This window comes from Uloborus diversus, chromosome 7 (genome assembly GCF_026930045.1).
Source record: "Uloborus diversus isolate 005 chromosome 7, Udiv.v.3.1, whole genome shotgun sequence".
NCBI lineage: Eukaryota > Metazoa > Arthropoda > Arachnida > Araneae > Uloboridae > Uloborus > Uloborus diversus.
In genome coordinates, this window is record NC_072737.1 from 41750946 (window position 1) to 41895124 (window position 144179).

Genomic DNA, 144179 nt, shown 5'->3' on the forward strand with positions numbered 1-144179 from the left:
ATGAAAAAAAAAAAAAAACATCTCATAGAAATTTTTGCTGGACATAAAACGTTCATCCACATGAACGCGAAACCTGAAAACACAGCATACAGTTCTTTGAAACATATGAAAATTCAATGCCTGCCCAAGATAAGTTCAATTTAGTTTATAAGTAAGCATAAATTAGATTGCTTATTTTACATATTTCAATAAGGATAATTCCTAATCCATCGAGACTGAAAAAGACATATTATAGAGTTTTTTTTTACAAAATATAAAACATTAATCTCCATGCACGCGAAACCTGAAAACACGGCATACAGTTCTGCAAAAAATATTAAAATGTAATCCCTGTGCCAGTTCGTTCAATTTAGTTTTTAAAATGAACATAAAAAGATTGCTTATTTTACATAATTCAATAAGAATAATTCCTGATCCTTCCAGACCGAAAATGACATGTCATAGAGGTTTTTTTTACAGAACATAAAACTTTAATCCCCACTCTCGCGAAACCTGAAAACACATCATACAGTTTTTAAAACATATTAAAATCTAATTGCTCTTCAAGTTACGTTCAATTTACTTTTAATATCTGCATAAATAAGATAGCTTCCTTTACATAATTCAATAATCATTCGAGTTATTGCGTTAAAAACTTGTATTTAATGAGAAAACGTACTTACATGAGCAGACTTAAATGACAGCACGGCGTTCTTCGCTTCCAATGGCATAAGAAATCAGATCATTGGCGCTTATTTTACTCAGTGCAGTCCAGTAAGAGCAGCTTCTGCTGCTTAGTTCAGCATTGATATTTCTTCTGCAGGCGTTGCATTTTAATTAGAGTTTTGCATACCTAAACCTCCACCATGAAATACAAAAACACCTCGTTCCACTTAAGGTACCTGAAAATCCTAGCTGAAGCGTGCTTTATTAAATTTAAACAGAATAATTCCTGATCTTTCCAGACCGAAAAAGACTTTTCATAGAGTTTTTTTACGGAACTTTAATCCCAATGCACGCGAAACCTGAAAACACAGCATACAGTTTTTAAAACATATTAAAATATAATTGCTCTTCAAGTTACGTTCAATTTAGTTTTCAAATCTGCATAACTAAGATTGCTTCCTTTACATAATTCAGTAATCATTCGAGCTATTGCGTTAAAAACTTGTATTTAATGAGAAAACGTACTTACATGAGCAGACTTCAATGACAACATGGCGTTCTTCGCTTCCAATGGCATAAGAAATCAGATCATTGGCGCTTATTTTACTCTGTGCAGTCCAGTAAGAGCAGCTTCTGCTGCTTAGTTCAGCATTGAGATTTTTTCTGCAGGGTTGCATTTTAATTAGAGTTTTGCATACCTAAACCTCCACCATGAAATAAATACAAAAATACCACGTTCCACTTAAGGTACCTAAAAATCCTAGCTAAAGCGTGCGTCATAAAACTAAAACAGAATAATTCCTGATCTTTCCAGACCGAAAAAGACTTATCACAGAGTTTATTTTTACGGAACATAAAACTTTAGTCCCCATGCACGCGAAACCTGAAAACACAGCATACAGTTCTTTAACGCATATTAAACTTAAATACCTGTTCAAGTTACGTTCAATTTAGTTTTTAAAATAAACTTAAATAAGATTGCTTATTTTAAATAACTCAATAAGAATAATTCCTGACCTTTCCAGACCTAAAAAGACATGTCATACAGTTTTTTACAGGATTTAAGACATTAATCTCCATGCACGCAAAACCTAAAAACACAGCATACAGTTCTGCAAAACATATTAAAATTTAATATCTGTTCCAGTTACGGGTCAATTTAGTTTTTAAAATGATCAAAAATAAGATTGCTTATTTTACATTATTCAATAAGAATAATTCCTGATCCTTCCAGAACGGAAACGACATGTGATAGAGTTTTTTTTACAGAACATACTTTAATCCCCATGCACGCGAAACCTGAAAACACAGCATGCAGTTTTTAAAACATTTTAAAATTTTATTGCTATTCAAATTACGTTCAATTTACTTTTAAAACCTGCATAACTAAGATTGCTTCCTTTATATAATTCAATAATCATTCGAGCTATTACTTTATAAATTTTTATTTAATGAGAAAACGTACTTACATGAGCAGACTTCGATGATAACATGGCGTTCTTCGCTTCCAAAGGCATGAAGAATCAGATCATTGACGCTTATTCTACTCAGAGCAATCCAGTAAGAGCAGCTTCTGCTGCAAAATTCAGCACTAAGGTTTCTTTTGCAGGCGTTGTATTTCAATTCAAGTTTAGCATACCTTTATAAACTTCCACCATGAGATACGAAAACACCTCGTTCCACTTTAGGTACCTGAAAATTCTAGCTAAAGCTTGCTTTATGAAATTCAAACAGAATAATTCCTGATCTTTCCAGACAGAAAAAGATTTTTCATAGATTTTTTTTTACGGAACTTTAATCCCAATGCACGCGAAACCTGAAAAAACAGCATAAAGTTTTGCAAAACATATTAAAATTTTTAATATCTGTTCCAGTAACGGTTCAATTTAATTTTGAAAATGATCATAAAGATTGCTTATTTTACACAATTCATTAAGAATAATTCCTGATTCTTCCAGAACGAAAACGACATGTCATAGAGGTTTTTTTTACAGAACATACTTTAATCCCCATGCACGCGAAATCTGAAAACACAACATACAGTTTTTAAAACATATTAAAATTTAATTGCTATTCAAATTACTTTCAATTTAGTTTTAAAACCTGCATAACTAAGATTGCTTCCTTTATATAATTCAATAATCATTCGAGCTATTACTTCATAAATTTTTATTTAATGAGAAAACGTACTTACATGAGCAGACTTCAATGACAACATGGCGTTCTTCGCTTCCAATGGCATAAGAAATCAGATCATTGGCGCTTATTTTACTCAGTGCAGTCCAGTAAGAGCAGCTTCTGCTGCTTAGTTCAGCACTAAGATTTCTTCTGCAGGTGTTGTATTTTAATTCAAGTTTTGCATACTTAAACCTCCACCATGAAATACAAAAATACCTCGTTCCACTTAAGGTACCTGAAAATCCTAGCTAAAGCGTGCGTCATGAAATTAAAACAGAATAATTCCTGATCTTTCCAGACCGAAAAAGACGTGTCACAGAGTTTCTTTTTACGGAATATAAAACTTTCATCCCCATGCACGCGAAACCTGAAAACACAGCATACAGTTCTTTAACGCATATTAAACTTAAATACCTGTTCAAGTTACGTTCAATTTAGTTTTTAAACTAAACTTAAATAAGATTGCTTATTTTAAATAACTCAATAAGAATAATTCCTGACCCTTCCAGACCTAAAAAGACATGTCATAGAGTTTTTTTACAGGATTTAAGACATTAATCTCCATGCACGCAAAACCTAAAAACACAGCATACAGTTCTGCAAAACATATTAAAATTTAATATCTGTTCCAGTTACGGGTCAATTAAGTTTTTAAAATGATCAAAAATAAGATTGCTTATTTTACATAATTCAATAAGAGTAATTCCTGATCCTTCCAGAACGAAAACGACATGTCATACAGTTTTTTTACAGAACATACTTTAATCCCCATGCGCGCGAAAACTGAAAACACAGCATGCAGTTTTTAAAACATTTTAAAATTTAATTGCTATTCAAATTACGTTCAATTTAGTTTTAAAACCTGCATAACTAAGATTGCTTCCTTTATATAATTCAATAATCATTCGAGCTATTACTTTATAAATTTTTATTTAATGAGAAAACGTACTTACATGAGCAGACTTCGATGATAACATGGCGTTCTTCGCTTCCAAAGGCATGAAGAATCAGATCATTGACGCTTATTCTACTCAGAGCAATCCAGTAAGAGCAGCTTCTGCTGCAAAATTCAGCACTAAGGTTTCTTTTGCAGGCGTTGTATTTCAATTCAAGTTTAGCATACCACTATAAACTTCCACCATGAAATACGAAAACACCTCGTTCCACTTTAGGTACCTGAAAATTCTAGCTAAAGCTTGCTTTATGAAATTCAAACAGAATAATTCCTGATCTTTCCAGACAGAAAAAGATTTTTCATAGATTTTTTTTTACGGAACTTTAATCCCAATGCACGCGAAACCTGAAAAAACAGCATAAAGTTTTGCAAAACATATTAAAATTTTTAATATCTGTTCCAGTAACGGTTCAATTTAATTTTGAAAATGATCATAAAGATTGCTTATTTTACACAATTCATTAAGAATAATTCCTGATTCTTCCAGAACGAAAACGACATGTCATAGAGGTTTTTTTTACAGAACATACTTTAATCCCCATGCACGCGAAATCTGAAAACACAACATACAGTTTTTAAAACATATTAAAATTTAATTGCTATTCAAATTACTTTCAATTTAGTTTTAAAACCTGCATAACTAAGATTGCTTCCTTTATATAATTCAATAATCATTCGAGCTATTACTTCATAAATTTTTATTTAATGAGAAAACGTACTTACATGAGCAGACTTCAATGACAACATGGCGTTCTTCGCTTCCAATGGCATAAGAAATCAGATCATTGGCGCTTATTTTACTCAGTGCAGTCTAGTAAGAGCAGCTTCTGCTGCTTAGTTCAGCACTAAGATTTCTTCTGCAGGCGTTGTATTTTAATTAGAGTTTTGCATACCTAAACCTCCACCATGAAATACAAAAACACCTCGTTCCACTTAAGGTGCCTGAAAATCCTAGCTAGAGCTTGCGTTATGAAATTAAAACAGAATAATTCCTGATCTTTCCAGACCGAAAAAGACTTTTCATAGAGGTTTTTTTTTTACGGAACTTTAATCCCAATGCACGCGAAACCTGAAAACACAGCATACAGTTTCGCAAAACATATTCAAATTTTTAATATCTGTTCCAGTAACGGTTCAATTTAATTTTGAAAATGATCATAAAGATTGCTTATTTTACACAATTCAATAAGAATAATTCCTGATCCATTTAGACGAAAATGACATCTCATAGAGTTTTTTTTACAGAACATAAAACTTCAATCCCAATGCACGCGAAACCTGAAAACACAGCATACAGTTTTGCAAAACATATTAAAATTTTTAATATCTTTTCCAGTAACGGTTCAATTTAATTTTAAAAATGATCATAAAGATTGTTTATTTTACATAATTCAATAAGAATAATTCCTGATCCTTTCAGACGAAAATGACATGTCATAGAGTTTTTTTTACAGAGCATAAAACTTTAATGCCCATGCACGCGAAACCTGAAAACACAACATACAGTTTTTAAAACATATTAAAATTTAATTGCTAATCAAATTAAGTTCAATTTAGTTTTAAAATCTGCATAAATAAGATTGCTTCATTTACATAATTCAATAATCATTCGAGCTATTGCGTTAAAAACTTGTATTTAATGAGAAAACGTACTTACATGAGCAGATTTCAATGATAACATGGCGTTCTTCGCTTCCAATGGCATAAGAAATCAGATCATTGGCGCTTATTCTACTCAGTGCAATCCAGTAAGAGCAGCTTTTGCTGCTTAGTTCAGCACTAAGATTTCTTCTGCAGGCGTTGTATTTTGATTAGAGTTTTGCATACCTAAAACTCCACCATGAAATACAAAAACACTCGTTCCACTTAAGGTACCTGAAAATCCTAGCTAAAGCGTGCTTTACGAAATTAAAACAGAATAATTCCTGATCTTTCCAGACCGAAAAAGACTTTTCATAGAGTTTTTTTACGGAACCTTAACCCCAATGCCCGCGAAACCTGAAAACACAGCATACAGTTTTTAAACTATATTAAAATTTAATTGATATTCAAATTACGTTCAATTTAGTTTTAAAATCTGCATAAATAAGATTGATTCTTTTATATAATTCAATAATCATTCGAGCTATTGCGTTAAAAACTTGTATTTAATGAGAAAACGTACTTACATGAGCAGACTTCAATGACAACATGGCGTTCTTCGCTTCCAATGGCATAAAAAATTAGATCATTGGCGCTTATTCTAATCAGAACAGTCCAGTAAGATCAGCTTCTACTGCTTAGTTCATCACCAAGGTTTCTTCTGCAGGCGTTGTATTTCAATTCAAGTTTTGCATATCTCTCTAAACCTCCACCATGAAATACAAAAACACCTCATTCCACTTAAGGTAGCTAAAAATTCTAGCTAAAGCGTGCGTTATAAAATTAAAACAGAATAATTCCTGATCTTTAAAGACCGAAAAAGACTTTTCATAGAGTTTTTTTACGGAACTTTAATCCAATGCACGCGAAACCTGAACGCACAGCATACAGTTTTGCAAAACATATTAAAATTTAATATCTGTTCCAGTAACGGTTGAATTTATTTTTTAAAATTATCATAAAGATTGCTTATTTTACATAATTCAATAAGAATAATTCCTGATCCTTCCAGACGAAAATGACATGTCATATAGTTTTTTTTTTTTTTTTTTTTTTTACAGAACATAAAACTTTAATCCCCATGCACGCGAAACCTGAAAACACAGCAAACATAAAAAAAAATTTAATTGCTATTCTAATTACGTTCAATTTAGTTTTAAAATCTGCATATAAACGATTGCTTCCTTTTCATAATTTAATAATCATTCCAGCTATTGCGTTAAAAACTTGTATTTAATGAGAAAACGTACTTACATGAGCAGACTTCAATGACAACATGGCGTTCTTCGCTTCCAATGGCATAAGAAATCAGATCATTGGCGCTTATTCTACTCAGAGTAGTCCAGTATGAGCAGCTTCTGCTGCTTAGTTCAGCACCAAGGTTTCTTCTGCAGGCGTTGTATTTCAATTCGAGTTTTGCATACCTCTCTAAACCTCCAACATGAAATACAAAAACACCTCATTCTACTTAAGGTAGCTGAAAATTCTAGCTAAAGCGTGCGTTATAAAATTAAAATAGAATAATTCCTGATCTTTCCAGACAGAAAAAGACTTTTCATAGAGGTTTTTTTTTTTTTTTTACGGAACATAAAACTTTAATCTGCTGCATGCACGCGAAACCTGAAAACACAGCATACAGTTTTTAAAACAAATTAAAATTAAATCCTTCTTCAAGTTACGTTCAATTTTGTTTTTAAAATATGCATAAATAAGATGGCTTCCTTTACATAGTTCAATAAGAATAACTCCTGATCTTTTCAGATCGAAAAAGGCATGTTCTAGAGGGTTTTTTTACAGGATATAAAGTTGCATTCAGTTTAGTTTTTAAAATGAGCATAAATAAGATTTCTTATCGTATTTTACATAATTCAATACTCATTCAAACTATAACATTATACACTTGTATGTAATGAGAAAATGCACTTGCATGAGCAACTTTGATGACAATAGGACATTCTTTGCTTCCAGTGGAATAAGAAATTAGAACGTGGTACATGGTCGCCTATTCTAATGAGTGCAAAGGAATAAGAGCAGCTTCTGCTGCTTTTTCCAGCTGTAAGGTTTTTTTCTGCAGACGTTGTATTTAAATTCATGTTTTGCATAAACTTCCTCCATGATATGCGTAAACAGCTCATTCTTTTTAAATTACCTGACAATCCTGGCTGAAGGGTAGAGTATGAAATTCAAACAGTTCAATAACTCCTACTCTTTCAAAGCCAAAAAGGACATGTCAGAGAGTTTTTTTATGGAACTTAGAACTTTCAGCCCCATGTGGACGTAAGCTGAGAACACAGCATGCATTTTCGTAAGATATACAAAAATTCATTGTCTTATTTCTAGGTCTGTCTTTGTTAATAATAAAATAAGCAAAACGGAGACTGCCTGCTTTACATAACTCAAAAATTATTGGAGCTATAACAGTACGCACTTGTTTGAGCCAAAACGTACTTACATGAGCCGACTTCGATCAAAACTGGTAGTTTTGCTTTCACAACAAGGTATGGAATCAGAGTACCATGATTGATCATCCTATAGAGTAGAAATACAACTTCTATCTATAAAATTAAATTAGGGTTTCTTCTAATGACGTCATATTCTTTAGCTCACAGGAAATAGTACTCGCATAGTACTTACCTAATAAAGAGTTTTGAAAACATTGATACAGTTCAGTAAAATCACAATTAAAAAACAATAAATCATCAATAAGCCATAATGAAATTGAAAATTAAAGAATTACTTTTAAGGTTTTAAGTCTCAAAAACACATTATGAATTTCTCCAAAGCATACATGGATTTTTTCTTATGCATGCTTAACCTGAAAACGTAGCATGCAGGTCAGCAAAATGTAAATACGCTGCTAGCCATCCAAAATACACCACCAAGAGCAAAAGAAATGTCAACATCAAATTGATTTTAAGATTATGCATAGTATATGTTATAAGTTATTCGAAGTCCTGCTTTTGTAGTGGAGAAAACGAGAAAATCAGTAATTAGGATGTTGTTTCTGTGCTTGACAATACCGCTACTGCACGCCGTGGCATTGAGTCAAAGGGGCTTTTGAATGTTCGGTTAAGGAATGGCAACCCATACCGCCTCCATCCGGAGCCAAAATTCAAAAGATGTTATTAGGGTGGGAAAAACTGATATTTTCGACAAGCGACTTCCAAAAACAGAAAAAGTTGTGTACAGTCTGCCCACGGATTATGTGGATTTGGCAAACATCCATTTAAGACAAGTCTATCTGAAAGAGAGAGAAAAGTAAAAATTTGGTGCTCGTGTTGAATGTGACCGCTTATTTGAATGTGACTTTGCTTAATTTAGAGACTAGCATACATCTGCAAAAGCTGACATCCTTGTAAATTAATAGATGCGTCCATTTTCGCCTGTAAACTGGATGTTTGTTTTTCCATCTAATTGGTGGTCAGACTGTATTTTAGCATCCTTAATATGGTGGAAAGAATTTAAAAATTAAATATTTATATCTTACACCGCGCACCAGCTACAAAGTTTAAAAGAAAACTTCAAAAACGTAGAATTTTAAGATTTTTAACAAAATACAAATGTTTTTATAAAACATTCTGTAACCATTCATGTGCTTCCTTTAAAACCCTTTTTATGAATCTTTAAAATTATTTGCTTTGCGTTTTAGTTATTAGTTCGACCATTAGCCTTAAAAGTTCGCGAAATTAACAAAAACTTGATTTTTTTTACCTTTTCTGTTTTTGCATATTGCAGTATTTCTTCTTTTGTTATCCAGTTTTACATTTTCCGCAATAAATGTGCATAGTGCATATCTTTGCTGATAATGCAGTCTTTTTTTTTTTGCATTAACATTATCCAGAACCTACTACGAGGAAGTGGCTGCACTTCGTGTTTCACCTTGCCCTTTCAATACACCACACCAAAAAAGACAGTTGCTTACAGCAGTTACATATTTTCAATATATATACATTCATACTATTCGGTTTTAATCAAATTTCTGCTTTTGAGTTGATGTTTTCAGGACTTTTCAGTTTTGGCATTGATGATCACGAGTATAAGGTTTTTCTTATAAATTCCTCCCTTGCGTTTTCCTCAAATACCTATTCTGCTGATTCACCGACCAGTTCAAATTCTTTCAACAGCCTAAGTCTGACAAGGGAATTTTATGAATGCAAACTTCTGTAATTATTTAGTTTTTAAGACTGGGATAATATCCTTATTTTCCCCATTTTTCCATTAATGAAGAGGAAAAAATTGAACTCGTTGACTAATAGATCAACTCCTTATAGTTTGATGCTACAAAACTTAATATTGGTAAAAGAAATTCTCTAGTATCTACAGACGTATTTCCTAACGTGCCTTGCGTACTGTTCTGTGAGCAAATACCTTTATATGTTGACAGTCATCCACTGTCAATAACAAGTTCGTAAGGTTGGCAAAGTATTCACTTATCTGAATTAATGAATTCATGATGCTTAGGGGATCGTCTAAAAAATACTTGAAGACTGAAACTTTCAAATTCAGAGTAAATATTCAGAGAATGAAACATCTCGCGAGAATAAATTATCAGCCCAAAACCATCAGAAAATTGGAACTATTAGCGAACTGAATTTGTTTCCCAGAATATTTTCTGTGTTTATGCGTTCAATAAAAATTCAGGGATATTTCGCTACTTGTGATTTTGGCACGATCGCCAAATTTTGGGCATAAACACTGCGGTAATATCAGTAAAAACCGAAATACATTAGCTCTTAAACTTTGGCTTAAAAAAACTGGTTTACTCTTCGAAAAAATGCCATTAATCACAGTTATCGAAATCTTCCACGTAATTAAAGAATTCAATTTCACTTACATAGCTCAGTTAATAATTTTAGCAATATAAATGTATCCTTTCGCAAAGGTATAATAATATAGCATATCCTTGTAGTTTGTTCCATCGAGGCTGTCAGCGCCACTTCGTGTTTTATGGTCAAAATATCGCCATATTTTACAGAATCATTATGATACATAAAAAATGCAATTTGCGCTGAAATAGTTTACAACCGTTCTTGCTCAGTAGAAAATATTCACGTTGATTTACTTTTCAAGTTCTTCGCCGAAATTCTCAAAATTTGTAGTAAAAATGTTACAGAAGCTGCTACAGAGATCTCATCGGCTTAGAAGTTAAAACCTACTGTCGTATTTACCCTATTAGAAAATTATGGTATTGTTGCAACAATGAACTAACATGTTACACAATTTATTTTTTCTATCGTTGATGGCAACAATATATGAAATTAATATTGTTGGAGTAGTGTCCTCTTAAGAAATTTTCTATGTTAATCCTGTCCTTATCTACTTTAAGACATTGCTACAAGCATTATATTTTTAACTGAATGTAGAATTTTTGGATTGAAACATCTGTGTTTTCAGTTCTTTTCTTGTGGGCATCTATGAAAATATTCATGGATAACGCTAGACGAGAAATTTACCGCAAAAATCGAATATGCTTTATATTTTTATTGAGCAGTGAATAACATGCATTTGTTAAAATTAAAATCGTTATATCCTCCATCCAATAGAAAAAGGGGTGGAGAAACATTGTTGATCCAATTTTTAAATCTAAAAAAATTTCTAAATCTAATGAAAATGCAAAATAGTCATGCAATAAATCAAAAGAAAGAGAAAAGGTTTAGTACTTTTTCGTAGCTTTAATTGTTTTCAGAAATAAACAGTGAATGTTATTAAAAGTAAGTTTCAGACATAGATATTTTATTTTATTCATTTCATTTACTGAGAATTTCTCATGAAACAGTTTTCTGAAAATGATGCAGGTCTCACTTGTCTACCCTAGTTGTATAAATGAATAAAAAAGTTTAAAATTAAATTGTTATTTTTATTATTACTGTTATTATAATCAGACCATCTATTCCCTATGAAACACGTAATCCCATTGCTGACAAAGACAATTACTTTAATACTTTCGAGTCTAAAAATTAGCATATTTTTTAGTTTCTTTGGGAAAAAAACATATCATGCACATCATCTAGTGTACAATTATACAAACATGCAAACACAGACTCGCTTAATAATGTTGTAAGATTCCGGGCTGCTGTAACAACTGATGATTCAGTTGCTAGGAAAACGCTTCCCTGGAAGCTTCGACCACGCTAAAACTGAAGATGGCCGCCACAGATGCAGTCGAAACATTTGGAGTAAGATCACTCAGACCACGGCGCAACAGCCCGGAATCTTACAACATTATTGACACTGAGCGTGAAAGCCTTCATTCTTACACAGACTCGCTTGCTTGTGTGCACACTACGCACACATATAATACTTCATGTGTATACTTCATGTGTTGTGTATACTTCATGTGTATATATACTTCATGTGCTGTATATACTTCATGTGTTCTACTTTCAAATGTACAGGTTTTTCTTCCCACCATTTATCTTAAATATTTCTTTTCTTGCTTTCTAATGACTTTTTTCCTTTTACCGCGTTTCAATTTGTTTAAAAATGTAACTTGCAACATAGTTAAAGATATAGTGGGCTGATTTACATGTTTTATTTTATGATTAAGCCTTCAAATTCTTTGAAAAGCTTTTATAGAAAGTCAAAACCACTCAACAAATCCATTTTGTATCTTTCACTATCCATTAAAACAATACATAAAACAGAACTTTGTTCCTCGATTGGCTTATAAGAAGCATAATAGAACATTTTTCGCAGCATTTGTTTGATTAAAACACAAAGAGAAAGAGTGAAAAAACTTTGTTTTTTAAATTTTAATATTTCTATTCAGTATTCATAACAATGGTCGCCATCATGTTCCGTTATTGCATTCTATTATATATATTTTTTTACTATAACTAAGTTCTTTTGAGTTAGCTATAAAACCACAGCTAACTCAATTTTTCGAGGGAAAAAAAACTTACGCCCTTTTTGAAGTAATCGTCTCAATTGTGCCAAAAATAATCTATTAAAAACTAATAACTGTACTTCTTTCCATCAATGTTCAGTGTGGTACTCTGAGTGATTGTACTGACTTCATTGCAATAGTTTTTAGAATTGTCTATCAGCGTTTTATAAGTTGTGTTCCGCGGAACCTTGGGGTTTCGTGGAGATTTTTCAAGACTTTGGTGAAATTGAAATTACTGAATAAAAAAATCGATGAAAATAAAGTTTGAGTGAAGCTTTAAACAAGTATTTTTTGAATGAACAGTAGGGAAAATATCAAAAGAAATTGTGGATTGAATAACTATTTATTGTCGATGTACGAAATTTTGATTATGACAGTGCAGAAACGAAACTTTTATTGAAACGATATTTAATAGCACTTTCATTATTTACATCGACTGTTGGAACTTGGTTCTCAACTTTATGTCAATAAAAATAAATATCACAATAGATTTAATTCGCAACTCCAGAGCTCGAATACGCTACCTTGCGGTGATTTACAAAACTGCCGAAAAAACTAAAACATTGCGTTCCACGTGTTCATTTTGGGCAAAACAAACAATTTGTTATGTGTATTTTTTTTTATTATTTGCTTAATTCATCATTAGCGCAACAGCGTAACATCGAAAACATCTGATATAAACTGTGAATACACATTTTATTTATCTTGTTCTGAGTGAATTTGAATAAATATCAGTTTTTCAATTCGATGAAAAAAAGCGGACTTAACAAACATTGACTGGACACTAGGGCCATGCTGAAAAATTACTGCTTTTCCTTAACCTAATTCCACATAAATGATTTAAATAACCTTGTTACTATAGCATCCAACTGAAATGGACAGTATGCAAATAAATTTTCTTGAAAATGTTTATTGAAGAACAAGATTGAAAAATCCAGAAAGAACGTTAAGAATTTGAACAATAAAAAATAAAAGCTTGAAATTTTTATCGCTAAAATATCGCGCCAACTTTACTTACTTGCTCTGCAAACGCTGTCATTATCGGTGGAAGAGTTTTGCCAAAAATCTTTTTATAGGGTTATGGTTTATTGGTGTAAAAGAATAATGTATCTTGACAAGATTTCGCATTTCAGTTAAATCATTTCCATGACGAATGAATTAAATGCATGATGATTTCTTTTTATATCCAATCATATAGTCATAGAAATAAATTATCTAGTGTTAAATGTTACTCTTGGCAGTTTGTCACGTATGTGCACTATGTGACAAAAATGTCAACAAATGCCGGAAATGTCACGAAACTGGACATAATATATACTAATGTGTAGAAAAACAGTACAAAATGAAAATGCTGTTCGAAGCGAACCAGAAATTTATGAATAACGAATTCAACATCGGGAAAATAGCTGCTTCAGAAAAACTTACTGTGTGTTCTGCATTATTTTTTTACTTTCGTAAAATTTTTTGACTTCTAATATTTTTCTACATAGATCAGAATAACCAAAAGACTTTGAAATATCTTTTCAAATGAATAAAGAACAAAAAATCATACATGCGAACAAAAATTTCTGTCATTTCGTAAGTTTAGAAGCAATTTATACGTTACGGCGTGCGTTTGTTTTAGTTTTTGCATCCGTCATTAGACAGTGACTGCAGCGTCCTCTATAGTTTGTTGGAGTTGCGAATTCTAATTCTGACATGAAAATTCTGCTTTCATAAATTAAGCCTAATGTTAACTTTTGAAGTTAATTTTTTAACATAATAAGCGTAATTTAAAATTCTTTTATTTATTGCAAGTAAATTATTTTTAGAATGTTGAATCTAAGCTATTCTACAGAAGAAAAACGAGAGGTTCCGCGAAAAAAGAAGACACTCAAGGGGAGTTTACCTTATCAAAGAAATTGAGAAGCGTGTTCGACACTGAATTTTGAAAAATACTAGTTTCAAGAAAGTGACACCCGAATGGCATTTTTTCACCGACTTGGTTCAAGGAAGTTTCTTTTTTTATTTTAATTATTTGTGTGTAAGAGTGAACAATTTATTATTTTGTGTCAATTTTGCAAAGTTTTAATTATATTATGCATTTGTATCTGTTGTATGTCTGTATTTATACGTACATTAAAAATTAAGGAACATTTCGCTACTTGAGATTTTGGCACGATCGCCAAATTTTGCGCAATAATCGCTAAAGTAATATCAGTAAAAAGACAAAATACATTAGCTCATAAACTTTGGCGTCAACAAACTTGGTTGCTCTTCGAAAAATTGTCATTAATCACAGGTATCGACATCTTTCCTATAACTGAATGATTCAATTCTACTTACATAGCCCTGTTAATAATTTAAGCAATATTTATGAAATCTTTCTCGTAGGTCTAATAATATAGCATACCACTGTAGTTTGTTCCTTCGGTGCTGTCAGCGCCCATTTTGTTTTATGACCATAATATCCCCAAATTTAACAGAATCAGTATACCACATAAAAAATGCTATTTGTGCTGAAATAGTTTGTAATCGTTTTTGCTCAATGGACAAAATAAATGTTGACTTACTTTTTGGGTTCATCGCATAAATTCGTAAGATAATTAAAGTGTTACAGGAGCTAACATGAATTTCAACAACATACGTATCTCACCGGCTTAAAAGTAAAAAACCTATTGTTGAATTTACTCTATTAGAAAGTTAGGGTATTGTTGCAACAATGAAATAACATGTTGCATAATTTTACTTCCTTCGTTGATGGCAACCAGTGGCGCACACAAGGGAGGGGTCCAGGGTGTCCGGACCCCTCCCATAGGTCATGCTTTCTTACCGATTGATTATGATTCTATGTATTTTGTACGTAGAATAATTTCAAACAAAGGTAACAGTACTTTCAGTTGTTATAAGTGAAATAATAAAATCCTCATGTTAAAAGATTTTTTAAAATGTTGTGCACTATTTCTATAACGAATTGCCTAAAGACGCAGAATGATGATTATAAACGAGTACACTGTAATAAAACTATGTTTTTAGTTTTGTAATTACAGAATAAAATGAGAATCTATGAACTTGAATCCATTTTTTACTTATAAGAAAAGTAACAGCATAAATTATTTTGCTCTCTGGTTATTTACTTAAGTATATTTCATTAAACAATGTTAATTTAATTTCAATAGTTTATTTGTTAGTGTTTTTCATTCCCGGGAATCGATAAAATCAAGCCAATATATTTGACGGCATATTGGTGTATGATAGGAGAATAAAGCTTTTGACCTTGGACCCTCCCCTTACAAAATTCCTGTGTGCGCACTGATGGCAACAATATATGAAATTAATATTGTTGGTGTAGCACCCTCTTAAGAAATTTATTCGCATCGAAATCATACACAATATACTTGAGTTTTATGTGATAAACAAAAAAAAGAGAACATAAAAATGATCATTGAGGGTAACGCCACCAGTAACAGATAAGGGTCCAGTAATAGGCAGTCGTAAATGGTGAACAACAACATTTTGACCCACGAAATTAGCAGATTATTGCTTACATATTGCTTTGTATTTCAAGATCTCATGGAACCTCGTTTTCAATGCAAATAAAAAGCTTTTGGATGAAGAGACATCGAGTAAATGCAACGAGAATGAACAGTAGACTGTTTAAATAGCAAATAAACAAAATAAACAAGACAAAACGGAACAGAGAGCCGAAATTCATTACATGATTCCCTTCAAGAAAAAACCGTTAAGTAATAAATTTCATCAAAAATCCCATTGGATTTAAATAATAAGAATTTTAGGCGGGTAAAACTGATAATGCTGCCACCCATGAATATGGTGCAACCATCCGGTGTTATCGGAGTGAAATGTATGAGCCAGTTGGTATTTACAAGGCAGTGGTGGAAGGCTATGAACAGCCACCAAGACGCCTGCCGGTGTTTCATGTTCATTTGAATTTTATAAGGTTTTAGATCTAAAACTGAAGACCGTTTGCACATTTTGAAGAGAAAAGGGGAATTCTGATCATTACTTATCCTTTCCTCATCCTATCTGTTGCTGGGTATCACCAGAATTGTCGGTGTCTGTTACTGGGGATTAGACCTTTTCTCGAAATTGAGCAAATAAAAATAGAATTAACAAATTCAGAAGATCCAGAAGCAACCAAATGTTAGCTGAGATGTAATTGCATGAGAGGAAAATAGTTTTTAAAGTCTAAATACATTAAAAGACTCAGAAAATTGAGTTCACCTGAGAGCCATGTCTTAAGCATATATGTTGGTGGTGCCGTTTACCCTAGTTCTTTTTCTTTCAGTTAAACCCCCTTATGACAGTCACTTTTTGTCAAGATGCATTGTTGGCCGTCTTATAGAAGTTTTGCTTAACTTTTCACTCTTTCAAATAAGTGCATTTAACAAATTGTCTCCTTGCTAAAAGAGACTCCTTGCCCTTGGCTTTAAAAAAAAAAAAAAAAAAAGACTTATCTTAGCGTGTAAAGAGTCCTCATCTTTCTGTACACTTACTTATGGTTAAAAACAAGTACCTTCAATATTACAACTACAGTTAACGCTCTTTAGAATGATCCCCCATTACTCCGACTCTTCCGTTTATAGCGGCCGACAGAGGAAGTCCCGTTGGCTATTCTATAGATACAATGTTATTTTAATGTCCGTTACAACGTCAAAACTGAAGCACTCATTCCAGTATAATGTTCAAAGAAAATTAGTTTAACTTATTTGTGATTTTCAAAACCACCTATTCGCAAACTAATATTTCCACATTTTTTGTTTCTAAAGGCAAAATGTTTCCATTGAAAAGAGTTGTTTGGTGATGTGATGAGATTGTAAAACAAGCAATAGAAATTATGTTTTTTTTTTTTTTTTGAACAATCATGAACTGCTTATTGCTTTCACTTGACCATTGAATGACGCCCGCATCCTTTGATTTTTATTTTTCAATGCTTATACTGCGGGCGTTCATGTGTCTCAGAATCGAGTAACTTATAAACGACCAACTCGACTTTACAGAATCTTTTTTACACGAAAACAGTAACCAGCACGCAGCATCAAGCACTGGACATTCACTTGAATTTTGACTTCTTAAATTCAAATTATAGCTGCGATAAAAACCATTAATAGAAACAAGAAACCCAACCTAGTAGTAATGTTATGATTAGTTTATGTGTGGTATTTACTATTTTGTATCCATAGTTGAATATCATTTTATTAGTTTATTTATTCTCTTTTAAAGTGAAGCGTAACTTGTACAAGTTATTCCAGTATTTTCAACTATGACTAAAACACAAACAAAATCTTGAACATTTCCACTATAGCAACTTCTCGTTATAGCGACCGGTTTTGTTTGACGGGGGTTGTTGTTATAAAAGTCAACTACGTATTGATTTTTACAGAACTCCGAGCAAAAAAAATGTGTTTTACTTATTGTATTACCTTTGAATTACTGCAGTAAATTACAAGCAATAAGCTACCGCTAATGATAAAAGCGGAAAATTTTCCTAATTACGCTTCTTTGTTTACTTAAGCTTGTTAGAGTATAAGGCAAAAATTCTTTTCCCTTGTTTCCAACCCACATTGAATTTTGAATCCTGCATAAGCAAGTATTTTGAAAAATCAATAGCAATTATCTTCCCATTCTTCTTTAAAAGTAAATTGCTTAAGGAAGGAAAACGAGAAAAATTTAGAAACAAAGCAAAAGATAAATTTACATTTCTGAAGTCAAATAAGCGAAGATAAACAGAATAAATTAAAATATGTTAGGGAAAATATGTAAACACAGTTTTCTTTCAACATTTATAAAAAAAAAAGAGAAAAATAACACTTTTTTAGCTAAAATAATAACAGTGTCTTACGAAACAAATTATTGTTTTCAGATATTGCGAAAAGAAAAATATTTGAACATTTAAAAACAAAACGATATCATTTTACTAACTTAACTGAGATTCTGAATTTGAAATAATTTTACATACTTTACCTGATGCACTGGTTTTTAAGCTTCGGAGAACAACTTCTTCAGTCCGAAAAAATACTTGTACACAGTAAGAAGAAGTGTAACACAATACCAAAATGGCAGCTACTTTTCTACACAAAGTGTCTTCATCGCATACATACACGCATCATACATCCTAGAGAATCCCATTGTTTGTCATGGCTAGGACTTAAACGGTTTGATGAGTCTCTAGGGAAATATTTATTTAAAACTTTCAAGGTTTATACAAAGTATAAGAATGGTTCTACCACGCAGGATGGGATAAAAGCCTCATGATAAATAAGAATAATAACTGTTTCAAGCTGTCTACTGGACTGTCACTGTACATTGATACAGCGAATAAAAATGACTTGAATGACACCAGTAATTTTACCAAGCATGGTAGAATGAAAGCCTCATGGTAAATTATAATAACAACAGCTCCAGGTTGTCTATTGGACTGTCACTGTACATTGATACAGCTGACTTTGAGGACTTAAATGACACCAATAATTTTACCAAATAAGGTAGAATGAAAGCTTCATGGAAAATAAGAATAATAATAGCTCTTAGCTGTCTATTGAACTGTCACTGTACATTGATACAGCTTACTTAAATGACTTGAATGACACCAATAATTTTAGCAAACAGGGTAGGAAGAAAGCCTCATGGAAAATAAGAATAATAACAGTTCCAAGCTGTCGATTGGACTGTCCCTGTACATTGATACAGCTAGCTTGAATGACTTGAATGACACAGATGATCTGACTGATGAACAGTAATTTTACTTTGCAGGCAAGGTGGGATGAAAGCATCATGGTAAATAAGAATAATAACAGCTACAAGCTGGCTGTTGGACTGTCACTGTACATTGATACAGCTGACTTGAATGACACAGATGATGTCACAGGTGAACAGTAATTTTACTATGTAGGGTAGGAAGAAAGCCTCATGTAAAATAAGAATAATAACAGTTCCAAGCTGTCGATTGGACTGTCCCTGTACATTGATACAGCTAGCTTGAATGACTTGAATGACACAGATGATCTGACTGATGAACAGTAATTTTACTTTCCAGGCAAGGTGGGATGAAAGCATCATGGTAAATAAGAATAATAACAGCTACAAGCTGGCTGTTGGACTGTCACTGTACATTGATACAGCTGACTTGAATGACACAGATGATGTCACAGGTGAACAGTAATTTTACTATGTAGGGTAGGAAGAAAGCATGATAGTAAATAAGAGCAATAACAGCTCCAAGCTGTTCTATTGGACTGTCACAGTACGTTGAAACAGCTAACTTGAATGACACAGATGATGTCTTTGACGAGCAGAAATTTTACCAAGCAGGGTAAGAGGAAATAAGTTTGAATGAAATTCATTCTTGTTTCAGTCACTGAGCTGGTATCATATACTAACATCGTGAGCGCCATTACCCTGCAGCAACATGTTGGATTTGAATGCACTATATTTGAAGTAAAACACTATACGAATAAATAAAAACATAAAAGTACAGCGAAAAATGTGTATTTAATAGCCGTAATGAACAAATTAACATTTGAAAATAAAAGCGTTCGTTTATCTGCAAGTCAGATGCGTTGAGAAGGAATAAAAGGTAGAAAAAGAGAGTGAAGCCTTCAATTCTTGAAGCAAGAATTCCAAGTCACGTGATGTCTTTGAAAGTTATTGGAAGAAATCAGGTTTCTTACACTCGTTTCACATCAAACGCATCTCCCATTCTTCGGAATTGAATCGTGACTTGAGATATTTACCTCAGCATTTTCTAAGCGAATGATAGCACTTGCTCCCTCCAGTGACTAACTCCTGCTCTAGGGTAGATGTTGTGGAATTTTATAACAAAACAACTGCAAACTAAATACGTAAACTAACAAAAACACCATTATTCCGAAAATGACCACATCCTCGCAGTAACGTTACCTATATGATGGTATTAATTTCGAGTATTTAATTCTATTCTACTCGCGTTACGAGATATTTGGGTGAGTGGGATTAAAGCCCCAAATCGTAACTTAAGTAGCAAACCTTCCGCCATCTTGGGGCTAAATGCCGCTTTCGTCTTATGTCTGCTATAATAAAGTAGAGTGTTTTGCTTCTTGATGGTAGTGCTTCTCAATTGTGAATTAACATAGAGTCAATAAGAAACCACAATCAAGGAACAAAACACGCTACTTCACCATAGCAGACATAGGAAGAATGCACTGTTTAGCCCCAAGATGGCGGACGCGTAGCTACTTTGTTCTATGATTCAGCGCTTTAAGTGGGATTACTCGCAGAGCATTATATCACCCGACTTTCCCTTACTGTTAAAAGATATTATATTGCTAATACTTTCTATTCCTTAAGAACAGAGTATTCAGTAATTAAATAACGTAACTAAAAGTTTATACAAATGGAGTAGCACCCCCAGTAATTGGCAGGTCATCAGTAATTGGCACTTCCAACAAAAATGTCCTAAAATAAGATTCGTATCCAATCTTTTAAAAGTAGAAGTCTATATACCAACTTAGTGTACATTTACTTTAAAGATTATAACTTCAATTCATGTTACTAAATGGTAGCAGGGCATAGGAAGGAGAAACAATTGTGGCTTATGTCAAATCAGCCATTTTTGTTGCAAAAGCTTCTTTTCTGACATAAGGGAAGCATGCGCATCAATACATTAAAATCTGACTTAAAATATATTTTAAATTTTTGCTAGTCTCCAGTAATTGGCACATGTGCCTATAAACACTATTGTGGTGTGCAATATGTCACTAGTTTGATTTCTGATACTTTTGCAGCAACTATATTATATGGGCTCTACTATTGATTTGAATCCTACAGAATATACTGTTAAATTTTTAAGAGAAACAATAAAAAGCAAATATGTTTGGTCATCAGTCAGATATTGCGGCTATAGAGAATCGGTTCATTTTTTATGAACCCTTAGAATCATCGAGTCAATGTTCCTTTTTCTGTGGAGACAGCTATAATTCGTAAAATTGAAACTGCATACGAAATAATGAAACAGCAATAGTCTCGATATTTTTTTCCATGCAACACTCCAAATTTTTTTTTTTCTCTACAATACGTTTTCAACGTCAAGATGTGTGATTTAATATTAATTTATGAAAAATTACCTACTTAAAATTAACATTAATTATAATTCTTATGATCATAAAATTTGTATGTAATCTAAAAATAAAAGATAAAGTGATTTTCCAGTTCTATTAACATGTGCCAATTACTGGATCACAAGGTGTCATACACTGGGTATCAGGTGCCAATTACTGGTGATTTTGGTAACTTTATATATACATACATATATATATATATATATATATATATATATATATATATATATATATATATATATATATATATATATATATATATATATATATATATATATATATATATATATATATATATATATATATATATATATATATATATATATATATATATCAATTCAAATATTTTTGATTTTAGTGAACTAAATAGATGCACAGGTGTGCATTCTTTAATACAAAAATATTTGTTAGTGAATAAATATTTTTTTCCTAAGAAATGAAAAACAGAGATAAGTTGAAGGACAAACTCTTAAAGTGCCAATTATTGGGGTCGTTACCCTATCGGTGCAGACAGAAACTAAATCATTTTTTTATTCTTATTCTTCTTATTAGTTGTCAGGCATTCATGAAATACATTGTTTGAATTTTTAAAATTGCCCTTCTTGTATTTAAATTACTAACATGATAAACGTGTTGCCCAATAACTTAATTGACTTATTGTACCAACACTTGAATATTCTGCACTCAAAACTAGAAATTTGTTGATTGCCATGTTCAGAAAACTGCAGAATTTTCATTAACTTTTAGTCTGAAAAAAATAAATAAATCAGCTTAAGCATCATTACGAGATAGTACAGAAAGAAAATACATTGCTCTTCCCTTTTTTTGAGCGTGTGCAAGAAAAGAAAAACTCATCTTGGCTTCTCATTAAAGACTTAAACTTAATGAACAAATTTGTATCTTGGTTGTTTAGCTTCAAACCGTTGTTATTGTTGTGTTTTTGAAAACGTGAGCTGCATCGGGAATTAAGTGAAATTAATGGAAAGTAAAGAAAAAAAAAGGTTCAAGTTACAGCTTTCAGAAGAACAAAAAGGCGAAACTTTGCACAAACAATTAGCGCTAAGTGCTAAAATTAATTTTTCAGCGAAACAAAGTTCAAAACTTTAAGACATTCATTGACTTAAAAGAAATCTCACCTACTTTAATCGGTTGTAATTTTATGTAATCGAGAGAACGATTATTTCATTGCGGCTTATAGAGTACTGAATTTGTAAATTGTGTTCCTCTCCTTTGCTGACTATTCCTTTTTAAAAAATTCTATAGGAATAGCAAGCTTTTTCTAAAAGGTTTGCACAATATTTTTTCTAAAAGCTAATTAAAAATGTCCTTAACCATAAAATAGAAATCTAAAGCTTTTATTCTTAAAAACCTTGCAACAAAGGGGTCGTTCCCCTTTGTCCAAAAGATGCGATTCTCCGGTTATTGGTGCATTGTGTGTTGAGTCCTATTCCTCGTCGAGCCATGTGAACGTAACTCTAAAAATAAATCATTTGAACATTTTTATTTATTTACCAGTGTTAAAAGAGCGCGCGTCTCATCCTTTGCATGCGCCAGACATACGTTTTCTCTCTCTCCTTTAAAGTAGTGAAGTCATCTGACTCTGGTTCTGGCAAAAAGTGTTTCTTGGCCTTGAATGTGCTCATTGATGTGTGTGTGTGTTGAAAGAGATGAAATTCTTGCCAGTAAAACCACACGATAGTGAAATAATGAAAAGAATATAAGTCAGTAGCAATCGGAAGAGCATTATGAAACATGTTCCTGGAAGCATAAATCATTTGCCCTCGTGTCCCCGTTATCGAAATATGAGGTCGTAAAATCTGCCAAACTTTTACAAAAAGTTCACAAATTTAGTGAGTGTCGTTCAGAAATGAAAGACATCTTTCACATGATTTGGAGATGGATGCAGATGGTGAAATTGCTCGATCAATTTCTCGCCAAATCTTACAACTTGACGCTTTTCTTAAAATGTCGGCAGGTTTTAAACCCATATATCGTCACCTCAGAGCAACAGTAAGATATCTAATGCCAGAAATAATACTAAGATAACCTATTGTTGCTATGAGGCGACGATATCTCGATAACAAGTGCACGAGTGCATATAATTTTTGGGTCAAAATGTATTAAGATTCTATTTCGATTGCTACTTTTTTGAACTTCTTTTCTTTTTTACGCTATTTGTATGGTTCCCTGGTTCGGTGGGAAAACAACGACAGTAAGCGCTATCAGCAACCATGGGCGAAGCCTGACGGGTCAGGGAGAGGCAACCATACCTTCCTAGAAAAGAACCTCTGACTCTCATGCTCTTTCCAAACGTCACCAAGAATAATTTCAAGTCGCAATTTTAGGACTTCAATCTCTAAAAATTTCAGATAGAGAACCACATAAAGGCTTTTTCTGTCCTCATCTGACCAAAAATAGCATATTAAGTGTTTTTTAGGGGGAGAGGAGAATTATAATTTTAAGCAATTTCCGAAGTTCACACTGGGAGAGGGGGGATGCAACTAAAATCCACTATCTTGTTGCGCCTATACTTGCCCCTCCCTAACGAGAATCCTGGCTACTCCCATATCAGCAACACAAAGTCGTAGCTTGAGAAAACGTAGCGGCGTTCATCACTCCTATTTTATCTCATGGAATTGTTTAAGCTCCAGTTGATCTTCAGATCAAAGAGCCAGAGTATATCATCAAGCATTCTCTCTTTACATTACTTCACATAAGATCACTTTCGTACAGTACAATTGTTGTCTCTCTTTTTTTTAATTTGTTTACAATGCATGTATTTTCCAAACAGTCTCCAAAAATATACCTTGAAAACCAATCCGAGTCACATTTTCAATAATAAAAGTAAAATAAGAAAACACTTTTTGAACTAAAATTCTATCAGTAATCCAATAAACGATATTATTCGATTTGTATCATTTTTCACATCGCAGTCATTCAATTTTGATTCGATTCCAATTTGGATCTAGAAATCATGCTTCAAACATCATATCATCTATTTCACTCGCATTACTAGTTGTTGATGTTCACATAGATCTTTTTACAAGTTCAGCAGAGGAGATAGCCTACAATAAAAATGTATACTATAGTTTAAATACAATAACCTCCCTCCCCCCCCCCCCCTCCTTCTCAGGAAGAAATGAATTTTTACATAAATTAGATTTGTCACTAACAAGTTCAAAACAAGTAGATTTTGAAACCGCTGCACAGTAAATGAAAATATTATATGCATCAACATATTTTGTATTAAAGTTTCAAGACGATGTTTTATTTAAGTTTTTTTTTTTTTTTTTTTTTTTTTTTTTAAAGTTTTTTATTCCTTTTTTCGAATATTTTATTATTCATTTCGCTATGTTTTCTGCACACAAAGGCTAAATTTAATTATTTCTTGAATCAATTGCCTAGCGATTCAGGTAAATCAGATTCAAATCTAGAGTGGAAAAGGAACATCGTTAAAATGACACCAATTTGGAACTGAAATGATTTTGGCCCTTTTGTTTATTTTTATACATTTACTTTTTTTTAAGTAGTGTCCTTTGAATAGTTAAATTTTCCTATCTGTGTATATGCACATGTGTGTATGTACGTGTGTGTGGATGTGTAAGCAGAGCCAAATTTAGCTGAACGCCGCCCCTAGGCAGCTCTAAAACCTGCCGACCTCCCCCCTTTCCAATATTAAGAAAAAATAAAGATGCAAAATTTCCGTGATTAAAAAAAACGCAAATAATAGTGTACCTTAAATTTAAACTGTCCAGCTTATGAAGAAATGATAAAATGTAATACTCGGGGGTGCCCCAATGGGAGGTCACAGTGACCTCCCAAAATAATCCTTACTTGGAAAACTTGGAGACAGAATTGCAACATTGATATTCTTTATTCTTTTTAAAATGTTTTAAAATAGTTCTTTAACGATGTGTAACGTTCCTTCCGATTAGGTGTTATGAATGTATGATATTCGTGCATGCTCGTATTTTATCATTCGGGAAATTGATAACTGTTTTCATCTATGAAACAACGATTAAAATAGTTTCCTCTGTGTTTATTACGTTCACTCACTTTACGTTTCTTACCACTCCTCGTTGCTCGATGGAATTTCATTTGTAAATAGTTACTGAATTACATTCCAAAAATTCCAAAGATTCTGCTTTCGAAAACTGCCCATATGAAAAATATATATCACTTTTTAAATACTTTTTTGAAGACTCCCTTTTGTCCATCGATTTTTAACTAAGACCATGTTTTTTTCATTTGAAATCATTCAGTCTTTTTCGCTAGTTACTCATTTTTGTTTTCCGCCCAGACTTAATACTATTAACAGAAAAGTTTTTAAGTATTAATAATGCAGAAGAGGAAATACACGTCAATCACTGAAGAAACCATAATTGAATAAACTTTACTATAGCACTATAAATCTTAGTTAAACTTCAATCTTGTTGAAGCTTCTGGCCAAACACAATGACACTTGCTTTCCTTCAATCGACACCGCTTTTCGTCTTCACACTTATTGTTTAACTCACATCTATTACCATGCATGAAAAATATTTTATTTTCGTAATATGAATGAAAGTAAACATTAATAAATTACAAGAAAAGAATGTCACTGTGGAAAATGAAAGAATGCTGGTTGTTCACTTCAAGAGTTTAAAAAAAAAGTGGTTAAAGCAAAATTTGCCGCCCCTGAAAATTTTGCCGTCCCAGGCAGCTGCCTACTCTGCCTATTGGGAAATTGGGCCCTGCGTGTTAAGTATACGTGTGAATGTGCGTGTGTGTGTGCAAGCATGTATGCAGCGTGAGTGTTGTGTGTACATGTGTGTATGTACGTGTGTGCCTGTACATGTAAGTACTAGGACTCGACCGATGCATCGGAGCCGATGGTTCAACAATTTAGCCATCGGCATCGGCATCAGCAGCCGATGCTAACTTGCAGGAAACATCGGCCCATCGACCTTAAAAAACATCGAAAAGCCGATGGAATGGGCCGATGTTTTTTGGGGAAAAAAAAGACCTTTGTTGTTTTATTTTTTAATACAAAGTAAAGGGAGTTATTTTTATATAAAATTGTTTACTTAAATTTCAGTATGAATTTCCATTTTTGTCACCGCTGAAAGAGTTTTTAACACTGCATTCAGGTACCAAACAAGATAATTATTGCGTTGTTTCTTGCGGCTGGATGTACATATGTATCTCTCATAAGTCATAACTCAAAAATGGTAGGCTGTAGAAGGCTAAATTTTTGCATGTGGGGTGTGCGTACGTTCCAGTTGTACACTTCCCTTTTTGATTTCGATCGGGTGTTCTAAAAAACCTATTTTCTCATTTTTTGTGGCTATTAATTACTTATTTCAATGGGAAAACTAATATAGCGTCTCAGGCTGACGATCATTTGGTGATATATTGCCGAATTGGAGACTATGGAAACCAATATGAGGTGACCTAATCGGTTTTGTTTCATTTTGTTAGATTCCCGCTGAACCGATGGTAATTTTTAATTTTTCGATATTTGTAATATGAATCACAGTAATGCAGTCTTTTCTGTATCGCTTCGGCGGAGCTACAAGTTTAAGGCACATCGAAATACATTTTTGGGCCCTATTTCTCTCTCACGGAAGTTGTAAAACATTTATCACAAGCATTTTTGTAACTTCTACGGTGCCCCTATGGTTATGGGATCTCTCGCGCAATTGCAGCATTTGCTATACTTTAAATCCGCTACTGCACGTCAAAACATACTCGGGTGCAAGTTTTAAAAGGGTTTTTCTGCTTAATGTTTATGATTATTTTGAACTCTATTTTTTACGACTATGTATTTTTTGTATTTCCGAGAACACTTGCGTGTCCCTCCTCCCACTGCCTTAATTTCTGAAGTTAAACTCCAGTTGTACTTCTGAATTTTTTTAAACTAATACTATTCATAAAATTAAAGTTTTTTTTTTCAAGCTTTATCTATTGTTTGTTGTTGTTGTTGTTGCAAATCTCCGGTGATTAGCAGCGCTAAACCAGGTCCATGAAATTCGTCACTCTCAAAAAATCCAACACCAACATTGGATCCGCCAAAACATCCAACCTTGAAAGTCCCAGACAATTCAGTATATGTTCGGGGGTGGCCTGATGGTCGGCACACTTCACACAGGTTGGAAAAGTCTTTTTTCCATTGCAATAAGTCAATGATTTTAGGTGCCCACTAATGAGCCTATTGATGGTCGTCTGATCTCGCCTACCACACTTGAGAGATAATGCACCTCCCGGGCACTTCGCCTGGTACCAATTATGGGTTGGAGGGACAGTCCAGGAGGACTTTGCATCTCTTTTAGCCTTAGAAAATAGCTCCAAGTAAGTCAAAGAATCAGGTGTATATAATGGCTCACCAGACCCTTTTTTAGCCAAGATATCGGCCATCTCGTTACCGTGAACATCAACGTGAGATGGAATCCACTGAAAATGCACCTCTCGAAAAGAAGAAATATGCTCCAGTTTGTTAATAATCGAAACACCAGTACCATCACCCACTTTATGCCAATTAGAGAGGTATTGGATGGAACTTCGGCTATCTGACAGAATCCAAACGGCTGAAGAGCCGGGAGAAGACAAAATTGAACCGAGCCCCTCATCGATAGCAATAAGCTCGCTTCTAAACACTGAGCAACAGTCTGGATTTCTTCTGCTTAATTTTGTTGCACACCCTTGGAATAAAATATAAACACCACTACCAGAGCAGTTACGTTCATCCTTACTACCATCCGTATACATTATAATAGAGTCCTCAGGGATATTGTTTATCACTTCCAAAGCCAATTGTTTCAAATAAGCCGGTGCATCTGATTTCTTGTTCACCTGGAAAGGAAGATCCGTGTGGAAGTAGACACTGTTTAAACCAATTGAGGGATTAATGCTCTGTTTCAAACTATGCTGAATTACATTTTTTGGGATCAAGTTGTCTGAGTCAGCCAAGCTTAAAGGGCTATTTTTCTTTAATCTTTTATTGTTGGTCCACCCCAACAAGAACTCAGACGTTCGATTCTGGGTCCCATAACTGGTGAGCTTTGAGAAATATTTCACCAAATTAGTTTTTCTCCTAAGGCTGAGAGGTTGCAGATCGGCCTCATATAGTACTATCTCATTTGGGCAACTATTACGAAGTCCTGTAATAATATGAGCCGCACTAAGCTGTACCCTTTCAAGCTTTTGTAAGTTGGTGTTTGAGGCACAGCTGTAGACTGGATAGCCGTATTCTAGAATAGGCCTTATTAGGGCAATGTAAGTAGTTCATTTATTGTTTAGGAAGAATTTAGAGCATTAATGTAAGAAATTGATTAAAGACGTTTTGAATGGTGACATAATTCGGATATCAAAGGGACTTTTGAATTTTTTCTTCGGAAGTGCTGAAGAAGATTCAGAAACTCTTCCGAGGAGTTGGTGGTAGCGGTTCTGTACTAAAAAAATGAAGCCAAAGTTGGGGCCGAAGTTTAATGTTGTGACTTACTCCAAAATCAGAGGGTGACCCCCCTAACCCACCCTCGTCGTTTCAGGCATTTCTTAAATAGTTAGCGATTATTTATTTTGGTCAAGAAATGTCATTTTGTGTATTTCTTATACTTGTTTCACCTATATTTCGTAAATCACCATCTTTTTTGCATCATTAATAGCAATAGATTTTTTTCTGTTGTAAGTAACTATTTTTATGTATTTATATAAAATCAATGAATAAGTTCTTTTCGTTTTCATCATATTTTTAATAATATGTTACAGAAAAGTTTCAAGGATTTTCTATTATGCAATTTTTTAAATTTCAGAAAATTATTGTTAAATTGAAAATTTAATTTGAACTTGTTTGTAGTGTTTCATAAAAGATTAAACAATCAAATTGTTCAATATAACGTGTGCAAACATCTGATCAAGTAGTACGTATATGTATTCCTTTATTAACTTGGTGTAAATATTGAGTTTGTTTATTGTAGCTGCGTTTTAAGAACCTCGCTCTTTTCATGGCTATTTCTTTTTTCCACAGAATTTCTGCCATTCTTATAGCTTTTATGAAAAATGCAAACTTTTCTATTCATACATTTTAAATAAGTGTAAAAATACTCCTATTATGATTTAATATTGTAATTTATTTGATACCATTTTTGTTTAATTTGATGATTAAAAAATGTCTACGTGCAATCTTTCCACTTTAATCGCGTAATTTGTTGACGGATTCATAGTTTTATTCTTTTTCTTTTAATGATTAAACAACATAATTTAATGTTTTTTAACTATGTTTAGTGTACCTAAATCCATACATTATAACAATATTACTGAAATCTTAGTTATATGTTCACTTAAAAAAAAAAAAAATCAATTGATTATTAAACAGTCTCTTTGTTTTTATTCCTTTTTCCTTTCTTTCTTTCTTTCTTTTTTTTTCTTTTTTTTTTTGCTCTTGTTCTTTGTCTTCCATCATACAGCAGTCAATAAAGGAGAAGCATAATTACACCTTATACAGATTGTACGTAGTACGATCCAAAAGTTCAGAGGACAAGCTGTATAAAACCTTACACAGAATAGTTCACATTACCGAAGCACATCCGCCTTCAAAAGGTCACCTTGAGGGGCTATGTACTACGTCTGCCAGTGTTCATTTAACTTTTGGAAACACTCATGGAAGCCATTTTTTGCTACCATCTGTGATGCAGCTTTATCTTCTCCTGACGGAAGAAAGCGGCGTTCATACAAATGTTTTTTTGCTGGGAACAGGTAAAAGTCACACGGAGCTAAGTCCGACGAAACGTTATGTTTTTTTGTTTGTCATATCAGAATATTGACCAATCGAACCGTGCATCCTCAGCATGAAAGTCGCCTTCTTCCCCACGATGAAATAAAGCAGCAGCGCAAGAGGCAGTACAGGAGGTTGCGATAAATGTCTTCCAGGAGTCCTTCTAAAAGCTACGAACGTTGGCAGAAGTGCCTAGTCGTTCAAGGTGACTATTTTGTAGATAGATGTACTTCGGTAATGTGAATTATTCAGGGTAAGGTTTTATACAACTTGTCCTCGAACTTTTATATCATACTACGTACGTATGAGTTTTCAACTTACTATTTCATAACTTTTTTGAGTGACGCAAGTTTGACGCATGAAGACATCACAAGAGAATTTGCAATAATTAACTAAGGAGGCGTTCAAAATGGATATTTCGGTCATCTATATGTTCTTAGGTACATATGCACGTACAGATGTGCCGAATAAACTTGTGAAGTTTAAATTGGGTGATCGTAAAATAGAAGTTTAGGGCGAAATCTGATTTTTTTTTTTTTTTTTTTTTGGTGATTACAATTCCTTATTCGTAGAAAGAAAGTAAGGTGAATTGAATCAATGATCCTTTAAACCCCTGACAATCTTATCAATTTATTTCTGTTAGATTTTTTTGAGCAATCACGATTGCTTATTGTTCTCATTTGGCTGTCCTTGACACGTTACTCTGATTTTATTTCTACCCCCCACCTCCCTCTGCAGCACTCCCGCCCACCGTCCTCCGCAGCGCGGCTCCTCCGGTCCTGAGCAACGTCCCCCAATATCCGCTTCTATTGGTCGGTGGCGTCCATGTCCTACACACGCTCATACACACACACACACACACGCCTATATGCATACACAAGTTTATGCACACACAAGCCTACACATGCACAAGCACCTACACACACAGAAAGACAGACACACACGCCTACATGTATGCACTGGTCTACGCACACACAAGCCTACACACACACACACATGCACACAACTATACACATGTAATCACCCAGGAGAAGGGGCAGGTTTGGGGGGACAGGAGCAGTTTCTAGAAACAATAACTCCAATGAGTAGGTTCCTGTCGCAACTCGTGATTGCGAAAAACATAATTTGAATTAAAAATATCAGAATTCAAATTATTATTTTTTTTTTACATTTTTTTTACCATCGGCCAATGGCATCGGCCATGGGCCATCGGCAATCGGCCAATTGGTGGAAAACAATCGGCCATCGGCCATCTTTGAACAATCGCCCAACAATCGGCATCGGCCCATCGGCCAAAAAATGCCATCGGTTGACCCCTAGTAAGTACCTGTACGCGCGTGTGTATGTGTCCAGTGGCGGATCCAGCCGATTGTTTTGGGAGGGGCCATCCGAAATTTTTGAACTAACTCCGAACTCCCCAGATATTTTATTAAAATGAAGTTTTAAAAACTCAATTTTCGGTGTATCGAGACATTAGATGAGGTTATGAATTTAGGAATCTCCCTTGAAAATGTTTCAAAATTTAAATTGCCGATAGTAATTTTTGAAAATTAGGAAACTAAAAACGCATTTTGTCTGTTTTTGATGATGTACCGAGAAAGGTCAGGTTTCAGATGCTGGCCCCAAAATAGTTTTTGAAATAAAGCTTAGAAACCAAAATATTCTGTCATTATGAATGCTCTTATAGCTCTTCAGCTGTCCATCCCAAGAATACACCTTTAGGTAATGTTTGCTTACATTTAAGGAAGAGTGAAGGTGCTTAGAATCCTTCCTTCCTGGAAATATTTTGCATGTGAGTCTCTAAAAATTCGATTTTTAACTATATTTATACATATTTTAGAAAGGGATGGAAAATTCGTGAGCTCCTCCAAAAACCTCCTTTTAAAGCTATCATTACGGTATAAACTAGGGAGGGAGGGGGTCCTATCAAAGATCGTGTGTAAGTACCTGCCCATGTGCGTGTGTGTAAGTACCTGTACGTGTATGTGTGTGTAAGTACCTGTACGCGCGTGTGCGTGCGAATTTCAATGCGTCCGTACATATGCATCCAAATAACGTTTTTCATATCATAAATTTGAAAATCAATTATGAACTAAACAAATTTGAACTACGAATAGAATAATTTTTAGTCATTTAAAATGTGTAAATATTTTTCATCTTTAACGCATTTATTACTTGTTTAAAAAGAAAAAAAAACTTCATCTTTACACAAACAAGAAAAACATATAATTCCCTCTTCAAACTCTAATTTACAACAGTGCTGACATAGCAAAAAAGTGCATTGGAGGAACATAAACTGATTTACATAAATCATTTTTTGTTTTAAGCTTTAACAAGATTGAAAATTTTTCACGAACATTTTGAAAACTCCATCCAATCTAAAATGCGTTAAGAAAATAATGTTTAAGAAAAATTATTTTAACGTGATTTAGTTTTCGTCGAGGGGATTTACTCCGCTCTCTATCCAGCGAAAAGGAATTTGAAAAAATCTTTATACATATAAACTCAATACATAGGTCAGTCGTTAAAAAAATTCATCTGATTATAAAAATGTCGTTACTTACTGTTTTATGTGCTTATTTAGGCAATTGTGCATTATTACTTGTCAAGCACTTATGTTAGCTCATCTGCATTACAGAACTGCATTGTGCGTAATATTTTCTTTATCTTTTAACAAAACTTCGAAGCAATTAACATTGTCAAGAAGCATTTAAGCTCCTTGAACCTTGAAGTAGTAAAATATTTAAATTCATTTTAAAGGTTCAATTTCAAAGCAAAAGGTTTAAGAAAGTCGATTTGTAAGACAAAATAACTACAAAAGTAGTTTAACATTTTCCAAGTACTCATATCCATCTACATTATTTAAAGTGTTCTAGTGTAATGAAGCTGTAAACTATTTAATCATTGCAGGATTATTTAGCGCTTGTTAATTTCTTACAGTAATTTGAAAACAGATTAAATTATTGTGTCAAGAAATATTTTCACGTTTTTTTACGTAAATTAATGTTATTTGAGATTTAAAAGTTTCAAATTAAAAAATTATATGAAACTGATTTAATAAAACGAAACGGCCCATAAAACAATGTCATAGGAAATCATTTTGAAAGTACTCATAGCCTTAAATAATTAAACAACGCAGTCAAAGCACAAATTTTGCATACGATTGAAGAAACGTGTCTCAACTATGGAGGGGGAGCCCCTGCTCGCTTCGCTCGTCAACCCTGTTCGCCACCTGGCTCAATACCGCTTTTGAAGGGTAACAACTGATGTTTTTAGCGTTTTGTACCTCTGGATGTCAAGCCCCTTAAGATTTAGATGGGTGAGCAAAGGCGGAATGGCTTCCCCAGGATGTCCTGCATCCAATGGTACCATAATTGTGTAGACATTGGTTGTCTTAAAGAGATAGGGTTACAGACACACAGACAGAGAGAGGCACACGAAAACCCGTGTTTAACCGAGACGAAAAAATGGAGGAGGTTCTCAAGTCGACCTTTTTTTTTTTTTTTTTTTTGTATGTATGTTTTATGTATGACCACGCATAACTTTTTACAGAATAGTCCGATTTTGATCATTCCTTTTTTATTGGAAAGGGTATAATTCCGAAGCTGGTCCCATATAAATTTGAAAAAAAAATCTTATCCTAAGGGTGAGAAAAGGGGGGTGATTTGTTGTTCACTCACAGATTTTTTTATGCTGCGTTGGGTATTACAAAAAAAAAAAAAAAACCTCACGGTGAATAAGCTTCAGACCTGTCTGTGTCTCGTGAGTACTGCCGTGGGCAGGTAAACGGCAGTATCTGCAGAAATGAATATTTGAGATATTTGAAGAAATGTGTGTTGGATTCCATACTAACAATAGGAAAATGTTGGAATTAGACGTATTTTTCAGCGGAAACCAAATAAGCAAGCTTGTACAACAAAACTAACGTACAATAAATGACATAATGCAAAAAAATGAAAAAAAAATCTCTGCAGCTGGAAATTGCTCTAAAAAGTAAAAATAATTTCATTCTTTGAACAGCATCTATACTACTTTTTGAATATAATTTTTGAAGTCGGCACAAGAACTGGATAAAATCATACTTAAACTTAATTCAATTACAAATGTAAATTTTAATGAACCTAGGTTCTTCAATAGAATTCGCATACAACATTTTAACAACATATTTGTGTTTCGATATAAATGTTTCGTTCGAATTTTGACTGTTTTTCACGAAAAATGGTTACACATCATTTTCCTTATCATTTTTGCGCGGCTTCAAAAATTATGTTCAAAAAGTAGTATAGATACTGTTTAAAGAATGAAATTATTTTTACTTTTTAGAGCAATTTCCAGATGCAGTTTTGAAGTCGGTTTTATTTTTTATTTAAATTTTTTTTAATGCAAAGAAAGGAAAAGTGAGAGTTAAAAAAATCCATTTGAAAAAAAGGAAAGTATTTTATCTACTGGAAAATCGCTCAGCAAAATATGACGGGTGAAAATTGCTTCTACATCTGAACGAAGCAATGGCCTGTTTGGTGATACTTTGATAGTTGAAATTTTATCCCTAACTTAAGTGGAACTAACCCTAAACTCAGTAGATAGCGTTCATTGTTGACCGCTTTTTCTTTTTTCATTCTGTTAAAATAAAAGCCTTACCATTAAAACAATTAAATTACCGGATCCAGTTCAGCCTTGTCACAATAAGGCCTTTCCCTGCATGTTAAACATTACCAAAACATATTATCAAATTATCATGACGTGGCACCAGTTTCATCGTTGATGACGTCAGGAGCGTTACTCCATCATTGGCTTTTATATACAAAGAGGATTTTACTCTGATCCACATTTCCTTACTGTTTTTAGAAATAAATAAATACCTCTGTGCTACAAAGTAACAATAAGAAAAATAACGTTAAAAATGTACGAATTTGCAACGAGTTCAGTAGCGGGTTCGTTACCAAGCAGTTAATGATCGTCCGTGTGAATTAATGGTGACCAGGGTTACCAGTGAGGTTTTTCGCGAACCCCAAGATTAGGTTCGTAAAATTCTCTAGCTCTTGGTAAGAAAAATCAAGATCATGTAATTCTTAAAATTGACTTTTTTTTTGTGATTGTTACTTTTGTAGCCGGTCAGTAAGTAATAGTAAAATCATAAAATGGAAAGTAATATGAAAATAAAATATTAAAACTGATTTCTCCATATTTTTGCCTTGGAACAATTTCTTAAAAAGGTGTAAATATCGTCAACTGAAACAATAAGTTTCTCAATGTCTTGAAACACTTTAGTACAAGACAGACAGGCAGGAAATATACAGTCGGATGTAGATAACTCGAAGTTTATAACTGGAATATTCCTTACCTCGAAGTTTTCATCGGGCCCCAAACTGTTGAGACTTTTGCGGAAACTTCCCATAACTCAAACTACCAATAACTCGCCGGTCCCTTGGGACTTCGAGTTATCGAGAGTTGACTGTATACAATATAGGGTAAATGACTAGTCATTCGCAGACAATAAGTAATAGGCAGGTTTGCCTTGTATTGTCAATGTCATGCCTGTAATCGTTATTAAAGGAGCACCATCAGCGGATTCTAAAAATAGCATCTTACAATAACACCCGCACCACATTTTTTCAAAACATAAGTTTTTATCTACAGTGGGATTTATTATGTTTTTGGTTCTTAATCACCCATAGTGAATTTTCCTTGCCTTTAAATTTTTGATGGGAATTTTCTTCAGGTTAAAACACTTTTTTTCCCCAATCAGAACGCAGTTTCATTGTTACTTACTTAACTCTTAGCTTTTTTTCTATCATGTAGGTGTCTTTTTCCCATTAAGATATTTAAGGTGCTTTCATGCTATATTGTGCTTATAACAAATCAATTAAAAGGTAAGAACTTTTTTTTTTATTTTTTTTGTAATGCTGCTCAAATTGGTAAGTCAAGATACTGTAAATTGGATCAGATTGCAAGATAAATAAGTGTTGAAAAAATTGTTGAATACTTTTTTTGTGTACAGTGGACTCGCTCTATTCTGAACACTCATGAGACTGAACAAAAGTGTTCAGATTATGGGGGTGTTCATTATAGAGGGAGACTGGACAATGCATGTACATATATTCTATTGCGTTCGAGGACTGTGTTCAGAACTTTGCCCAGGTGAGTTATAACCAGTTACTGAGAAAGAGGTGCTGAATTTTGGATTGGTGGCAAGTGCAATGTCTAATTCAACTCAGTAGGATCTAAAGTCTTGCACTTATTAATTTGTTTTTTAATTTAAAAGGTTAACGTAGCATTCAATAATAAAATACTACAATACAGCTATCGGTACGGTACCAGGGGAAAAAGTTAGCTTTAATCTGTTTTTACATTGTATATTCTCTCATGCAAGATACGTGTTATCATCCAAGTGAAAATGTTTCCGGGTGATTCTCAGCCGCATTTTGCTTGAAATTAATCATACTTTAAAGGTCTTTAAAACAGCTTGATACAATTTTTGGATTCTTAAACTATAGTTCAGTGGCAGAAATTTCAAGCTCATGTTGCTCAGCTGAATAATTTTATGTTATGCAGCAATATCCGCAAAAATAGATTTTCTTCATCTTCTTAATACTCTTCAATCATTGTGATAAAATTGTAATCAAATTTGATTCATAGGAATTCCCGAGTATTGATGGAGAGCATGTTCAGTATATAGAGAGGTAATAACTGAAGCGGGTTAAAAATAGCGTTCATAATACTGGGGTGTTCACATTATAGGGCGTTCAGAGTACAGAGAGCCTATGTTAAGTCTATGGAGTTTCGCCGGGACCATCGAAATGTGTTCAGAATATCGGGGTGTTCACATTAGAGAGTGTTCAGATAGAAGGAGTCCACTATATTTCCTGAAAATAATTGAATTCAGTTAGCATGACCTTTACTAGTTTTTATTACGTCTATAACTATGCGAGTGGGACCATAACTAGTCAAACTAGAGTATTCCATTTTCTATCAAAATATATATATGAAAATCATAATTGAAAAGTACACTGTAAAAACGATTCAAAAACGTTCCTGGAAAATAATGGGCAGAAGATGTGTGCCCAATTTCTTCCAGTAACATATCTTATAAAAACCAGGAACGTTTTCCGCTACAAATCAGTAACCTTCCTGAAATTATCCTGGAAGCTTCCTGAAATATTCAGAAATCTTCCCGTTTAAAGCCAGTCGTGTCTCTGGAATTTCGGAGTTAACTTAAGTAGGTATAAAATATTAGCTTAGCACCTTCCAGCGATTCCATGAAAGCTTCAAAAGCAGTATTGCAAGACATAGCCAAAGCTAAGACAGAACTGCAAGTAAATATGAAGAATTTTACTCCACTGCAGTTCTTGCAAAGCTACGTAGTCCATAGACTGATTTGCGCCCTTTGGGCCACTTATCAGTCTGCACGTGCCACAATCAAGTTGAACACTTAATAAATACGCTCAGTTAATCTTTAAACTGGGAGTTAAAAATATTTTATACAGCAGTGAGGAGTCTGCATTCGTGTGACTTGTAGTCATTCGGGAAACCTTTTGACAATGGTACTTGATTTTTCCAGGAAATGGATTAAAACCATTGAAATTCCGAAACTTCACACAGAAATACTTAATAATGTTTCGGAATTTTTTTACAATGTAATGAAAATACCACAACTACAAAAGTGCAATTTCCAAGTTCCAATAACACCGTTAGAATTAGTTTTTCCCGTAAACTAGAACTAAATTATCATCATTCTGCGAATTTTGGAGTATCATTCGGCCAAATTATTATCATTTGACAAAATTTGAAATTCCTTTCGGCAAATTAGCGATTTCCGCCCTCCCAAAAATTTGAGTTGGGCGTCCCTGTGTGGGTATCTCTTTCCGGGAATGAAATCTTAAAAAAATAGATATCTAGAAGATGGTAGCAATTATTGATTTATCTTGAATTACTTCCGTAATTTTTAATAAAAAACACCAAAAATAAAATTTACATCCCTGTGGAGTGAAATGTAAGGCTCAGTTAATTGGATGTCCTTGTAACTAATGAGAAAAGTTAGTAAAATATTCCTTGTAATTCCGTAATTTACTCCGTTCCGCATCAATGAATAATTTTTCTTGACGAGCTCGCTCACGCAGTTAGGAACAACTATCGGTGAATTATTTTCTTGGAGAAACTTTACACTAGAGAATTCAGCTTGAATACTTTCCGAAAAATGACCTGGTTCGATAATAATTTGCAAAATAATGGCTTCACACATAATGCGCTTGACTAAAACATCGAAGTTCTTCAAAATTTTGGAACATAATCTCTTTTACGTTTATGTACAGAAGACGTATTTTAATTTTCTAGCCACCATGGAAAATTTCAATTTGTTAATTTTTTTTTATGAAAGAAAATATTTTAGGGAGCAGGGGATATTAATTTTTTTCTCTCTCTCTCTCTATTTTGGCAAAGTTTTGCCACTGACCTTTATATTTTCCATGAATTAGCAGTAGAGTTTCGCTGTTTCACATTCAGTCTTGCTTTTAAAGCAGCTTTTGTTGGTAGATTCACAATTTTTCTAAACATTTAAATTGAAGTGTACATTTTCGTAGTATTTTTAGTTTTACATTTTGACTACTTAAGGAGTCATTACAAAGAGATATTGCGCAAAAAGGAATTTCTTGCGAAATGAATTCTTAAGTGTACGTAATAAAAAAGCAATCAAATATGTTGTATGCTTTTTTTTTTTTTCTTGGCATTTTATAAGCACGAACTTTATGAATTCTTGAAATACACTGTGTGAGAGGTCACATATAAAAAGTATCGGTATCCACACTGCCTTGCCCGTGGTAGAAAATTTATTTGTTATTTGGTTCACCTTTATATTTACAGGAAGCTTCCATTATACGTATAATAATACTGTTTTTCGAGATCCTTAAATATTTTCTGCAGATTTGAAAAATTTATACCTACGACTACCTGCTGATTACCCTCAAAAAGTCGGAAGTCGAAGGCTTTAAAACTCCAAGAGTAAGAGTCGGTCATTTTCCCATCAAGTCTGCATGTCTGCCTAGGTTGCGGAGTCAGAGTCGGAGTCAGACTGATTTTTAGATCCAGGAGTCAAAAGCCCTAAAATTCTAGGAGTCGGAGTCGAGAGTTGGCTACTATTTTTCCACTGACTCCACATCCCTGGTAAAACTATTTGCATTTTAAAGTTATTTCATTTTGATTCAGTGTCTGACTCGCGTCAACGTTATGTCTATGAGATAATGTGTTTCAATTTTTTTTAATAACATTCATTTTTACTTCTTGAAATCAAAAATTGAAAATGTATTCAAAATCCGTGGTTTTTTTTTTTTTTTTTTTTTTTTGTTTTGGGAAAAAAAATAGTTTTTTGTATTTGTCCTAAATATGCCAAAACGATTTGAACTGTTCAAAAAATACCTGTAAAAATGGCTAAATCAAAAAAACGTTTTCTATGCGTTTTCGCCAAGAGCTTTTCCCAGCTAAGGTTGTTTGAAGCAAATCCGTCTTTAATTTCGGAATCTATATTTGCTTAGGCGGCTCTTGGGGGGGGGGGGGGGGCAAGAAGGCCAACTGCTTCCTCACTTTCAAAAGTAAAGAGACCTTGCTCCCTCACTTTTCAGAGTTGAAAATTAATGATCGATTGAAAAATGATTTTTTTTTAGAGTGGATTGATTTATTTTACGAAAGTAAAAACTGAAAATTCAAAATAATTGAACTATTGACTTCTTTTTCCATGCGAAAGGAATTTTAAAATGTAAGGGGAAAGTCTTCGGTACCCAGTCATCCCGATTTTTGATGCCAGATTCCACATTTTTAGGAGTTATATCAGTAAATTAAAAGCCAGTAATTAATAAAGCCCAATTTTAACAAAAGAAAGAAAAGAAAAGAAAAGAAACAGGCTCAGGGGCGCTCCCTATCCCCTATACTTCTTTTGACCCCCCCCCCCCTCCTTTTCGTGCACCAGCTGCCTATGTATATTTGTTTTCCCGAAGGCGTTAATGTTAAGATTTTTTGAACTGTTCAAAACTGAACGAAAACATTCTAAAAATCTTATTCATCAAGAGTTTTTTTTTTATCCAACAAAGCTTGTTAAAGAAACTTCGTCTTTGAGGTATAGATTTATAGTTGCCTTAAATGTCTCTAGAAGCACTAATGTTAAGGTTTTTTTTTTTTTTTTTTAACTGTTTTAAATTGAACGAAAGAATTGTTCAAACCAAAAAATGAAATGTGTGAATGAGGTTTCCTCACCGATCTTTCGAACACTTTGTTCGAATATTTGCTCGAATCGACTATTTACTCAAAAATTATTAGGGCGGGACGGACAGATCGACATGCAGGCAGACTGACAGACGCGCATTTTCCTTATCTCAAACCTTAGAACTTTTTAATTCTTTTAACATTTATTTAGCTATTTTATTTATTTTGACTTTTTTTTTTTTTTTTTTTTTGTTTTTGACGATATTTTTAAGAATCATTGAGCTATCTTTCACGCTTTTCTTCTCTTTCATTTATTTTTACGGGAAAGTACGCTAAAAAAGAAATTCGGAGTGCTTTGTTTTTGAAGAGAAAGAAGGAGCTGTGCAGACGATTTAGTTTTTTTGGGAGATTATCTATTTAAGAGGACATTTTTTTATATTTTTTTTATTCATTTTCTAAAAACTGAAAGTTTGAAGTGAGAACTAAAATAAATCAAAAAATACAAAATCTAACTTTTTATACGGGCTCAAATATCATTTTGTGTGTGTGCGTGTGTGTGTGTGTGTGTCAGTAATAGTTTCAATGGAGATTATTTCTCTAAATAATAATTATGGGACCTAGGGCTCGTATAAAAAGTTAAATTTTGCATTTTTTGACTCATTTTTATTTTTATTTCAAACTTTCAACATCTTAACTCTGCATCTGATTTTGAACATTTTTGCAATTTCAAGTATACATCCAGGACTAACGGTTGCAGAAATAAAGGTCTTACAGATTAAAACAGGTTTTGTTGTTTTTCAATGTACCCTTGAAAAAAATTTCAAAACCACTTGCCCGTTATAAACCTTTTAAAAAATAATTGAAAAATTAAAAGTATGAGACATATAAACAGAGGCGTATATATGTTTTTATTTTGGAGGGGGCCCAAAACCACGATCAGTTCCCCTCCCCCCCCCCTCCCTTTTTTTTAATTTTTTTTTTTTTTTAATTCTCTTTTTTTTTTTTTTTTTTTTTTTTTTTTTTTTTTTTTTTTTTTTTTTTTTTTTTTTAGGTTGGGCAACGACTTCATACTGTCACCCAGTGTCGCAACCAAAAAAATAAAAGGAGAACACTCTTAAACTCTCGCTTCTAACGAGGGATGGAAGGGGGTTCCAGGGATTTTTCCCCCTTCCCTCCCTCGAAGGGGGAAAAACCCTCGGGGGGAATAAATTTTTTGAAATTGTAGTCCTAGGAACACAGTTTTTGACGGTCTCTGGTGATGCTACGAGGAGGAAATATTCAGGAGGTTTTCTGCGAAAATGTTTAGAATTTGAAATCTTAAAAACGCCATTATAGGCTATTTGTTGACATTAGTATAATGAAAGGAAAAGGATTTCCTTAAATTGCCCTCTTGGTTGATTTAAAAAAAAATAAAAGAGCGAAATTCATCACCCCTCTTCTCAATTTTTTCGAAATTGAAGTTCTATAAACGCAGTTTCAGACTAACTTCGATAATGTTATGGGCAGGGCGGTTCTGGGGTTCTCCACAAAAACTAGTTTGAAATTGTAGTCCTAAAAAACGAAGTTTTAAAGAGATATCCAGTGATACTAAGGAGAGGGATTTAAATACTCTCCATTTTTCGAAATTGTAGGTTTTTTTCATTTTCAGATTTCATACGGGAGCAGTCGGAGCCTCGTCGGAAATTTTTTCGTAATTGAAGTCTTAAAAACGTGGTTGTGGACCATATTTGGAAATGTTAGCGGTTTTGGTAACGTTAGCGTGATTACCCGATGAGTAGTCAGCAACTTTTGATTTTCTTTTTTTAACTTCTTTTCAAAAGCAATTCAGATTTTCCCCCAACATTAGGCAAATTTTGGAAAGGAAGAGAGAATCCTTCCCTGAAAGGTAAAACTCAATTTTAGGTTATCTTTGGAGGCATTTAGAAGCGGTTAGAGATCTTTCTCCGAAATTCTTCAAAATTGAAATCCTACTACCTATTGTAACTGACTAGGTTTGGTTTTAAAGATTAATTTCGTGCTAATTAAATTATTGTTTAGCTTAGATTCGGTGGGTTTTCAGCAGATTAGGTACTAGTTTATAGGAGGCACTGACTTCAAAAGGTGATTAAAAATTAAGAAATCGTATATAGTTAGGTACTAAAACAATTTCTGGTATAGTATTTAAAATCAGTGTTTATTTTATAATTTGATGTTTAGTTTAGTTGATTTTTGTACTGGAATTGTAAAATAAATTTGATTTATAGGTTTGGGTAGGAAATAGTATGTAAATGTGACCAATTATGTTTTTGCTTTAGTTCCTGTGTGTTTTTTTAAGGCGGTTGTTTTTTTTTAATTAAAAAATAATTGGTCGTTAAGTGAAAGGATATTGGTTCGGGGACCTTCCTCCAGAAATGTTTTGGAATTGATGGTCGAAAAGTGCCTAAACAAATGCGTTTTTAGAACATCAATTTCCATTATTACTCCAATCGAACAACTAAAACTTATTTTAAATTTCTTGCAGGGGACGAGAGTGAAGGATAGAAACATTTGAAAACCCTTCTTTTCAGACTGACTAGGGGGAAAAAAGGGGGCTTGAAATAAAGAGACGGGAACTTAATTTGCTAAGCAATAATCTGCATCTGTTAAATATTTTTAATTTAAAAATTTCTTTTTGAAAGCATCGAGTTTTTTTCCCCAACATTATAATTGCTTTTATTTTTGTTAAAATAACTTCGCTTTCCCAAGACGCGTTCTTTTCCTGAATAAGGGGTACGGAACCCCTGACCCCTTCTGAACTCCACACCATTGCCTAGTGTTTTCTAACGCAGGGTTCTCAAACTTTATTGCGGCACCTTTTGAAAAATTAGAATTTTCTCACGGCATTTTGTCTAGTTTTATGTACATATTATTACCATGGGCACTTCGCGGCACCCCTCACCTCTTCCTGCGGCACCCAGTTCGGAAATCCCTGATCTAACGTATTATAAGTATTATTAGCACTATCATATTTTTTTTTTTTTTTTTTTTTTTTTTTTTTTTTTTGTAGTCTAAAGTTTTTAAATTATCAGTGAGCAAACTGAAACCAAATAATAACTACCTTTAGTTTTAAAAAAAATTCCAGATTTCGGAGGGGGACCGGGCCCCCTCAGCCCCTCCCTTATATACGCCCTTGCATATAAACTCGTGCCAGATCGTTGATAATATAGATCCGCGGATACGGATAAGAATTATTCTTCTTTTGATCCTCGAATGCTGATACATATCTCAATTTTTTTACCCAATTAAATCCCGGTCGAAGTAGAAAATTTAAGACGAAAGGTACTGCCGTAAGGGTAAAGGCACAACGTATTTTTTAAAAAAAATCCATCTATAGGGCTAACAACATTAAGAATATGATTTATTCTCATTAGAATTTCAAAGATGAGTAGGGGTGAGTCGGTATAATGGACCTGCTGAAGCAACAGGTCAGTGGGAGGAATTGGACAGCTCTGCCTTCATGCTGAAACAAAACGTGAAAATTTTTTTCGTACTAGTTCAATAGATGCAGAAGCAAGAGTCTAAAACTGTTACATTTACTTGAAAAGCTGGAAATAATTTTTCACATTTTATTTCGGCACAATTGCAGCGCTGACCCATTCCTCCCGACTCGATCCTACCGAAGAAATTACACAGACGGAAGCACCTTTACAAACTGTAAACATAAACAGACAATTTATCTAGTATTTCTTTGTACGAAATAAAAATTAATTTAAGTGGAAATTAATAGTATTTTATAGCTGCCCACGTGTAGAATTTCAAACACATAATAAAATTTAAGACTTCAAAGATCCGTTGGAGATCCTCAAAAGTAAAACGGTTACTGCATACTACATAGATATTTATTTTGTTGAGCAGAGCAGAAGCGTATGTGTGCGGTACAGGCACGGATCCAGGATTCGGCTCAGGAGGGGGCAATTTTTTTCCAATTTCGGCGCCTCCACCCATCTGACGCCCCCCCCCCCCCCGCAATAATGATTTCATTAAGAGGAAAAATTCCATATTTGTTTGTTATCCACATCGTCTTTACTTTTGAACATTCAGATATCCATTAGGGGAAAAAAATATTAAGCAAAAATGCATTGCTATTCGAAACGATAAATAATTTAAATAAACTAACGTAGAACATAATGTGATTTTATAGTGGAGTTCCCAGAACGGGGGAGACCTAGGACGCTAATATGTGGTGCCATCCCTCCCCTCCCTCTAGTTTAAAAATAAAAAAAAAACTAGAATAATGTATTATGATTTATTATTGCAATAAAAGTAATTGATGCAGGTAACATTTTCAGGGTAAACGGTTGTTTTAGTGTTGCATTAATAACAAAATGCAAAAATGGAAAGGGCAAGCGCGGACGTAAGGGAGAGGCTATGGGGGTGATCCTTTGAGGGATTGTCCACCGACCATTTTTCGATTTTGTAATTCAAAAAATACAATTTCAGACGATCTTAGAGAAGTAGGAGGGATTCTTCAAAAATGTTTTGAAATTGTAGCCTTAAAAACGCGATTGCATTCCATCTTTATTGTCGTAAGGGAAAGTACAGGGTTCAGAACTCTCTCCCGAAAATTGAAATTCCAAGAAGAGCAGGTGCACAATCTGAAAAAGATTTTTTTTCTATTAGGATCGGGGGGAGGGGGAGAAGCACTTTTAAAAATTTTCCCTCAGACATATATACACACATACAAAAACTAACAGGACCGTTGGGAGGTTAATACTGGGAGACGATCTTTGGTAATGTTAAAGGAAGCAAAGGTTCGGGGCCCTCCCCTGAAATTTTTTGTAATTTATGTCTTAAAAACATGATTATAGACCGCATTTGTTGACGATAAAAAAAAAAAAATGGGGCTCAGGAAATGTCAGCGATCTATTTTCTGAGTCAATATACCACCCCCAACTAATGTTTCAAAGTTTAAGCTCCAAAAACGAAATTGTTGGCAATCTGAAGATATTAAAGAAAGGAAAGTTAATGGGCTCTCCTCTGGAAGTTTTTCGAAATTGAAGTCGTTGAAACAAAGTTTTTAAACATTTTTGAATGGTGTTAGAGGTTGAAATTCAGAGGTTCATCAACTTAAAACTAGCAAAATTATAATTTTAAAAACGCAATTTTCGTCATTCTTTATTGATATTAGAGGGACAGATTTCAAGGGCCCCAGGAATTTTTCGAATATTTTTTTTTTCTAATGGCAAGGCAGGATACACTTATAGAACAAAAACATGAAAACGTGTAGAACCGTAAATAAGTTAACAGAAATTGACAAAAGTCGTTGCCTCAGGCGTTCTCTGGCTCTCCAATACTGGATCGTCTCGAAGTCGGTAGAACCGCAAACAGTGGCGGCGAGAGAGCAAAAGTAGACGTAGGCGATGCAGTTTTGAGAGGCCCTTTTAATAATAAAATATTCTCAGACAAATAATTGAATTCATGGAATTAATTTTTATACTAACTATTGTTACTTAGGGTTTCAAATTCACTTAATTGCTAGGACAAAAACATTTCGTGACTAGTACCGCAGTCAAAAAGAAGTTTTTTTGGGGGGGGGGAGGCGGCACATTGACGGGGGGAAAACTACCTGATAGAAAGGGGGGCACGGGGATTCTCCCCCGGAAAGATTTTGAAATTTGTAGTTTAAAAACGCTATTTTAGGCTTTCTTTACTGATGTTAAGGGAAAAAAGGTACATGGGGTCTCGGTGGAAATTTTTAGAAATTGAAGCCATAAAAACGCAATTATAGGCCATATTTATTGACTTTAGGGTCAGAGACTGTCCCAGATCAATTCTTTAAAAAATAAATAAATAAAATTGGTCAAAATCAATCTCCTGCAAATTCTCGAAATTGAAGTTTCAAAAACGAAATTTTAGAGAAATTTTGAAGATTTTACGGGAAGGAAGGGAGCTCCTCCCTCGAAAAATTTTAAAAATTATAGTCCTAAAAACTTTAGCAATGTTTTATATTCAGGAGCCATTCCACTTAAACTTTTTGTTAATGTAGTTTAAAAAGCCTAATTGCTTATGATATAAAAGAAAGGCGGTATGGGCGGTTTCGATGTTGTTGAGTATTTGGAGGCTTTAAGCTGGAAATATCGCGAAATTTAAGATCTGGAAATGAAATTTCAGTTGCTCCATAATGCTTTCGGTGTGTGTGTGTGTGTGTGTGTGTGTGTGTGTGTGTGTGTGTGTGTGTGGAGGGGGGGAAGTGCGGAGGAGCAGCATTTTGAGTATTTTCTTACCTTTAGATGAACTTAGGGAACAAGAGAAAAAAGACAAGAACTGAAAAGAAGGGAAAACAGAAAGGGAGGTGGGGAAATTGAGTTAGCTGATCAATAAGCTGTTGCCACGGAATATTTTTAATTCAGGCCCCGACAGAATTGGGCCAAACATTTGCTAAGGCTGGCTCTATGCAGTCTCTCCTGCACGCACTATTTTGATTACTTTTGCGTCTGTTGTATTTAATAAGAGAGCTTCAATCGAAAATATGGAAATATCTTAAAACTTCTCAGAATTTACTTCTGAGAATTTTGCGAGGCCGTCGGCGGTTGCCGACGCCTAGCGCCGCCACTGGCCGCAAAGTGCCCCGTTTCGACGCAGATGAGCTCTATTAAAGGGTTCTCCAAGATCGCACAATAAACAAAGAATGTATTTTTAATTAAACAAGAAATTTTCATTTCTTTCCTTCGGTAAGAAAAAATACTTCTAAAAAAAAAAAACAATTCAGGATTCTGAGGTAGGTACGGGCCTTGTGGTTCCTTCCTCTGGTTGCGTCACATAAGGAGAGTGTAATTTAAAACTGTCTTTGATGATATTAGGGAAATGAGTTGTTCCGCGGTCTACTTCCAGATATGTTATTGGTACGTAATGTTGAAAAAATTTTCATGAACGCTATCTCAGACGATCTTCTAGGTTAATAGGTTCTCCCTTGAACATTTTGTCGAAATTGAAATTCTAAAGACTTAATTGTAGTATCTCTTCGATGACGTTAGGCGCTAGGGTAAGAGTTTGGATTTGGAATTTTCTCCCGAACATTTTTCGAAATTAAAGTTCCAAAAACGCAATTTTTGACGATCTTCGGTGATGGCAGAGAGGAGAAAGGCTCGGCCCTTCCCCCGGACATTTTAAAAAATTAAAGTCACAAATAAAAACACAATCGCAAGCCAACTTTAACGATTAGATGAAGAGATGGAATTCTGAAACTCTCTCCCGGAAATTTTTTGAAATTGTATTGGCAAAAATGCAAATTTTGACGATCTTCGATGATGTTTGGAGGTTAAAGGATGGCCTCCCCAGCAGTGTTTTTTTTTGTTACTGAATGTTAAAAAGCGCAACTTTCGATAATCTTCGATAATAGTAAGGGGGTGGGGAGGGGGGTCAGAGTTCTATCGCGAAAATGTTTCAGAATTGATGACCGAAACATTTGTAATCAACATGTGAAACCGGGATACGTAGTAAAGGTTAAATGATTAAAATCAAATGCCGCTTACATGAAAAATTTTTGTATCCGCTGTTTATGAGAACGGAATATCGTGAGAATTGCACTCCTCCCCCCCCCCCCGGGAGACGCGCCCCACTCCTCACTGGTTAGGAAACGGTGAATGAAGCAAAAAAAAATTTTTTTTTTTTAATGTCTTTCTTTTGTATTCAGTTCCAAAACTTTCCCTAAATTTAGAAAGACACTAAAAAGCAGACATTTCGCCCCACAGATTGAGAATCGGTAAATGAACCAAATAAACTTCCCAAATGTCTTTCTTTCCTTTGTACCCAATTCCAAAATTTTCCCAATAAATGTAGTTGCAGATATCGCTCTCACAGGGGGTGCTGAGAACCAGTGAATGAACCAAATAAATTTTCTAAATGTCTTTTCTCTTTTTGTACCCAATTCCCAAACTTTCCCGCTAAGTTTAGAAGGTAAACTTATACGTTGCAGATATTTCACCCCTAGAGGTTCGCGGAAACGACCCACTTCCCACAGGTGGTGAATGAGGTGAATGGTGAACCGGGTGAATGAGACAAATAATTTTTTCTAAGTACATATCTTTTTTTTCTTTTGTATAAATAATTCCCAAGCTTCCTCCCTAAATTTCACAGGAAAACACGTAAGTTGAGGATACTGCGCCCCTAGGTTAACGGTCCCCACTCCCCACAGATTGAGAACTGGTGAATGATGAACCACATAACTTTTCTGTATGTCTTCCTTCTGTACCCAATTCCAAAACTTTCCTTCTAAATTTAGAGGGAAAATTTATAAATTACGAATATTGCTCCTCCAAGTGGGACGTGGATCTAAAGAAAACTCATGTGTGTGGAAAAATGTGGATATTGCGATCCTAGTGGTACGCTACCAACTCCCCGCAGATTGAGAACTGGTGAATGAACCAAATAAATTTTCAAAATGTCTTTCTTTCTTTTGTACCCAATTCCAAAATTTTCTCACTAAATTTGGAGGAAAGACTCATAAGTTGTGGATATTACGCCCCCTAAAGAGGTACAGAAGCGCCCCACTCCACACAGGTTGAGTTGAGACAAATAAATTGGTGAATGAGACAGACAAATTTTCCAAATACCTTTCTTTCTTTCTTTTTGATGTTTAATTATTCGTTTACAAATCTACATTTGCGTCACAACATAACTACTATTATATACAAATTATTTACTAATTTCTATGCATGAAACTTAATTGAGTGGAAACTATCGAAAACATAATGCAAATCAAAACCAACATGTAATTACACTAACGAAAAATAGAAAGACAACGTTAAATTAAGCGGAAAACAAAAGTTTACAATCATTAATGTGATTAAGTGCGCGGGAAATGTTTTGCTGTTTGCTCAGAGATTAGGTTAAAGCTAGTGCTTTTTTCTTTTGAGATGATGGGAAGGGAGGGGGGGGGGAGAGTTACTATTTTTTTTTTTTTTTTTTTTTTTGTCTGTGCTTTTGGGAACAATGTTTCTTATCAACATAATTTTTTAGTAAATCTTTCTGAATGTTTAGGGTCTATGTAGCTGAAAGTAGTAGTAGTCGGGGCACGCCTTCGAAGCCCCCTTCTTACTAGCGTCACTGATTTTTCCAGGGAGGAGCAATTGCTCACATTGCCCCTCCCCCTTTGGATCCACGCCTGATGCGGTAATGTTTTTAAATCCCTTGTGATTTGCGCCTCCTAGTCTGCGTTCGGAAATAATCCACCGGTTAAACCGCGTGGTTAGTCCGGTGTGGTTATGACGTATCTGGGATTTCTCTAGGGAGCCTGGTAGAACTAGAGTCCCTATATGAAAACGTAGTTTTCATTTCCGAACGCTCGTGTTCCACCACGGTAGTGCTAGTTCAGCTTTCAGCAGCAAACGACGCTCCAATCAAAGCGTAACTATCGTGATGGGAAAGTCACATGCGTTACGATCAAAACATGAAACACTACCGGATTGGCCAATACGACCGATCCTTGTTTCCAAAAACACCCCTACAGTCCTTGTATGAAAAAAATCCCTTGTTGTATTTTAGGGACTCTAGCGACTCCGCACCAAGCCCAAAATAATAAGGTCGACCATAACGTCGTGGTCGTACTTAATACATAGCTTGCTAATAATAGCCTTTGGCAGTACAGGAGATCTTGACTTCGATCCTCCTTGTGTTGTCTTTTCCGTTAAACAAAAATGTAGAAAATCGACGTGTCATTATCATTTGAAAATGGAGGTCAGGCGTTTAGCACGCAGTTCACTGTAATTAAGTGTTAAAATGATTCCACATGACACTTGAAATCCTTTACCTTTTCAAGGTTCAACCTAATTTAGGCTGTGAAATTATTTTATAACCCACTTTATCTTTCGTCGAAAGTAACGAGATCGAGTAGAGCCATTGTGCTTCTCACACGGTCATGTGTTTTATCGCTGATTTAAAAAAAACTTTCACTTCTACTTTTGTCGATGTAATTCATATTTCTGCTACATTTAGCAAAATAAATATCATATAATTAGTGTTTTCTCTCTAAAAACTACTGGTCTGATTGCTGCATCATATTTGTAATTCGTTAAATAGCTAAGCCATCTATTATTTAATAGTTTAATTTTTTTCTGACTGTACTTTTGCAAAAAATTCATTAAAACTTTTTCATATTTGACGTTTATATATTTTTTGAAGTAAAGTCGTATCAAAAAAGCTGTGTCAACAAAAGCAACATTTGCAGAAATGTTTATTCAAGATTTTTCTCGCTCTCAGAAGTGCCGCATGATCTTTGACTGCTGGTATTAGATTGTAAGTTGACATATAATTTTTAACCTTCATTATTTGGCTTTGATTAATCTCTCTTTTAGTCGTTATTTTCTTGTTCGAAAAATATTAATGAAAATGCAAACTGAATAATTCTACATTAAGAAAAATGAATAAGAATGCTTTCTTGCACGTTGTCAATGAGTATCATATTACAACCTTACACTTAAGAAAATTATTATTTTGAAATAGTTGGTCGTGAAAACTTTATATAAAAAAAGATGAGTATTTTTTCTTCTTTCTTTTTTTTTAATTTTATATTTGCAATTCTCAATTCTCCATGCATAGTTACTAAACAAAATGTTTTTTGATGTTTTGCTGTGGAACTGAAGTATATACTTCAAAGTAATCAAATACTAAAGCAAAAAGGGAACTACTTTGATATACCCCCCCCCCCCCAAATTGGAAATTTGGCGACTTTTTCTTCTCACTCATGGTACAAAATACAAGAAAATACTAAATTTGGCAACAGCAAAAACCTAAAAGCTGAAAAAACCTAAATTGGCAACACAAAAATAAGAAACAGCAATCCTAAAAAGTCCAAAGGGAGTGCCAGATTTGGCGCATAATTTTTGGGGGGGTATATCAAAGTTATACTGCAAAAAGAAATATGATTTCATTAAAATCGTGTAAAAGATAAGTACAGCTTCAGTTCAGGGCCGCAGTAGCAAAACTTTGGGTTACTTTTGCATTGACGATACTTTGTCTAGGTTCGACTTACTGTATTAGTGATAAAAAGTCGGTATAGTTCACCGCACAATCATTTAGACAAATTTTCTTCAAAACCAATTGAAACCTGTTTTGCTAAAATCAAGTATTGAAAGAACAAGTTTTGTTTGTGAAACTGCGTTTATTAACAATTTTTCTAGCAGTATGTTTAAAATAATTGATATTATAGTTTGCCCAGTACTACTAATCATGAGGTGAACTTTTTTTCCCAATTAATATTAACAACAGAAAAGGTTTCTAATGCAATAGGTACATTGCCAGTGAGTCCCTGTACTAAAGCTGCTTTAATTAATTTTGCTTAAATTGTGGAAAAAAATTAAATCATTGCTCGACTACTTTACGCTATTATACCTTGGTTAAAGGTTTAATTAGGTTATTTTTAAACGATATTTAATGTTTCATACTTTAACTTTTAGAAATTAGAATACTGTAAAATTTAATATCCAAGTATTTTTTTTTTTAGTTGCCTATTTTATATAAAAATTACCAGTTAATGTTAAGTAGTTATAAATTGACTTAATATATTTGTTTACATAAGGAGTTTAAACTGGCCAGAGCCAGGATGGATTTGTGAAATTGTGACAAACGGGAGGGGGTAACAAGAAATAGAACATCATTGTTTTTTTTTTTTTTGGAATGAATATGTTTATGAAAAATATTATGACATGTGACAAAGTGAGGGAGGGGCTAAGGTAAAGTGTGGCAAATGGAGGGAGGGGGATTAAAAATGTTGAAAGAAAGTTATATCATTTTTGGACAGCCCCTTAATAGCTGTTATCCTCTGATAGGTTACCCAGAGTTTCTTTTACAAAAATATTAGTGTATTTCGACCTGTTTATGTTACAGAATAGTGTTTTCCCCAGATCAAAAAAGATGCAGGGTACTTCCAGGATAAAGGCCACTTCAATTCAATTAGTGGTACTTGCTCAAAAAGACTTTTGCAGTAGAAAAGGCAATATTATTTATTTTTGCACGCGCTTGGTTCGGTTCGTACATTTTTTAAAAACCTTGAAAACTGCTTAAAATCAAGCTTCATTTTCAAGTGCTTGAAAATGTTAGAATGTTTCTTTAGTCCTTGAATTTTGTGATTTATTATTAAAAAGTAGGTTCATTAAAAAAAATTGTGGATTTTTTTTTTCTTTTTTTTTTTTTTTTTTTTGATGAAGTTTCCTTGGTTTTATTTGTTTTCTATGAAAACTTTTTTTTTTTCAAAAACATTGGATTAGTTTGGGTTTTTTTTTTTTTTTTCTGAAAAACCGGCATCAAATTTAGTGTGCTGAAAGTGTTGACTTATTTAAGGCTTCCACGTGCTCAATTTTCGCACTTAATTTTTCTTTCTATAAAAATCTTCTCTTTAAAAACTTGCCAACATGGAGATCCCGCTTCGCCAACAATTGCGTGCAGTGTTTGAAATTTCAATCCTTTTGCATTTTGTAAATGTTTCAATTATTTTAAAAATTGGAAACTAACATGTACTACTACCTCAAATCTGCTTATTTTATTCTTCATTTTAAAACTTCATTCAGTTATTTATTTATTAAATTGATTCAAATTATTAAATAAATGACCGCAGCAATTATCACCGTTATTTGTTGAATCTACATATTCAAATCATCTCACTCTTGAATTGCATGTGACTAAAAATGATGTATCAAATACCAAAATAATATGCACATCGAAAATCATGGCAAGTACAAAGCAAAAATGCATTGGAAAAATGTCTTATCATTATGTTTTCTAATTTTAATCACAGCAAAAATTTTGAAGTGAATTTTAAAATTACTTTTGAATTTTCTTTTGATTACTGATTTTTTTCATAAGTAGGGTTGGTTAAAAAAAAAAAAAAAATTCTTAAACCGTGTTTATTTGGTTTGAACACTATTTGTAAGAAAAACAATTTTATTTTAGAAAAATCATGAAGATTTTATCAATTAATTGTTAAGAAATGTTTAATATTCATATTTGTACCTAATTTCTTTGTAATTAATTAAATAATTAAGAGTAAAATCTTGTAATTTCATTTTCTCATCTGTAGATTTCTGTACGAGAATATCGTTTGAAAATCTTTAACTATTATTAAGAAATACAATATGTAAAAACTTATATTTTGTTTAAAGATTTAAAAAAAAAGTTACATATTATATAATTTGTTTACCTAAAATGTATCAGTGACAACACAATTATAAAAAAAAGATAAGTAGGTTGTGAGAAAATCATTATGTTTTCCATTGTCGATATGATTTCTCCTGTTTTAATGATTTAGTAATACAATATTTTATCAAAGAAAAAAAAATTAATTAAAAGCCTCAGTATGAAAAAAATTTTAACATATTTTTATAATGAAGACTCATAAAAAATTATGTTTATTGATTCTTCCACCATTAATACATGAGACTTCTTTTGTTATATTGGGTTGAAAATAGTTCTTTGAAAGGTGAAAATTTAGCATTAATTTTTTTTATAAAAGCACTGAGTTGCATGAATATTTTCTGTTTTCATAATTTCCGATATTTTCTTTTCTTGCTCTGACTGCATTGTCGATCAGGGATGCAAAAAGTGTGCAGGTATAAGCACAATTTTATGCCTACTCTAATTGGTCTTGGACTTCTTTCGCTATTTTTTTTTCTCTTGTCATTTAAATATTCTAGCTTTAAAATTTATGTACACTATGCATTGCTTAAATGGTATTTTATCTGTCTCAATAAATCTTAAGTAACCAAGCAAATTAGGTAGTAAATGAAGTTTTGGTTGAAATACGCTTTTGGGCTATTTTGAAATGCAAAAGTCTGAAAATTAATGATAATTGAATAAATAAGAAAAGAGCTATGTTGATTTTTCTCCATGTAGTTTTAGATAACTTAGTTGGTCTGCCTTGTATATTTATGTTTCTAATAGGATAGCTGCATTGATTTAAAAAAAGAAAAAAACAAAAGAAAATCTATTTAGCTAACTTGCATTACCTTAAAAAATATAGGTTTCTAAATGTATTGAATCTGTAATTTATCTATAAAGCTTTGCTAGTTACTTTGCATGAGTTATATTTTACTCTTTGCAATAATATGTAAAATTCATGAAAACTTTTGCAAGAAAACAATTACGTTTTTCAAAAAAAACGTTTTAGAAAAAAACCACTTGGTTTAAACTGTGGTTTAACCCATAATTTAAACCAACGTGGTTTTAACCAAACAACCCTGTTCATAAGGCTTTATTTTTTCAAATATTACTCGTTTATTGCTAGTTTAGGTCAGTGGTAGTCACTGCCCAATTAATATTGATTTTGAAGCTTTCATAATGTCAATGTAAAGGGGTCTTACGCTGATACTTGTATATGAACTGGAACTTAATCGGCACTTATTAAATTATTGTGAAATCATTCAAATAGTCTTAACTAGTCTTGAAAAAGATCATTTTATCCTTGAAAAGTTCTTGAATACTCCTTGAAAAAAAAGTTCAGTTTGTATACAAACCATGATACTATATGCTTATACATCCTCAGGTTTTTTTCAGCAATCATTATTTTATGATATTGAACATTTCCAACCTTAATTATATGTCATTCTGGTAGACAAGGATGGAATTAACTTTTCAAGGCCAAGGTTGATTACATTTTCAAGCTATTTTGATCAAATTATGTACTTGAAAATTTCAAATGGTAAAGTGGGCTCATTGAAAGATACAGAGGTCGTTAAATGGGGCAGGGCGCAGTGCCCTCCTAAAAATATCTGGGAGAAACACTAGATTATAAATTACTTAATAGTGCAACTCTAATTTTGGGAGGGGGCAACAGCTTCATTTACCCCTCTTGACTTATATGACTCACTTATTATGTCCTTGTAGGAGTTTTCTATGCTTTTAGGTTTAGGTTAATGTTGATCCTGTTTGAATGCAGAAAAATTGTTGCTTATATGCAATTTGATGTATTTAAAAGTATTTGTCAGTTTAATTTTTATTTTAGATTCTGAGTAAAATGTTTAAAAAATATTCTTGTTTGATATTAAATTCAAATAATGTACATTTTATGCTCTTTTGTTTTTTCAGGGTCCATTTTACAATTATGGCTTTCTAAAGCATTACTTAGGCATAGCATCCCCCATGTGGGGTGCTAAAATAAATTTATAAATGTTATTTTTTTGTTAATATTTTGTTATTAATTATATAATTTGCATTTAATTTATTTTGTTACGTGAAATTTTGACAAGCGCACAAAACCCTATGTGGTCCATTTTATTAAAAAACAATAGAAAAGAGTCTTTTGAAAGTCATATTCTTGCTATGTATTGAAGAATGGATCATCTGGCGGAGAAAGAATGTACAGTAAGATGCAAGTCGAATAGTCATGCAAAGCAGATTTTGAACTGCGCTGTGGTTGCTTCTTCATCTCAAATTAGATCTTATGCAGCGTAAGTAAATGAAAGCATTTTCCTTTGAAATCATTTCTTTGTATTGTACTCATCTCTAACCCTCTCCCCCCCCCCAGGCCTGGATCTATAAATTGTGGGCCCCCCAGCAAAAATTCAGTAGGATCTCTACTGTTTACTGGATAAGCCACTAAGGGCTGCAGGTTAGGATGGTTCAAAAAATCAATTTTCTTTATTTCGGAATCACGTTACCTCTCAAAAGTTGTAGCTTAGTATTCTCAATTCGGCAAAAATAATAAAAAAATTCTAAGTTGAAATCTTCAGTTCGTGCATGACGCCGAAAGTTTGAAAGCAATGTGCTAAAAGTTGAATTTTTCAAAAAATAATTTTTTTTTTCATTTTTTTCATAATGCTACAGCCATATATTGACAGTATATAACAAAGTTTGAACCTAAATATTGTTTAACTTTTACATAAGTTCGTTAGTTCGCTCATAGGCCTTAGATTGGGCAGAATATTTCAGCCCAATTTAAAGCCCAGTTGCAAAAGAACTAGCCCGGTCAAAATAGACCAAAAAAGAGCAAAAGTTCGGAAAAATTCCCATAAAGCTGAAAATTGGTGCAGACCTTAAGAACATCATTATACATGAAATGTCAAAAGTCCGCATCGATCGGAGTGGAGCTAAAAATTTTATGCAAGGTCAAAGGTCAAAAAATCAATTTTTCATATATGTCTCTTAAACGATAATTGTTAGCGAAAAAATGGAGGTTAGAAAGTTTGAAAGGTATGCAATTGTGTACAAACAAGTGGGGATTCCGAGGATGGGTCATGGGGGTCATACCTTCCACCCTAAAGCTACTAAATATAGGTTAAAATGGCATTGGAGACATATTAAAAAAAAAAAAAATTCCCTTAGACCCCCTATTTGTACCCCTATTTGGTACTTTGACTATGAAATTAACACAAATATAGTTAAGGACAACACTAAAGTGAAGTGTCAGAAGTCCCCATCGATCCCGGTGGAGCTAAAAATTTTATTCAAGGTCAAAGGTCAAAAACCGATTTTTCGCAACTATCTCTTAAACGGTAAGTGTTATTGTAAAAGTAGGGGATACAAAGATTGAAAATTAATAGATAATTAATAAATAATTAATAGATAATTATGCACAAATGGGAGGGGATTCAGTGGATGGGTCAAGGGGTCATAACCCCCTCCCCTTAAAGCGATAAAATAAAGTCTAAAACTGCAGTTCAGGGACTCAAATTTCTAAAAATTCACCCTAAAATCCCAATTTTTGTCCAAATATTGCACTTTGAATATGAAATTACCATTGAAATAATTACAGACATCATTATAAACGAAATTTCAAATGCTCCCAACGAATCCCAGTGGAGCTAAACGTTTTATTCAAGGTCGAAGCTCAGAAAATCAATTTTTCACAAATATCTCTTAAACGGTAAGTGTCTTAAAATAGAGGATACAAAGTTTGAAAACTATGCACTTATGTACATACAAGCGGAGATTTAGAGGCTGTGCCTTGGTGGTCTTACCCCCCCCCCCCCCCCCCCCCGTAAGCGACAAAATTAAAGCTGCATTTTGATGACATATTTTGTTGACTTTAAACCCTCTATTTGTGCCCTAAAATTACTTTGATCCCTTTCTGATAACGAGTACTTCCAAAACCAGAAGCTGGATCTGTCCTAGATGTTAAAAAAGCCCAATATTTGTGCCCCCCCCCCCTCAATAAATGATAACATTCATAAGGTATCGCAGTTTTTGAAACTTGGAATAGTACTGAAGCTCCTTTTCTTTCTTTCGAGTGACCTCAAGAAACTACACTTGACCCCTATGTCTATCCCCTCTTACGATTCACACACCCCTTCAAATTAAAAAGATCAAATTACATTCAGGGGAGAGTGGATGCGCTTAGATTCCTTTGTATGAGCAAAGTCAGTCGCACAAGTGCTCCTATTAACAGGGAGTGATTCTTAGTTGTGAAAAGTCGGGTTTATTGATACTATTTTTGATATGAATACGTACCCTTAACAAATAATTCTTCAAAGATGCCGCAAGATTGCTTCATTTGCAATAAATCTTTGACTGACAGTGAAATTGTTACTGTTGAACGCGGACTAAAATCTTTAATTGATTCAAGTAGTGCAAGGAACGATGGGTTTGTTGAATACTTGAAAGACAAACAGTCGGTGGATCAGTTCATGTAGTGTCCCAAAATGTACAACCGAAAGTGGGCATTGCGGCAGCTAAAAGACAACAAGAGACAGAGGCCAGTACATCTCTGAGTAGTCCACCTCGTTCTAGAGTCCTATCAGGTGAGACAACATTTTGTTTTAAAAACTGTTGCTTATTTTGTGGTGATGAAGCAAATGAAGAGACTGAAAAGAAAAAACAACAGAATATACGGCGTAGAATTTGTCAAGTTGCTACTCTTTCCTTTAAAGATAATATTCTAAAGATTGCACATAATCATTCAGATGATGTAGCAAAAATTGTTATTGCACGCATACAATATGAATACGATTTAGTTGCTGCTGAAGCGGAGTACCATTCTAATTGCTACACTTCATTTCTAAAGCGTTCTGTAGATCTTTAAGCAGGTCGTCCTAAAAATCCCGCTTTTACTATGGTGATGACAGAAATATTTGATTATATTGAAAATAATGATGATTGTCAGTTTTCACTGTAAGAACTAAAAAATATTTGTAAAAGTGAAATCCCAGATGATAAAACAATCAAAAACAGATTAAAGTTAAGGTATGGCAATAGAATGATTATAACCGAGAAACGTGGAAGTTTAGCAATGATTCGTTTACACTCAGCACGATACTATACTGAACAAAGCTTGGTACGAAAATTTAAAAAAAAAAACAGCAAAAGAGGAAAGATTTTGAGTACTAAAGACTGCGGCAGAAATTATTCAAGAAGATATTCAATCGTCGTGTGCGACACTTACAATTATCCCCCGCCATGTCAAATGTTTGAAAATATTAATAGTGACATTCCGGAGTTGACTTATTTTTTGGAGCAAATTATCTTAAAAAGAAAACGATCTAAATTGGAACATTTGAAATTAATATGTACTAGTGTCAGCCACTGTATTATGGCTGCTGTTCGTCCTAGATCTTTCATCTCGAGATTACAATTGGGTCTCTCAGTTTTTTTTCATCGACGATTTGGATCTAAACGTTTGATACAAATTTTCTCATCTTTTGGTTTAAGTGCTTCGTATAATGATACTATGGCGTATGAGGCGGCTACAGTTTTTAACCATCAGCCACATATTTTACCACCTGAAACCGGGACATTTATTCAATACGCAGCAGACAATACTGGTATTAAAGTACACACTTTAGATGGCCATAACACTCTACACATAATGGGCATAATCCAAATTATTACTCCTAGAAGTTCAGTTTTAGCAGAAGATCCTTTATCGCGAATGAAACAAATTATTTCAGCGAAAGATTTTGCAGAAAAAGCTCATGTGCCAACACAAGAGTACCACAATAATGGTGTAGTAGGATATAGTAAAATAACTGTTCAGAATTTTGCTTATGAAAGTGATACAACTTCTTTCTTACTCCGGAAAATAGATTTGTTATGGTTGTATGGGAAATGAAATAATTTATCCCTATCAGGTTGGAACGGTTATATTGAAGGTTTAACAAAGAATAATATGGATTTTTCAATGTCTAGAATTTTGTTCTTACCATTTATTCACCAACCTGCAAATGACTACAATAGTATATACACTACTTTACTTTGTGCTTTGGAGAATACAAAGCATTACTTGTTACTTTTGATCAACCTTTGTATCCTAAGGCTAGAGAAATTGTTGCTGCTGCACCTGAAGAATCTGATTAGGGATAATAGGTACTGAGAGGCACCTTATATCCGTTAAATAAGGGATAATGTTGTACTTGTTTCACCATTTTCACATAAGTTGAACCAGAAAGAGTTGAACTTCATATAAAAATGTCTTTTCAACATATTGTATAATTTGCAAATTAATATGCGCTTTTTATAATAACAGTTATGTTTTGAAATAATTGCAAAATAAAAAAAAAGCATTTTTTGACCTTTGACCGTGCATAAAATGTTTATATTAAGTGGGATCGATGGGGATTTTTTATATTTCATTTATAATTGTGTATTTTGTGTCTCTGCCAATTTTCAGCTCTATGTGAATTTTTCCGATTTTTTAAGTTTTCTTTGTTTATTTTGACCTTTGACCTTCCATAAAACTTTTAGTTCAAGTGGAATCGATGGGAATTTTTCATATATCATTCACAATGATGCATTTAAAGTCTGTACCAATTTTCAGCACTGTACAAATGTTTTCAATTTAAAAAAAAAAAAATTTCAATTTTGACCTTGCATAAAAATTTTTAGCTCCACTCGGATCGATGAGGACTTTTGACATTTCACTTATAATGATGTTCTTAAGGTCTGTACCAATTTTCAGCTTTATGGGAATTTTTCCGAACTCGAATGTCTATTTTGACCGGGCTAAAAGGTCTTATGTAAAAGCTATAAAGTATTTTTTTACGTTCCAACTATGCTATATACTGACTATTTATGGCTGTTGCATGATAAAAATATAAAAAACTAATTTTATTATATTTTGAAAAATTCAATTTTTAGCATATTTTTTCAAACTTTCAGCCTTATGCGCAAACTAAAGATGCCAACTAAGAATTTTTTTTGTATTTTTTCCCATCTGAGAATACCAAACTATAACTTTTGAGAGGTAGCACGATTCCGAAATAAAAAAATCAATTTTTTTCGACCCACCTTACATGCCCCCCCTCCCCCACATTGTGGAGTCTGCGGGTACAGGCCTGTCCTTAAGATTATGTGAGTCCTCTGTGCCTTGTTTTCTCTTGTCCATTCCATTGATTGTTTGTTTAGTTTGCTTCACAAAGTATACCTTATAGTGAGTAAAAATTTTAGACCATTGTTGAAGTTTGTTCAGATTTGTGCTCACCCTCAGGCAAAAATTTCCACCAAACTTTATACTGACTGACATCAAAACAAAATCCTTTTTTAAATCAATATTCTAACAAGTTTTTGTTCTTAGTAATGTGCTCAAAAGTTATTTCTTTTGTTTTATAGCATAAATTATTATACTTTCTTCTCCTAGATATCTGTGCCATAATTTTTCAACTGTTACTGACGAGTTAGGGAGAAATCTTTTGCACATTGCTGCATCATGTGGCAAATGGGACATTGTAGAGTGGCTCTTGGAATACTGCAATGTTGATGTGGATGTAAAAGATTCTGAATCTGGTTGGACTGCTTTACATCGCAGCTTATTTTATGGCCAGCTCTATCCAGCTAGAATTCTTTGTTTGGTTAGTATTTAATTAAAGAGTATAACCTTAAAAATGCAACATTGATGTTTTTTGTTGTAGTCTAAATTTCGGGTTTCTTTATGTTTGCCAGTATGGAGCAAGTTTGCGAGCTTTTGACAAAGAAGGTTTCACCCCTTTGGATATAATTTTAAAAGACAGACTTCCATATATAGAATATTTGCCTTCAAGTAAGGATTATTTTTCTTCACCTTTTTTATATTCCATGGTTGGTGAAAGTGAAATAGCTGGGTTAAGTGAAATTATAAAATATTTTCAGTTTGCAGTGCCCCCTATCTTTCAATATTTTAACTCTGTTCTTGAACATATAGTTGATTCCTGTCAAAATATAAATTGCTCCAAAGATCAAGGTATATTCATACTACTCATTTTAAAAAATTGATGCAATATTGTAATATTTTGTGGTTTCTCAAAAATATTTTTTAGTATTAATTATAAAATGATAGAGCTTCTATATTTAACATTTTAAATAATAATTGAAATCTACTGATGTCCAGTGCAATACATATTTTGTTAATTTTTGACATAATTTGAGTTTAAATGTTTGATACAATTTGTCAAGTGTTCATGGGCTAAAGTGAAATAAGTTATTTTTTTTCTTATTCATTGATTTATTGAAATACCTGCAACTATATTGATTAACTAATTCATTTACATACCTTAATTTATTAATTCACATAATTAGACCATTCTTTCAGTTATTTTCTTATTCATTCTTTGTTTTATAGACTAATTTATTCATTCATTTTACATTAATTATTTAGTCACTCATTTTTCTTGTATATTAATTAATTAATTCGTTTTTTGTTTCATTTGTTATACATTTGTCCATTCATTAATTTGTTTATTCACTCATTTGATGAAAAATATTTTTAATAGTCTAATAAATATTTCATTAGAAAAACATTTTATTTTTCACTTTCCCCCACACAAAGTGAAAATTTTCCACTTATTTTTTTGAAGGTGCAAATGTACTATCAAAAAAGAAATATAATATTTCATTGGTAATTTTATTATAAACTAAGTTGTTCTTTATGTACTGCTGTTTTTAAAACATATATCCAATTTCTTTATTTTTAAAAAGGAAAGTTATCTTAACCATTTAACTTTGCCCCATATTCCCAGACCCGGCTCCAGGGGTAGACGGCTACCTGGGGCAGCAGATTTTAGAGGTGGCAAATGTCGAAGTTGAAGCATTTTTTTTAAGTATGAATATTTGTTTAAACGCCAAAGATTCACTGCATCAATGCTGAAAAAAAAATAGAGTGCCAAAAAAAAAAAACAGTGCTTGGATGGATATGCAAAACATACTTCGAAATTCAACTAGAAATTCAATCTAATTTTTGAGACGGCAAATTGTGTGATTTAAAAGTCTTTAGAAAGTATCAATATCTGTTTCAGTGCCAAAAGATGCACTACTTTAATGTTAAAAAAGATAATTTAAAGTGTGTACCAGTGCTTATATATGCAAAACACAGTTTGGAATTTAACACTTTAATTTTAAGCCCTTTACTTTTATTTTTTTATTATATTATATTCTTCTTTTTATTATTCAATGGGGGGGGGGGGGGAGCAGCACTTGTTAATATCGCCTAGGGCAGCAGAACTACTAGAACTGGCCCTGCATGTTCCTCTGTCAACTTTTAATAAGCAAGAGTCGTTAATATAGTGTATGATATTTGTTAATGAGCATAGAACTTTTGCCTTGCAAACTTAACATTATAGCAGTATAATAAATATTAATAACTTTATTATTATTTAAATTATAAATGCTATTTGATACCTGTATCTAATATCATGTTTAGTACGATTTCCTTTATTTTATTTTATTTTATTTTATTTTATTTTTTTACATTTACTCTTTCTTTTCCTCTTTTCTCTTTCGATCTTTTTTTTTCCTAACTTAATTTTATATGCTTGTCCAAGTTTGTATTTTCCAAGTATACTTCTTAAATTGTATATTGAGCGACAGAATGAAGAATGATTTTTACAGTTTACTATTACAAAAGCAAGTGATGTCATTGTAGTCATAGTATTGAAGTGATTAAGAACATTTCAGTAAAAATGAGACAATTTTTAAAAAATGCATGATTTGTAATTAATTGTAACATATTCACAAGTTTATTTATAGTAACAAAAATTTTGCATATAAGTAAGGTAGCAACTTATAATAAAGAACAAATGTGTTTTCACTTATTTTGTTTATCAGGAAACTGAATAGAATAGCAAATGAAAGCAATAATGCTTTTCCATTATTTGTGCAGACGTACAATCGAAAGAAAATTTGAATGGAAGAAAATCTAACCTTCAAATTAGTCCTCTTTTCTTTGCTGGATCATTTGTTTTTATCATAATAATAGCTTTGAAATGTTCTAGAAATACTGAAACAAAATGACAGTTTCATAATTTTTTGCTTTATATCTGCAATTACTGTGTGCAGAAATTGATAGATATTATCTCATGTTAAGTTTTTTTTTCTACTTAATTTAGATCCATCAGAAGTTTATGCTTGGGGTTCCAATGTTAACTGTAACTTAGGATTAGGAAAAGTTCAGAGTCGTGATGTTCCGGAACTTTTGGAGGTGTTTCGTAAAGATTTCATAAGCATCAAGCAGGTAATTTTTTTCTAGTAATCCTTATACATATATCAAATTCATGGATCGAGTAACACTCCTGACGTCATGAACAATGAAACTTGCACTGCATCATGATAATTTGATAATATTTTTTGGTAATGTTTGACATGCAGGAAAATGCTTTGTTTTGACAAGCCTGAGCTTAATATGGTAACTTAACTGTTTTACTGGTAAGACTTAATTTTAGGAAAATGAAGAAACGAAAAAATGGTCAAAATTGAACGCTATCTACTAGAGTTCAGGGTTAATCTACTGGAGTTAGGATTAAAATATCAACCATCAAAATATCACCAAATAGGCAATGGCTTCGTTCAAATGTAGAAGCAGTTTTGACCCATCATACCTTGACAGGCGACTTTCTAGTAAGGAAACATGCATGCATTTTCATATACCTTTCATGTATGCTTAAACCTTGTGCACCACATCGACTTTATTCATTAAAGATAGTCAAAACAAGATTTCTTTGGTATTAAGTAGTAATTTACCCTTAAGCCAGGGATAAGGCAGAACTTCATGCAATGTTCTGACAGCCCAGTTATGACATCTAGAGTCTGCAATTTTGTTCTTGTTATGAATTCATCAGTCTGGAATTGTCGATAACTGAGCTGGAGGCAGATGTCATCTCATTAAAGCTGAAAGTTCTAAGAAACTCATGCAGATTTTTAGATTTTCTTTAAGAGCCATTGTCTGTAAGGATCAGGCAGGTTGTGATTGTTGACATTTTTTATTTTCTTTATTTTTGCAAATGTTGTTCCTTATCATGAATGTAATGTTTGTGCAAAACATGAGCTTTGTCTGCCTTATCGTTTTTGGGAAATTAAATTTTTAAATTTAGGGGGCGTGGCTCATTTTTGCGTGTTTTTCAAATTTGCAGATTTTAAAGTTCTTGTTGCTTTAAGCGCCCCTATAATGACATGGATTTTTAAATTCTATACTATTATATGGTCTTCTTAGATACTATTACAGCTGTCAAACCGGTGTCACTACGAGGGCAACAGCCACAAATTCCGTTTAAAAATGTCCGAAAATGAATATTTTTACTACATTTAATGCCAATTTTCTCAAATCGCCTTCATGATGACACCAACGTTTTTACATACATTCCTAGCTACACTTGCATACATCAAAAATATGTAATAAAATTAGTGTCACTATAAGGGCGGCGGAAGATATTGGAACTTTTATGTGATAAATTTCACAAAAATGGAAATGTTTAAAATCTAACTACTACTCTCGCCCTCATAGCAGAGATCTGAAACTAATTAAGTTTGATAACCAACATGTTCGTCTAACATATGAACTAAAAAAATCGGTGTCACTCCTATTACTTTCGGAAATATAATCATTCGAAACTAGTATGTTATGGAGTTATTTAGAAAAAGACTTTTCAAATTCGAATGGCTTTTTGCACGGTTTGTTTTAAACTGTTATATAAAATTACAGTAGTGACACCTAAAATAATATGTTTCTAATGCTTTTTATAAAGAAAAAAAGCTTTATAAAAAGCATTAGAAACACAGTAAATCGATATAGGTACAGATGGATGTATTGTATAATGTGCATTATAGGCTAAAATAGTTGTACTAATATTCATATTTTTTCAACCATACTAATTTTGTATCTGTTATTTATATTAAAAATGCAACTATTTATAACATAATGTCTTAAATAGTTATGAACATAATGTATTATATAGTGAGCATTCAGAATCTGAAACATGATTTGAGGATGACGTAGATTAAAACAAAGAAAACATAAAAAATCATATCATCCAGTTTCAGAAAGACGGTCATCTCTTATTGATATCTGGTAATTTTGTAGCACTAAAGCTTGGGAAAACATGGTACCCCCCGGAGAAGTAGTAGAAGTTGACCATTTGCTAATCCATATACAACTAGCCCCCTCATAGCAGAGATCTGAAACTAATTAAGCTTTATAACTAACATTTGCTCTAATAAAATAGTGTCACTCCTACTACTTTTGGAAATATAATCATTTGAAGTTAGTATGTTGTGGTGTATTTTTTCATTTTTTTTTTTTTTTTAATTTATTTTATTTGTTTATTTATGTATTTTTAAATTTAATCTTATCACACCCAGATAGTGTTTTTGATCATATTTATTTTTAATTTATTACAAAAAAGTAACGTTTAACAAACAGCTTTGGGCAGTAAGAGCATCTTTATCTTGAAAAGAAAATGTTCGTTTTGATATAGGTACAGGTGAATCTATTGTGCATATTATGTTTAGATTACCATACCAATATTGACCTTTTTCCGGTCAAATAAATTTATTTATTCCAATCCTTCTTGCCATGCATATGACCTTTACTTGCAAATGGTCAACTTCTATTTCTCCGGTATAGCATGTTTTCCCAAGCTTTAGTGCTACAAAATTACCAGATATCAATAAGAGATGACCGTCTTTCTAAAACTGAGTGATTTGATTTTTTATGTTTTCTTTGTTTTAGTGTACGTCATCCTCAAATTATGTTTCAGATTCTGAATGTTCGCAATATAATACATTATGTTTATAACAATTTAAGACAATATGTTATAAATAGTTGCATTTTTAATATAAATAACAGATAGAAAATTAGTATGGTTGAAAACATATGAATATTAGTACGACTATTTTAGCCTATAATGCACATTACACAATACGTCCATCTGTACCTATATCGATTTACTGTGTTTCTAATGCTTTTTACAAAGCTTTTTTTTTTTTATAAAAAGCATTAGAAATACATTATTTTAGGTGTCACTACTGTAATTTTATATTAAAGTTTAAAACAAACCGTGGAAAAAGCCATTCGAATTTGAAAAGTCTTTTTTTAAATAACTCCATAACATACTAATTTCGAATGATTATATTTCCGAAAGTAATAGGAGTGACACCGATTTTTTTAGTTCATATGTTAGACGAACATGTTGGTTATCAAACTTAATTAGCTTCAGATCTCTGCTATGAGGGCGAGAGTAGTAATTAGATTTTAAACATTTGCATTTTTGTGAAATTTATCACATAAAAGTTCCAATATCTTCTGGCGCACTTATAGTGACACCAATTTTATTACATATTTTTGATGTATGCAAGTGTAGCTATCAATTTATGTAAAAACGTTGGTGCCATCATGAAGGCCCTTTGAGAAAATTGGCGTTGAATGTAGTAAAAAAAATTCATTTTCGGTCATTTTTAAACGGAGTTTGCGGCCGTCGCCCTCGTAGTGACACCGATTTCACAGCTGTAATAGTATCTAAGAAGACCATATAATAGTATAGAATTTAAAAATCCATGTCATTATAGGGGCACTTAAAGAAACAAGAAAGTTTAAAATCTGCAAATTTGAAAAACACGCAAAAATGTGCCACGCCCCCTAAATTTAAAAATTTAATTTCCCAAAAACGGGTAAGACAGACAAAGCTCATATTTTGCACAAAGATTACATTCATGATAAGGAACATCATATGTGAAAATAAGAAAAATTAAAAATGTCAACAATCACAAATGCCATAAACTGCCTGATTCTTACAGACAATGGCTCTTAAACAGAAGTTTTGGATGTGTTGAAATTCAGATCCATTTGTCATGTGGGCAAAGAGCAGGGCCGCGCCGTTCCTATGTGCAAGGTCGTGCGGCGCACGATGGTGCCAGAGCCCAAAGGGCGCCGAGCTCTACCGATCAAAAATGCTTCAAATGAAGGGAAAATAAACTCTAACCAAAAAGAGTAAAATGGAATTCTTCATGATATCTAATGGAGGCAGTGAAATTATACTGCTCATTGAAACAATTAATCGGTCTTGCTGAGAATCTAAAAAGAAAAATTGATTTGTTGTGTCTTGTTGCACTACCTTTTACACTCAAAACAAGTGACTTTAATTAATGCATACATCAGCATTTTCCTTCTTAATGTGGAGCCATGAATGCTATTTCGTCATGTTTTTATTGCACAAGGTCGAGCAGACAAGGAGCAAGAAATTTGCTGATCCCCATTTTGGTTCTTGAGGTGAATATCTTGTATTATAATTTGTGCAAACATGTCTTTTTTGTGATTTTTAATTTGTTGTAATTCCACTGCTTCATGTTATCATGCATTTAAAAAAATACGGTAAGTACATTTGCATATTACTTAGATGTGTGTAAGTGTGTAATATTTATACATTGTAGGTAATAATTTAGGTTAATTTAATAATTCCGAAAAGTGTTGACCATAATTACCTGATTCACCCCCCCCCCCTTGTTGTTTTAACTATTTGTGCATTAAATTTAAAAAAAACTTTGGAGAGACTATGTATTTGTTTTGGATCTTAAATTTAATGCCTTTTGTAATGGTTCCGTATTTTAAAATTTTTATTTCACCGGAAATGATTTCAGTTTCAGATTTTAAGGGGAAATATCTTCTACACTTCAATTTAGAAATTCAGTACTCTGTTGTCATATTTTGACCGGCATAGCACTTTCAATATTTATTAATTAGAGAGATATATAGAGCGGTGTCAACTTTGATGTTTAAAATATTTTCTTTTTCCAAAAACGCTTCAGCATATCACAGGCCAGGTTCGTCAAACCGGGTCCAATCTAGAAAAAAAAAACACACTATCTCGGTAAAGTGGGATTTTCAGAATTTTCTATATTTTGAAATTCTCTTCAGAAACAAACTAAATATCGATCAATATAAAGTCCAGAAATAAACATCTTGCTTTCCGGACAGTATATCAAATATTAGAAATTTAAGCTGCATACTAGCAAGCAGTAATTATTTCGATCACATTCCAAGATTTTTTTTTTAAATTGTTCGGGTAAAATGCTTTGATTAACTGAAACTGACCATCTCTTTTTTAACGGTAGCTCCATGCAAGATTTTTAAGAGAAAAAGTCAGATTCCAAAAGCAGGGTGGTGACAGATCAGGGAGATCAGGGAAAAGTCAGGAAACTTTATTAATCAGGGAAAAGTCAGGGAAATATCAGGAAATTTTGAAAAAATAAAAAAAAATCAGGGAAAATTAATTTTTTTGAAGAAAAAAAATTTTTTTTTGCTTTACAAAATTAAGTACTCTTAATTCCCTATGCATTTTCCGCCAATTATCTGTTCAAAAAAAAAGTAAAATTAATGAGGTGCAATTGTACACTGCCGCATATTTGTGCATCTTTTTTCCTCAACTTTTGTGTCTGTTAGGTTGTTTATTTTACCTAGCTTGAAATTTCCTTTTACGCTTTCAGTGCTGCGTAAAATAAACATCCATACAGGCAAAGAGGAAGCCTTCAATTATGCCTTAGCTCCTTTGCCTTTATTCCATTGTCTCTAAGTAATTAGCGTACTGTAATCACGATTTCAAGAAGAAATCTTCGGTTTTTGAATTAATACTATAAAAGCTTAAAAGTTATTATTTCTTCGCGTTTTTAATTTAATTGCTAAAATTGAACTTTCAACTAAAAAAACTTTGTTTTTTTCCGTTATACTCTTTGTTGTCACTGCAGATTATAAAGGTTTTCTTTTCTTCAGACTTTAGTGATTCTTTAATTTTATAACCAAGTTGTATTCTTCTTTTATATATTTTGATTTTTTTTTCCTCCCCCCCCCCTGCATTTCAAAGTTGTTTGTTACAAAAGCAATCTAAGATTTTTTTCGTTACATACTGAAACCATTTGAAATAGAGTTAACTTGTGTACTTAAGTAAATATCTTTATTTTTTTATTGTTAAAATGCTGTATTCATTCATTAAAACCTATGTTCTTGATTAGAGAAAAGCTCCCTATGAATGGTTGTCAAATGGTTTCATCTGTTTTGCATAAATATGTCAATTAGTTATATAAGAATAACTACATTACTTCTATTCTTTCACTATTACTTGTAATTCTTGTAACAATTATTATACTGTTTGACAACTTAGTTCAAAATAATTTCAATTATTTTTTATTTCTATCATAAATACTCATGTTTTTAAAAGTAATTTTAATAGTTTCTTAAAATTCTTATGCTAAGTGTTTTCTGGAAGTAAAGTATTTTTTTTTTTAAATTTTTCTGTAATCTTTCCATGTATATATAAAAATTTAACATACTGTTTTGTAGGTTATTCCCCCCCCCCCCCAAAAAAATTGTTTTGGTTTTTTTTTTAATTTAAACCATTTTATTAAAAAAAAGTAGCATCTTTTTAAAATATATCTTTAGTTCAACAACTTTACGTAACTTAAAACGTTTAAAATACTGCATTTTATACAAACATACAATGGATTTCAAGTAAAGGAAAGAAAGAAAACCGTTATCATTGGTAACGTAAATCAGGGAAATTTGGTGAACTAAATCAGGGAAAAGTCAGGGAACCTTTTTTTCACAGTTCCTGTCGCCACCCTGAAAAGTCAGTTTCAGTCACCCATCCTTTTCACCCGCCCATACTGGAAATAACTTAGAGATATAAAATAAGCACTTCCAAAATTGAAAATTTACAGATTGTTTTCATTTTAATAAATTAAGTGCCAAACATATTTTTTTCCATACTGCATTTGTCTACAAAACCTGACCCCAGGAGTTAACTATATTTTGCTCAAACGTCACTGAATAAAGGTACTCAAAAGACATTTGCACGATGGCGCCGATCAGGCTTGGCACGGCCCTGGCAGAGAGTTAAGAGGTACATAGGTAAACAGATCATTCATAAAATTCCATACGTTTGCATCAAACAAGGCGACTGTTGAAATTGTCTTTTAGTTTATCAGGTAAAGTTTCAAAGCTGGTATAGCTATCATGAAGTTTGGCAAAGTTTGGTGCATAGCTGCCTTGTAAATTGTACAAAATATCAAAATTTTATTTTCTATTTTTAAATCTCCTCATAAAGACACACAGACAGGCAGGTTTAGAAGGGGGCCACGGCCCCTTCCAAAAGCTTGTGATTGTATGAATTTTTTTAAAAAGAAAAATTAGAATATTAGGGGAAGAATAGAATATAATGAGAAGGGGTAACAAAATTTAACACACATGTTTTTTTTTTTTTTTAAGAGATTGAGTTCTTAACTGAGAGAGAAATTATATCCCGCTCCTCAAAAAAGATTTTTTTTTGCGGGGAGGGGGGGGGGGGTTCAATAACAAACAATTTCCGATAGGGAACCTCTCAAAATTTCAAAATGCTGCTCAAACTGTATTGCTATGGCTGACAACCTTATGCATACTAGCAAACATAAGTCCTCTGGATTTCACTAAAGTTCATTTTTCTCATAGCTGATTCAAAATCCTGCATTTCCTATTTACTAAAATATCCTTTACATCATTTCATATTACTGATAGAAAATCAATTATTTATGGTTGAGTATTTTTTAATTCACTTTTCCAAAATTGCATCTGTTTTTCTTCATATTTTTTTATCTTCATTACATATCTTAAATTAGATGATTTTTTTCCTATTGCATCATGTGTGTCTTTTCACACAACAACTTGTTGTCAAATTTTCACTGCTTTAAGTTTTAGCTATTTTATCTATTGTGTGAATGCATTCATTCTACTGCCATAGTTAGGTAAACAGCAGTATCTGCAGAAATAAGTTTTCTAGATATTTGAAGAAATGAATTTTAAATTCAATACTAACAAGAGAGAGATGTCGGAATAAGACCTTTTCCCCGCTTTTTTCTGTGGAAACCAAATAAGTAGGATAGTACTGTAAAGCTAACATACAATAAATGACAACAGTTGCAGCCTAATTTGCAATTACTGCCCTTTAACCTACCCAGGGCAATCTACAACTGCATTGTTTACTTGATTAATTGTTTTATCTTTTTTGTCAATAACATGTTTGAAACAACTTTCAGTTTGTAATTTATTTTGTATTTTTTTAATTATTTGCTTATATGTATTCAAAGATTAATGGAATGGAAAACTAAAATCATCAAGTTTTATTATGAATTCTAGGTTGATATTTGTAAATTTCATAGTGCTTTTCTTTCTACAAATGGTAAAGTTTACACTTGTGGGTATGGACATGGTGGGAGATTAGGTCAAGGGAATGAAGATACCTGCCTTGTCCCGTCTTTAGTTAAAGGCATAGGCTCACAGCAATGCTTACAAGTGGCAGCTGGACAGGATCATTTACTGTTTTTGCTTGAAGGTGGTCAGGTAAATATTACATTTTTTTAACATTAAAAAATAACTGTGATGCATTACTTTTCTTTCTCCTAACTTACCACATACGGACATTTTTAAAACTGTATGTTACTTATCTTTAAATATTAAAATTGGGGTTATAATGTTTCCGTTTTTACCTTTTCTCCCTGATTTATATGTTATGAATGTTTCGCACAGTAATTATATGAATGAAGCCTTTAAAACTGGTTCCCAATCTGTAAGGGGGTGTCTCCTTGGGTAAGCATAGAATTATTTGTAAGGGAGGTGCCTAGCTGCTACCAAAATATCATTTTTCAATACACAAAGAAATATAAATTAAATTGGTGTCTGGATATAAAGTCATCAAAAACTCCGAGTAGACCCAGATCTGTAAATTTTTAGCTCCCCTGCAATAAAATCTATAGCAATATAGCTAAGAGATCAGTAGTGTATATTTCCAATGGCAATAAGTCTTTGTGCTAGTTTTTTTTTTTTTTTTTCAATTTCTTGGGCAGTTGGCCCCCTTAAGGACGTGCCCTCCCCTCCTCCCTCCACACTGCAGGGTCTGCGGGTAGGAAGATCCAGACCTGAGTCTGAGTTATAGCATTCGGGTTAGAGTTTCCGCAATAAGAACATGGATATCATTTTAAGGCCACCACTGTTAGAGAAAATGTACATTTAAAAATAAGTCCACCCATACATATAATATTGCTTTAATATTTCACTAATGTTGCATTTTAAATGCCTATTTCGTGTAATTTTTTGCCATTTCTTAGATATAGTAAAATCATCTTAAATGTATAAAAATACTTATATTACACAGGTGTGCCCCCTCCCCACTAAAAAATTTTAATGGCGCGGTCGGCGCCATGACACCCATTCCCCCAGTTGGGAACGCCTGTATTATAGTAAAATAAGAAAGAAATATGTTTTTGGACACAAAAGGGGGGGGGGGCTTGTTTTTCTAACGCATCACATAAATTGATATCAGGGTACTATTAATTGAAATTAGATTCTAGAAAAGGAGAAACAGTTTCTTTATGAAAAAAGGGGGTTGCAGCCATAAAAAGTTTGGAAACCACTGCCATTAAATCATAATTAAGTATATGAATATCGCCATTGATAAGGGCTTCTTCTTAATATGAAACTCAAAAACCTAATCAGCTCTGATAGAGAAAGCCAAGTAAACTTTCAGACTCAAATGATTCCATTATTCTTAGGTGTGGAGCTGCGGATTAAATACCTATCATCAACTTGGCCATATACCTCCTCCTGAGCGTCTTTTAATACCAAAAGCTATATCCTTAAAATTTCTAAAAGGCAAAGAAATAGTTGGTGTCAGAGCTGCAAGATTTCATTCTGTCATTTATACCAAAAGTTGTGTTTACACATTTGGATTAAATGCAGGACAGTTAGGTAAGTTATTTCCTTTCCATGTATTCAATATCATCTCCTTTTGTGACATTTTGTTATTTTTCCAAATATTGATTAAAATGTAGCAAGTTAAATCCTCATATAAATAATAGCCGATGATCGAGTAATCGGCATGTTTCAGCAATGAAACTCACGCCATGGCATGATAATTTGATAATGCGTGTTGGCAATGTTTAACATTATCCATGTGGTGACTAGAGCAGAATAGTCCCAATGCAGTCCATGCATGTCGTAAAAAGGCGACTAAAATGGATACCCAATCCAAGGTGTGAGGCACCGTGCTGATGGATGGCATCTGGGTTGTATGATGTCTAAACCGTCCCCTAGAGGAACCGGGGGAAACCTCATTGTTATTAGCCTTGCACTCGTACAGGGTGGTTGTGCGGGTGTTGACTTTTTACCACCGCCCAGTTCCCAGCTCCTTTGGAGTTGGATACTGACTTGAAGGAGAGAACCAGCAACCTTGCTGCTAAAGGAGGTAAGGGTGCTGGTCTGCAACTCACCGACTGGTGAGGGGGCATTTCTGCAACCCACCGACACTGCAGTAAGGGGGCAGGGGGTACTCATTTATGCATTAAAATGAAACAGACGCAGGCAGGAGTGGGGAGGCTGTTACAGAAGGCGAAAGCCACTGGGCCAGCCAATCCTGAGAAGGTAGGAGAAACCAAACGTCATCGATCGGAGGTTTCAACTTCTTCTCCTGCACAAACTGCTGTATCTCAAAGAGTAAGAACTGGTAAACCACAGTCCTATGCTCAAGCAGTGCGTATGTTTAAGATTGCTGTTGTGAGAGAAACCTTCCTGTCGGAGAGGTTATCTCACGATGACATTGAACATATTCAGCTTGTCTTTCTAAGGAGGACAGACCTGATTCTTTCTGAGGGTCACATGCCAGAAGTACAGTAGGCTTCTTAACAAAATTAGTATTAGGAAGGCTTTTAGTCTTCTTACTGGACTTGACACCTTAGAGCGGCTCCTTGCTATAATGGGTGTTAGTAATGATTCAATTTGCAGAGGTTACCTATTTAAGGAGGAAACTATTACTCACACCCTATGTGATTGTGAAGTGTTTTCTGCCTATAGCTTTGAACACCTTGGTCATCATTTGCTTGAACCATGCATGATACATGATATTCCTATTAGGCATTTGCTGAATTCTGCTTCAGCTACTGGTCTGTTTTAAGACTTCTGTTTGAGGACTAGTACAATAGACCTCTGGTTGCAGTGCTTGTTTCGGTTTAGCCCTCCCTTTCATTCATTTCATTTCATTTCATTGTTTAACATGCAGGGAAAGGCCCTATTGTGACAATGCTGAACTGGATCCGGTCACTTAACTGTTTTACTGTTAAGACTGTGTCATTTCAGGAGAATGAAGAAATGGAAAAAAATGGTTAGCAATGAACGCTATCTACTGGAGTTTAAGGTTAATCCACTGGAGTTAGGGTTACAATTTTAACTATGAAAATATCACCAAACAGGCAATGGCTTCTTTCAAATGTAGAAATTTTCACCCATCATTCCTTGACGTCCAACCTTCTAGTATATGATATAAATGCACATTACTAAAGTTAATTTAGTACATAATTTATGCAATATATGGGTCCTCTTAAATTAAAATACTATCAACTGAAAAAAATCGGATAAAAAGAGTATTGCCATTGAAAATAACTAAAATAATGATCAATTTATCTACACTTTTTTTTAAAGAATTAAATGCGTTTTTTTTTTTTTTTTTTAATTCCCTAATTCCAGTAAGGATGTTTCAAAATGTATATATTGATATTTTTGTGTTGAACATCAAAACGTGTGAAAATGCAAGGGTACCATCTCTCTTTGGGCAATGCCACACCACCTCAAAAATGAGACCCACAAAATTACCGGTACCGTCTAAGATTACCACCTACCCATGAAAGTTGCTTTGGGAGAGGGACATGACATGCTGTCCCCCGTAGGCACCCTGGAAAAATTAAAGCTTTCAGAATGTCTTAAGTAAAACTATAGTTTCATTCAAGATAATGGGCGAGTATTGCTTAATGTATTTAGGACTTTGCAGTAAAGTTAATAAACATGCTGCAATGTATTGGTCAAGACATATTTCCTTCCCCTTAAAATTAACTATTAAATTTTTCAAGAATTATGGTTAGAACTACAGGGTATCCATGCACCTGGAAAGTCAGGGAAAAGCATTAAAAGTAATGGATTTCGACCATGATAAAAAATGGTCATGGAAAGGCGTGGTTTTCAGTGAAAAATACTCAAAAGTCATGGAAACTATTGATTAACAGAGATTTTGGGCTTTTTAGCGTACATAGTTTCCGAATTTTACAGATTAGGTGTAAGATTTATGTACCACAACCATTTCTTACGCTTTTACTTGTCAATCCCAATTTTTCATACATTTCAAATTCTAATTTCGTCTGCTCCTATAAAGCTAACTTATTTTTCTTTTCCTGGTGATTCAATGAAATCTTTAAAAATATCCTTAAAATATGTGTGTGTGTTTCAGTTATTGAGGAATTAAACAGATTTAAGAATGCTTATATAAGTTTTACTTCTTTTTAATTAACGTTGAAAAATAATATTCTGTTTTTTTTTTCCAGTCTAAATATATATTTACTAAGCCCTATTTCTTATGAAATGTAGTTTACGTATATGTAACTTTGAAATGTGCCTGTGATTTTGATTTGTGAACTTGTTTTGAATTTGTTTTCATTTAGTTTTCTGCTCAGAAAAATTATTCCATGACCACTGAGATCTTCCCCTTTTTTTTAATTTGCAGGCCACCCTAAAGGAGATCGCACTCAAATAAATCCCAGACTAGTATCAACTTTATTCAATGAAGATTTGTATATAACTCATGTGGAAGTTAGTGATGGGGCTACAGTTTGTGCTACCAGTCGTGGTGATATTTATGTACTGCATGAATATCAAATTCGAAAAATTGCTTCAAGGTAAAACTTAACTTTATCTTTTTTAATTGTTTGCTTTTTATTTACATTTTATAATGACATTAAAAAAATTTCGATGTTTCAAACTTCTATAGATGTTCTGAAAGTCTGAAATTAAATTGCTACCATCTCTGTATCTTGCTTGTTTTCAGACTTAAAAGCAGCTGTTTAGCCTACATTTAAACTACTTTTCCTTTGTAGTTATCTTTTTAATATGAATAAAAACAAAAGGAAGTTAAATAATATTTGTAGAATTAAAAACTAGGCCACCCATAGAGGGTAGGGAAAAATGCAAATGCCTCTATAGTACAGCACATGAGCTCTCTTCGGTATAAGGAACGATGTTTTTTAAACTTCAGGAGTTTACCTTTCATTTTGTTATCTATGTTTTGTTAACTGTGCCAAACGTAACCCAAAAGACCTTGCAGAGATGAACCTTTATGTCGACACATTGCCCCAGAGCCTGACTTGGCTTGAGATGAGCCTACGATAGGTATACAAAAATTTGAAACCTACAAAATTTAGCACATTGTTTCAAAATTAAGCATGTTATTCTTAAGCAAGCAATGGACCTAGAATTTAGAACTGCTTAAAAATTTCTGGAAATATACAGTGGTGTGAAAAATGAAAATTATGTGTTTAGAAAAGAAAATATTCAAATTAAAGAAAGTTTGAAGAAAAAAAGTAGAATATATGTTTATTTTATTATATCTTTTGATATTTTTCCTTAAAAAACATGTAATTTTGCATTAAATAAACCTTTTTCCCCTTACAATATTTTGCACATAAATATCAAGTAAGTCTGATCAAAATAATTTCATATTTTGTGACTTAATGTTTTTTAAATAGTTTCAAAACTGAACTTCATAACTTGCATTAAAGAATAGCACAATTGCTACTTGAAATATTTTGTAAAATCAGAACATTTTTTGACTGATTTTTCGGTTAAATTGTGATAAAATTTAAAACATATCATCCTTTGTCTACTCTATTCGTGTAAGAGAAAGCTGCTTTTCAAATTTATTCAGTCATTCTAGATCATTTGCATTTCATGTTATAGTATTTTGCCAAAATTTTAATCCAGCTTGTGTATGTAATTATTGCTATTACCAATGAATTTTTTTGTATGTTTTTTAGTTGCTCATGTACAGTTCTTAATATAATTTAATGAATAAGTAAAATCATTCTTTGATGCACAGATAGGTGTGCAAATTGCATAAACATTGAGAGTTACAAGAAACTCCTTTTTTCATCATTAAAATGAGTTCCTTGTATCCTGAAAAGAAAGTTGGTTTCTTGTTACTGTGAAAAATAGATAAGCAATTTAATAATTCTTAGTGCATCAAACCTTGATGTTATAGTTATGATTTCAACTCAAAGGGTACTTTATACAACGTTATTATTTGACATACACTGCCAGCTCAGTCATTCCAGCCGAGGACTGCAGTTTCATGCTTATTTGCACTCATCAGCCCGGCATAGGAAGTGACTAAGATGGAGGTGGAAAACCTCTTAAAGAAGTCAAGAATTCCAAACAAACTGGTAGCTAACGCAGAATTAGCGCTACCAGTTTGTTTGGCACTCTTGGCTTCCTTAAGAGGTTTTCCACCTCCAGTTTAGTCACTTCCTATGCCAGGCTGATGAGTTCAAATAAGCACGAAACTGCAGTCCTCGGCTGGAATGACTTAGCTGGCGGTATATTTCATGTATCTCTAATTATTTGTTATGCTCTCACTCCAGCTTATAGCAAAGTCATATGTAGCAAATTTATAGCTATAACGTAGTAACTTCTGTTCCCTTTCATGCTTTATTGTTGATAAACTCTTTATAACAAAGATACTGCTATAACGAAATTTTTATTTGGTACCTTGGACTTCATTATAAATGGGCTCAAGTGTATAATGTTAGCAGTTGTAAAACATTAGGAAATCTTTTAGGTATTTTAACAAGAAGTTCCGTCTAGAACTAAACGAGCCTACTTTCTCGTATACCCATACTACTTTCTAGTACCTGATCTCAAAAATAGCTAAAATTGCAAATTGTTTCAAACATAATTTTTTAATATTTTAAGCTGATTTCTAGGAATAAAATATGCCTCACTCATCTAAAAAATTAGATGCGTAAAAAAAAAATGAATAAATAAATGAACAAATAAAATAGTGGCACCTTTTAAACAAAGAAGCTAATACGGTTTTTTCCATTTAAAAAAAAAAATCTTCGACTGCTTTCAAAACGAAAAAATAAAAATAAAAATTAATAAGCTCATTGAAATAAATACATCATATCCAAAAAAAAAAAAAAGTTTCTTTTTCTCCTGTTGCGAAAAATAATTTTTTTAATGAATTATTGCACTTACCAAAATAAATAAAAACAATAAAATGTCAACTTAAAGAAATAATTTTCATTAAAAAAAATTGCCTACGCATATCTTTATGTAGAAACATAAATGACTTTGAATTAATCCGCCAAAAACTGAATATCTAAATTAAAACTTTAGCCTGAAAATAAAAACAAGTCCATATTAACAATAATCATTTCACAGTTAAAACCATGGCATCAGAGTCGGATGCAATCTCATTTTGAAATAAAGAATTTGGAGTTGGAGTCGAATATCCAAGAATCAGAGTTAGTCATTTTTCCTCTGTGCATAAATTTTTGCCAAAGCTATATGAAGTCAGAGTCATTGTCGGAGTCAGGTGCCCCTAAATTTTCGGAGTCAGAGTATGGAGTTTGTCGTCGAGCTATTTCCAACAAAATTTGTTTGAAGTAAATCCACCTTCAAGTACGGAATCTACATTGACTTTCAGTTTCCCCGTAAGCGCTAATGTTAAAGGATTTGAACTATTCAAAATTGAACGGAAAATTGTTCAAATCAAAAAGTGAAATATAAAAATGAGGTGAGGTGACCTTGCCGAGATCTTTAAAACAAAAAAAAAATTGTTTTAATTGGAATATTCACTCAAAAGTTATTAGGGGGGACAGACCGACAGACATTTTCCCCCATCTCAATACCCTACTTTCCAATTTTTAATTTTTCGTTATTTATTTAATTGTTTTTTTTTTTTTTTTTGTAATATTTTCAAGATGCATTAACCCTTTTTTCATGCTTTTTTCTCCTTCCTCTGACTTTTACTGGGAAAGTTGGCTAAAAAGTAATGATGCTTACTTTTAAACTCATGAAATTTTTTGATTAATTATAATTTACTAATTTTTTATTTATATTTTTAGACAGTTGGAAATTTTGAAGTTATCTGTAGTTGGTGGGCATTTAGATTCTAGATGTGATGTTGCTGGTGTCAGAGAAGGTGGAGGCTTGGAATTAAGAGTAGTGCTACTAACAAAGTCTGGAAAGGTATTTTGACACTTAATTTTTGCATAATTATTCTTGTGTTATCTTAATTATCACTAGTTATCAATCCATTGCTGGATGAATTCCGTATCAAACCTTTTTACAAATACTAAAAAGCTGTTGCTTATTTTGTATTCATTCATATATATGTTGCATATGATATTTCTGTAATGATGTGTTCAGGTGAATAGTATAGTGCATAAAAATTTGTGTAGCACAGGAGTGCCCACGCCCCCTAAGCGCAAGGGGGCATGGGCACTCCCCTAAATATTTCAAAGACCCCCCCCCCCAAAAAAAGGGGGAATATCCCTCAAAACAACCCCCTAAAAATTTCAATGGAGCAGTCTATGCCATAACCCTCCCTCCCCTCCCCCATGTGAGCAACATTGGTGTAGCATGTTTATCATTTGACAGAGCCATCCAGAATAGACAGTAGATGTGAATAGATAGTCATTGCTATTCTCTTCCCAGACATATTTTAAATAATCTTTTTTGTGAATTATTAGTGTAACTATTTTAATGAAAATACATTTTTATTCTTTCTTTTCTCCCTGGGAACAGATGGGAGAATGATCATAATTAAGAATTGAGGATAAATGTTAGCTTTGTATGGGGATTGGTGGTGTAAAATCTGTTTTAAGAAAGATGTGTGGGCTCAAAGCTACATTTTTATATAATATCTATATTTTTCACTTAGGAAATTAAAGCTTCTGACTTTAACTTCTGTATTATGAAGGATAAATATCTGTTATCAATGTTTTTGTGGTAGCAAGGTCCATTTTGCATCTACTTTTAAAAGTTCCTAAAGCGACATCAATCTATCTCATCAGGCCTATCAATGTTGAGGTCAGAAGGGGATAATTACTCCCACCCCCAGTTTTAAGGGTGTTTTTATAAATATGCATGTATATTTCCTTTTTTTTTTTTTTTCAAAAATTTAGATTAAGTGTATATGTTTTGCCTTCTCCCCCTTCCTCCCCCCCCCCTCTTTGAAAGATTTTAAAAGCTTGGATATGTTGTTTGAAATTAGATGAGATTTGTCAGTAAAAAGACTTTTTTAACAGCTCAAAAGTCAAAATTGTTTTAGTAATGAAATGAATATTTATTATGATATGTTGAAATTGCTGTTTCACTCTTATCTTCCTATGTTTCTTTTTGTAAGTTTGTCTTGCAAATAATGTCTAGCTTAATTGATGCATAATTGATTCTTCCTTCTTTAGGTTTACCTTTGGAAGCAGACTGATCCTTATTTCAGAAGATGCCTATTCACCTTGCACAAACTGCAAAAGGAATTCATTGTATCTGATGTCCACATAAATCACTATTCTTTAGCAATCATCACCAAAGAGAATGAAGGCTATCTAGGCACGATCGCGCCATTTAAAGGGAAGCGAACCGCACCCCCATCTACCACTCTGCACGCGCCCACGATACACAGTTCGCATACATCTGGGCTGACGTATCTCTTGGATACTGATGATTGTTGCTTCGTACGAGTGAAGAAATTGCCTCTTATCTACAGAGGCACATCTATCACTAGTGATTCAAAGGGCAGAAATTTTTCTGTGATACAGTCAAGTCCTAAAATGGGGTTGGTGATTTCATTTGTAAATAGTATTTTTCTTATCTAATAATGCACCTTAACCCTTAATTGAAGTAATGTTAGACACGTTGTTTTTGGAGTTTTGCATTTAAAAGACATAAGAAGTTTGCTTTTGTTTCTTTTACCACTTACCAACTGACTTATACAGCTGACTCACAGCCAGTTGTAGGTTTCAAATCTATTATGGCATTACTGGCTGTGAAGTGCAGCTGAACATCAATGACATTTTTTTAATGTTTCTTCCTTTCTGTCAGTAGTTTGCATAACATATTTTATACCATTAGAAAGCTGAAAGATCTTTTCTGTATGAAACATTCAATGTTGGACCTTACTTTGTGAGGTAAAAGTATAATAAGAGTCAATGGATTAATGTGTAATTACAATTATGTGCACTTTATGTATGCATGGTCAATGCAATGTCACAGATACTACAAGCTGTTCTAAAACCAACTTCCATTTACTTTTTAATTGCATTAAAAGTTAGTTTTTACAGGAACTTAAACAAAACGTTTACATAAAGAAAAAAAAAGTTTAAGACTCCTACATAATTGCGTGTTAAAAAGAGAAAAAAATTAATATGCAAGAAATTTGTTTGTGAGCATTCAAACATCATACTATTTTATAATTGTTGACATAATAGCCCACAGTAAACCAGTGCCTTCTTAGCATTCTTCTGCTCTGCTGTGCACTCTTTTCGCTTTTGATATTCATAGTTTCAAAGACAAAAAATATGTCATTTAACTATCTTAATTTGGATCTCTTTCAAATTCTATGTCCTGTGGAGTTGAGACACATTTAACGTACTTTACATATATTTTTTTAATTATTTAAAATATAGGTTAGTTGCCCAAAAAACGAGTGTTCGAACCAAGGCAGAGTCATATCACAGATTGTGCTTCTGTAATTTCTAGGGACTGTTATTAAGAGTATTTTTTATTTTGGGGGCAGGGGTGGTCTGGCTCTTGTGTGATTCTGTAGTATTTTTATTTTTGTAATATATTTAATTAAAATTAATTTTGCCAAACATCTTATTCCACACACGTGTTTTGTTGTGTGTATTGTACGTAACCGAGATGTCACCTTCAAATTAAAATTCGATACATTGCATTTAAGTAGATGATATGACATGCACATGGTTACTGAAGCAATTACAGAATTTAATACAAAATTAATTAATAGTAATCATAAGGAAATCTGTACCTATTAGTTTTCTAATTGAAAAAAATAGTGATCGTGATTTGTATAGGATGCTTAACCTCTTTGTTGTCTTAAAGCATCTAGCACATTATTTATAAATTTTCGCTGACAGTCGAAGACAGCAAAAGAATTAAAGCACTTGATTTGTCTAATCAGTATCATAATTAGTAACAGCATGTGCCAAAAAAAAAATACCTTCAAAAAGCTTCTGATATAATTCCTGCTGATTCTTTTGTAAAATGGCTCCCAGAATCCAAATATAACTACCGTTTTTCCCATACACATCCCACCCTTTGCGAATGGCGCCCCTTATTTTTTAATGATACAGGAAGGTTCTTTACTGAAGATCAGCGATGTGACTCTGATTATGCAAAATGCAATGCTTTGAATATTTTTTTTACAATGTGAAAAATTTTTTGAATATGGGACTCATAGGAGTTTGTAAACTGTGGTTTTATGCCAAATAATAAGAGAAAAAATTGTAAAACAAACCTCTAAGAAAAACAGATCAGTTTTGATGATTTTAAAAATATTTTAGGGGGAAATACTCCTATGATTTTCCCAACTTGCTCCAAATGTTCATGCATTTGAACTTTGCAGCTCTCTAGCCCCTCAAAAGAGTGTTAATGGATAATATATCACTACCTTCCCCTCCAAATAAAAATAATGGCTATGAAACTAAAAAACTGAAAAGAGTTGGGAGGTGCCATCCCCAAAAAGGGGGACGTGAAGGGGGGAAACTGTGGTCGTATTTGGATTCAGGGGCTCATTTTAAATAAGAATCAGTAAAAATTATGTCAGAAACATTTTGAATGTTTTTTTTTTTTTTTTTTTTTTGGCCGCAGTGTGTAGTCAGAATGCAATTTGACTATTTTTACTTTTATGTTGCAGCCTTGTAGAGGTTCCAATGATATCCGAATCTCAAATGCTAAAGCAGTTTGCTAGGTTCTATTCTGATACTTGCATTGGAGATGAATTCCACGATGTAGTTATTGAAGTAAGTTGGTGTGCTTAACTTTTTTTTCTTTTTTTTTAAAATTAAATTTCAGACACTTAACAAAAACTATGATTTTTCTTTCCTTTAGGTAGGGAAACGAAAATTTGCTGCTCACAAATTTATTTTGTCATCTCGTAGTGAGTTCTTTCAAAAGCAGTTTTGTTCTGGAAAACTTAAAAAGGATGTCCTTGTTCTGGATAATATGAAAGCAGAAGCATTTGAGCAAATTCTAAAATACATTTATTGCAATCATTCTGATTTTCTAACACCAAATTATGAATTTAAATGGGAAAAGATGCAAGAAGTATGAAGCATTTTAAACTTTTTGTGTTTGTTAACAGTAAATTATTTGTTTTTAATTGCATAAAATAATATTTACTTATATTGGTAGTGTGCCTAGCAAAGGTAACCCCCTGGGTGGTGTCCCAGGGGGTGGGTTGTGGTGTCCCCCCCCCCTTCAAATGCAAAAAAAAGGTAAACATGAAATTCATACAATATTCAGAAACAACTACATACTTTTAGAAGGAAATTTTAAGTTGGCTAATGCACAAAAGACTAAAAAATGAACACTTTTTATATAATTGTCCCAGATGCCTATGTGGGTGCCCAGGGCCATTGCCAGGTCAAAAATGTAAAGGGGTAATGAAATTGATCACTCCTCAATTATTTTAAACATAGGGATAGATAATGGGTTTTAGTTTTTTTGTTTAAGAGAAAGTCACCACTAGATTTAAATATGAACAATATGATTCTAGTGCTGAGTTCAGTAGTCACTTGGTGATAGGGATAGAAAGGAGGGGGATCTGAGGGTTTCTCCCATGGAAGTTTTTCAAATTTGTAGTCTTGAAAATGCATTAAAGATGAGCTTTGATAATGTTTGATGTAATGCGGGTGAAGAAGTTCGTAGTAGAGAGTGATGCAAATGTGTTTGGTAGAGTAAATATAATTTAAAATATTGGAGGAAATTTTCTGAATTGAAGTAATTACATTTTTCAAACTTGTCATTCCACATTGGATGTCACCCCCCCCAAACGGGTGGCACCCAGGGCGGACAGCCCCAGTAGCAATGCCGCTGCTTATCTTACTAACTGATTTCTGTTTACAGATCTAGCTTTTTTACTGATAAATTTCTTCATAAAATGCTTAATCTAGTTAGTAAATTGTTCTATAATTTTATAAGTTAGACTTTAAACAAATGTAAAACATCAAAATGATATTTTCATTTAGTTGGGAGTAATGCTAAGTGCTTTACCTAGTCACTTTATCACAGCAAAAATTAAGTGTTGTATTCATTTTAAACTTTGAGGAATTGTTTCAATTTATGCATATATAAGTGCAGATGTAAGGTTCAAGTAATGGGAGGGGCACATTTTCAAGCATTGCTGTTTTTAAGTATGATTTTTTTCACTTCAAGTTGAAGTAGTCACGAAAATATAATATTTGTATTGTAGTTCAGAAAACCTCTCCAAGTATTTATTGTGAGGATTTTGACAAACATCAGATCAATGCATTTTATAATTTTTAGTGTAATCAATTCTTTTAAAGTGAATTCATTTTTTTAAAAAACATTGCACACAACTTTTGTGAGTGTTTTTTTATTGTAAAATGAGCGAATATAACAGTTATGGAATGTCACAAGACGCCTAATACTTGTGTCTTGTATTTGAAAGTAAATTATCACATTTGTTTGTGCCTATGTTTACTGATTTATAATGTACGTACCCTTTCATTTTACTTCTACAGAATGGCAAAAAGAAAAAAGGTGCTAAAGTATCCAAAGAGTTAAGCCCTGTCATTCTGCTTCAAGAAGCGAGTAAGAAACTTGGAATTAATGCTTTAGCTAAAAGGTATAATGAAGGTAGCAATGTGTGTAAATATTTTTATAATTGAATAATTAAATACAACAATATTGTTATTGATGTTGTGTCAGGATTGATGTTTTTTCCTCCCTCTCAATATAATAAGCTCAAAAAATTGTTTCACTTTCAGTTTTCGCAACCATACTGATTAGTATAATAAAAAATCTAGGGATGCTCTGATTGATCAGGTGTAATCAGTATTCGACCATAATCAACCATTTCGATGATTATTTGTAATCAACCTGTTTTAACTGATTAATCAACTGAAAAAAATTGAAATTTTTTAATTAAAATTATTTTAAGTATACCCAGTGCTAGAAACTGCTGAATGAATTCATGAACAGTAATTATAAATGTAATTTTCTGCGACTGAAAGTAACATGTCATTATAATTTAATAATAATAAATATAGAATTAAACAAGCAGCTCTATCCAGAGCTAAAGGACTGCTAAATAATATTGTTCTTACTAATTAAACATTAAGTGAACTTATGTACAGTAAAATCTCGTTAAATCTTCACTCAAGGGACCAAAAATTTTGGACCGCTTATGCAGAGTGACTACTTATGTGGAGTGGGAAATTAAAGAAGAAAAAAAATGCCTTACAAATACTGTCATGAATAGCTGTAGAATTCAGTGAGAAAAACAATAGCTTATGTAATCAATGTCCATTTATTAGTGGAAACTTAAAAACGAATTAAAAAGGGGGAAAAAACACTTGTTGTAGTTACCTTGTTTTATTTTCTCTTACTTATGCATTACTTAATAATAATAACAACTTATTTTAATGTACTTATGGTACATTAGAACAATCCATCAATGTTTACTGATGATGTTGTTGCTTGCTGAAAATAAATCTCTCTTTTAACATACTTCAAGCTGTTAATTATGTATCTGTTGTACCTTGAACAACGGATGTTAAATACTGACAAACTTTCTCCAAGCATTAGATTTTGTCTGTCTTGCTGGGTGGAGTTTGATTCAGACTCTTGGAATTAGGCAGAGTCACAGAAAACGTATGCTTTGAATGAACAGGAGTGAGATTTTAAAGAAAAAGGACTATCACACAGCATTTCAATTCAGTCTCGCGTTATTTTCTAAGATCCAATAAAAACAAGAATTTTAGAAAACAATTTTTGAGTGACTAGTAAACTGGAGTAAAAGTAAATTTAGTGACCTGTAAAGGAGGATTATTTTACATTACTGTAAGTGAGACCTTGTCTGGACCAAAGGAAAACGACAACTAAAACCCTTTTATCCGGTTGACTACTTATTGAGGTTTTATTGTATATGTCTAAATAATTTAAATAAGTTCATTTTTGTATTTTGCAGCATGTGAAAGGTCCTTTGAGTTTCATCCGTTTCAAGGTCCATTGACTTTGAATTTCCTTGGCTAAATTATAACCCCTTGTGCAGTTTCACATCAAAAAGAGCCCAGGTCCCTCCATCTGGTGGGAAACTGCATCATGATTCTCTATGCCATTGACATATGCGCCTTAATGGAGGCATATAAAAGTCGGGATGCCATTTTGGAGAAAATGAGAATCTGGGGAATTCTGCAGGAGAATAAGATCTCTAATAAAACATTCTCATTAGAAAGAAAGAAAAAAGAGTTCCTTTTATGTTCTTTCACAGATGCAGTGTGATTTGTTATCCATCAAATGTATTATATGTCCTTTGAAAAAAAAAATTTTTTAGCTGCTTTATTCATTTCTCTTTTTTTCCCTGTAGATTAGACTCAGTTAGATTAATAAATGGAAAAATTGCTGTCTTAGAAACTTCTCCTGCTCCAAAATTCTTTTTCAATCGCCATTCCTTGTAAGTGTATGTGTGTGTAGATATGTGACTTTTTTTATGTACACATGGATGTTTGGTATGCGTCTATTGCTTCAACTTTTTTTTTTTAAATATTACTTTCAGGCTAAACCTTGCAGATGTGAATCTAATTGCTGCAAATGGGGACATCTTTCCATGCCATAAGTGTATTCTTGTTGCTAGACTGGATTATTTTCAGAGCATGCTCAGCACTTCGTGGGCTGAAGTAAGTTGGTTTTGATAAATATAAAATCCACTTTAAAAAATTTCTTGTTAAGTTTTATTTTCCGCATTTTTCAATGCCCCTGTGTTTTGATTGTTGGCCCTCACGAAAAGGACCAACGGATGTGGAATGGTCGGTTCGGAAGAAATGAGCAATGGAAACTGAATTTCAATTTAAATAACATTTTATTCAAAACATATGTATAAGTGTAAATAGGAAAAACAAACATTCAACATTTATAAAATCAAATCCCCATAAACAAATTAAATATTTCCCTCCCAACATTCATCAACAAGAAATATCACATTATTCGTTTTCTCTAAATTTCTGTTCTAAAACGTCCTTAATAAACAACCCTAAACACAATGCCACATTGTTGGTACTGTCCAATAAAAACTAATGGAAAAAAGTTCATACCCCTGGGAGTCCACACACAAGCACTTGGCACACAAAACATGAGGGCCACATCCACCAATAGGATGTACTGTTGAGTTGAAAAAAACACGTCCACTCGTGGACGACAGACCATCCTCTGCCAATGGTCACTGCTTTCCAGGCACACCCCTGCCACAGTAGTGGACTCCTCACCATATGCAGCACAGGAAATTATTTACCTGGTTTCCATGCAATCCAGGAGAACATTCAGTAGTAGAGGACACACAGTCTATTAGAGGTCACCTCACCCTAATAGGGGATACGCAGTCTGAGAGATGCCTCACCCCACACTGAACCCGTACGGTCCGACCAGCTCGGATGAGCAGCTTCGGATCCTCCGGTCCTGTTAACCGTAATTCTCAATACTTCAACTCTTTCTTTCTAAATTTTAATTTTACAAAACCGCCTTCCAAACATAGGGTACTGTTTTAGAACTTATCCTGAACTTCTAGCAGGCAAAATGAATTTTAATTTTACATTTCTTTAATAAAGTTCCACGTCCCCTGCTTGGACAAATCAACCAGAGCTCACATGCTCACATCAAAACAAACCGTCTGCAGAACGGAAGCAAATCATAAGAGATCGATTGATTGATTGACTTTCTATTTAAACCATCTCTGTTACCCCCACGCAATGACGTGACGTCATCAAAATTTGCATCTGTTGCATTTCAAAGCAACTCAACACAGTTAATATTTCAACTGTTGCTATTTTAAATTATCTTCTTTACTGCTTTCAGCAGAAAGATCCTCAACTCTTGAGACCTGACGTCACGTCCGCCGATTTGCGAAACACGTGATTGACTTGTTGGGTGTTTAGTCAGTTGGGGATTTCTCACATGCTCACTGGATATTTACGTCTTTTAAAACTGGGAATCCATTTTTCTCGGATAGGTCTGAATTTACAGGTAAGTTTTAAACAATTTAAAATACATTCAAGCTTTATACGAATCTCTCCAAGAACCAAAATAATGGCTTTTGCCGACATTGATGTACAGTAAACTCCCGATTATCAGCGAGCAGATTATTGGTCAGTCAATCAACAATTGGGAACTTGTATTTTCGCAAAAAAAAAAAGCAAAAACCAATGGCAAGTTTTTTTTTGTTTTTTTTTTTCAAAAATTTGTGAAGTTGAACTGTTAGTTGTTTTTGTTTTCTTTATTCTTTGATTTATTAATTTCTTTCACCTTTTTTCATTGTACATGCACTTGTTCTTCATTGATGTTAAGTTCTGTTGTGTGAAGAAATACAAAGCATTTTACTGAACTGCATACATTTTCACTGTATCAATACAGCCATGTTTGTGAGGAAGAATATTTTTTTTACCTTTGTTGTCCCTCATTTTAGCCTTTTTGTGGCGTATCTATCATTTTTATTATTTGCAGCACTTGTGCCACCATATTCACACATCTGGAAAGTCGTGAATTTGTACCACGGTTGAAATTGTCTTGGGAAATCATGATTTTCAGCAAAAAAGTGCTTAAAAATCATGGAACCTGACTATTTGTCATGAATTTTGAACCCGAGAGCATACATTAGTGCCAAATTTACCAATTTTAAATAAAAGCGACACATTTCAGCTGCGTTTTGTGTTGTTAAGTGTAAGTTCCAATTTTTTATGTTTTTCGAAATCTGATTGCATCCACATTGATAAAACCTGCTCTTTTTTGGTTACTATATGATTCTACTACTTGGACATTAATAATTTTGTCCTCACCATTATTTTGTACTTTATAGTGTGTTAGTCAAAATGTTAAAAGTTTTCTTCTATCCTTGGCTCTTAAATGTTTTTCAGTTTCTTTTGCTTTAATTAAACTATATGACTTATATTTGTGGTTTCTATTCAATATTTTGATTGGTTTCCCTTTAGAGTTCTTATCTTGGAAATTTGTCTTTACCAATATCATCAGAAGTCATGGAGGTTGTACTGGAATATATTTACTCTGATAAAGCAAGTAAAATACTGGGTAAGTTTCTAAATTAACTTTGATAAAAGTATAGAATATTTTTTAAACTTAATAGTAAGTAGTAAATGCCAGTGACTTGCGGTCTGCCTAAGCAAATCGAGCAGTACTTGCGCACTCCTAAAGAGAAATTTTAAATAAATTATCAGTATATAAATTTAGTTGATACATCTCTTAAAATGCTCTGTACTTATTCTTTAGCATCTGAAGATCCAGAATTTATTTGCCATGTTCTGATGATTAGTGACCAGCTGCTAATTAACAGATTGAAAGAATTAAGTGAAATGGCTTTAGTTGAATTGAGTAAGTTTGTTAAATATTTTAATTTTAATTATTGCAGTAATAGCATTCTTTACTAAGTGATTCAGTATTTGGTAAATTAAATTGCAACTAATTATACGCTGAAATGTTTTTATTTTTATTTATGTGTATACAAATAATAAAACATATTGAGAGTAACCAGTTTTCTCCAATTTGCGAAAAAATGATTGTTAATAGTTGGCTGCTCGGAGAAGGGACAACATTTGCTTGCTTGAAGAGTTCAATTAAAATAATATTACAAACTATTTTTAGTGAAATGTACTTTTTGTGTTTCTATTTATTGAATCAAATTGAGATCAAAGCCAAAGCTTATAGCCTGTGGAATATATAAGTCTGGATGTTCAGTTAAAATCATTGCAATATAATTGTTTTTACTGCAGTTTGTCAACTGTTTTAGTAGTAATATTAACATTAACATTTTAAATAGGATTTTTAAAAAAAAATATTTTATTCATTTTTCTTCCATTTAGTTACACTAAAAAATGCAACTGAACTTTTGGAATTGGCATCAGTCTATAATGCTACACAACTGAAGCAGTCTTGCATGCAATTTATTTCACTCAATTTAGCAGCTATTATTGAAGCAAGGTAAAAATTAATTTAAAATATATAAACAAATAATTAAAGTTTAGCTTTACTTTTTTCCCCTCCTAAATTTATTGACTGCTTTTAAGCTCGTAACAAATTGTCTTTGTAAATGTTAAGAGAAAGATCTAATTATTCACAGGGCCTTGGAATTTCTGAGTGATCAAGTGATGATGGACTTGTCAGCTTATTACAGAAATTCGGTATGTGACTTTCTGTTTAAAACAAACATCCTGTAAGTCATTTACTGTTTATTTCCCTGCTTTACTTGTAGTTTTTCAAATAATAAACATTTTTTTTTAAACTAAGCACTTTTCATAATGCCCTCAAAAAGACAAAATAACTTTTCTTGGTCAGAAAGGACAGTAGTTTTCAATTAGTCCAAGAAAATGACACCACGAGCAAAGAAAAGTGCAGTTCAAGTCAACTAGAGAATTTCATATCAGTATCTAGCTTTCAATCATAAATTGAGTGTTGAAACATGCATATTTTTCTTAATTAGAAAGTATGGTTTAAAATGACTTAAGCCACACTTTTCTTTGTTTGTGGTGTCATTTTCTTGGAATAATTGAAAACTGCAGGAGTACTTATCTTGTTCTTTGTGATCCAGAAAATTTTGTCATTTTGAGTGCATGATGAAAAGTGCTTAGTATTTTTTTTAAAAAATCTGTCATTTTATTCTTTTTAGTGTAAATGCATTTCAGAAACAGAAAAAAATAATTAAATAAAAACAAAAAACCCGACTGCATAAAAACCAAAAAAACTAAAAAGAAAAATGTATAATCCCAGTAGTTTAGAACATTATTAAGTACTACTAAATAACTACACAGTTGAAATAGTTTTATAACCATACACAGATAAGACAAATCATAAATTCAAGAGCAGAATAGAAGGATCAACAGTCGGGGCCCATTCCTTTCTGATTCAAGGAACACCGTAACATTTGAATGAGCCCCGACTGTTGATCCTTCTATTCTGCTTTTGAATTTATGATTTGTCTTATCTGTGTACGGTTATAAAACTATTTCAACTGTGTAGTTATTTAGTAGTACTTAATAACATTCTAAACTACTGGGCTTATACATTTTTCTTCTTAGTTTTTTTGGTTTTTATGCAGTCGGGTTTTTTGTTTTTATTTAATAATTTTTTATTTTACACCTTTTAGTTAATTTTCATTGACTTGATTATTATGATCATAAGACGGTACATTTCGCAATCTTGTCAGTTCATTGAGAGAGTTTGTTTGTATCGTGAGGTTTATTAAGTATCTTGCGATGGTCAAAACTACTGATAATTAGGCCCTCTAGGGACCTAACGGCTTAAAGCTACATGTGCTTGATCTTCGGCAAAAATGGGCGAACTTAAATCAACCACAGCACAGCTATATAAACAGCTTGTATAACTCATGATGGTGTGAAATCGGAAACGTCAGTCAAATCTTTTTAGCAAAACTAAAAAAGCCTGTCGAGAAAGTACACGTCGCGAAACTCAGTCCCTTCAATCAAAGCAAAAAACAAATGCAACATGTTAGAGATGAAAATCGAATTAGTAGACTTTTTTTCCTTTGGTGCTTATTGCACGGGTTTATTTTGATGAGGACTACAATCTGAGTGTCTTGCCTTCGTTACGCATGATATATTTTTTATTACAGTACAGAATACATATAAAGAACACATGAAAGAATTTACATCAGAAAGAAGGGAAAGTACATCCGGAGCAAAGGTGTCTTGACCCACCGCCTCAAGTGGGAGAAGCAATCGCTTAGACCACTCGGCCACTGAGACCCCAATTAGTAGACTTAGTAAACAAAAAATTCAGGCAGTGAAAACTTCCTGCATTTGTCGTACGCAGGTAGCTTGCGACACCCAGCGTGCGCTGATCCTAAACTGATAAAATGGCAACTGGTTTTTGAAATGGTACTTTTGATTACTGTCATGTGTTTAGTGACACTCCCAAGGTTAAGACAAATCGATTGACGTAAGAATTACCAAAATTGGTCAAGGCATTTAGCCTCTAGAGCGCCATATAGGAACAGACATACATACATGGACTGTTAAACACATTACCCTCCTTTCTGTCGCTCACGCGCAGTCGGGTAATAATGTAACCATTACGAAACTTCACCCGATTCTTTCATATAAATGCTTCATACTAAAGCGAAAAAAATATCTATATACGTGTCTAAAACTTTAAGCAATTGGCACAAAAATGTAATTCTTGTTCCTAGGATTTATTTGTGGTCTAATTAGAACCACTTAAATATTAAAGGTTTCTCAAACTAATTTATGTTTCACAACATACAAGTTACTTGGGATAAAGATCCTAATATGTATTTTTTCTTATCCCTGTTATCTATTATATTATCAATGAATAATTTTCATGCTTGCTCCAAAGAAGCCTTTATTCAAAATTTTCAATGTTATTACTATTAATATTACTGTTGTAAGGCAACGAATTTTTGTAACAATGAGTTTTATATTTAATCATTTAATGGGGAAATTACATGAAATTTAAGGTTTTCCATCCTAACCAAAAAAATAATTTTATTTTAGAATTTAACTTTTTAGCGTTAAGTTGTACTTTCAGATTAAAAAATCATTTGGTGAAATCCCGAAGTCTTTAAATGGACTAGTTGATGAGATATAAGCAAAAGCAGGCCTCTGTGACAAATATACCAAGTACATTAAAAGGGCTTAAAAAGAAATGATTTTTGCAATTTGCTCCAAAATACCCTTATTTTCACCTAGCTGAAAAGTTCACCTCCAAGTAATATTCTATATGTTTTTTATTTAATGTAGCTACCTGCAATGTTTAGAAGGCGAATTTCCTGTTCTGGAGGTCCAACTAGAGACGAACTCAGCTTTATTGAGGAACATTTTCCCGTCAATAGCACATGTCCATTTGAAAAATACAAAATGGAAGATCATGGTAACAGACCCAAAGGTCGTCATCGCACTATTTCTCGCAGTGAAAAGGAGGCCACTTCTCCAAGAAATAAGAACAATTCTGAAAGCTCTGACAAGGATATTATATTTGATGTAATTGCTCCAAGCATGGAAGAATTAAAGGTATAATGACATAGTTCAATTTAAGTTTAGAAAAGTATTTGAATGTGCAGAACTGTGTTCTCTTACTGAACAGAAGAATTCAGTTTTCAGAAAATGTTTTTGTTATTATTATGAAAAAACTTGTACAAGCAGAATTTAAACTTACTATGTTTTATTTTGAAGAAGTCTTTCAAATGATGTCATTTAATGTTAAAATTAATATTGATAGCAAAAGTGTGTGTTCACAGAGTGATTACAAAGTTCCGTAAAGTTTTGCCAAGTTGTAAAATTTTTGTACACAATGTTTAAAGATGTGCTTGCTATTTAAAATTATTGGAGATTTGTTAGGGATATATGTATATTAGGGTGTCCCCCCCCCCCCTAAAAAAAGTCGATTTTTCAAGTCACAGTCCCTCTTGTATTTTCCCTTTTGGGCTAAAACAATTCTAAAACAAGTTTTAGATAATTTGAACAAGACAACCCATGCCGACTTGCACCTAAAATTTTTATGAAGGAATGGAATGTTTTGTACACACCTTAAATTCCCTAATTTATACAAAATATTCATATTTTGGAAAATTTAAGAAATTAACAAACACATGTAATTTTCTACATATGTGTGGTAAAATTAATGTCCTAAACCTTTTGCTTTTATTATTATTACTAGTGGTACCCACACGGCTTTGCCCATAATAGAAAAATTAAAAAGTCTTTTGGTTTGCCTGTATATTTACAAATAATGTATGGTGAATTTTCTCACTAATTGACTTGTACCCATGTTACGGTTCCGCATTATGATAATTTCGTATCTCGCAAATTGGCTTGTGCCCATGTTACGATTCTATGTTATGATAATTTCATGATTTACTAGTCAATCTTATGATAATTTCATTCTGAAAATTGGAATAGAAAAAGAACCACATTTAATTTTTGAAAAATCGCTTCGAGGTGCACACCCCCTTGCTACAAACTAACTTTGTGCCAAATTTCATGAAAATCGGCCGAACGGTACAGGCATTAAGCGTGTCACAGAGGTTATCCAGACAGAGAAACTTTCAGCTTTATTATTAGTAAAGATAAAGATTTTTTTTTTTTGATTTTTTCCCACATTTCTTTTTCAGCTTTCTTTTACTCATGATTTAAAGTTTCTAGAATTAAAGTACAAATTTGAATTAATTTTTTTTAGATTGTAGAAAGTGCTACAAAGCCACTTGATTTGCCCCTTCATTCCCCTAAAAAAGTTGAAGATAGTTGCAAGAAACCAGCACAATGGATTATGAGTTGCCCTACTCCTGATGAACTCAAAACATTGGATAAGATTATGTGTGAAGAAAAGCTGAAGTTATCAACCCTTAACAGGAAAAGGTATTTTTATTATTTCCTAAAATTTCTACCGACACTAAGCAAAAATGTCAATGTATGAATATATGAGGCAGTGCAAAGGGATGTAAGTGGCAAAATCAAATATTTGGAGATAACCAGTACACATAGTAGGTGAACCTCACCTCTATCTGAGTGACAAGATATGGTACTAGTAGCGCTGATAGTTGCTGCTACGCAGCATGATTTAGCAAGAAAATTCAATGAAAGCCTACCTAGAATGTTATCTTCAAACACGTTTTACTCAAAACTTGAAAATGTCCACTTACATCCCTTTGCTTCTCACTGCCTCAAATGATCTTTTAATTTTCGTAAATTCGTTATTAAAAGCTAAACTTCTATAAATTAAGCAGATAGTAAAACTATAGTGTTCAGAATTCTGTAAAGCCTAAATAATGGATCTGCTATGGAATGGTATAATTTATCGGAGTCCATCGACATCGCATTTTCTGAAACTACAAGTAGAACGTTTTCTCATACTAAGACATATTAAGCATTTGAAAAAAGAATTTTATTTAAGATTAAAATTTGTAAAATAGTAGCTTATTTCCATGTTGATCCAAGACAAATCAATTTAAAAGTTATTTCTTATAGTTTTTATCAAATCCGAAATTTGGGTTAGGTGTTTTTCTTTTAAATAAAGATGTGCATAATTTGTGTTTTTGATTTTGAGTGTTACAGTTATTGAAAAAATGATTTCTTTTTCTGACAGTAGTGACATGAAACCTATTCCTCATCTGTCGCAAAAGCAGAAGAAAATGCTGGATAATGCAAAAGACAGAAACATAGATCTTATTCCAAATAGTCCACCCAATAAAACTTCCTGTCCATGGTAAGATAAGTTCTAGTTTTGAATTTTAACCTTGATAAACGTTTTGTAAAATTTTGATTCCATGTATCTTTTCAATAAGTGTGCAGTTATCCTGTAATGATCCCCCTTTCCCTAAAAACTTAACAAAAGCTTGATCCTTTTTTTTTCTTTTTTAATTGTTTTGAAACATTTCTTGTGCTTTACCTTTTTTTATGTTCTGTGAGTTAACAGTGTTGGCACAAGTGAATTGTTCTAATGCAATTCAAATTCTATTCAAATAAAGCATAGCAAAGTTTAGTGCATCATAATTTAAATTTGAAACCTCATAAATTGAATAAAGTTTTAATTAGTAATAGTGTACAATTGAAGAATTGATAAACCTATCGCACATTATGGAGTAGAGTAGCAAGAATGTCTTAACTTTTGCAAAGCAAAAAATACCAAGTACTTGCAAAAAAAATTTGCAAGCTTCCAAATTCTAGTTTTGTATCCTTGTAACCAGAGCCGTGTCCAAGGGGAGGGTTTTAGGGGTTAAACCCCTCCCATTGAAAAAAAAAAGTATGTCAAATGAAGAAAACGATTGACTTAAATTAACTTTAATGTGAAAGCATGGTTTAACGCCCCCCCCCCCTTTCTCTCTGAAGTTTTTCTGTAATTTTAACTCAGTAATTCTGTATTTTTTTCCCTCTAATTCAACTCAGTTGGACCTAAACGCTTGCATTTCTTTCTCTTATAACTTAAAAAATTTTTCATGACATTCAAATGTTATGTAATTTACAACTGTTAAAGCTTTGCCGACTGAAATAATATTTTGGAAAAACTGTGGTGGTAGAACTGTTGAATTATCTACCGATACAAAGCATTAATATTGCTTATTGTAAGGAGGTAATGATGAATTTGGCATGTGTTGCAGCTATGAAGGTGTATTAGTGATGGTGTTTAGCAATGTAATTTGCATCTACAATAAGCTCGTTCTGAGCATTATTTCAGAACATAAAATCTAATATGCATTCTCTTACATAAAAAGAATTCGTGGAGAGTTTTAAACACTTGTTGCAATAAACTGCATAGTTAACAGATTTAATTAAAAAGAAACAAGCAAGGTTTGATAAAAGTGAACCTGTAAAATGAAGGAATACTTTGGTCATTTGAGCAGCCAGAATTATTCTTCTAGGGGAAGGGGGGGGGGGTACAGCAGTACTTACAGGTGCATAAACGCCATACTGGGATCGATAATTTGTAGTAAAAGTATGAAGGTTGTGAGGGATTGAATCCCCCCCCCCCCCCCCAGGTAAGATTAAAACCCCTCCCTTTATGAAAATCTGGACACGGGCCTGCTTGTAACCTTGATAAAACCTAGCTTTGTAACATTGATAAACGTTTTGTAAAATTTTAATTCGATGTGTCTTTTCGATGAGTATGCTCCTTTCCTAACCTAAAGGACATTTTATCTTTTTTTTGGTGTATGTTTCTGTCTCTTTTTTTTTTTATTTAATTTTATTTATTTATTTTTTATTTTATTTATTTTTATTTATTTATTTTTACTTTATTTTATTTATTTATATTTTTTTTTATTTATTTTTATTTTTTATTTTATTTTTATTTTTTTTTTTTTTTTTGAAATTCTGAATATATTTCAGGTAGTGTAGGAGTTCAGATAATTAGAGTTCTACTGCAATTATTTCTTTGTAATAACCAATTGTTTTCAGCGCTAATTGTTAGTTCTAATTTAAATCAATGGTTAAGTATATAAAAGCATTGTATAAACACTTCAAAAGATTTTTCCTCCCAGCAAACCTTTTTTTTTCTAAGTGACAATATCGCTACAAAGATTATTAATGTTTATTATCATTTTTTAAGCAACAGATTTTATACAAATGATGCAAAATTGTGATTTTGCCTAATACAAGTCTAGTAATTTTGTTGCAAAACTGTGAGCTGACCAGATACAAAAGCTGATTATTTTACTAAATTGCTATTTTGCTGATCTAAAAAAGAGATTCTTCTTTTTCATCTGTGTGAAAGTCTCACTGACAAATTTGTTAACTACACTCAGCTCTATATCCAGGGTTCGTACGCTCCTTCAAAACTCCTCCAAAACTCCTTCATTTAGGAAATTTTTTTGAAGGGCCCATCAAACTCCTTCAATTTAGTTTTTACTCCTTCAAAACTCCTTTTTTAGTTCAAGGCTACATAATCTTCCTCTATGACAGTCATTTAAAATACTTCATATAGCCCTAACAGTGAACCATGTAGAAGCAAAACTTCAGCAAAATAAGATCAGTTTTTGCATCACTTTTCTGTAACAACGTTAGCTACACATTTTCCCGATGAAGAAAACTGCTTGTTGATAATGCTTTATAATCAATTAGACTTTCAGATGACGATGAAGTCACAAGCTAGCGAGTTTTTACTGTGCTATATCAAAAACATGTGAATTACTTAATTGGTCTATTTATTTGGTAAACCCACCTAACGTATAAACTGATATTATGGACACTTGTGGCACCCCTCACTTCTTATGGCGGGCACCTTAAGTGCCACGGCACCCAGTTAGAGAACATGGTAAGGAAGGGGGGAAAAGGCAGACGGGTTCATAAAATTGTGACAAGGGGAAGAGAAAGGGTGACAAAAAGTGACATCACACAGTTGTTACGGCAATATGTTTTTGAAAAATATGACATGAAAAAAGGGGAAGGGGTCAAATATGTTGAAAACAGTTTCAAATCATTTAAGGTCAGCCCAAAAGTACTTCAAAATCTCATTTTAGTTCTTCAAAACTCCTTCATTTTATTCCTGAAATTTAGTACGAACCCTGTACATCTAATGTTTATTTTTCATTTATAATTCAACTTATTTAGGACATTTCATTTGCTTATTAAATAAGTGTTCATCCATTGAATAGCATTTAGTTTTATTCATTTATTTGGTGTTTTTTATTCGCTTTCAGAACGCTATACCGTAATGTACAATGTAACTGATTAAGGATATGACATTATATTTTCTGGGCTATATTGTATGCTTTGTTCCTAAACATAAATGAAAATATATTCATGAATTCTACTAGTGCATTACAGCAAAAATGAAATGTTTATGTCTAAATTGTTTTTTAGGGGCAAATTACAGGAGCAGTCACCACCTTCACCTTCCTTTTGGGATGCTTTGGCAAAAAAAGAATTTCAACCCTCATTTATTAGCAGGTGAGTTGAACTTATCTCAACTCCAGAGATCTAACTGTTAAGTCTTATTTCAAATTAAAATGATCATCCTACTAATGTACTGATGAAAGCCATTAGGGAAATTATGTACCAGTTATTGTATTTCTTAGATTTTGCTTTTTTTTTTCAAATAAAGAATTGATTTTATAGTTATTCATGTACTTAGCTTACGAAATAAAACTTGTCAAAAAGGGGAAGCATAAAACGTTTCATTTCCAAAAATTTGTTCCGATATGAAGGATCTAAAATCTCTTTCTTGGTGATGCAAATTTAAAAATAGTTAATGAAGTATTAAGAAATACTGAGTTACAGGTCTGAGATCCCTCCCAAAATAGTTATGCTTATAAAATGAGACAGTGTATGACAAAATTGAGTGCACCAACCAAATAACATTGTGCGTGTGATATATAGATAATCTAATTAATCTGGGCCAATTTATTATATTTATTTATTTATTTAATGTGATGAAATGGGCAAGTGATATGATTTCAGGAGAAATTGTTGGTCTAAAGTTGCTTTATTGTATTGCACTGTTTTAACTTCATCATAACATACTTATAAACCCAATTTCGAAAGTATTTTAAAATTTTAACTTTATTTGCTTTTTTTGCTAAAGCCTTTTCTATTTAGACGAAATTGAGTGCATAACACGTCACTCTCTCTCTCTCTCTCTCTCTCTCTCTTATACTAATAAATAAGATTACACTTATTTATTAGTATAAGTGATGTGCATTAGTATTTTTTATTGATTCAAAAGAAGCTTAGTTATTTTTTTGCTGCTCATATCTTGATTTTCACAAATTTACTCTTTTTACAGAAGCTCTTACTGTAATTTTGTAGTTAATGCATGGCATTTTTTTTTTTACAATTATGTTTCTTCCATTCTGCAGTGATGTAACTCCAACTAAAGGTTCTTCTAGTTCGTCTGATAGTCAGCTTGTGGTTGAAAATGGTAGTCCTTCACTAGATAAAACACAAGGCATTGTTATTAGTCTGACTGATATCCAAAAAGATGAAGAACAAAAACAGCGTAGCTTAGTCAATTCCAAAACTAAACCTTTGCATCTGATTAATGTAAGTAAATACCATCTGCATTGTTTCTTCTTTCTTCGGTAGTTTTAATAATAAGGTAGTTGGCCTGCTACTTCAATGTTTCTATTGATTTTAGTAAATATTAATATACTGCTACGCGATAAGAGGTTTTTAATTTCTGGAAAACTTTTACGTAGCACAATTTTTTTCAGACGTTACTCCAAATGGCAAAGACTAAGTGCAAGTGTTAAATATAATAACTAGAATTATTAGTAAATAAACAACGTGCGAAACTTGTGTGTTGAATTTCCATATTGTTTAAAATTTTTGATTTTGTAGAGCGTTGTTAACTTTAAAAAATAATTTTCTAGAGGAAACTGTGTGGAAAGGTTTTCCATTAATAAGTGCCTCAAAGTTCTTGTTGTTTTTTAAAATAAGATTCAAAGCAACAATATTTTGATTTTTCAGGGTTGAAAATTGAGTGTAATTAAATTATTAAAAATATGTGTATGACTTGTACACTATAGTTTTGAAACAGGCAAAGTGGAAAATTATGATTTTTTTATAACACGGAAAGAACGTTATATTTGGAGACTTTGAGCATCATATTTAGTTGACTGGGTCCAGCTTAAAAGAAAGGATAATTTCAAATAGTGCTCTTAATATAAATCGATGTTTACATCAATCATTTAAAAGATTGAAAGAAGTGATATTTTGAAATGTGTGCTGAGAGAAAAGCAGCATTTATATTAATTACTCGAAAATTTTATGCCTTTATTTTTATTTCAAACTCATCTCCCCCCCCCTTTTTCTTAGTATGCCTTTTTTAATTGTTTTATTTGTTTATAATTCCCTTTTATAAAGGTAAAGGGTTTGACGATTGAGGCAGTGAGAAAGCAAAGGGATGTAAGTAACAAAATTAAAAATTTGGAGATAACCAGTACAAATAGTGGAAGGACCTCTTCTCTGTCTTGAGCCAAGAGATAGTACGAATAGCCTTAGTAGGGACTGCTGTACAGCATGATTTAGAGAAAAAAATTTAATGAAAGACTACCTAGAATCTGAACTTTAAGTGTGATTTACTCGAAACTTTAAATAGTCCACTTAATTTCTTTGCTTCTCACTGCCTCAATTAGTGATTAAAAAGTCCTGATTCTTTGTAAATATTTTTTTCAATTGAGAAGTGAAATCAAGTAAATCTTTTAAACACTAAATAAGTGCTTGTAGTCGTTATGCATTTGAAAAAAAAAATTTAAGTTAAATCAAATCAAAAAATCTCAAATCAAGTCATCCAAGAAGCCAAGAACATTTTCAGTAGATGTTCTCAAATGACTTGATAAAGGGGTTCCTTTATATCCCTGAAATAAGTGTGTGTGCATCTTATTTTGGAAATCTTTGCATCAGAGCCTTCTTTTTACTTCTTACTACTTTTAAAGGAAGTATTGTATTCACGAAAAAATTTTGACCCAAAAATCGGCCTTAATTTACATTTTGCTCGCCCCCAAATGAATGTTGAGGGTTTTTTTTTTTTTTTTTTTTTTCAACACATGAGCTTGTTTCCTCTTTCATTTTGGTCACAAAGGTTAATATTTAGTATTTGTACACGTGTGTTTTTGTTTATGACGAACATTTCTGATTAGTTGGTTTTTGTTTGTCAACTAAGATCAATCTTATTTAGAATTTAGTGATATTCTAAAACTATGTTGTATTGAGGCAGCGATTGTCAACCTTCTTTCTTCTGTGAACCCATACCGGTCCATAGGGTCCTCAGAAAAATTTGACCGGTCCTCAGAGATTTTTGCTCTTTCACGTAGAAAAATTTTCCTTACAAAAAATTAAAATAAAAAGTAAGAAAACACTATCATAATAGTCCTATGCCAAACCTTTTAAGAGAATTTTGTAATTATTTTTTGTAATTTTCTATGATTTTTCAGCTATGCTTATCACTTATGCACATTTAATTTACAGTAATTATTTATCTTATTTTTAACATTTAAATATTTTTTTAACAGTTTTAACAACAAAATAAGTTTTGTTTATATATTTATTAATTGATTTATTTTTTTATTATTTTGTTTTTAAAAAAATTCCTCGGCCATTCACAAAAAAATTTTCACCAGTGTTTAATGGTCCCTGAGGCACAAAAAAATTAATTTGCAAAAACAAAAAGGAAAAGAAAAGAAGAAGAAAAACCAAACTGATCCACAAGTTTTTTTTTAACTCTTGTGGGTCAAAAAGGTTGAGGACCGCTGTATTAAGGTATGCTATTCTCTTATCTCTAAAAGGGTTTTCAAAATATTTCAAGAAATCAATATTTCTAATTTCTTGTCTGACAACAGATTGAAGATCAAGCTATTGAAGAACTGATAGCTCTGTACAAGGCAGAAGACAATCCTAAAGAAAAAATAACAGTCTCAAGAGTAATGCAAGAAATTGCTAGTCCCGTCTGGAAGAAACGTGGCAAATGACTTTTCTTTTGTTTCCTATGTTATGTATTTTATTTTTGTTATTTCTGTTGAATGTGATAAATTGTTAAATAAAACTTAGGAGATTACAATTGATCTCAGTTTCATGTTTTGGGTGTTTGCATGTATCTTATACTGGAAAACAATACATGCCACAAAGCTGATGCCGTAAAGTCATTGATAAGTACAAAAATAATTTATGTAAAAACAGGCTCTAAGTTGTTTTCTATAAGAGTAGTTGGAGTTACTAACTTTTGGTAGAAAGTAAAAATGTTTGTCGTCACAAGTTCCCATTCCAAATCAATTCCTCCGGGGGCTAGGGGTGCGGGATCAAGGGTTAATCGGTTCCTGGTCTGGAACAGAACACAGACCTCTCTTCATGGTCCAATCCAGCTAGTTAAACCCTATGTTTGCAAAATTATTCATTTTTATCCTCCAATGAAAAAGAATTGAAAGTTTTGTTAGAAAGAGTAATGTGCGAAAGTTGATGTAGTATTTCTCATATGAAACTTTGACATTGAAATGATCAACAGTTTTCTGAGTTTAGCCTCCAGTTCTTCACTACTCAACACAAACATCGTGGGATTTTTTTCTTCAATTGGGGAGTGAAATGTTTTCGGACCTACAGTGCTGGCCAAATTATTAGACTAAAGAGTTTTTTTTTTCGTTTTTTGTACACTATTTGTACTAAAATACTATTTATTTTACTGTTAAAGTACAGTACATACTGCAGACTGATTAATACGTTATTTTAGCATAATTTAATGTTTGCAGGTGGCAGCACTGTCTGCTTTGTTTATGTTCTTTGTTTATCTACCTACGAGGAATATAAGCTCAATCAGCTTAAACAGTTCACTAGTTCTTTTTATTAGTATGTTCTGTTATATTTAAAGTTAGTTTTCGTTAATTAGTGAGTATGTGTATGTGAGTATATATAATAGTGAGTATAAAAAAAAAATTACCTCCTTTTTTAAAAAGTTAAGAAATGGTGTAAACCATGTGAAAAGTATGCCAAAAAGACTTAAAATGCTCATCAAGAACGAGGGAATGCATACTAAATATTAGGTAATTATTTCACTGTTCGTTAATGTGACTATAGTTATGTAATCAATAAAGAATTTGCTTTTAAAACAGTCTTAGTCTAATAATTTGGCCAGCACTGTATATCCTAGAGTTCATGTGTGTTTTTATCCCGGATGGCGGCTTTTAGATTTAACTTGTTTGTTCATGGCATTGAAGTTCCAGAACAGGTGAACCGATTTTTATTTAGTATTTTTATTTTGTTTGAAAGTTTACTTGATCAACAATGTTCTTGGCAGTGATTCATTTGAGTTGGATAATTTTTGTAATTGAAGGACTCGGGGTAAGAATGTGATATGCCACATGAGGTGAGTTTTTCAGTAGGCCAATTTCCAACTTTTGAAAAATTCTTCAAATATTTTTTTGGGTTTTATACATTCTTTTTTTTTTCTTTCCAACGGGGCTGTATAAGAGACCCACCTTGAGGCGTCTGGGCCATAACCAGATCTAGTGCGCTCCCCAACAATGCATCAGTCTTTCGTATGTCACAATTAAGGCGCTGATGCATGACACAGTAGTGTTTTTGACTCCCAGTTTCCACCAGATGGAGGCACCTGTGCTCTAATTTGATGCAAAATTGCACTAGGAATTTAATTTAGCGAAGGGATAGTCTAAGCCAAACGAATACTCAAGGGATCTTTTACATGCCACATAATCATGTGACATGGGTGTTGAAGATTTTCTGCATCTTGAAATTCCGCCGACTGGCCTCCCAGGTCGGAACCTGGGTCTCCAGGCGTAGAAGGCCAGCGCCTAACTATCACACCACCCCAGCCAGCTTTATACATTCTATATTCTGCAATACTAAAACCAGATATGTTTTTTTTTTTCAAAGGTCATAATCCATTGTCATGTTTATTTCAATTTTAGTTATGAAAAAAATTTTGATCAAAATACATCTTGGGGTATCACATTTCTGCCTCAAAAATCTACTCATTCAAAAAAAATTAAATATTTAATGTCCATGTGAAAATGACCAAATTAGGTTTCTGGAAAATAAACTCAAAATTTCATTCAAAATTATAAAATTTTGCAAAATTCTAGAATATGTTAAATCATATGTTTTTTACTCTAATAATTCAGTTACATTGTCATCTATTTCATTGTTTGGTTTAAGATTATTATAGCTTTTGTAGTAAATCGGGGGAATAAATGGAAGAAGTGATTTCACATCTTTAAATGTTTCCTCATTTGTTTTGAGTGGCATCTTGTACTTCTATTAAGTGAAGTTTAATATCAGCAGGTCGACCAACTCTGATGAACTGCACTTTGTTGAAGTCTCCATTTAGTGAATGCTTGACAAATAAGCTTGATGTGTTCTTGGAGGCGAAAACGAAACGCTAAAGCTTATGAAAAGTCAACTGGCTCATTTATGGGAGCAATAGTATGACATACCACACTATCTTCATGTAAAGTTACAACAATATTGATTCCTGCTATCAGTTATGTAACATTTTTTGGAAGAATTTCCAATTAAAAACTCAATAAATGGTGTTTATTTGTAAAAAAATATTTTTATTTACATTATTTTACTGCTAATAACTATCTGAAACTTCTGCAGCAACAGAATGACTAGACACTAATTATTATTTTATGAACTTACCTGTTCTGAAGATGAGAAACCATGATTTGATGGTTGATAATCTTTATCTTCAACACTTACATCAAAATCTAAAGAAGAATCACCACTGTAATTGTTAGGTAAATTCTTTAAATTGTCTGGCAAATGTCTTGTCATATTCTTCATCAAAAACAGCTTGCCTTTCTTCAGAGCAATAACATTATTTGATATTCAGTCGTGACATGTGTCGGAATTTACACAAAATAATACAATGAATTATTGCTAGACAGAATATCAAAAGCAGCATGTAGACCAAAAAAGTTATTTGTTCAAAAATGTGGCTTATCACCAGGGTTGGCAAGTTTCTGCCGAGGCGGTTAAAACCACTGGTAGAAACCGGTTAAAACCGGCATGGCAAAAACCACTTTCTGTCACATTTGCAGCAGAAACTGGCAAAAACTCACAAAATGAAAAAAAATATATTATTGACATGCAATAGGAAGTGCATGGAAAAAATAATTATTAACCGAAGCACAATTTAATTACAATAATACCACAATTTACAATCAAATGTTACATTGTTTGAACACTGCAGTTGCTTCTTAGAAAAGGTGGTTTCTAAAATCTAAACAGTTTCTCAATCTAATATGTACAAATGAGAAACTTTAAAATATTCCTGCAACAGAAGAGCTAGCAGGCAATGCATGAAGGAACAAGCAATGTTTGTGAGACTTTCATCTATTGTAATTTTTTTTTAACTGGTCCACCATGCAGTAACTGGGGTAGTGGGAGAAATTCAACTGGAAAATAAGTTTTGAGAAATAGGGATAATTTGTTTTGCAAAGCTGTGACATTAGGTACAAAATCTATGTTAATATTGGCAAATAAAATTCTGGCACTTTCTTCTTGAAGCACGTGATAATTTCGATCACAAACAATTTAGATGAAACATATAAGTGAGCAAAATTAAATCAGAAATGCCTTTTAATTTTGTATGTCGCTCCTCTTTCCTGAGCACCTATATGATTTTCCGTCCTTTGTTAGATTAATCCAAACATTACGAGCATCTGCAATCGAAAAGTTCCCTTCTCGAACTAAATCTAGGGCATTATCATAGGATTTTATTTTTTTTAAATGAAATGAAGTTTAATTTTTTAGTTTACTTAAATGAATATCATTTAGCAATCACTTAAGTAATTAAAGATGCTTTTAAGTTTTTGCCAGTTTCTGCCGTTTTTTACCGGTTAAAACCAATTTCTGCCACTGGCACGGCAAAAACTAGTTTCTGCCGGCAGAAAGCCAACCCTGCTTATCACGTTCTTACCCCGAGCCCTTCAATTATTTTTATTCTGACTGAGAAATTTAGGTTTTTTTTTTTTTTTTACTGATGAGTCCTAGTAAGAAAACGTTTAAATTGTTTGCCATATTTTTTTAACGAATGCATAAACTGACGAAACTTAAGTAATAGTCCATCCTCCTTCTATCCCCCCCCCCCCCTAAGAGCAATGGAACACCCCAAGATGAAAAAAAAAACCCTCCAAAAATGAGATCCCCCTCACAAAAAATTGTAAATCCCCTTAAAAATATCCCCCTCCTCTTTAAAATTTCAATGTTCCACTCTGTGCCATGAACCCCCCCCCCCCCTTCCTTCCTCCTTTTGATCGGCACCCCTGCTTAAAGATATATTTTAATACTTTCAACAATGCAGCCTAAACGCATTGTCAATGGTTACTTCTCCAGTAGCTGGTTGGAAGTTTTTTTTTTCTAGAAAGTATTGAGAGAACTTATTTTTTTCTTAAGTTGCAGAACATGAATAGTGAATCATGACCAGTAAAAAAAAGTAAATCCAGTTTTGAATGATGGGGGGGGGGGATTTTAGCATCCTTATATTGTTGGTTGACACTTTCTCTCCTTGAATTCTTTAAACTTGTTTGCTTGTAACCCTTTTCAGGGTTATGAGACCTAGGTCAGAGTATTACTGCTGTAAATTGGTTTGTTTTGTATTTGTATTTTTTCGCGGCTTTGTCTTTACTCAATCTTAATTATAATATATAAAGCAAAACAGACAATGGTAATAAATTTACATGCTTCTCTGTTCTGTAATCGCAAAATATGGTAAGTTATTTAACAGAACTGAAAAATACTGATGCTGCTTTTTTTTTTTTTTTTTTTTCTAAATATGTAATTAAATGCTTTGATGGATCAGCTACTACACAAAATTTTTTTCATTTGTATGTACTTGAGCAATGTAAAAGTAAGAGAATTGACAACTACTGTAGTACTAGTACAATAAGGTTTTGCAGCTACCAATAGACCTTACTTTTTGTTGGTGGTAAAAACAATTATCATTCCTGCTTTAGTCAACTTAAGAACTTCAAGCAAATTTTACGTGATGCGTGATTCGCAAATCTTCCAAAATCAAGATTGTCTGAAAAGTTAAAAACCGCGTGTCGTGGAGAACCTGTAAATGGTGGATTTTTCACGGAGTTTTATTTTGATCAGAAGAGTCATGGAAAAGGGTTAATTTTGGTAAAAACCTGAAAACTAGTGAAAGCAGACCTGGAAAAACATAACCTTCTGCATCATAAACTGCTGCAGTTAGTAGGTTATTATGTTCTTTTCCCGCTGCGTCGAAACCAGAAGGAACGTACTTATTTGCATGTGAAGTGAGTATTTACCCAAAGACTTAAAACTCAGGTATCAACAGAAAGAAGCGTTAAGGAACGAATATTGAAGTTTCAATTTGAAAATGTTTAATAGTTTGTTTTTGCTTATGTTTCAAAGGAAATCTTAGTTTTTTAATGCATTTAGAAAGCCGCAAACTCGGAAGTTTAAGTCTAGAATTTCCATGGGTTTTTTTCTGTAAAAGTCAGTTAAAGTGTTCGTCCAACTGTGAGGTCATGACAGTTAATGATGAGTACAAGTGAATGTTGCTCTTGGTGTAAGTTTCGGTAAAATGTAATGGATTAGGACAATAAAGAGAGAAAACAAAACGATTACGATTTTAACTTATAATGGCTGGGATGCTGGGAAATGATTATTACTGCGATTACCGAGGCATGAGTGTCCATATGCGTAATTTTACAGGGGTAAGGCATTTTTTTATAGGTTTAAGGGGCTCTGATTTAAAGTATCGGTTCCCAACCGGTAGTTCGCGAAGATAATATTGTAATGGCGAAATTTTAACGAACTTGCTAAGATGAATTCTCAAGTTTAAGCGTCCCCCCCCCCTCCATCATTTATTCAATTGTCTGTAGCACATTTGATACTTTTACAGAAAAATTTTAGCATACTTTTTGAGAAATTTTTACTTTTAAAGAATTAGGTGTGTCATTACAAAGCGCGTATTTTTCTCTTTTCGTTAAGAATGATAAAAAATAGAAGACATGGTTAAAACGTTACACTTTGGAATACAGTGTATTCAAATGAAGGAATACGAATGCCTGGGTTTTCTCAAACTTTTGATGAAAAATTCAATTAAAAGTGATGGAAAGATTTCATGAAGCAGTTATAAGCGTCTGAAACATCTTTAGTGAATATTCGATGTTTAGTTTCTTTATCATTTGAGTGCAATAAAGAGCTATTGCGCTTCCTTTATAATGTGCGGAAATCGCGTAGAAGTGCGATCCCGCTATCGTTTATTGCTACAATTTCCACACTGCATGGGGTACAATTTATTTTGAGCTTTATTGTCGAATGAAACAGAGAAAAATGGCTAGCAACTCAAAAGTTCTCCAAGAAGTAAGAAAAGATAAATTATACTTTAGAAAACTTTTCTGGGTGAAGCTTGCAGCAGTGTGAGGTTCACAGTAAAAAAAAAATCAACGGAGCTTAACCAAACAATCTAATTTGCGGTATCTGTAAAAAATGAATTCATGAAATTTGTGCTTCTCTTTTAAAAAGCGAGCTGAAAAATATTTTTGTAGATAAAAATTACCTTTTGTGTAATAATTACAGGTAATTATAGGCGTTTATATTATTTTTCAATACAAGCATTTTATACCGTCCATTTAATACAATGAAAAGAAAGCCCTCAAGCGATTATTGTACCCAATATATCCTTTTAAAACAACTGGATTCGTAGTCTTTTTAAAGAAGGCATAAATTTAGATACCTTTCTAATTTTTCAGAAAAAAAAAAAGATATTTTAGTTAATCTGAGAAACTTCTTTGGAAGGTATTCTTAAGGATCTTTCTTTATTTGACTTCTGATTTAGTATTCTACGAATAAATGTAACGTAAGAATAAATGAAACTGTCAGATATTTGAGCAAAAGCTTGAGCTTTTTTGTTCCACAGATCCCATTTTAAGAGTTTTTTAGAAATTGACTAAAGTTCAACACAAAATAATCAGTTTTTTTTTTTAATTTGATATGCATTCAAATTTCTAGATCATTTTAGTTTGTAACAAAATATTTACTTTTAATTTTCGCAATTTTGATTTCGTTCCTGTTGTGAACTATTCAACAACATCCAACTTTAAGAAAATCACGCACACACACAATCATTTACACACTTACACGTGCACAATTTTATTGTGCCAGTGCGTGTTCTTGTTCTTACTTATTGCATACTGCATAAGGGGTTCGCCAGCTTTTTCGGATTTTCGAAGGAGTTCGCAAAAGGAAAAAAGGTTGGGAACCGCTGATTTAAAGTATTCTTTTTTTTTGGTTCTTACCTATTTTCTGCTAACTTTAAACTTCCTTCTTACTTGATTCCAATGAGGATTTTTTGGATTTGTAGTCCCCATTATAATGGGTATATTTAAAGAATATTGTCCTTATTCTAATGACGATTTTAAACCACTGTTATCGTTATTATAATGCTGTACATGTTTTACAATAATTAGTGGCACTTAGAAACATTATGCTTTCTTCCAACCCAATGTAAAGTAGGTTCCTTTCTTTTTTCATTCGAAAACACATCTGTTATCTAAGCACATTGTTACAAACAATTCTGAACGTTATAATCCTAAATGTAATTTCAGTGCAGAATAAAATTTTCTAGTTAAGAAATTTTTAATGCTCCGTCATTCATTAATGACTTTTGTTTGACACAATTAAACTTAAAAATTAGCAGAACTAATGTCTAGAAAAGGGTTAAACTCCCCTCTGCCCCCCTTTATGGCGCCCATATATACAGAGGTTGTAACATAATAGTTCAGTATTGAATATTGTTGATTGCAACAATGTTGTGTCAGTTTTCACACGAGTACTTTCAGGTACTCGTTTCCGTGGGAAGAAATTTGAAATTAATTGTAGAGAAGTAGTTTTTCGATTAGTTTTGCAGCTATCCGGATTTCAATTCAACGTTTCCAGGAGAAAACTATCATTGAAATCATTTGAATTTGTTGGTTTTCTTATTGGTGTCAAAAGCCAATTTTGCAATAAGTGGTCCTGAAATTTCTTAATTTTTTCTGACTCTGTTTAATTTTCACGCCTTTGCTCAACGAAATTTGGAGCACTTCAAGGGATTACTGTCTCAAGCTACGTTGAGAATATTCATAAAATTTTTAATTAGTATCTCTAAAGTACCAGCAGGGTCTCATTGACACAGTCCCACAGGTCCGTGAACCTGTACACCACATTTTTAGGGGCACCTAGGTAGGGTTCTTTTAAAGCCCCTAGCAAAGGAGGATCAGAGGGGACATGACTCAGTTGTTTAAATTTATCAAAATGAATGATGTTAATGGATTAAATTTTTGCACCGAAAGCTGGTCGAGGGGTCATTGTTTTAAGCTATTCAAATATCAGGCTAACCTGGAAATAAGGAAATACTACTACTTTTGTAGGGTTGTGGGCACTTGGAACAGCTTACCGGAAGAGATGGTAATGAGCAAGGGGGTGGATAGCTTTAAGAGGACCATTGATCTTCATTGAGGATTAATAAATTGACTAGAACCAGCCTAGCTGGGCCAAGAGCCTGTTGCTGGTCGTCACATTTGTATTTGTAGTATTCCCATTTTTGGAATCTACTACTTTGAAAGGTGCAGATTTTCTTGTGAAAGCAGGGCACAAAATTTTACCTGGTCCTGGGCATCACTTTAGCTTGTTCGGGCCCTGATTACCAGGGATTGATTGTTAAAAAAAACATATTTTTAAAGACTTAGGTAAAACATGATACTAGGCCTGATGACATTGGTTGTTGTTGTACCGAAAAGTTTCAGGGACTGATTGTTGAAAAAACAAATTTTTAAAATTTAGGTAAAGATGATTACTACAACTCAATACTAGGCTGCTGACGCTACAGCACCCCGGTGGAAGATCACAGGAAGTCATTGTGAACTCCCAACAATTTCCTTATGCCGCAAATTTTGCTTGACGATTCGGTAAAATTACCATCATTCGGCAAACTTTGAAGTTCCATTCGGCAAATTGAGAGTTTCCGCCTTAACAAAAATTTAAGTTCGGGGCGCCCCTGATCACCAGTAATCCTGAGTGTAATTTAGTTTTTGTTCGGTAAATAGGACTTAATTGCAGGAAAATTCGCGGGTGCTCAGCGCCGGTACTTTTTATTTTCTCCTTATCATGTGAAATTGTACACATTAGGCAGAATTCGAGTTATTTAAGTATGAAAATATCTTCTGAAGATTAAAGAACTCTGCACTTCTGTGAGAAATTAAACTCTGCGTTCAGTGGCATAAGAATATTGAAGTCTATTGAAAATAAAGTTTTGGAAGCTCCATAACTTTCAATCTTCTTCATTCGGAGTTACGAATGATGGTTGCAAATTTGTAGCCAAATCGTCAGAAATTGGTGCTTAAAATATAGGTAGAGTAGACACTTCTTACTGATAAATAAACAGGTATTAATGATAACAACAATTTTTGTTTTGCAATTTCCCGTCCTCCGTGTTTCCTCATGTCATCTAGAAAACAATTCAAATATATTTAAATTTTTTATGTGTTCTGACACACAAGATTCATCTTAATATGAGGTGCGCAAAAAAAAAAAAAAAAAAAAGGTTGTGCATCACTGATATACTTGCTATAGAGGAGAGTGTTGTACCTTAGGAAACTGCTAATTTCTAAGAATCTTTTTAGCAGCCATGTTTTTGTAATCTCTAATTAGCAACCTTCACCACTAAATGGTGCCATAGTAAAAATCAGCTTCAAATGAATAAGATTGACGATTTTGTGAGACAAAGAAGATTTCATGACTCCAAAGTAAATATTTTCTTCATTTTCATTTCATTTTCTGTCTTTGTATTTGCAAATTTAATCAGTTGAATTTTATTTTGTTATAAAAGAGCAGTAGGAGAACTTGGGGCAAAGTGAAATGGTGAAATATTTACTCTGCTTTTAGCTCCACCTATCTCGTATTTAGTTTCACTATGTAGTACCATGTGTAGTCTATTCCAGTCAGGAAAAAAATCCCGGCGAAGATTAAAGCATTTGGTAATACAGGCAATTTAAAAAAATTGGTACTCATATTGTAATATATCTTGGGGAAGACGTTGTGTTTAAAAACCAAAAAGGAACTACGTTGTTCCTTGCTAAAATAACTTTTATAAAACAACGAAGTCTGCGGTTAACTCGGTGGCACCATCTTTCTTTTGGCAGGTTGCCTTGCTCTCTATAAACAAAGGAAGCATGCATTCGTTCCCCCCCCCCCCCCCCCATCTGTCATTTAATTGATGTTACGGCTTTCAGCTCGTTTCTTTTTTTCTCGCTCGACATATTTTTTTTAATCTTATATTAAAGCGTTTCTGTTTGCAGTGAATGACTCGTAACTATGTACACCAGATTACTTTAGCCCAGGGGTTCTCAAACTTTTTTGACTCGTGGCACCCTTTGAAGATTTAGAATTTTCTCACGGCACCCTAGTCCATCTCTTTTATGTCAACAACTAATAAGTCGTTATATTTTCAGATTTTTTTCCCCACACATGCGCGCAATTCGTGCACATATGTGTAGCGCAGGATCATATCCTGCTACCAAATACTCCGGTGTTATATTATAGAGACAAGTATTAATAGTGCTATCTATGGTCCTATAATTGTACTACCAATCTACTTTTCTAGGTTATATAATCTCGGAAAAAAATGACGTCACACAACGACTTTTTTTTTTAATTTGTCAACTGCATAATTTAGGTTTCAAGAACAGTATGCAACTTTTTTTTTTATTCTAGTTAAACGTCAGGGAACCATGTAGGGAAAAAAATACCCTAAAATAAGGTTAGTTGGTTTTGACATCACTCTTCTGCTACAACTTTTGCTACACTGTTACACTGTTGCTTGGTAGTTCAAAATGGCTTGTTAATAACGCTTTATCATCAGTTAGACTTTTTGATGACAATAAAAGAGGATCTAGTGAATTTTTGTTATACTGTGTTAACAAATGGAGAATTTACTTTCTGGTCAACCGGGGATTATTTGGCGCTCTCACCTTACTTATATATTGATACCACTGACACTTTGCGGTACCCCCTTACCTCTTCCTACGGCACCGCAGGGTGCCGCGGCACCCAGTTTGAGAACTTCTGCTTTAGCCAGTAGATTACAGAGCGATTACCATCGCGGCGTGGGGGCCGCATGCTCTGAAAAAATAACACTATGATAAAGCTGTATAAAAAAAATTCTAATGGGGTGGGGGTGCACCGAAATTTATGTATACTACTGACTTTAATATTTAAATTAATTTTTGAAAGGTGCCAACGATTTAATTCCGCAATTTTAATCTTGATTAAACTTGAGTGATTTTTTAACTTAAACTCTCGGAATCCGCCCAATATTTCTGAATTTCGCTAGTTCAGCATTTTTCTTAGTGAGAACAACGTTTCTTCACTTTTAGTTTTGTCTTTAGGGTTAATCCTCATTTGACCATTTTCAAAGTATTTCTCCTTACTCAAAGTGTAAGTTCAAATTTTAGTCAGTGGGCTCTTTTAAATAAGACGCGCTTTTTTTTTTTTTACTTAGTTGTCAGGACTTTTTTTCTTTAATGGAAACAATGAAGAAATGTGTCTGAAAAACACTGCGCTAAAAGGAGAAAAGGAGCATAGCCAAAATTCCTTCTCGTTCCTTGGTAGAAAAAACAACTAACTTAAATGCCAGAAATTTTTTCTATCATGGGAAACAAAAAATACATTTCTGATGCTAAAAAGATGAAGGATTAGTCTTGGATTACTTCCTCAAACATCATAAATTTTAATTTAACGATGCAAGAATGCTCTTACTTTTACAATATTTAAATCCGTACAAAAACAAAGCATCAAGTAAAATTTATTAGTCCTATATCTGAGAAGATAAGGACCAGGTTCCCGTAATTTCAGAGCTAATAACAATACGAAAAGACCAGTTTTCGGAACTCTTTTGAAAGCATAAAATTAAATGTAATCAACTGAAATAATACAATGCAGAATGAAGTTATTTTTTAGGGTTTAGATTCGTCCAGTATTTTTGCTGTTAAACCCTATATTGACATTGACGTGCAAATTAGCATCATATTATAATGATTTTAATTATTTTATTCAAACTAATTCGAACGAATTTACCTAACCGTAAACTCATCTGTGTTTGCCTTAATTATTCAGGATTTAGAAGCAATACTTCTTTTCGCACGTTGCGCGCCCAAAGTGAACTGAAAAAAGTGACTTAAAAAGCGTTCCACCTGATACCTTCGACGCGCTTGCGCGGAGCTTTGCTTATGTAACATTTTTTAACAATTCTTCTAGAGTGAAGCCTCCTTGGCGCAATCGGCTAGTGTTTTCGGTTGTTAAACAAAAGGTGGTAGTTCAAGCCCCACTAAAGTGAGTGATTTGTTTCTTAATGTAAAAAGAAAAAAATGGCAGTCGTGGAACTGGCCTGCAAGAGCTATGCTTTTACTAAGGGTTAATTAAAGGTATGTTGTTTCATTAATTAGAATATAACAAATTACTTTGATTACTTAATTCATTAAGTAAATTTTATTATTTACGTAATTCGATTCGTTGTTTCAATATACCTTCAACATTTCATTAACTTAGATTATTCAATAACTCTTAGTAAAAGCATAACTTCTGTCAGCCGCGACTGCCACCCCCCCCCCCTCCCTTATTTCTCTTATTTAACCAATTTTCATCTTAAACGGAAACTTTTGACCCATCCAGGACTTTTAAAGATTGTAAATTTCGTTGTAATTATGAATTTGAAAGATAATTTAATGGTAAATACATTTTAAAATTTGTCATATATAAAAAGAGTGCAGTGATTCTGAGGAATTGTAAAAAGAAGGGATAAGAAATTTAACGAGTGAATTATTTAAGTTTCTGAATACAGTTCTAAAAAAATATCTTTGGTTCAGATAAGGGAGAGATGGATTTTTAAACCTAAACTAAGATAAATCAAGTTGAAGTCAACTAGCAAATCATGAGGATTCAGAACTTTTGAATCAAACATGGTGACAGACAAATTTGGCAGTTTGTCGTAGGAACGTAGGAACTTTCTGAAAGATTTTGATGAGTTGTATAAGTATTGCTTAAGAAGGTTTAAAAACTTTACAATAAAAAAATGGAATCAATATTCGTGAATTCCTATTCATGATTGAGATAAACAAATGAATTGAATTTTAGGCGTCAAAATTCAAATGATTGCCAGGGGCTGGATGCTGTGTGATGCTATTTTCTTTCTTTTTTTTAAATTTAATTATTTATTTATTTTTTTAACTTTCAGATTAGTTTTTTAGAAACTTTATTTGGGTTTTAAAAGTCAATGTTAGCTTACTTCCTTTTTTAAGGGAAGGTAGGATGACAAATTTTCGGTCAGCCTATGAGTGGCATGGGGCAAAATTCAGCTTTGGGGATGAGCAGATAATGGTACTTAATTTTAATAAAACTTTGGATTAAAGTTACAAAAATTGGTGCCAGCAAATTCATAGCCAAAACAAATAATGATTTTTCTGCTTCATTTCCTTAGTTTGCTATCTCATATTAAAATTAGAGCGATTGCGAAATATATACACACACGCGCGCACACACGTACAAACATACGCACACACCTACAAACATACGCACACACATTGTATTATATAGATGCATTTTTTTTAACATGCAATAACGTATTACGAAATATGCAGTCGTACATAATTCTCAGTTTCATATGACTACATTAATCATTTGATTTAAATATAAATGGATTGGACTGCTGAAATAACATAAATAGTTTACAGTAGTAGCAGCTTTTAATATTGCCGAGAGTCAAATTTCTACTTGAATAAAAAACTGATCTGCAAATATTTTGAAACGATTTACGTATGTGAAACATAGCACTCTTTTTTGATTATTTAATGTTAAATGCGTTTAACGTTCGTTAGGACTCTTATGCTTTTCATTCATTTTCCTCGCAAAGTTGAATTATTTATACCTATATGACGTCTATAATTTTAACTTAAGTTTGTAGTTATGTAATCACTAAATTATTTCCTCTTCAAATAGCAATCGGTAAATGAATTGAATGGGGGAATTCTAAATAATATTGAATGGAAGAATGTTGTTGCAACAGTTATTTTCTTTTAACTTTCTAGGTGAAATTTGAGAGGAAAAAAAAACTTCCATTAACTAGAGTAGTCAGACGACTAAATCAACACACCTCAGTGGGTGTGCAGTTCGAAAAAAAAAAAAAAAAGATTTTAGAAGTTTTTACTGATATGAATTGGCAACAGTAACTGCCTTCTATATGCAGCTCGCAGGGTCAGATTACCGCATAGGCCAACTAGGCCTGGGCCTCATCTTCCTAAGGGGCCTCAAATTTTTCAAAATCTTATTCATAGCATTAAAAAATCGTGCATTTTTGTGGAAATAATAAAAATGAATGATATATTAATTGACGACATATCTCTTTTTAAATATATCTAAACTTTGTTTTAACATTATTATGCGTTGACTTAAAGGGATAGAATATAGAGGGGGCCTCCAAAGCATTGTGGGATTCGGGACCTCACTTTCAGTTTAGTCGGGTCCCTGGCAGCTCGAAAAAGAAAACTTTTATAGTTGGAGCCAATCTGAGGTGATCATGCGTCCAGTTTTGAACGGAACAGTCCCGTTTTCAAATAGCTTGTCCCGTTATCACCAAACATACTGAAAAGTTCTGTTTTCTGAAATACTGAGCTGCGGTGTATTTCATGTATTTCTGCTTTAGCCCTGGCTATTGGGCGGTAATTTATTGAATACATTGTGAAGAGTTCATTTTGTTACTTATTTATTTATTTTCTTTTGTCTATGAATTTATTCAGTTTTGAAATTTTTGGCAACGTGTGGAAAATAAATCCGAGGTGCGTTATTTTTACTCAAAGATTTTTTTTTTTTTTTGATAAAATGTATTTATTTTGATGTGCTTTTTGTTTTTAATTTTGTTTCTATTCAAACGGTTTTATAGAAAAACATATTATTAGCTACGTTGTTTAAAAAGTGCTAATACTTTATTTTTTCGGTTATTTATTTTTCACGTATGTATTTCATCAGATGAGAATTGTATATGTTGTTTCAAGAAATCATATTTGAATTTATGTTTAACATAATTTGCAGTCTCAGCTAAACAAGAGAATATTAATCAGATACTAGAAAATCTATGTTGGTATACGGGAAAGTAGGCTCGTTTAGTTCTAAGCGAAATTCATTGTTTTTAGTGAATTTGTGATTAGAAAATATTAGGTCTTTGGAAAATCACCGACGATTAAGTTACAATCTAACGACACAACAAAGCACAGTCAAAGAATCCGAAAATGAAACCACCCACAAAGCGAAACCTCTTATAATTTACGCCGAGAAGAAAACAAGTAACCGCTCTGAGAACGAAAACAAAATAATACATTCTACCACGTGTTATTCGAAGCGTGTCCGTGACTCATGTAATGACTCTGTCTCACCCTCTGGCGGCTGTCCGGCCGGCGGCCCTAGCTATCAATGAAAGGGCCCTTTACCTTGAAGGCGTGTCCATTTCACAACGGAAATAGCTTATACTACTCCAAATATTTCCCAGATGACGAAGCGAACCGAGTTTATAAGAATTCGCGGAAAAGGGAATCGTTAGGGGGAGGAGGAGAAATAGTTGATAACGGAGGAAAAAAAAATATTTCCTCTCCCTCTTACCAGTGGCGCAGCGTAGGAAGGGGGTGAGGGAGGGGAGGGGAGGGGGTATAACCACGGTGAAACAAAATACATAACACTGCAGCCTGAGTCCAAAAATTTATTTCCCAAAAAATACAATTTTTGCTTTTGTCCACCACTCAACCTATCTATTTGTAAATTTTTATATTTTTCCATTTGTTTATCTATTTTTTTCATCAAAATCTGTCTATTTATATTCATTTATCACTCTATCTATTATTATCTATCTATCTTTCTGTCAAATCAGAAAATTTATTTTTATCTATCAATAGGCATATATATATCTATCTGCTTGTTTTCTTTCTATCTATATGTAATTTATGTCTATCGGTGTATCTATTTATTTACTTATTTTTACTTGTTTATATCTTCTATATATGTATATATATGTCAATCAAAATCTGTCGATTAATATATATTTATCTTATCTATTTATTTATGTTTCTATCAATTTAGGAAATTTATGTTTATCTATCAATATCTATATCTATAGAATAGTTTATTTACGTCTATCAACGTATTTATGTCTATCAGTATCTCAATTTATTTATTTATATTTATGCATTTATATCTATCTATAAATTTATCAATTTATTTCCTTATAGAGGAAAAGGTATAAATATGGGCACACTCTTTCGTTTTTGATTTGAAGTTACTTTCAATTCGAAAAGCTCTAGATTTTTCTTTCATTAACAACTATAATAAGTATCCTAAATACGAGAAGGCGAAGCAATGGTTAATATCAATGATTTCGTTTCAAAAGCGGCGATTTACAAAAAGCTTTTTAAAAAGTAACAGGAACGAACTGATGTGTGCATCACATGACTTCCTTTTACTCCAATTTAATGTCATTTCCCCATTATTGGCATTTTTAATGTGATTCCCTAGTTTACTCTCTAAATATCACCAACGGTGATCAAATTCAAACCAGATTTAAAATAAAAAAAAAGAAAGAAAGAAAAGAAAAGAAAAATCGGCCAAATTTGTCGCCAAGTTGGCGATAAAACTTGGCGACCAAAATACTGGCGATATATCGCCAAGTGTCCGCTAAATTATAACACCACTTGAGTTTATATCGAAATTAACAATGATTTCCCCCCAAAAAGGGGCAAAAGACCCTTTTAGAAACACCCGAATGCAACCAAAAGGAGGAGGTGCGCAACTAGACCCCACTAGGAGTCTACGTACCAAGTTTCAACTTTCTAGGACCTACCGTTCTTGAGTTATGCGACATACATACGCACATACGTACATACAGACCTCACGAGAAAACTCGTTGTAATTAATTCGGTAATCGTCAAAATGGATATTTCGCGTGTCTATACGTTCTTGGGTACTTATCCACGTGTGGTCGAGTCGAAAAAAAACTCTATCTTCGTTCGAGGGTGAGCAAAATGAAAATTATGGTCGATTTTTGAATGAAAATTTTTTCGTGAATACAATACTTCCTTTTTTGTAAAAGGAAGTAAAAATGGGCTGTAAATATGGATTGCCTTCAAAAAAAAAAACGAAAATAGTTAAAAACTGGATAAAACTATAAAAAATGGCAGATACATTAACAGAAATCGCAATCATAACTGGTTCTTTCAGCCCCGGCAAAATTTAAGTATGCCCACATTTGACACATTTCACCCCAACCTCTCCCTGAGTGCCTTCAGAAAACTTTCCATCACGAAACATACAAGTTGTATCGCTTGAGAAATAATTTTTGTAGTTAAAAAAAAAAAAAGAGGTGGTATAGTTATAGGCACTCTTTAATTGGGAACCCATATTTACTCGAACTACTCCTAAGATGGCCACTATCACAACATGTAACAGAAATGTATGTAACAGAAAAGCGTGCGTCGTTAAACGTGTGCTTGAAAAAAGTAGCTAAAGATCTCCGCTTTCCAGATATCACTGTGAAATTGTTTTTAACTAAACATAAGAACATGAAAAGAAAACGATTTCACATCCCTTTTAAAAGTTTGCAGTTCAAAAAAAAGTAATAATAATTTGCACAATAACTCACGCTGCATCCACACTACTTGGAAGAATGTTTCCAACTGCTCTTTGCCATTTATATTAGTAAATTGTACCATCTGCAATCCAAATAACCAATCTTCAATATCTCCCACAGCCACTAGGGATTGGTGCTCATATTTACATCTGTGCCATTTTTACGCTTTTTCCTCCATTTATTTGTTTACTTTTAATATCTATATTTTTGTTTATTTATACTATCTACTTATATCTGTCTGTGTCTCTCAATTTGTGTGAATCTATTTACAACTATCTATTTATATATGAGACGTTCAGAGCAAAAATGTATTAAGTTCGAAACTATTTCTGCTTTAAATTTAGTTTCTATCTCTTGAATTTCAAATGATGACCTATATTTAAGTTAGCTTTTATGCTACAACAATAAAAAAAAATACAGCATAAACCACTTCCAGATTCAACTAGCGTTGGTTAATTTCAATCTTGATTAGATTAGAGCTAAATTTTTGGACTTGATCCAGTTCAGCTCGGAACGCCTCGTATATATCTGTCTATCCAATCGTACGTAAAACTAATTGCCTAATATGCTCCTCCCCATAAAAAAATTCTCCCCACATCACGCCCTGTTCTAATCTATACATAGTGTCTTTTTTCCAACAATTAAAAAAAACTGGTAGAGATAGGTCCGGAGTGTAAATTTTGACTCCATTAACCATCTGTTTTTGAAAAACACCATTAACGATACAAAACTAGTCGTGAAAAACCTTCGCAAAATTTGAAACAAAATGTCAGGCTAAAAAAAGCTAACTATGCAAGTATTTTTAATGCAAATATCTTATAGCACTAAACGAATGTATTGGTAAAAAAAGCAAAATTTTCCATTGCATTTGTTTAAAATTTTTCCGATATTAAAATACACAATTTTTATTCAGCTATAGTTTAAAAACATAATGATTTATTTATATATTCAATAACCTCTTAAGTTTTATTGTGTGCCTGTGCATTTGATTTTAAAACGGAAGTCTTTTAGTTTGAAAATACTATTAACACTTAACTTTTAAAGTAACTTTTACCACGGACAATAAATTGTTAAGATTGACTTTATGTAAATATACAGTGGCTCCCAAAAGTCTTCGTACACCTACGACTTTCATTGAAATGAGCCCCAATCCATTAGTTAGAATTAATATTTCGGAATAGGTATTTAATTGTAAGATCTATGATCAATTTTTAACCAAACTACAGGAATAATTTTAAAAAAAAATTAAAACTTAATTTTTTAAAAATCAAAAACCAAAAAGTGCCGGAAATTTTATCTCATAAAAGTCTTCGTACACTTTATAAAATGTCTATATATTATTGAATAATCTAACTTTTGATTAAGTTAGTAATTAGTAGAATATCATACAGTATTCATAGCACCTTTTAAACGACTGGGAATAAATTTCATTCTTTTCCTTTCTTTTTTTTGCGTAATTTCTGAGTAAGTGTTCAACCACACTTCGAGTCTTACTGTTTCTAGCTCTAGTTTCGTTTTAAAGCCCTGTTTTCGGAATCTAGCCTCCAGATATCTCTAAATACGTTACATTAAGTTAAAATCTGGAGTTTGCAGGAGTATTTTCTAAACTTTAGGACAATTTTCGAGGCACTAGACGCAAACGTTGAAAGCCGTGTGCTTCTTATCGTTATCTTGATAAAAAACAAAGTTATTTCCAATAACCAAATTTTTGGCTAAGAGTTCAAAATTTGTTTTTAAAATATTTAAAGGAACAGTATGATTCATTATTTCATTAAAAATTACAAACTACCAAGTCCTGATGCTGATATGCACCCTCACACTAGAACACCTCCATCGTCCTGATTAACTGATCCAAATAAGTTCTTAAGATTAAGTTCCTAATTTTTTCTTCTACTTACAGTTATACAACAATTTAACCAAAAATGTTGAATTAATTTTTATCTGTAAGTAACACATGATTCTAAAACGTTTTTAGGTTAGTTATCATTGATTTTGCGACGAAAATCGTAAGCTTTCTGTTTTTTCGCACGACCAAGAAAATTTCTGCGGAAAGAGGTCCCATTTAATCCTGCTAATCAAAGAACTTGGCGAACAATTTAGGTGAAAATTAAATGTAAAATGCTTCATTTAACTCTGCAGAAACTTTTTACAGTACACAAATGTGTATTTTTCATAAATTTTTTAGCTTTAAATCTCCGATCACGTTTTGTCAGCTTTGCCGGTTGCGCTTTTCTTACCTTGTTTTCGGTCCGATTCCTTTCTTTAAAGCATTTTATCTAGCACTTTACTATACAAACAAATAAATTAACTAATTTAGAGACATTTCAAACCAATTTACCACTACTGTAGGGAAAAAAAAAATCAAATTTTGAATGGTGTTTGCGGTTTTTTACGAATACCAGCCATTTTACAGTATTAAGCACAATATTAAGGAATAAATAAACAAAAAATTAAAGCCAAATGACTTATAAGGGTCAACACAATGCAAAAATATAAATAAAACGGCATATGAAAATTTTAATCATGAATATATTCGAAAATATTCGAGTGTACGATGACTTTTGTGGCGTGTAATTTCTCTGTCTCTTCGTTTTCTGACCCATTTCAAAAAGTAGCTAAGTCAATATTTTGAAAAAACCAATGGGTTGTATTTAGAATGACATAGGAATGATGTGAAAAAATATTGGACTTAATATTCGAATTCAGTTTCGAGTTATTTTGGTTTTACTAAAAAACTTCAAAGTGTACGAACACTTTTGGGAGCCACTGTAGATAAAGCAAAGCCAAAAGGCACATTTTAAAACCTATATAATCAACTATCTTGTATAAAAAATAGTCATAATCTTTTTAAATGATTTAGAAATGTAAATCTTTTTGCTGCCACAGTAACTTTTTTTAGACTCACAATTTATAGTAAACAGCCATAACTGCTAGCTTCCTCAAATTTGAATTATGCAAATGAAGCATTTACGAGGATAAAATGGTTTTACAGAATTTTAGAGAGTGGGAGAGAAAGAGATTACTTTTGCGTGTACTCTAAACATGCTCTTCGTTTTGATTATGTTTTTCGTACGCTTTGTAAAAATAAACCCTACGACGTTTTTAAAGATACTGAACTCTTGTAAATTCGATTATAGCTAAAGAAAAAACAATCTTTAAAATGATCATATGAATTTCTTCAATTGCAGTTCTACAAACGATGATTTTTGGGGTGAGAAGTCTCTATAATCGCATATTCTAAGCTTATACTTAAGTTTAGTCTTGATATAACCTGTCTTAAAATATTAGGCAACAATGTTTATTTATCGCTTGGCAACGCGTGAGCGTTACCGTAGCAACGGTAGAATTATTTTATGTGAAAGAGTGTCTCCTCGAAAGATGTGTGGGGGGTGTTTGGGGTGCGAAGTCCCTATTCGCAACTCCAACGAACTATAGGGGGCACTGCAGTCACTGTCTAATGGCAGACGAAAAAACTAAAACAAGCGCATGTGGTAACGAAGAAAATGCTAATAAGTCTAGTAAATTTTGTTCGTATGCATGATTTTTTTGCTTTATTCTTTTTAAATTAATTTTCAAAGCCCTTGTTGATATTCTGGCCCACGTAGAAAGAAATGAGAATTCAAGAAGCATTACTAAAAGTTAGAAATTAATGCAAGATATGCAGTTCGTAGTTCTCAGCAGCCATTTCCACGATGTTGAATTCGATATTTATCAATTCTTGATAAAACTAAATAATAATTGTGGCCTGACAAGAATAACAATTAATGCTGGAAAATTTAATTATATGACATTACGAATTATTGTCGAAAGAAGATGATACTTCTTTGCCTTGCTTGGCTAGCGCTAATTGTTTTGCATTTGTAGCTGAGTTATTTTTCTCGAATTGCCGAATCGGTTCATTTTAAATTTTTCTGTTTGGTATGTTTCTAATTTCTGAGTTATGATTTAATTATGTCATGCTATTCGGAACTCCAGCGCTCGAATACGCTACCTTGCGGTGATTTACAAAACTGCAAATGAAGCGTTCCACGTGTGTCTGTTGACGTAAACACAGGCAGTTTGTTCTGAGTATTTATTAACGCAATCGATGTGTCTTAGTTTGCTTTCAGCTACAGAAATTAATTCGTCACTTAGTAGTATTCTCGAGCTTCTCAAAATAATGTTAGTTTTCATTATTTCCTTAATAATTGGTAAAAGCGAAAATACTGGATTAACAAACTTGGATAACGTTATACAAGGTAAAAAGTTTTATTGTTTTGTATGAATTTGTAAGAATATGGGATTTTTTTTAATCTTAAATTAATTAAACTTACCATATTTTACAGCAGCATTTAGTTGGAATGGACAGTATGCAAAATATTTTCTTGAATATATTATCATAGAACAAAATGAAAAATGTTTAACCGAGAAAGAATTTACTTTATTCCTTTTATTCTCAGCTGAAAGGTATCGCCAAATTTGTTTAGGGTTATAGTTTTGGTATTGTGCGAGCAAAGTAGCCTTGGCGAGATTTCGCGTTTTTAGTTAAACCATTTTTAATTTTTATCATGAATGGAATAAAATGGTAGTAAGATTACAGAATTCGATAAGTAAAAAGAAATAATTGTCAATCAACTGAAAAGAAAACTACCACCATATATCCGTGAGAATTTTGTTGATGATTTGCATAACATGACACAATTAAATCGTAACTCAGAAATTAGAAAAATCGAAACAGAAAATTTTTAAATTAACCGATTCGGGAATTCAAGAGAAATAACTCAGCTACAAATGGAAAACAAGTGCTAGCCAAAGCAAAGCAAAGAAGTATCATCTTCTTTTGGTAATAATTTGTAATGTCATATTAAATTGTCTAGCATTAATTGTTATTCTTGTCAGGCCACAATTATTATTTAGTTTTATCAAGAATTGATAAATATCGAATTCAACATCGTGAAAATGGCTGCTTAGAACTATGAACTACGTACTTTGCATTAATGTTTGACGTTTAGTAATGCTTCTTGAATTCTCATTTCTTTCTACGTGGGTCAGAATATCAACAAGACTTTGAAAATTAATTTTAAAAGAATAAAGCGAAAAAATCATACGTCCGAACAAAAATCACAACACTTTTAGCATTTTCTTCGTTACCATGTGCGTTTGTTTTAGTTTTCAATTCCGCCATTAGACAGTGACTTCAGTGCCCCCTATAGTTCGTTGGAGTTGCGAATACAAATCATCAACAAAATTCTCACGGATATATGGTGGTAGTTTTCTTTTCAATTACTTATCGAATTCTGTAATCTTTCTACCATTTTATTCCACTCACGATAAAAAATAAAAATGGTTTAACTAAGATGGGCGGAATCTCGCCAAGGATACTTAGCTCGCACAATAGGGGAGAGTCGGGTAAGTTGGAGACCCTAAGACTTTTTACATTTCTAAGACAGAACTAACTACATTTGAAAAAATATTTTTGTACTAATATCTTCGTACAACTATTGCCTAATGACAGTTTATTTCCCTGCCATGTAAACAATTTATATGTTTGTTAATCTTGCTTTTTTACTCCCATCACAAAGTATCCATCTTACCCGATGGTGCGGGTAAGATGGATACCAGTGGAGGGTAAGATGGCGATTACGTAGTTGATTCCATTTGACAAAATAAAATAAACTCGTTATGTCAAGTATAAGAACTATATTTTATTTTATGCCCAAAATTATGGATTTCCAAAAAATTATGAACAAAAATCACATATCCAAGACTTCTTTTTTGCTTCGGAATTTGACAGTCCAGTACAAGCCGCATGAGCCCACTTGTGGCATTTTGCACAATTGAACCACAGTTCATTTTTTTCGAAGTCATCACATATGATGCATACTTCATCGACTTCTTCATCTGAGTTATCATCTTCGTCCATGTAATGTATGGATACGGAGGAATCTGATGAATAGTCAAAATAAGTTTTTGAGCATTTTTTCTTCTCTACAACCTTAGTTTTATTCTCTACGACCTTAGTTTTTTTCTTTCCTTTTTTTGCTTCTCTTCTTTCCTTTTGCTTCTTCCTTTCTAATAAATATTCTTTTACAGGCGAACTTGTGGCATGTAGCGATGGAGCTTTAGTCCTTTGTTTCTTTACCTTTGGGGGAGCTAAAGGGAGTACCAGGATATCGGGGGCATTAGATGGACCAGCAACAGGTTGGATATCGGAGGCATTAGAAGGACCAGCAATAGGTTGGGTGTCGGCATCATGAATTTCGGAACTAGATGTGGCACAAGCCGCTGTTGTCACAGCAGGTTCAAATTCTTCAGCTGAGAAAATTTGTGAATTGAGGGGAACAATCCCCGCTGCTTCAAATCCTTTCACTGCGTTATTTAGCGTAGCCGCTTTGGCATACGCTTTGTGAAAGAGGCTAGGTACATTCTTCACAGCAACAGTTTGGCCAGGATTCATAGTTAAAAAATCATTGCACACATTACTGTAGGCAGTTTTCAAAGGACCGAAGAAACTGACGTCCAAAGGCTGCATCCGGTGGGTTGTGTGCGGGGGAAAACCAAGGAGAGTGATAAAGTTGTCCCTGCAAAAATTTACTGCTTCTAGGGTTATGTGTGATGCGTGATTGTCCATCAACAGCAGAATCTGATTGTCAGCTGAAGGTCCTACATTTTTTTTAAAATGGCTCAGCCATTCCAAAAATATTTTGGCATTTATAAAGCTGGAGTCTGGATTGCAGGCAGCTTGGGATCCAGGTGGTGCATCATGCAGCAAATAATCTTGCATGCGCACTCTTTTAAAAATAAAAAGTGGAGGCACATAATGTCCAGTTGCGCTGACACAGCAGACCACACTCACATTTGAGCCTCTCTCAGCCGAAGATACTTTAACCACCCGTCGTTTGCCTGTTGGTGTTATAATGAGAGGGGATTTTGTTGGTACAGTTGAGCAACCTGTTTCGTCAACATTGTAAATCTGGTGTGGCTCATATCTGTGTTTCTTCATAATTTCAGTCAATAAATTAAAGAAGTTTTGCACACTTACTTCATTAAATGCTGCTAATCTTGCCACTGAGGTCGCCTCTGGCTTACGTAAAGATAAATTAAATTTACTTAAAAAGTTGCTCACAAAATCTTTTCCCAGCCATCCTTTCTTCTTTATTAAATCGATGTTCTATTTTTAGATGTTCAGCATAATCAAATGCGATTCTTGCAAAATCTTTCTTTGTCAAACCAAATGCACGTCTGTCTATATCTGTAACATAGGTTTTTAGCAAGAGTAATTGTTCCTCAGTAAAAGTATTCTTAAATCTTCCAGCGTTCTCAGGAAATGGCTCTTTGTTCTTCCTTTTATCCACATAACGCCGAAGAGAAGTTTGAGGCAGAGAATATTTTTTTTGCTGTTGTTAAAATGAACGCTCCTCTTAGTACCTCTTCAACAGCTTTATCCATACCTTCTTTGGACCAAGATTGTCTTTCCGTAATCCTTTTATATTTCCCCATCGTTTTGTTTCTAAAAAAATAAAGTTATAATCTCTTTAAGGATGCTGTCATCAGTTATGAATTTTACCCCCCTTTAAACTATCCAAGAAAAGAAAAGTTGATTGATATCTTTAATATGCCTCAATTCATTGTAGAAGAAAAATACGAATAAAAATAAAGAATTCTTTTTTTTATTTAAACAAATACCTAGTCAAATTTTTTAAACATTTAAAAATATTTTTTTAAGTAATTAAACAAAATAAAAGTAAAAAAATGTCTTAAAATCTAGTTTTTACAGATAATATGTAATCCTTATAGGCACAAATATTTGATTTGAGACTAGTAAATTGCCTGCTTTTTATTTGCGTGTAAGATGGAGACCACCATCTTACCCGCCATCTTACATATCCATCTTACCCGACGACGTCATGTCGAAATTAAAGTACAAAACGAGAATAAAATTAACCGTATTTTAACTTAAAAGCAACATTATATCATTAATCGAGAAGACTAATTATGTATAAAATTGAAGAAAAGCCCAAAACACTCACCAATTTAACGCAATCCACTAATGAAAAGGTTGACAAATTTAGATATGTTCACGCTGAAATAACAAAACACAAAATGGCGGCAGTTACAGTTATTTTTCCACGCTAGGAATGTAATTCAATTGAAAGATGGCCAACACTGAAGCATATATCCCAATAAGGGGCTGCCATCTATCGCAAATAAAGAGAAACATTCAAGTCACCATCTTAGCCGCCTCTCCATCTTACCCGACTCTCCCCTACTAAAACTATAACCCTAAACAAATTTGGCGAAACCTTTCAGCTGAGAAGAAAAGCAACAAAATAAATTCTTTTTCGGTTAAACATTTTTCATTTCGTTCTACGATAATATACTCAAGAAAAAATTTTGCATACTGTCTATTCCAACTAAATGCTGCTGTAAAATATGGTTTATTGAATTAATTTAAGATTTAAAAAAAAACCATATTCTTACAAATTCACACAAAACAATAAAAATTTTTACCTGGTATAACGTTATCCAAGTTTGCTAATCCAGAGTTTTCCGGTGTTAACGCGCTTTCACCATTTCTCAATCAAATCACTTTTTAGAGGGAAATAATGAAAACTAACATTATTTTGAGGAGCTCGAACACTTTCTGTTGCTGAAAGCAATCCAAGACACATGGAATGCATTAATAAATACTCAGAACAAACTGCCTATGTTTAAGTCAACAGACATACGTGGAACGCAATGTGGCAATGTTTTAGTTTTTTCGGCAGTTTTGTAAATCACCGCAAGGTAGCGTATTCGAGCGCTGGAGTTGCGAATAATCGCATATTCTAAGCTTATACTTAAGTTTATAGACCAAGAGCTGACCCCCCAAAACACGATTTATCTCTTTTATGGCTTGTGGCCGGTTAAAATAATAAAAAATGCAATGAAAAAACTTTGGCTCTAATCCCCCCCACTAATTTTGGGTCACACGGCTGTGTGGGTGGATGAAAGGTCGAAAAAACGAAAAATATTAAAGTGATGAGTTAAATGGCTAAAAATTTTATAATAACATTAAATTAGTTAGAAAAAAACACGTAGCAAATTTCTCCCCCAGCTATGTTGGGGCGAACGTGGTGCCCCCCACTGGTAAAGTATCGATTATCAAACTAAAAAAAATGATCACTTTCGTGGGGGGGAATTTTACAGGGTATTAGTTTCATTATTTTGATTGCCAAAAAAAATTCCCCCCCCCCCAGTAACTATGGGTCAATTTGTCAAAAAAAAATTTTTTTGTTCCTCTTTATTTGGTCCAAGTCGAGTATTATTCGAACTTACGCATGACTGTTTAAGTTGCAAAAAAAAACCCAAAGTTTGAACGTTTATTCGTTAAAAAAAACTCGTAGCAATTCCCCCCCCCCCCCCACCTATGGAGGGGGTTGCTACGCGATGCGCGGTTTTACAACGTGGTGCCCCCCCCCCCCCAGGGGTGAATCATCAATTGATTAAATAAAAAATGATCACTTTCGTGGAGGAAATTTTACAGAGTATACACTTAATTGTTTTAATTGCTAAAAAAAAAAATCTCCCCTCCCCAGCAGTTATGAGTCTACTAGCTGCATTGCCCGGCGTTGCACGGTCTACCTCAAAAATGTACGTGTATTCCGCGTTCCAAACATTTTATACAATTATATAAATTTTCCCGTTTTCATTACATTTCTTATAGACCAAGAGCAGAGCTCCCAAAACAAGATTTATCTCTTTTATTGCGGGTGGCTGGTTAAAATAATAAAAAAATTTAATTAAAAAACTTTGGCTCTAATCCCCACCACTAATTTTGGGTCACACGGCTGCGTGGGTGGATGAAAGGTCAAAAAAAGAAAAATATTAAAGTGATGAGTTAAATGACTAAAAATTATATAATAACATTAAATTAATAAGAAAAAACACGTAGCGAATTTCTCCCCCAGCTATGCTGGGGCGAACGTGGTGCCCCCCAGGGGTAAAGTATCGATTATTAAACTAAAAAAAATGATCACTTTCGTGGGGGGGGGAATCTTACAGGGTATTAGTTTCATTATTTTGATTGCCAAAAAAAAAAAAAAATTCCCCCCCCCCCCCCAGTAACTATGGGTCAATTTGTCAAAAATAATTTTTTCGTTCCTCTTTATTTGGTCCAAGTCGAGTATTATTCAAACTTACGCATGACTGTTTAAGTTGCAAAAAAACCCAAAGTTTGAACGTCTATTCGTTAAAAAAAAACTCGTAGCAATTCCCCCCCCCACACACACCTATGGAGGGAGTTGCTACGCGGTGCGCAGTTTTACAACGTGGTGCCCCCCCCCCCCAGGGGTGAATTATCGATTGATTAAATTAAAAATAAATGATCAGTTTCGTGGAGGGAATTTTACAGAGCATACATTTAATTGTTTTAATTGCAAAAAAAAAAAAATCTCTCCCCCTCCCCCTCTAGAACTATGCATCAATTTGTCAAAAAAAAAAAAAAAATTTTTTTTTTTTTTTTTGTTTCTCTTTATTTGGTCCGAGTCGAGTACCATTTGAACTTTAGCCTGACCGCTTAAATTGCAAAAAACAAAGCTTGGATGTTTATTCGTTAAAAAAACTCGTAGCAAATTCCCCTCCCCCCCCCATCTATTTGTGGGGGAGGGTTGCTACGCGGTGCGCGGTTTTACAATGTGGTGCCCCCCAGGGGTGAACTATCGATTGATTAAATAAAAAACAAATAACTGTCGTGAGGGAATTTCAGAGTATACACTTAATTGTTTTAATTGCAAAAAAAAAAATCTCCCCCTACCCCAGTAATTATGAGTTTATTTCACAAACAAAAGTGATTTTATGTTAAAATTGCAATAACGATTTTTTTTTACTTGTAAATTTTAATGCGTTAATCCGATGCTTTAAATGAATTTTTAAAATAATAATTTGATAATTCATATAGATTTATTTACCTTCAGCATATTGGTTGTGATAGTGTCTATCTAGTTTGATAAAAATGTTCCTACAATCTCGATGATCTGCTTCTGTTAAGAACTCGGAAAAATCTAAATCACGGAATCTCAGTTTTCAGTGTTTCGAATCTTTGAAACTTTTATTCCTTCAAATAAAGTTTCTGTCAAAACATTCAATCTTTTATCTAATGGCTGGCTACACTTAAAATTACCCTTGAAAACACTCATAATATAAAAACATCAAAATATATTTTTGAAAAAAGGATTTTTTTTACGTTTTCAGTTTAAGGATGTGGTACAGCGTGCTCCGAAAAGAAAAACAACAGCTATAACGACTTCACTGTGTTGGCTACAGTTGATCACTGACGAAATTGCCCTCGAAATAGCAAGAAGAAATCATCACAGGCGTTATACTTTCCCCTTCCTTCTTTTGATGCTGAGCACACAATGGTAGAAGCAGATGTACGGACGCTGAATTGCTTCTTTTTATTTTGAAAAATATTTCAGAATTTCTAATTCAAATTAATTTTTTTTTTGGGGGGGGGGGGTTCCTGCTACAATCAAATGTAAACTCTGAGAAAATCCCCCCTCTCTACGAAAGTAATCTTTTTTTTTATTTAATCGATCGATAATTCACTCCTGAGGGGGGAAACAAGTTCGCCCCAACATAGCTGGGGGGGGGGATTTTTTTTTTTACCGAATAAATAATTGCAATTTTTTTTACAATTTAAGAGGTCATGGGAAAGTTCGAATAGTTCTCGACTCGGACCAAATAAAGAGAAAAAAATTTTTTTTTTTTGACAAATTGACCCATAGTTACTGGCGGGGGGGGAGAGATTTTTTGGCAATCAAAATAATGAAACAAATACCCTGTAAAGTTCCCCATCCCCAACTCCACGAAAGTGATCAAATTTTTTAATTTTAACAATCGATATTCCCTTCTGGGGGGGGCCTCCCACATTCGCCCCAGCATAGCTGGAGGGGGGTTGCTATACGTGGTTTTTTTATTAATTTAATGTTATTATATAATTTTTAGCCATTTCACTTATTATGTTAATATTTTTCTTTTATTTTGACCTTTCATCCACCCACGCAGCGTGTGACCCAAAAATAGTGGGTGGGGGGGGGATTAGAGCCAAAATTTTTAATTACATTTTTTTAGTTATTTTAACCGGCCACCCGCCATAAAACAGATAAACCGTGTTTTGGGGGGCTCAGCTCTTGGTCTACAGGGACGACGGGTTCGAACTGAAAAATTCATTTTGTGTTGAATTGAGGAAGGCTATAGGCTATAATAACATTGCGCTTTGACTAATAGGAGTGGAGCAGCAATAAGAAATGTAATGAAAACGGGAAAATTTATATAATTGTATAAAATGTTTGGAACGTCGAATACACGTACATTTTTGAGGTAGACCGTGCAACGCCGAGCACTGCAGCTTGTAGACTCATAATTGCTGGGGAGGGGAGATTTGTTTTTGCAATTAAAACAATTAAATGTATACTCTGTAAAATTCCCTCCACGAAAGTGATCATTTTTTATTTAAGCAATCGATAATTCACCCCCGGGGGGGGGGCACCACGTTGTAAAACCGCGCACCGCGTAGCAACCCCTCCGTAGGTGTGGGGGGCGGGGATTGCTACGAGTTTTTTTTAAGGAATAAACGTTCAAACTTTGGGGGTTTTTTTGCAACTTAAACAGTCATGCGTAAGTTCGAATAATACTCGACTTGGACCAAATAAAGAGGAACAAAAAAAATTTTTTTTGACAAATTGACCCATAGTTACTGGGGGGGAATTTTTTTTGGCAATCAAAATAATGAAACTAATACCCTGTAAAATTCCCCCCCACGAAAGTGATCATTTTTTTTTTAGTTTGATAATCGATACTTTACCAGTGGGGGGCACCACGTTCGCCCCAACATAGCTGGGGGAGAAATTTGCTACGTGTTTTTTCTTATTAATTTAATGTTATTATATAATTTTTAGCCATTTAACTCATCACTTTAATATTTTTCTTTTTTTTGACCTTTCATCCACCCATACAGCCGTGTGACTCAAAATTAGTGGGGGGGATTAGAGCCAAAGTTTTTTCATTGCATTTTTTATTATTTTAACCGGCCACAAGCCATAAAAGAGATAAATCGCGTTTTGGGGGGTCAGCTCTTGGTCTATTAGTCTTGATATAACCTGTCTTAAAATATTAGGCAACAATATTTATTTATCGCTTGGCAACGCGTGAGCGTTACCGTAGCAACGGTAGAATTATTTTATGTGAAAGAGTGTCTCCTCGAAAGATGTGTTCTGCATTGCCATAGATACATATCGAAAAGTCTTTTGAGGCATTTGGAAATAGAAATGTTATACAAATCCATTTGGTTTATGAGTCCTACTATTTGAGAAATATTATTGAAACTGAAACCAAGACGATGCACTATGATATATGTTTGGTATGTACTATTTAAGTAATAATTAGTATACGAATTAAAATTTTTACTTTCATAAAAATTGTGTTCAGTGTACTTTCGCTAGAGCTACAACGCGATTTGGTAAAAATGCAGTTCTTGGTGCAGAAATATAATACATATTCGCGCGAAAATAAGACGGAAAGGTACTGCGATTCGCAAAATAATAATTATGTCAACGTGCTGATTCCTTTGCAAGTTAGCCTAGCTAGTTAAACGTTTACTTCGACCGAGATATTCAGCAAGCAATGGACTTTCATTTTTCATTTAAAATACACCACGTACATACTCTGCTAATGTACACTACTTGTAAATACGCTTAACACATAAAAAAGTTGCCTCTTCGTTTCATTAATCAAAAGCTCTTTTCCTTTGAAAGTAGATTTTTCTCTCCATTTTAAACATACACACAGAAATTAATTACGCGAAAAATTTAACTATCCGAATTTTCGACTGTCCGAATAGGGTCCTGTCCCAATTGATTTCGGTTAATTGGACTTCTACTGTACTGTGAATTGCCGCAGACAAAAGCAATTGAAATGGCAGACCTGTTTAAGTTTTTTACGCTGTATGTAAAAAGGACCGACGAATGAAAAATGAAACACAAATAAGAAAACAAAAAGTGAAATGAAATTTTAAAAAAATCAAAGTGAACTTTTAAATCTTATATTATTCAAACAACCTATTATTTCGCTCATTTGTGGTGCACGTTTTTGAGAAAGCATATAATTTAATCTTCCACCCTTGATCGACCTTGAGATATTTCCGAAGATGCTCATGAATTTTCCCCTGCATTGATGTAAGATCCACTTGAAACAGTTTTTTGGAATTAGTTACAACTTGTTTCCTCCACGAAACCACGGGTGGGCTGTTATGTGTTTTATGTCACTTTTGAAATGAATCTTTCAACACAGAATATTCAAAACCACGATACCGGACGTTCTAGAATATAATTCCGGACATGAGTAAAAATGACTTGAAAAATCTGTGCGTCTGAGTTCCCATGGGTTTCCCTACGTGAAAATAACTTCGAGTCATGCATATGTACAACCAATGCTCCTCCCCTCCCCCCTTCTTTCTTTTCTTTTTTTTTTTTTAATTTGCTCTGCTCTCCCTGGGATTTCCTGTTAAACTTCAATTCTACTACGCTTACGTAAGCTTGTTAGTTGAGTTCTCAAGAGTTTTGAAGTTACAAGAAACTACTTGGGTTAAACTAATTAGAGGTTAACGATCGTGCTAATGGGGCCGTTTCCAAAATTTTAAAAGTTTTTTTTTTTTTTTTTTTCTGAAAGAGCATGCTTAAAAACATAGGATCTGACCATTTTTTAAATATTTTATTTAAGTTTAATATTTTTAAAAAGTAACTTTAATCGGTGCGCTTTCATTGTTTACGAATCTTGCCGATGACATCACAAATGATGAAATGCCATTCAGTATTGCCATTCACAGAGCAAAATATTTAATTCGCATCTTTACTCACGTGTATTGACAACGATATGGTTGATAGCAAGCGTAGAGAGCAATATTTGATTCGCTTGTTGATTATCATAACGTGGGAACGTGGTAGAAAGATGCGCCAAAATGCATCATTTGTGACGTCATCAAGACCGTGCCTTGTTTGAAAAATCGGACATTTAAAAAAATTAATTAAAAAATAACTGTTGGGAAAATTAAAGTATTTTCTGGATCTATGTTACTTTTTTTGCTCATTCTATCAATTTCAATGACTAAAAGTAGTACTTTTGACTGAAGGAAACCACCCCACTGAAAATGTGATTTTTTAAGCATATAAGCTATTTCCGTTTTTCATGCTCTTTGTTTTGAATTTTTCATGTTCCTTGTTTTGGATTTTTCATGTTTCTTGTTTTGAATATTTCCTGTTTCTTGAATTGAATATTGTTTCTTTCAGCCAGAATTTTGCTGGGAGTTTTATGTGGGAGGTACCCGTCTCAAACAAAAAGGTTCTTTTCCTTCAAATTTTAACAAAGTGAGAACATATTTTTAATCCCTTTTCGTAAAACAATTTAAAAAGCAGGGAAAACAATCTCATCGCTAAGAGCAAACATAAGTTAATAATGAATTGATTGTTTTATTATACGTTGAAAAATGGAAAAGTTGTAGGTAAGCGTACCCCTAATAAAATTCTATTACCTGCTTTTTTAATTTGTTTATTCTGTTTGAAAATTTCATTTTTTTACTACATCACTATTGCTGTCCTGAAACCGAAACCCCCCTCCCCCCACCAAAAAAAAAAGAGGAAAGTCGGGGTCAAACCTAAACATATATCAATCATAAAAACACTAGTACGTCATTCGATTTCGCAAGCATCCCCCTGTAAATTACGTTTTTTTACTACAGCACTACTCGTGTTGTGAAGCTAATAATTTTGAGCTTTCTTCATTCCATGATTACTGATTTGAAATTTAAAAAAAAACTTTTTTTTTTCCTTTTTCTGTTTTTAACGTTTGTAACTGTATTGTATAGCAAATTAGTAAAAGATTGTTACCTTTTTATCAAGTTTACATTAAAGTAGGGGACAGTGGGGCTAGAAGCTCCGTTTTTTAAACAAGCTCAAAATTTGTTATGAAAACGTAGTTCTAAAATTATTATTGAGATTAAAATAGAGTAATATATGCCCCTATGATGTAACAACTGTTTTTTGTGTAGTATTTAGTAACATTTTTTTGTAATTATTTTTATAGTACCAAAAGTCGAGAAGGAACAACTTACCCCTTCTTGGGGCAAGTTGTTCCGATATTAACCCGTCGATATTTAACGATGATGATTTCGAAATGAATATCGTTTTTGAGAGGAGTAATTTGTTAGAAGTGTAATTTGTGAGAAAAAAATAAATGTTGATTAAAGGCAAGTGTTTATTTAAAGACTAATAAGCAATATTTTCTGAATAATAAGATGTTTCTTTTTTTAAACTTGGAACAAACTAAACTTATTTTACACTTTAGCATTGATAATTTGTATTTAAAGGTTCAATGATTGCCTTTTAAGTACAAATACATATATTAAAGTGCAGTAATGAGTATAGTAACATTACAATACATTTACATAGTCAAATATGGTAAGAATAGGATATAATAGTAAAATTAAATAAGATATTCAACAACTTCTGTAGCTAATAAGCTATGATGTCTAGTTCAGTCTGCAATCATAACAGAAAACCATCTTTGACTATAACTGATACGATACTTTGCAGACGATCCATAAACGAGGTTAGTGTAAATGATAACAATGAACTCCCAATTACTCGCGGGCGGATATTGTTATTGCGGATTTGTTTTTTATTGTTTATTCATTTATTTATTTATTTTTGTGTTTATAAATTACAGAATATAGAAAATGCTCATTTCAACTTAACATGCGCAAGATCTATTTTTAGACATTCCAATTTCTTTCCTCCCCTTTTTTCCCCAAAAACATCAAACTCTTCTCAGTCACCGAACCTGACTAGTTGAAACCCATTTTTTACATCTGCACTCTATATGCCTGTAAACGGGTGACCTAGCCAGTTTTGCTAGAAAAAAAATTCCTGCTTTACACGTTTCTGGCGTAACCTAAGTTGATTTGATTTGGTTGATCTGTTAACATGATTTTCTGCGTTCGTTCGCAGTAATGAGCGATTCTTTTTTTGCAATTACGTACGTTTTCTACATAGTACAACCGTCACTTTTAGTGTTACTAGTTTAATCGTTTGCATCGTTACTTGAGAGTTTGAATCTTATGTCAGTGTTCTTGATTTTCATTTGCTCTTGGTTGTACTAGTATTGTTTTTCTTACCTATTGTCCAACATCCAACAAATATCAGTGAAGTTCGCTTATTCGCAGTCACCGTGGCACCCTAATCCGCGGGTAACCAGGAGTTCATCGTACTGTACATCTTTATCTTTACTAATAATAAAGCTGAAAGTCTGTCAGGATCTCTGTGACGCGCATAGCGCCTAGACCGTTCGGCCGATTTTCATGAAATTTGGCGCAAAGTTAGTTTGTAGCATGGGGGTGTGCACCTCGAAGCGATTCTACGAAAATTCGATGTGTTTCTTTTTCTATTCCAATTTTAAGAACAAAATTCTCATAAGATGGACGAGTAAATTACGAAATTATCATTACGTGAAACCGTAACCAAGCCAATTGACGAGAAAATTCACCATACATTATATGTAAATGTACAGGCGAACCAAAAGACCTTTTAATTTTTCTACTACGGGCGAAGCCGTGCGGGTACCACCAATTCATAATATTCTAATTACATTTTTCAGCGACTGTTGCAAATACCTTTCTCTGAGTTACGAAAATGAAGGTTACTCGCGTTTTTAATTTACACCTCCGATAATGAAAGTTCTGCACAAATTTGACCAGGCTAAACTCACAATGTAGAGGCTATTCTCGGGCTAATGACGCCTAAACAGTTGAAGCCAAGACAGATCCACTTGCGTAGGATATTATCTGCTTAATGAGACATTTATCTGCATTGTCTGAGCAACATTGAACTGTTTTACCTCTTTGGCTACTTTCTTAAATCACCGCAAGGTAGCGTCATCAAGCTCTAGAACAACAAATTTTGCAAATTTCATAATTTCATATGAAAGTATGAAAGATATTTTGATTTTCAAAACTTTCAGTTTTCAAACTGTCTATAAGAGACCGACCAAATATTTTCGATGAATCACCTGTGAGAGTCGACACTCCTCGATTTCTATATTTTACGGTAACGAATATATACATACATAATATTTATTTATATGTGTTTTTGTTTACTGCACTGCTGCTGTAGATAAATAGGAGCCAGGAGCTCCTTGGGGCTAGTTGTTTCTCGGAACATCTTGCCCCACAATGAAGGAACAACTAGCCCATAAGCACAAGTCCTTGAAAAATTAAATTATAGGTTAGATAACGAAACGTAAATCGTTTTTAGCGCAGTATTTTAGAATACACAATTGATAATTGCATAAAAACACGAAAGAACTAAACTCTATCACTTAAATTTTGTAAAAACGACCAAAAAGTTCTAAAACGAAAATATTTACAAAAGTAGATCAGTGATACACGTGCTTAGCTTTTAATATACCGGACGCAACTGGCCTCACTAATATGGCTGCCATCGGTGCGCTGCAACATTCCATTTAACCAGGTTTACATGGTTAAATGGAAAACATAGCATTTACGAAGCGTAATAGCATTTACAAAGTACATTTATCTTTTTTCTTCATCGAGCTATTTCAAAAAGAACAACTTACCCGCGGAACTTTTAGCCCCGCTCTCCCCTACTCCCATTTCCTTGGCATGCAGTCTCATTCTTAATGGCAACATGTTTTGATTATGTCTAGAATGGTCAACCTTTTTGGGAAGAGTGCCACTTTCCGGGGAAAAAACGTTTGGCATGCCAATTTCAAAAATGCTGAAAAATGTAAAATTTGGAAGGGGAAAAAGTTTTTTTATTGGCTGATGATGTGATTTTTGTTCAAATAGCACATTTTTTTCAGTGTAAGTTTGAGTAGTATAAAAGTTCACTACAGAAAAAGCATGTTGCTTTAGAACTCTAAAAAAAATACAAGCTAAAGATCGTATTGTGTTAAGATAGTGTGCAACAGGGTCGGCAACAGATGGTAAGCTTAAGTCCTTGGCACAAAGAGCTTCTTAGTGAATATATTGTTTTACATAAAAATTTCTTCCGAAATAATTTTCGCGCAATACAACAAAACCTTTTATGCTTCCAACTATCAAAGACGCTCCATCAGTGCAAACAATATCAAATTTTGTTCTCTGTGATGCTTTTTCTTGAATTAACGCACAAATGTCCTCTTTTGTAGTTTAAACGTGATATAGAAAAACGTAGAAAAATAAACAAGGGCGGATCCAGAAATTTTTCAAGGAGGGAGCGATAGTTTTTTTTTTTTTTTTTTTTTTTACCTTGCCTCTTACGATGTATCTGATTTACATCTGCTTGGGGGGGGGGGGAGCTACCACAGTATTTTTATATAAAGCAACTAAAATATTGAGATTTCGCAATGGAGATCCCCCAACCTATTCTTTTTTTCTTTTCCGTTGGTAGAGGTTGCCTTGTAGAAATTCAATTTCGTAAGAATACCGAGGAAATGTTTCGAAACCTACTCTCCCTATCATCATTGACGGTCGTCTAAAATTGCGCTTTTTTGGTACTTCAGTTTCAAACAATTACCAGAGGAAAGTCTCTGAATCCATTCCTTCTCACCTTAGACACCTAACTGAGGTGTCTAAAAATTACATCTTTAAAACTGAAATTTTTAAAAAAGCCCGAGGTAAGTCCTTCAAACTCCTCCTCCTAAAATCACCAAAGATCGCGCAAAATTGCTGTTTTGAAACTTCAATTCTGAAAAGTGTCCTACATTCGAATCCGATTCCTTTCCTCAATGACACATCAAGGATGGTCTACCCTTTTGTTTTAGGACCTCAATTCGGAAAAATTGCTGGTGCAGGGTTCCTCAAGGAAAGGGTGATCGCCCCCATCGCCCCTCCTTTGTATCCGTCCTTGGGGATAAACAACTTAAAACTTTTGATCGCACAAAAAATTAAGGATGGGAAACGTCTAATTAGATATTTGAAATTAAGATCGAAAACCTTGGGAACAACTTTTAATGTTTCTTGAGCCAAAATCTTTGTTCACTAGAATTAGTACTCCATTCATTTTAAAGATGTAATAAATTTAAGATTAATATGGGTAACTATGTTAAAAAAAAATGTTTTTCTGGAGCTTTTTCAAACAAAATATTTTTTATTCATGTATTGCAATTCGTAAGACTCCCATTCTTATTTATAATTCAGTCACAGTGAGCTATTGACGTACCAGAGTATCTTTGCTGCTTCAAAATTCATTTAAAATAAAACCTTTTCAAAAAAATATATTTGTGTATATGCGTGTGCCACATCGGCGCCGTCGTGCAAAGGTCTTTTGAGCGCCTTTATTCTGTGACGTTCAGGGAATATATATTGCTCCCGGAGTGAGGTTTTGCAGACAAATATAATATATGAAAAAAAAATACGTTTAACATTTAATTTATTAAAAAAACAATGCGTTAATATTTCATTTTGGAATGTAATCTACGTTTTTACTTCTTATCTTGAAGTTTTTTCGAGTTCAGTAGCTCCTCTGATTTGCTAATGCGTTTTGAAAAAAGACACTATTTTAAACATCAAAGTTAACGCTGCACTAAATATATCTCTAATTGATGAATAATTAATCTAACTTTTATGCCTGTCCAAACATTTTAAGGCACTGATTATGTTTCAAAATTGAAGCATAATCAAGGGTGGATTTAAGAATTCTTCAAGGGAGGAGCGAAATTGCGTTTTTAGAACTTCAATTTTGGAAAAATTACAGATGAGAGTCTCTGAACTTTCTCTTTCTCTAACATCATCGAACAACAATTAAAATTGCATTTCTGGAACTACACTTTTGAAAAAATAGCAGAGGGAAGTGCTTGAACCTTATGCATTCATCTAACGTTACCAAAGATGGTTTAAAATCGTGTTTCTTATATTCAATTTTGCAAAATGTTGCAAGCCCCAGAACCTTTTCTCTCATTGACATACCAATGATAAAATTCTGTTTCTCTGAAGTTCAAAATTCGGGAGAGGAGGGTTTCAAACCTCATCCCTTTTCCTAACGTCATCAAAGATGGCTCACAATTGGGTTTTTGAGACTTCAGTTCCAAAACATTTCCGGTTGAGAGCTCCTTGAATTCATCCAAAATTGTCTTAAAAACATTTTTGGAACTTCAGTGTCGAAAAATTGATGATAGAGTTCCTCAACCACCCAAGAGTATAATAATGAAGAGAGATTCCACATTTTAAATTCTGAAACTAAAATCTTTTCCATAAAAAAGAAAAAAAGAAAGAAACAATTTTTCAAAAATACAGAATTATTGAAAATGCTCTAAATTCAATATCTAAAACGAATACATTATCCAAAGCGCTTTTTTCAACTCTGGCTTTTTGAGCTCGGCGCCTTTTTGACTCTGGCGCCGTCGTGCGCCGCACGGCCTTGCACATAGAGACGGCGCGGCCCTGGCTTGCTACTAATGCAATAGGGATTTCCCTATGGTATTTTGACTAGCGTGAATGAAAATTAAAAAAATAATAATGAATGAAACGCTGTATGAATTTGAATTGAAATACATATGTTAGCATACTGTGTCATAGCATTCTTGCTCAATGTACAAAAATAGAAACTTGGACATGCATTTGCTTCTTCTAATTACCTCATTACTTATTATTACATTTTCCCTGTTAATTGTTTTCTTATTTCTCAAAGTGAAAGCTTTCAATAGCATTGTTCTATTATGAATGTAGTAACTCCTTTATTTTAACGCAATGAGTAATGAGAAATGAGCCTTTACAGGTTTTTCCATCGTAATGACTTCAAAATCCCATGTTGAACGATTCAAGTCAAACTATTTTTTCGAAAGACATTTTCAAAGCTTGAAAAATAAAAAAACGCATATTTTAAATTTAAATTTGCTTAACTTATACATTTTTTTAAAAAAATTTTTGCCCATAATTTAAGAACAATAGCAAAATTATCTTTAAAAAATCAATATGTAAAGAAAAAAACAATAAGCTTTATGTACTGTATCCGCCTACGTCGCCAGCGGCTAGATTCGGTTTTTATGACGTCTCATTTATGAAGTTGTCACTGCTTGGAGTCCATGAGCTTGGCAAGAAATTGAAGATATCGTCAAGTTAGCATAAATTTTGGCGACTTATTTTTGGCACACGTTAGACGGCTTTTCGACCCTTTTTATCATCACTGGCATGAGAATTATCAGCTTCACGTGACATCTGTGATGTCATCCATCCAACAGCTCATCAGAGACGATCTTTTGACGGACATTCATACAAAGGTAGACCATACAGTCAGATTTCAATAGTATAAATTATAATCTATGCTATGCAAAACAAAAAACCTCAAAACTGTCCGTAACAATTTAATTTTCGTACCTGCTCGGAAGATAGGCAAAATTCAAGTTGTTTCCCACCATTCTAAAAATTGTTTTTTAAATGAGAAATAGTGCTTCTTTTCATTTGCAGGTGCTTGAAACACGATTTTTTTTCCTGAGCGAAATTTCCTGAATTATTATTGAGTTATAGTAATCATATTTTCCTTGCTCTAATGGTTTTTTTTTTTTTTTTTTTGAGCAATCACGATTGCTTATTGTCCTCACTTGACCGTACTTGACGTTGTGGTTCCTTTTTCAGCTTGGACCAGGCGCACCAGCACCACCGCCCACCGACTTCTGCAGGCGGCGCGGCTGCTCCGGTCCTGAACTATCCGCTTCTCCTGGTCGGAGGCGTCCATGTCCTACACAAACGCACTCTCACACACACAAACACACACACGACTTTACACACATACACTCACACATACCTACGTGCATACACACAGGTCTACGCGCACACACAAGCCTACACACTTACACACACAACTATGCACACGTAACCACCTAGGAGGAGAGGAAGGCTTGGGGGGACAGGAGCCGTTTCTAGAAACAATAACTCCAATGAGTAGGGTCCCGTCGTAGTTCGTGATTGCGAAAAACATAATTTGAATTCAAAATTTCAGAATTCAAATTAATTTTTTTTTCTTTTTTTTCAGTAATCAGTATTTTTACTTACAGCTAAAACAATCAATGTCACTTGTAATTCAAGTGCAACAGAAATAACTTAAAATTTTATGCACATTATTAACGTAGCATGAGACAGTAATCCCTTGAAATGTTCAAAATGGTGCTGGATTCGAGTATGAAAGTTTCATAGAGTCAAAAAATACTAGGAAATTTTGCGACCACGTTTTGGAAAACTGATATTTTTGACATCCCTTTTTTTTTTGCGTGTGTGTGTGTGCATGTACGTATGTATGTGTACAACTACATACATATTCAGAAATTTTCAGCATTCAGTGAGCCTTCCCTTTTCTTCTTACAAAGCTCAGCCACCCTGTCGGAATTGGATATTCACGTCCAGCCAGAGCGATCGAGAGAGGAAAACGAAAACCTTGGAAAGAATCCAAGTGCGAGGCCTTTTAACAATATGTTTTGTTATTCATATTTAATCTATTTTAATTTGGCCTTGATAAAGTGTTTTAACAGCCCAAAACTGTGATTTTATGAGATAAAAATATACATATAAATAAATAAATAATTAAAAGCTGGGTTTCTTAAAAGGCAGAATATGTTTTAGTTCATCACGAAATCAAGGCTCTATAAATTGTCCTGATTACGAGAGCAATACAGTACAATTTGTCTAGATTTCATATTAGGAGTATGGTATAAAAAGGCATGATTTATTTCAATATGTTTTGGAAAGTTATTTTAAAAAATTAAAGGCAATTTATATGTTTATACTTCTATTACTTCTGAACACTTCAATTTCACATTTGAATCGTACAAATTCAACCAGCGTATTAAAAATTACAAATCTAAAGTCGTTTTCTTTGTTTCGGAGATTTTTTTTTTCATTATCATTATTATGGGAGAATTCTGCTGCCGGAAAATGTTTATACATGCACGATAGAATTGGCAGCAAGCTT

At 33.2% G+C, this 144179-nt stretch overlaps 2 protein-coding genes across 3 annotated transcripts; one reads left to right on the forward strand and one right to left on the reverse strand.

The window, feature by feature from the left end:
- The first annotated feature begins 50251 nt into the window (after nt 1-50251).
- LOC129225586 (inhibitor of Bruton tyrosine kinase-like) lies at nt 50252-102586 on the forward strand. 2 transcript variants are annotated; one of them, XM_054860040.1, is made up of 25 exons: nt 50252-50591; nt 55374-55735; nt 60856-61066; nt 61158-61254; nt 63575-63699; nt 71617-71820; nt 73029-73224; nt 76022-76193; nt 79419-79542; nt 80760-81130; nt 83231-83336; nt 83425-83640; nt 85080-85183; nt 86927-87013; nt 87116-87236; nt 89538-89634; nt 89833-89934; nt 90423-90540; nt 90680-90740; nt 93336-93605; nt 94771-94949; nt 95677-95796; nt 98889-98975; nt 99884-100067; nt 102365-102586. In XM_054860040.1, exons 2-25 carry the CDS (start codon nt 55620-55622, stop codon nt 102491-102493), a joined length of 3597 nt encoding a protein of 1198 aa, XP_054716015.1. In that variant the 5' UTR covers nt 50252-50591; nt 55374-55619; the 3' UTR covers nt 102494-102586. The 2 variants fall into 2 exon arrangements, with proteins under 2 accessions (XP_054716015.1, XP_054716016.1); XM_054860041.1 differs by having other exon boundaries at nt 50282-50591; nt 95680-95796.
- Nucleotides 102587-125929: 23343 nt separating this feature from the next.
- Nucleotides 125930-126646, reverse strand: LOC129226672 (lysine-specific demethylase 5B-like). Its single transcript, XM_054861302.1, has one exon. The coding sequence runs from the start codon at nt 126644-126646 to the stop codon at nt 125930-125932; it is 717 nt and encodes a 238-aa protein (XP_054717277.1).
- Between the last annotated feature and the right edge of the window lie 17533 nt (nt 126647-144179).

Coding starts and splice junctions, on each gene's coding strand:
- LOC129225586 (XM_054860040.1), top strand. CDS start 55,620: ATGGATCATCTGGCGGAGAAAGAATGTACAGTAAGATGCAAGTCGAAT. Junction 76,194..79,418: donor ATTCGAAAAATTGCTTCAAG/GTAAAACTTAAC, acceptor TTATATTTTTAG/ACAGTTGGAAATTTTGAAGT. Junction 89,635..89,832: donor TAAAGCAAGTAAAATACTGG/GTAAGTTTCTAA, acceptor CTTATTCTTTAG/CATCTGAAGATCCAGAATTT.
- LOC129226672 (XM_054861302.1), bottom strand. CDS start 126,646: ATGAATCCTGGCCAAACTGTTGCTGTGAAGAATGTACCTAGCCTCTTT.